General features: G+C 37.5%; 1 long non-coding RNA gene across 1 annotated transcript; it reads left to right on the top strand.

The window, feature by feature from the left end:
- Positions 1-9130: 9130 nt before the first annotated feature.
- On the top strand, positions 9131-67397 carry LOC126949889 (uncharacterized). Its single transcript, XR_007723989.1, has 3 exons — positions 9131-9306; positions 26391-26503; positions 67251-67397. It is a non-coding gene; the product is annotated as an uncharacterized LOC126949889 (long non-coding RNA).
- The last annotated feature ends 55442 nt before the right edge of the window (positions 67398-122839 follow it).

Genomic DNA, 122839 nt, shown 5'->3' with positions numbered 1-122839 from the left:
TTTATGTCACACAGTTTACATTTTAATCTACGATCAGGTAAGCTCTATTTTGTCAAGTAAGATGACTTGAACCAGCTTATACAGAGAATTGTAGTAAGATGACGTACAAGGCTAATATTATAAGTAGTCTGCTTTTCTTTTTGAAATAAATGTGGTAAACATATTGAAAAGAAAAGTGTTTTTTGAGACAGTCTTGCTCTGTTGCCCTGGCTGGAGTGCAGTGGTGTGATCTCAACTCACTGCAACCTCTGCCTTCTGGGTTCAAGCAACTCTTCTGCCTCAGCTTCCTGAGTAACTGGGGTTACAGGCATGCACCACCATGCCCGGCTAATTTTTGGATTTTTAGGAGATGGGGTTTTCACCATGTTGGTCTTGAACCCCTGACCTCAGGTGATCCGCCCCCCTCATCCTCCCAAAGTGCTGGGATTACACGTATGAGCCACCGCGTCTGGCCTGAAAAGAAAAGTTAAAGGAACTTTGGACCTAGCTAATCATCCACAAGCAGAAAGGGATTTAATGTAATTATTTTGCATTCTTCAATTTTACACTATCTAATAAACCCAATTATCCCCTCACTTATTTATTGCTTCATGCACATTCATTTTTTATGTAAATACTACATGCCAAGCATGGTACAAGGTCTTCAACACATACAGATGAATAAGACATATTCTTTCCCCACCAAGGCCTCACAAAAAGTTATAATATACCTTGAAATGTGTAAGTACTGAGATATAGCAAAGTGCAATAAAAACCCAAAGAAGGAATGTTTAGTTTGCTAGGAAATGTACCTGGGGGAAGTGCCTTATTAATTGGGACTTAAAAAACAAGGTCAAAGATTTTTACAAAAATCAGGTAGTAGAGTTGATATAAAGAAGTACTGGAATGAAGAGGGGAGAAAGGCCTTTCACTCATAGGAACAGCAGAAGGAAAATCATGGAACTAAGGTCTTAGAAGATAAAATGGTGATAAAGCTAATGTAAATGTAAATCAGTCTGCTAACATGCACTAAAGTCTTTTGGTAATTAATATTTTGTCTAGTGCTTCAGTGCAGTATGTGACTTTGGGCAGTTGCGTATAACTTTATGGTAGGGTAGTTTTTTTGTTTTGTTTTGTTTTTGTTTTGTTTTTGTTTTTTTTGAGATGGAGTCTTGCTCTGTCACCCAGGCTAGAGTACACTGGCATGATCTCAGCTCACTGCAAATTCTGCCTCCTGGGTTCAAGTGATTCTCCTACTTCAGCTTCCCGAGTAGCTGGGATTACAAGCTCCTGCCTCCGCACCCGGCTAATTTTTGTATTTTTTAGTAGAGGCAGAGTTTCACCAATTTGGCCAGGCTGCACTCGAACTCCTGACCTCATGATCCACCTGCCTTGACCTCCCAAAGTGCTGGGATTACAGGCATGAGCCACCATGCCTGGCCATTTTGTTCTTTCTTATTACTAATGATTTAAAGATTACTATAAAGCAACCTGTGTTATGCAGCTATGCTTGAGGGTACAACTGCTAATTTGGAGGCTTTAGCTTGCAGACATGTTTTATTTGTCCAGCACAATCAACTAAAACTTTTTTTTGAGTTTGAATGTACTTAACCAGTTTGTAACAACATTCTCACCTCTTTATTGGCCTTCATGTGTTATATCACAGACTTAGGTTTTCTTGCTGGCATTTTAGTGAGCAATCCTTAATCTAGAGGCTGGTTGTATAATCATTTGCAAAACTTTCCAACATAAAACTCGGTATGAATAAATAATTGGATTAAAGTTGGTTTCAGAAATTGTACTGTTTTGTGTTATGATTGAATCTGGGAACATTTTGTTACTTTGAACAGCATAATAAACAGTGTTAGTTTTAATGGGTGGATTATTGGGCATTAGTCCAAATTATCCAGCCAGAAGAGTTTAAATTACAAAGGCCTAGAAATTAGCTGGAGCATATGCCTCAGTGGTGACCTTAGGAATGCAGAGTTACTGAAGTTGGCAAAGAAATTGTTGTGTTGCACAGTATCATGCTTGTAGAAAAGAAAACAGTGATAATAAAACAATTATAAAACAGAGTTATTGCAAGAGAACCATTTTCCTTGGTAAAAACAAAATAAAAAGCCATCCAATTTTTGAGTGAGGGAGATCTTGGAACACAGTCTCCAGAGGGGCAGAGAATGTGAATTCAATAGTCTCCATTGCTTCTTCCCAGAATTGTACTTTTCCCCTCAATTTCTGTAATTTTGTCTCTGTACTGATGAACTAGCTCAGGCCCCAGGGATGTTTCTTTCTCCTTAGGAAACTCTAGACCCTATTTGGATGGAATTCCTTTGTCTTTTCTCGTTAAGCATACCTGAGACAGAGAAATACCCACAAGTAATTTGATTACATATTAAGGGCACTTCTCTCTCTCTCTCTCTAAGTTTATATAAAACTTAAAGAGCACAGTCTTTAGCATTTTTTCAGCATGATTTTTTTTTTGTTGTTTAATTGTGGTAAGAACACTTAACATGAAATCTACACTCTGAATAAACTTTGATCCTCAAATAACCCACTGTTGCCTCCAAGGGCTGACACAATCCACCTGACTCATTGCTGAGCTCCTTCTAACCTGTATTCTTATAAGAATTAGCAGACATCTCAGTCTCTGCCCTTGTAGGGTCCCCTCTAAGACCAATCACTTTGCTGCTGACTCCCAAGAATTTCTCTAATATCCCATCTGGTAGGGATCTTGACTCTTGTAAAACTTTCCTTTTAAATCAGTAATTCTATTTCCTTTCAATCTTGGGACCATTCTCTCTGTCTCAACGTATGAAGAGTCTTCTTTTTGAGTAGATTGGCATCCCTGATATTGACATCTCCAGCACGTAATGATGGAAACTTTTTGGTTTATAGATGACTAGCCACACCGATTTTTGAAGGTCTCTAAAATTCATTCATTCAAAAGAGACTGTTTCTTCTTCTCCCATAGGGGTAGGACTTTATTCATTTTGGGGTTACTGTAGTTCCTAATTATACAGTAGAGCAAGCATTCATGAAATAATAGAAGGTTCTACTTTTGGCCATTTTCATCAAGAAATATATCCCATCAGCACAATTTCCTGTTTCTGCTGCCACTAGTGTGGCCCAGTTGACAGTACTTGGTAAGTTAATGTGATTGTGCTCCTATGCTGGCACAAAGCTCTAGACAGATCATACAAAATATCCATCAAAGCAGTAGAAGTGGGGTGTTCCTCCTAAACTGCTACTGAAACTGTTGGCACTTGCTGGACTCTCCTGTTTCTGCAGAAGCTGCTGGTGACTCCCATTTGTGTGTGTGTGTGTGTGTTTGCGCGTGTGCGTATACACGCCCTTGTTTGAATTCAGGGAAGAATAGCTAAATAAATCATTACACTGAAAATCGATGAACAGTATCTATTAGTGTTTAAGTCCTTTCCTGGCAGGTGTCCCATTATAAACTGTCAATAAGCTACATAGAAGTACATAGAAGGTGCTTCTGATGAGAGGTAGTTTTTTTTTTTTTTGTAAATATGGATTTTGTATTAAAAGTATTATATTCACTGTAAAAAAAGAACTCTGGTATTTCTACCTTTACTTAAAATGTTTTAGAGACTTTATAGAAATTGCCTTCAGAGCTTTAAGCAAATTTTTTTGCATGTTGTTGATAATGGTAATTTTTCATTATTTATGATTGAGTTTCATTTTGCACCCAGTCAAAAATTATTTGGTGTGAACTTTGGTAAAAAAACATGGCTGATGATGCTAGGTATTATAATTTTGGAGAAGAGAATAAAATTGGGTGTGATGAAAAATAATGAGATTTTCTTACGTAATTTAAGCTGGCTACCTGAGACCTTTCTCTTCTTATCTATACAGCTGAAGAAGAAATGATTGTGTGAATATTGGCATGATATTGCTAAGTGTCTGAAAAGCCTCTGCCAATTGGTTTCTTAACCAGAAGATTCAAACATTAACCTCTTTTATAAAAAAGTGAGCAAAACATCTTTTTTCTACAAGGTGCTTTACTGTAATTCCTATCATGAGATTATATGTTTTGTGAAAGAAGGGACAATCTGTTTTTTTTTTTTTTTTTTTTGAGACAGAGTCTCGCTCTGTCTCCCAGGCTGGAGCGCAGTGGCGCGATCTCGGCTCACTGCAAGCTCCGCCTCCCGGGTTCCCGCCATTCTCCTGCCTCAGCCCCGCCTCGAGTAGCGGGGACTACAAGCGCCCGCCATCACACCCGGATAATTTTTTGTACTTTTAGTAGAGACGGGGTTTCACTGTATTAGCCAGGATGGTCTCGATCTCCTGACCTCGTGATCCACCCGCCTCGGCCTCCCAAAGTGCTGGGATTACAGGCGAGAGCCACCGCGCCCGGCCACAGTATCTTTTTTGTCACGTATGTATCTCTCATGCTTCCCACGCTGCATGACACATAGTGGCATATTTGATATGTATTTGTTGAGTTAATAAAATGTAAACGCACCAACTTTCCTCTTCAGTCAACATTGACCCTACCGTTGGTGAAAGCAGTGATAGCACGATAACTTTTAGACAATTATGAATTGCAAATGACATGTAAGTAAGATTACACTATTAAATACAGACTATTCTGCTTATATTACTATTAGGTTGGTGCAAAATAATGGCAAAAGCACACTTACTTTTGCACCAACCTAATATATTGAAGAAGATAATGAGAATTATTTAGTAATGATTATCTAAGATTATTTAGATTTTGGTATGGCCTCAGTAGAAAATACAGAGCAAGTGTTCATCTAAAGTATGATGATTTCCAAGAGTAATTTTGCTCCTCTACTGAGTAGGCAGAATGATCTAAAAGTTGGTCGGAACTCTCCAATCTTACTCCAAAGTCACTGCTGGCTTCATCTGTACTAAGGTAGGCTCACTCCAAGGGCCTTTGGGCTGGCTCGTCCCATTGCCTGGAATCCTCTTCCCTTAGATACCTGCTGAGCTATATTGTTCATTGTTTGTAACCCTTGCTACAAATGATAGGATTTTAAAAGATTTTTTTTTCTAATTGTCATTGGTTTTATGAGTTTTTTTTTTTTTTTTTTTTTTTTTCTTCAGGAAAAACGAAGTTTCATTTTGAAGTCATATAATTTGAAATAGAATTAACTAAGGTAAACAATCCAGAAATGATATTAATAGATAGATAATTCCATTGAAGTCACCATAGGTAGATTTAAAAGCTCATCTTCACTTTACAGAATTTCATGCCTTTTCAATGAAAGGAAAGTAAATGCAGAAACATGATGATTTTCTAATCTCACTTATTAGTGTCAGTTGATTATTGAACATTTTGTTTTTTACGTACATTAATATTAGAAAGGGACAGATTAATAGTCCTTCAAAACTACTGTCAACTTCTCTTTACTTTGTTGTCAATTAAGCATGCATTCGATTCCATATTCCTACAGCAACATTTGATTAATACATGTCTTCTGAGAGCAATGCTTCAGTGTTATTTTAATACTGGTATACTGAGCCAGAAGTAAATATAAAAAAATATTATCTCAGTAGTTACAGCTGAAAAATGGTGAATGCAGAGAGGTTTGCCACAGGACAAATATTTAGTCAACAGAAAATTTCTTAGTTCTGGTTGCGTCTGGGGATAGTGGGAAAATGGAGGAAATTTGCAAAAGATCTTGTGGAAAATATATCTTCTTGACTTTTTAAGTAAATATAAACTTTAAAATGAAAATACCAATACATACCCTTAAGTGTAGATTTTACTTTACCATTTTATTTTATTTTTAAGTGGGACATTAGAGTTTTATTTAATTCCTTTATATACTCCTTCATTATCACTCCATTTCCAATCAAGTTTCAAGTTTCTGTTACAATGATTGAAATATGATTTCAGTTTTTAAAATCCATGTCACTAATTTGGATTAGGCTATGGAAAACCTGTGTCGGCCAGGCGTGGTGGCTCACGTCTGTATAACCAGCACTTTGGGAGGCCAAGGTGGGCAGATCACGAGGTCAGGAGATGAAGACCATCCTGGCTAACACAGGGAAACCCCTTTCTAGTAAAAACACATGCACACACACAAAAAAAATTAGCCAGGCATGGTGGTGGGCACCTGTAATCCCAGCTACTTGGGAGGCTGAGGCAGGAGAATGGCGTGAACCTGGGAGATGGAGCTTGCAGTGAGCCGAGATCGCGCCACTGCATTCCAGCCTGGGTGACGGAGCGAGACTCTGTCTCAAAAAACAAAACAAAACAAAACAAAAAAACCCTTGTGCCAAAAAGGAGATGTGTCTGTCACATTACGGTTTTATAGGAGAAGATTTAGTACTGGGAATTGGAATAGGAACTGTTTCAATATATTCTAATTAAATTTTTGACCAGGAAGGTAAATTTCAATGACTTTGTTTTGAGAGTTAAGCTCTAATTGGTACTATAGTTAGACCAGTAATTTTTTTTTTGGCCAGTATTTTATCAAGAGGGAGATTTGTAGAAGATTAGTAAGGTCAGAGAAGTTTAATTTTTGAATTAATTTTATCAAGTATATGGCACTAAGGTAATGGTTGTTTGCAACTTAACTTTGGAAGGGGATCATCATTTATTAGTCCTTTTTGATATTGAAATTTTCTATTTTTTATAAAAGCATTATCATATAAATCAAATAGGAATCTCACAGCTTTTTTGTTATATCTTTCAGAATATTACTTTTCTATTTTAAGCTTATAGTAAAAATGGGATTTCAGAGTCCCAGTGTTCCAATATTCAACTATACAGTTCTTCCTGAGGTAGATGAAATGTTAGGATCAGATTTGTATCAACTTCCAGATTATTGGTTTTCCTCTTACTTTCTTCTTTGACTTTGGAAAAACAGCTGCCAAGGTTGATTTGAGACCTTTTATGACTTCTCTCACTCACAGACTCAACTATTTTAGCACTGACCTTTGTCCCTCTCTCAGGGATAGAGATAACTTGATACTACTAGTCACAGAGAAGGAAATTGAACATCAAGGGGAGAGGGAAGTAAACTAGAGAGAAGTAATACCAGTGAATTTTAAGGCAAAAAAGAATGGAAATTCCCCCTGGGTATTTTCACACAGAATCAGGTTATAAAAGCAGATAAAAATGTTTTATTGTTTTAGTTTTTTTGTCTGAAGACATAAAAAGAACTGCAGAGATGGGGAGGGAGGGTGTGCCATAAAGTCTTACTTGAAAAAGAGCTCTGATAATCTTGTTAGGCTGAATTTAGACTGTTACAGAATGTCTTTTTTTCCTTTTTACCTCTTCTACTTGTAAATGCATTTATGAGTTCTTTCTGAATTTTGAGTATCTGTGTTTCACCTGAAAGTCTGCACCAGATAGAGCTGAACAGATTGCCAATTCTTTTATCACCAAAACATTGTCCTATTTCCACTCCCTGTAACTATGTCTGCCAAAATTAAAGTACATTCACATGAAAGGAACATGCTTATAAGTCATTATCAAGTGCATGTGCGTTTCCACCATGATTTGTTTTTATCATGATGTTCATAACCATCTGGCATATATGTGTTTTTTGTTTGCTTGTTTATTATTTGTGTCCTCCCTTTGGATGGTAACTTTTGTGAGGAAAAATACACATCTTATAAATCTATATTCCATTAGTTAGAGCAGTGTCAGGTACACAGTGGTTGTTAGATGTTGGCTAAACAAATGGATAAATGAGTCATCTTAGGCAGATATTTTTCTGCAGTGAAATTGTGCCCTGTCTTGATTTTGCAGAAATTTCTCACCACCATTTGGAGATCCACACCTGTATGTCCAACTGCCTACTTGACCTTTCCACTTGAATGTCTAGCAGGAATCTCACATGTCCGTAATGTTCCTCCTTATTTTTCAAACCAAGTCCATTCTTAGTCAGATATATGTCATAGACATCTCAAGTAAAAATGTAAGTAGTTACTCTACCTGTATATAATCCTACAAGTTTAGACAGCTCTACCTCCAAAAAAGTTGTTTAACCTATCTACTTTTTTTTCATCTTTTCATTTTCCACTTGGACAAGCTACTACTGTCTCTCACGTAGACCTCTGCAGTGACCTCTAAGTGGTCTCTCTGTTTCTAGTCTTGCCATTCTACCATCTATTCTCCACACAGCAGTTAAAGTGTTACTTAAAAATTATAAACCACTGTAGAGTGCCTTCCCTCTAGAATTAGAATAAAATACAAACTCTTTACTATGGCCTTAAAGAGTTCCATATTCTGGTTTCTGCCTTCTCTTCTACTTCATCTCATTCTACCTTTCTTACTAAACTCCAGGCACAATGACCTTCCTCCCATTCATCAACCAGGCCAAAGTCACATCTAAATCCAGGGCCTGTGGAACTTACTATATCCTTTGTTTAGAATGCTCTGCTCCCTATCTTGTCATTGCCAGGTCATCTTGTCATTCAGAAATCAGCTCCAGTCTCCAAAGGAGTCCCCAATCATGCTTCATTACATTCCCTAATTTATTTTCTTTGTAGAACTTAAACTATATAAAATAACCACATAAACTTCTTTTCTAGAACAGAAACTCCATGAGAGCTGAAAGCAAGGACTTTGTCTGTCTGATTACCTGTCCTCTTCCTAGAACAGTGCCTGGCATATACTAGTAGGTGCCTAATAAAATATCGTAAGTATAGACATATCAATGAATATGTAGAGATATGTATTCACAAAAGTTCAAAAGATAGCTAAAATATCCTTGCTGTTTTTGTTGAATATGAAAATGTTTTAGACTTGCTAAAACTATCAATTGACATAGAGATAAGGAAGGAAGCAAAAGACACATAGTTTTTTGAGCTCTAAGCTTATGGAGCAAAGGCAGAGGTGGGGAAAAGCCTGTATGTTCAAGTGACTAGAAAAGCAATCCAGCGCCAGTGTGAGTGGTTTTGTTATTAGGATGGACGTGCCAGTCTTCCTATTACTGCGTCTTCCTGCCAGCTGCCATTTCTCTGAGACATTAGAGTGTCAACTTGAAAAGGCTATGTTCCATAAATCTTACTTAAGGAGCAATCAATGCTTTTTCTTTTAAAAAGTGAGAGTTTCAATTAAGTTTTAGAAAGTAAGGTTATCTTTGAGATGTAAATAGTATGTTAACATTGTGCTGGACTCTAAAAAGCTAAGTACATTAACTTGGAATGTACTGAGCTAGTGGTAAATTGGTATCCAGCCTGCAGTTGCCAGAGGAGAATTTTTGTCTTGTCTTCACATAGAAGAGAAAATGCAAGGGAGTCTGGGTCAATTAATTGCCTACCGGAGCCCTGCCCTATCTATTTCCAGCAGGGAAAACTGAAGAGGGCTGACTGGTTTACTCTGTAAGTAGAATCTTGCTGGGGGAGCTCAGTTTCAAAATCCTAGAAACCATATGTGTTAGTTTAATCAGAGTTTGGCCCGGAGGAGAGTTAAAATGAAAGGAAATTCCACAATTAGAAGGTGTGGAAGTAGAAAGCAGACTAAATCAAGCCTTTAGAGAGGCAGTGTGGGCTGGTGAGATTACATTCTTAGGGTGTATAATAGGCCAAGGTTTTTATTTCCAGATTCTTTCACTTAAGAGCTTCTATGTCTGAATTCTAGTGGAATGGAGGTCTGTCTCAAGCTTTTCTTCTCCTCCATTGTAAGGGCCTCACCTTTGTCATTTTTACCTACAGATGCAAAAAGGGATAGTGCCAGGTTGGTGTGAGGTCCAAATAGAATTTTGTAGTAGAGGCCTGGACTAGAAGCTTAGCTTTAAAATAGGTTTCTTCTTCCTTTCCAGCATGTATTTCCTATTCTGTCTGGTTGGCGTGCTGCTAAAAAATCAGAATAGAGAAGAGAAGACAGTCTTGTGGTGGGTCAAAGGAGCCAGTTTGTAGTTATTTGGGATCTTTGAGGAAACCCCTGCTAAAATAACTTGGTTGTAAGTTATGGATTGTTTATTGCTAATTAACATTGACATGTAACTGTGTGCATGGAGTGTGGCCCAATTAAGTGGAATGGAGCTGAGGCAGAGCTTGGCTGCATTCCCAATATGATGGAAAGAATGAAGAGTTTAGAAACTGAGTATAGAAGTTTGGAGGATGAATGTGTTTTTAGTCTTAGGAAATCCAGCACTCACAACCTTGTGAGAGGAGCATATAAAAAAAATAAAAGCAGCACACAACAAAAGATCCAACATCCCACCAATCTGCAATTAGAAAATGGTCTAGAAATGATTTTATTATTCACATATATACGGGCTTCCTCTACCCCTCTACCTCCTTTAGGAACTTTATTCCAGTGTTCATTTCTTTTACCACCTTCTCTATTTTCCTAAAAATATAGGACTAGCCCTTCGATTTGTAAATGATTTAAAGTGTTCCATTTTCAAGGTACTGGGGATAAAAAGATGAATACAACAATCTGCACCTTAAGGAATGTAATCTAGTAAGGTAAAAATACATGTAAACAAATTGAATTTTATACAGTATTTTAAGTATAGTAATATAAGTATGCTCAAGGGATAGAGATAGCATTGATTAAAAAAAACTGCTTAAACTCATGTGAAGTGGGTGAGGTGTTAAGAATGAGATCTTTAAATGCATTTAGGAAGAGAACTGTCAAAGCACTAACCAGCTAACTGATTGCTGTATTATATTTGGCATGATTTTATTTATTTATTAGAGGATGGAAAGGCTACTTTAGATTTGTTCTATTCATTTCTTAGACATAGCCTTGTTAAGGAAAATATGGAATTAATGATAATGTTGTATTTATGTAACTTCAAAATGCTGACTAGAAGATAAACTTTAAAAAAGAATGCCAGAGATATAAAATAAGTCCTTTTTTCACACAATAAGTAAAAATGATAATCGACTTGGTTTTTTACATGGTTGGTCAGCTTCCATTCTTGTTTGTACATAAGTCTTCTCTTTTGATCTATAATCAGTATGTATTTTTAAAATGTACCAATCTATGATACAATTTATTTTTAAAATGGACTTAAACCAGGTCTTCAGTGAGATGAATTTGTTCAGTCTAAGAGACTTTGAACTCTAATTTTTAGGTAGTACTTTGACTACATAAGCAGGGAATTATCTGAGAGTGGTACAATGAAACAAAAATGATTATTAGATTATCTTAAATCAAAACTATGTGTTAATTCATGTTGAAATTAGAAGAATTTGAAGCGAGTTCTTCTTTTTCCTTTTATGCTGTAATGGCTTCAGTTTAAATTATGTTATTCAAAGGGTACTGGAGCTTTCATAAATTATTCATTTGCAAAGATTTAGCTATTTCCAGCCACTTCCCCCGAAACAGAAGGGGTTGAGCAAAATGGTTTCTTTTTGCCAAAGCATTCATAAATATCCCTTTGCCTTACTTCCGCAACTAATTTGGGTGTATGTTAGTTTAAGGGACACTTATTTCCCACTATCAGGTTTTCTCATTTAATAGTTCCCCTTTCTAAAACGACTTGGGAATGAGCTTTTTCTCATTCTGATTATCATACAAATTCAGAACTGAGAGAAGAATTAATACTATATATCTGGGGATTTCAGCAACTCTTGAATCTTTCTATGCAAGCTAGTCTTTTCCTTAACATTTGTCGTGTCATGTGCTTCAGGAGAAGTAATAGCTCTTTTCTTTTTATGTCTACCTCTATAGGTATCTATAGCAATATGACTATCCTCTGAGATATTCTTGTTCATGTATTTTTGTTACTGTTAGGATGACTATAAATTAATTACAACAATTTCTAAAATTTGTATTTCTGGGGAGATTTTTCTTAGTCTGGACCAAACCTTCCCATTATTGGACACAGATGGTCAGCTAGTAATCAATCATCTATAATTAGGCTTTGGAAAAACCTCATGAGCAAAGACCCTCGACTTGTAGTCAAAGCTACAATTTGTAAGTAATTATGCAAAATTTATATTCTGCGATCTCTTTGGAAGATTAACTCGGTGATTGAAAGATTGCTTCCCTTCCTGAGACAAGTATTATTTAGTATTATTAAAAGAAAAACTTTAGACAAATTAAATTTAACAGAGTTTAATTGAGGGGAAAAAAAGAACCAATTTACCAATTGCCCAGCCCTCAGAATCAGAACAGATTCAATAACTCGGACTGCCACATGACTGGAGAGGATTTATGGACAGAAGAAGGAAAGTGGCACACAGGAAAGGAAGGTGAAGTATGGAAACAACTGAGTTGCTTACAGCTCAGTGTTTGCCTTGTTTGAACATGGTCTGAACAGTTAGCAGCCTATGAGTGGTTGAAGCTCAGCTGCTATGATTGGCTGAGACTCAGCTATTGTTACAGAGTTAGGTTTTCAGTTCGCTTACCTACTAACTTAAGTTACAGTTCCTATGTAAGAACTCAAGTATGCTAGTACAGGGCTTTCTCACATCAGATTTTCCTTTGATTTAACCACACAAATGGTATTATTTATTGCAGTATTTTCAAGCTTTGTTGGGTTTCAAGTTGTGAGTAATTTACCCTTTTCCTTTGCTTCCCCTTTCCATGCTTCAAGTCCCCTAATTGCAGCTTCTGCCCTTGATTGACCTTGTGGTAAAAAAGAATTAGAGAGGTGGAGGTGAAGAATCAGACTGTGGGACATTTCTATAAGAATGGGTTGAGAAGAGCCAAACTGGAAAAAGTAGTAGGTTCATAAAGCAATGGCAACCAAAGCCAGAGAGCAAAGTAAGGAAAAGTAAATGGGTGATAAATGGAAGCAACAAATGCAGAAAACTAATCTTGCAAGAAATGTGGTAATGAAGTGAAAGAGACCAAAGGGTAGTAGCTACAGAGTGTATTAGAATGAGGAAAAATTGTTTGAAGCTAGGACTTGAACATGTTTACCTAGAGGGAGAAGTGAGTGAAAATCGAGAAACTGATGATACAGAAGAGAAAGCATCGTTGTGAAAAAACTCTTGGAAGAGATACAAGAGGCGAGATCAAGAGCTCACATTAGCAAGGAAGCGGAACGTCTTTTGAGAGACTACAATGAGGAAAGAAGTGTGAAGATAGAGATTTTGATGGCAATGGTGTTCAGTTGTTTGGTGAAACACCAGTCTGGATTTTGCTGTGAAGGTACTTTTAAAACTGAATCAACATTCAAAGCAGTAGACTCTGTAAAGCAGATGACTTAAGGGGGGTGGGCCTCATCCGATCAGTTGAAGGCTTTAAGAGTGTAGACTGAGGTCCCCTGAGAAAGAAGGAATAGAAGGAATTCTATTTCTAGACTGCCTCTGGATTTGAGGCTGCAACATCAGCTCTTCCCTGAGTCTCCGGCCTGCCCTGCAAATTTTGAACTTGCTAGCCCCACAATTGCTTGAGCCAATTCCTTAAAATCTCTCTCTCTCTCTACACACACACACGCACACACACACTTTATACATACATATATACATACATACTTTATATATACATATACACATACACACACACACATACAAGAGGGGAGATCAAGAGCTCACATTAGCAAAAAAGCAGAACATCTTTTGAGAGACTACAATGAAGAAAGAAGTATGAAGATAGAGATTTTAATGGCCATGGTGTTCAGTTGTTCGGTGAAACACCAGTCTGGATTTTGTTGTGAAGGTACTTTTAAAGATGAATCAACATTCAACGTAGTAGACCCTGAGTCTACCCATATATACATGTCCTATTGCTTCTGTTTCTGTGGGGAATCCTGACTCATGCAGAGGTTCAGGAGGGAGTGGAAGGATTTTGAAGATGCTCAGGCTAGTCATATCAATCTTTTGGTTAAATGGGAGACTAACATATGTGATGAAAGTAAGGAGTGGGCTTAAAAGTAGAGGTTTCCAAAGAACATTTAAGTGGGTACCTGAGACTGTGACTTCTTCCAGAAAAGGGAGTCTGTCTTATTCATTTTATATCCTAAAATCATAGTGCAATAGTTGGCATTTTGAAAGTGCTCAACAAATGCCTGCTGTTTATTGAATAAGCCGAACGAGAGGCCTGTGAAGCCAGTTAAGACTAGATTCTGTGAATTTATTATGGTGAACAAATTACCATGGCTCTGTAACATTTGTGAGAATACAAGTTCTCTGGAAGTAGGGACAGAAAGAATAGACCATGGGAAACAGCACGATGAGAACTATTGAGGGTCAGGCGGTTGAGAACAACCAATGTGACAACCAATGAACTATGATGCCCAGGCTGAGTTGAAAAGAAAAAGGAGCCGCACTGGGATTATTGGTCTGGGAGAACAGGAAGGAGCCAAGGGACAAAATAATATAGACAGGGAGAATGTTTAATGGGAGACATGGGGTGGAGAAATGGGAAGAAAGGACATGTCCATTAATTTCGTAACCCTCAGGATTTTGGTGGCAGAATGGTTCTGAGTGGGAAAAGTGGGCGGGCGAAAAATATTGTGGTTATTTTCAGAATATATTATTTTTTCTATTTATACATATCTTAATTCCTTAATATATAATCCCTTAAAATATATAATATATAATTTAAGAAAGTTGTAAGAAAGAAAAAATACAGTCAGTTCCTGCATAGCATTTCCTACTTTAATATGAAAAATTATGGAGAGTGACACATCTAGCATGAGCAAGCTAGTTTGTTAGGTTTTAGTTCTTTATATACTCCCAGCAGCTATTGAGTGTAAAGAGCACTGAAGGTAGAAGTAGATCTTGGGCTGAACATGGTACCTGATGCCTGTAATCCCAGCACTTTGGGAGGCCGAGGCATGTAGATCACTTGAGGTCAGGAGTTTGGGGCCAGCCTGGCCAACATGGTGAAACCCCATCTCTACCAAAAAAAAAAAAAAAAAAAAAAAAAAAAAAAAAAAGCCAGGCATGGTGACGGGCACCTGTAAGCTACTTGGGAGGCTGAGGCAGGAGAATTGCTTTAACCTGGGAGACCAAGGTTGCAGTGAGCTGGATTGTACCACTGCACTCCAGCCTGGGTGAGACTCTGTCTCAAAAAACAAAAACAAAAACAAAAACCTTGGTATAAGCCCAGTCATCTGCTAGGTGAATGAACTTGGGCAATTTACATAATCTCATAAAGGTGTTAACTTACAAAAGTTTATTGGCAATACCTTTTACTATTATTGTGAAGATTAAGTGAAATGTACAAAGGTTCTTTTCAACTTTAAAGTTTCAATGCTAAGTAATATTTTATAAATGTTGATTAGATATGGTACTGTTCTTTGAGAGACATTCCACTTGAACAAGACATTTAAGGGTTCAATTTTAGTTATAAAATGGCATAATTAAAACATCTTTCTGTTTATTAGTTTAACATATTTAATTATTGCTAACATTTGACAGAACATTATCTATTTAATCCAAAATACAGACTTAAAATCCACCTTAGTGCACCTTAAATATTGTGACTTTCCTTGTTTATGAGGGGATAATTCTTATCATTTGTGTTGTCCCCAACCCCCAAGGATAGCAACAGAGGAGATCTGTGTGTGTGTGAACTTACTTTCAATAAAATAAATTCCTAGATGTAGAAAAGTAATTATAAATTGTGTATACTCTGAATACAACTAAAGTCAACCAAAAGGATTCATTTCATATTAGAGTTTATGCTAAAAATAAAGAAAAATACTATGCAATTACACAATCTATGTAATTATTTTCTCACTGAATGTTAATTTATTTTTCTACAATTAATGTTTTAAGTCCTGAGATCCAAGCTCTTTATTGAATTCCTAGACCGGTGTTAAAATTCTACCCAGAATTTACACGTCTTGAGTGTTGAGTCCCTGTGTAATCAATACAGTATTTGATACTAAAATATTTGAACAGGCTGGGTGCGGTGGCTCATGCCTGTAATCCCAGCACTTTGGGAGGCTGAGGTGGGCGGATCACGAGGTCAGGAGATCGAGACCATCTTGGCTAACATGGTGAAACCCCATCTCTACTAAAAATACAAAAAAAAAAAAAAAAAAATTAGCCAGGCGTGGTGGCAGGCGCCTGTAGTCCCAGCTACTCGCGAGGCTGAGGCAGGAGAATGGCATGAGCCTGGGAGGCGGAGCTTGCAGTGAGCCGAGATCACACCACTGCACTCCAGCCTGGGCGATAGAGCAAGGCTCCATCTCAAAAAAAAAAAAAAAATGTTTTTTGAACAGTTAATACCCAACATTTCCTGTAACCTAAGGTGATATTTAATGGATTGTACAGTATGAGTCATGACACTGCAATAAGAATCCTTTGGACTTTGGACTCTTAGGGAGGAAGAAACTCTTTCTATCAACATGGCTTTAAATGACCCTGATGCTCTGGCCTCATTATCACAGAAAGCAGAACTCATATCTTGGCAGGACACAGGAAAGAAAATGAAAATGTAGGAACAGAACATTCAGGTTAGAGAGAAAAAGATAATTTGGTATTCTTGAAGTCATTTCTGAGAGTATTAGTTAGGATATAAACTGGGCTGCTGCAACAAACCCCGTTGCCAAAAGAGGGGGGTTTAAATGAGATAGAATTTTATTTCTTATGTAACAGAGAGCAAGGTAGGTGGGCAGTCCAGGGCAGGTGGCATGTCCTGCTCAGTGAGACCATCTAAGGATCCTGGATACTGGGACAGCTTTGCCATCATCATGTGACTTCTTTCTCTAGATCTCAAGCAGCTCCATTAGGTGTTCCATTTCCCAGCCATCAGAAGGAGAGAAAGAGGGAATGAAGGACAAGCTTCTTCCTATGGGGGTGATCCAGAGGTTGTTCGTGTCACTTCTATTCACATCTGCTTGTGTAGAACTTACACAATCATACTTAACTGCAAGAAGGATTGGGCAACCTAGTTTATAGCTGGGAGGATTTATGTCCTGAAATTGATGGCATCATCTTTTCATCTCCCCTCTCTCACTATTAGCACATAATCTATAACTGAGTTTGAACAATCCAACTTCCAAATGATTTCCATTATTCTCCATATTCCTAACAACACTCTAGTCTAAAGCGTCCTCATCCTTGCCTGGTTTACTACAATGACCTAATTGGTCAGCATGCTTCCATTCTTGCCCCACCAAGTCATTTCTGATACCGTAGCTGCTAATTCTTAAGAATAGAAACCAAATCATCACTCTTCTTTAAGGCCTTTGGTGTCTATTTCCATAGAATAAAATCCATAGCCTGCACCATGAGCCATAAGACCTGGCAATGACCTGGCTCTAGTCTACCCAGTGCTATCCTTGCGCCATGCTTTCCACCAGTCACTATGTTCTGGCCTCTCTGGCCTCCACCTTTTTTAGAACACATTGATCCTTTCCCCACCTCAGGCCCTTATCCCCGCTATTCTTCATCCTGTAAAGCTTTTACTGGGGTCTCTGCATGGCTGGCTCACCCTCATCTCTTGGTTCTCAGCACAAATGTCAAATATTTTGAGAATCTTTCCTGACTGCCCTTTGTAAAGCAGCATGTCTTATTCCCAGTGACTCTTTATTACATTATTTTTTTTCTTCATAGCATTTATTAAATTATATAATAATCCTGTTTGTTTATTGATTGATTATTTAATTGTCTCCTTTCATTAGAAAATAATCCTTAGGAGGGCAGTTTCTTTGGCTTATCCTGGTTCTCAGATTCTGGCACATGAAAGGAACTCAAAAGATTGCCATTGAGTGAGTGACTAAATGAGTTAGGTACACTTTATATATTTCTTACAATAAGAATCTGGTGCCCATTGTGGGAAAACCAGGTAAAAGGAACCTTGCACAGATTTGCCTCCACTAGCTTTACTTCTGACTTGGTTGTACTGCATGTTACACCTAAGCCATGAATTTATCAACCTCAGATGACCTTTGAAGTTTTAGTCATTCTCCTCTGTAGTAGGCTGAATGATGGTCCCTAAAAGTTGTGTTCATGTCCTAATACCCAGACCCTGTGAATGTTACTTTATTTGGAAGGAAAAGTCTTTGCAGATGTAATTAAGAATCTCGAGATGAGATCATCCTGATTAACTGCATGGGTCCTAATCCAATGACAAATGTCCCTGTAAAGGCGGAGGGATATTTGAGCCTTAGAGGAGAATGTCATGTGAGGATAGAGGCAGAGATCAGGGTTTTATAGTCACATCTCAGGAATGCCTGAACCACCAGAAGCTGGAAGAAGCAAGAAAGGATCTCCCTTAGCGCCTTCGGAGTGAGCATAGCCCTGCTGATGGCTTCATTTCAGACTTCTGGCTTCCTAAACTTTGAGAGAATAAGTTTCTATTGTTTCAAGCACCTGAATAATCTTTAATATAAATAAGTCCCAAATATTATAGGGACTATACTAACAAATAATTTGTCATTTACCTGAGATTCTAATTTAACCGGACATTCTGCATTCTTAGTAAATCTGACAATCTTACTATAATCCTATGACTATTTGAAAATGAAGAATTGACTGGGAATGATGTAGCGATTCTGCCAAGTAAGAACTGGCATCAAATAAAAAAATCAATATAAGTTAAAGGAAGTGAAATTGGTATTACAGAAATTTTAAACATGCTATAAAGTTCTAAAATTTTGTCCAGAGAAGTAACTAAAAATGCCTAGAATTATAAAAGATTTTAACATTTTAAATCAGATGTAAAATTATCTTAGAAAATTTGTTTCATGTGACTTTAAAAAATAAGAACTAAAGTCCATCTGATCCTGACTTCATTTCTAGAAATCTCTAGAGAATTAAGATCAAATTGGGACTGCCTCATATTTCTATTACCAGCAGTTTATTAGATTCAGCTTGAAAACAGGTAAATTAAAACACAGGAATTAAAAAAAATTGGACTGAAAACAGCTTTTGATGAGGCACTTTAAAAGACGATCTTCCCCAAGGGCCTGCAGGTGTTTCTAGAAATGAGCAAGGAACCTCTAGAAACCCATTTTTCCTTCATGTGCCTCAGGAGCAACTAAGACCACCCATGAGGCAAGATTCTGTTTTCCCATTTAAATTTTGCATTCTTAATGTTTATAATCACTATCTTTTTTCCCCTTATGAGGAAATATCATGCAGGCTATTAAATAAGTAATTAAATCCATTTTAGGATGAGTTGAACAAGCAAATAGGGTGCAGAAAGGAAGGAGGAGAGATGGAGAGAGGGGAGAGGAGAGGAGAAGGGAGACAGGAGAGAGAGAGAGAAACAGAGCAAGAACTCACCCCCCAAATCTGTATGTTTCCTTAATGAAAGCCTAAGTAAATTGGGTAGATTTCATGTTTCTTACAAATAAGAATCAGGTGTCCGTGGTGGGAAAACCAGGTAAAAAGAACCTTCTGCAGAAAGTTTCCTCTCTTGGCTTTATTTCTGACTTGGGTGTACTGAATGTTATACCTGAGACAAAGACAACCTCCCTTCCTCCCTTGCAATTGAAGAATTTAGATTCTGTAGGAAGGAAAGAGCAACAGGGACAAGAGAAATAAAGAGGGAGCCCTGAGTGTGAGTTGGAGGTGGAATGCGTGTGAGGTGCATGGGCAGCTGGGGGCAGTGAAGAGGGCAGAGACTTTTTAAAGAGGCTGTCACAGGAGAAAAACAGAATTTGAAAATAGCTTCCCACCAAAGACAGAGCAATAGAAGTCGTTGATCAGTCCCAAAGGAAGTTTCTGGAGGATCTGATATTTATTCAATAACTTATTCCTCAATTATGAATTAACTACTTGGTATGTGTCATGAATTGTGCTAGGTGCCGGGGTTTCCCCAAAGAAACAGTCTGTCCTTATTTGAGAGAGTGGAGTATATAGAGAAGAGAAAGATGTTAAAAAAGAAGTACAATAAAGACTAAGTGCTACAACAACAGAAATGTTTATAGTGTATAGGAAACATACAAAAGGGAGGAAGGGAGCAAAGTGGAAGTGGGTATCAAAATCTTTATAGAGTTGGTGCCTAGGTTAAAATTTGATGATTTATTAGATTAGGGAAAGCTGTTCTCTGAGGTTAGGCACAGGTTTTAAAGGAGCTAGTGAAGATTCTGAGAATATTCAATAAAATAATTATATTTATGAATAGCCACCCTTTATCAAGTGCCTTCTACATGCCAGGAATTGTGTGTACATTACATTAAATCTTCACAATAACCTTATGAGGAAGGGATTCTTGTCCACGTTTTACAGATGTGGATGCTTACGGTAATGAGTATGAAGAATTATATAGGTTAACACAGTGTCTGAGCTCAAAAACAAACTCTTGAGTGCCATGTTTTCCATTTTGCCTTGCTTCCTGAGTATTAGAAAGTACATATATTAATAATTATTCTGAAGTGTCTCCTAATTAAAGTATTGAGGATTTGATAGTTAAATTTCAGTTGTTTCAATGGAGAGAAACCTATTTCCTGATAAAAACAAAAGTTGATAGTCTCTGCTTTTAGTGGCTGTGCTCTCCACCAGAGCCACGTACTCTGTGTAACATTCAAGCCGGCTTTCTCTGAAAATCTCTTCATTGAAACACAGTTATCAGAGAATGCAGTGCTTTGACTTAGCACACAAACCAACAATATTATGTTTAGTACCCACTGGTGTAAACTGATTTGGTATTTAGGTGTCCTTTTACAACATCTGCCTTATGTCTTCAGGAGATGGCTTCTATCGGTATCCTTGACGTAGCATGACCATTGGTCAGTCGGGGTAGCTGCTCTGAAATGTGCTTTAGTGGAGTGCTCCTTAAACTTTAATGTGCCTTTTGATCCCCTGGGGACCTTGTGAATCCGTGGGCCTGAGGTGGGGGCTGACATTCTGCTTTTCTCAATATGGAACCTCCCACGTGGTGCTGGCGCTACTGACCCACAGACCGCATTTTGAATAGCAAGGGCTTAAAATAAATGGAGGCGATCTGCCTTGATCCCACAGTACCATAAGTTGTAAACAATTTATTAGAAAATAATTATTGGGTGCCTGCATTGTGCAGCCACTGTGCAAAACACAAGATATGTTTATGAAAAAGTACAGTCTCTGCCTTTTAGACACTTGTATTCTTGATGTGCAGCCCTGAATGTGGGGTGGGGTAGGGAGGGGAAAATTATTCTTTTATTTTTGTCTGCATTGTGTCACAAGTTATAGTGAGTACCTTTGTTTGTAACTTAAGATTTTAAAAAGCGACTTTTAAGAGTATCTTACGTTGTAGTAGGGAAGAGAAACAACATGTAACATGTTAAGGCAATATTAAGTGTTACTTTGAGAGCAGGGTGGGGAAATCTCACTCCAGGACTTTTCATTTTATTCTAAAACAAATGAGGATCCAGTCAAAGTTATTTTGGGGTTAATAGGGACATGATTACCATCTAAATAATAGTTTAGATTTTAAGTGTTTTCAGCACAAAAAATAAGTATGTGAAGCAATGCATATATTAATTAGCTCCATCTAGCCATTCCATAATATATGCATATTTCAAAAACATCGTGTTGTACACAATAAATATACAGAGTTTTTTGTCAATTAAAAATAAATAAAATTAAATGATAATTTAGGTTTCAGACTGATATGCAAGATCTTCAAATCAGGTGAAGGAAGGTGATCTTCCTTCCTGGAGGCAGGAAGCACAGTTTATAGTTTATTACTATAAATGTGGCAAGTGAAGATTGAAAAAAGAGGGTGGATTTGAGAAGACAGAATTGGCTAGTAGTAGTTGTATATAGGGAATGAAGAAAAGAGACACGTCCAGATGACTCCCAGTTTTTTTGATTTGAGTGGTTGAATGGATGTCGATCCCATTTATTGAACAGAGAGCATAAAAAGGAGGAGACTTTGTAGTGTGAAGTGGGAATGGCCCTTCGAAGTTAAAATGTCCAGTGGATTATTGGAGATAGGGTTGTAGGATTTAGGACAGGTGCCTGGGCTGGAAATAATAGACTTGGATGATGATTGAAGCTCGGATAATAGTTAAGATCATCCAGGGAAAACATCTGTTGCTGAGGCTTTTAAGCTAGATTCTCAGAGAGTACACATATGGGCTTCAGTGAGTACTGCACCTTTACAGTTTGTATGAAAATTTTAAGTTTTATATTCATTTTTTTTCTGGAAATAATGGTTCAAAGGTTTCATGACTCTCAGAGGGGTCTTTTGCCCTGAGAAGTTTAAGAACCACTAGAGTAGAATGGGAAGAGAGACCAGTACCGGACCTGAGACACCAATAGGAAGGTGTGTTAAAAAAGAAGAATCACTAAAAAGAGAACTACCATTTGATCCAATAATCACACTACTGGGTATCTACCCAGAGGAAAATAAGTTATTGTACGAAAAAGATACTTGCACATGCATGTTTATAGCAGCACAGTTCACAAAATCCAAAATCCAAAAATGTGGAATCAGCCCAGATGCTCATCAATTAATGAGTGGATAAACTGTGTTGTGTGTGTGTGTAGTATGTACACACACACACACACGGAATACTACTCAGCGATAAAAAGGAATGAATTAATGACATTCTCAACAAACTGGATGGGATTGGAGACCATTATTCTAAGTGAAGTAACTCAGGAATGGAAAACCATACATTGTATGTTCTCACTAATACATGGGAGCTAAGCTATGAGGATGCAAAGGCATAAGAATGATACAATAGACTTTGGGGACTCGGGGGAAAAGGTGGGAGGGGGGTGAGGGATAGAATACTACAAATCAGATTCACTGTACACTGCTCGGGTGATGGGTGCACCAAAATCTCACAAATCACCACTAAAGAACTCAGTCATGTAACTGAATACCACCTGTTCCTCAAAAACCTATGGAAATAAAAAAAAATTAAAAAATCAAAAGTAAAAAAGAAAGAAGAATCAAAGTCTCAGAATAGAATCTTGGGGAAATGTCAACGCCAGGGAAACCTTAATAGGTTTTGCCAGGCTCTGCAACTTCAAATGCCTCTTATATTTTCCCACATTCTTGCTGGTATAGATTCTGGGGAAAGAAAGGCCTAGGGTCTGGAAGACTTGAGCCACAAACACTGTTGGGGCTTGGGAGAGGAAATAACAAATCAGGAGTGACAAGGTGGGACTAATGAAGAGGAATAGTAAGTGTTTGGTTGAACTTCAGCCTAGGGATTTTTGGAGGTTCTTCTTAGAATTTTCTTAAGCCTAAAAATTTCTAGTTTCATCTTTGGTAAGGAAAATAAACATGCTTCCTTCAGTGTAAAGAATTCTTGTCCATGGAACACGTACCTGGCTTTTTATTCAATTGGCTATATGGAATAAGATGAAAGGAGAGTCCAGCACTGGCTTTATCTGGTAAAATTAAGATAAAGCATCAAATGTCCTTTGAAGTACAAATAGAATATTCATTTCTGATTCATGTTCCTTGCAAATACATTATGTTTTGGAAGGCTTTCACACACCAACTGGACTAAGAACAACTCAAGCTTGATCCTGTGTCTGTTTTTTTTATTTTTTAATTTTTAGCACTTAACACTATCAATACCTTTGTCCTCACAACTCAACTTTCTGCTTATTTTTATAGGTTTAGAGCAGAAACTTAGGAACTTTGTTATAGTGCTAAAAAAACAGATGATACTGTAATCGGGATAGGGAAGACATAGGGCAGACATAGAGCTCTCTGTTACTAATAGATTTGTGTCTGGAGTGTTTACTTGGTGGCTAAATACTATGTTTCTACCCTGGCAAGTCATCTTTATATTGTTAATTGCATTAGTTTTCTATTGCTGCATAACAAATTCCCCACAAGCCTAGTGTTTAAAATAAGCAGTTATCTCATGTAGGAGGCCTTAGTTCCTTATGATGTAAACTTCGTTATAAGGTTGTTTGAGTGTCCTTGTGACACGGTGGCTAGCTTCCTCCAGATCGAGTGATTTAAGAAAATGAGATGGAAGCCTTGATGTCTTTTGTGACCTACCTTGGAGGTCAAATACTATCATTTCTGCAACATCCCGTTGGTTATATAAGTCTGTTCTATGCAATGTGGGAGAGTACACAGGGCATGAATAGGAGGCAAAAGAGGCATACCAGGAGGCAGAGATTGTTGGGGACCATTGTGGAGGCTGGCTGCCACCATAATGAAAACTGTTTTCCCAAATAAATGTTCTCCTGGACAACTGAGATCATGAATTCCGTTGCAACTATCTTATCACCAACATCACCAAGCATGCTACTTTAGGGGTATTCCAAAGAGCTGCAAAATCACTCAAGAGACACAGGTAGGTCTAGAAATAAAGATACTGTCAATGACATCACTAGTTATGAAGAACACAGTGCCTATGAATTTTCACTTCTGTTTTAAACACATCCAGTGGTCTCTAAGTTGAGGACTTTAGGTCTTGCTGTGAATCAGCTTTAATGGATGGTAGTGCCAGGTAAAGTTGGGGTTCAGCAAAATAGTTAATAAATGTGTTTTCAGTAGATTGAACTTGGATAGGTACCAGTTGCTTTTAGTCAAGAATCCTCTCCAGGAGGATTATGTCCTTGCTGCCTGGAAAGCAATTGCTCCATCTCCTCCTATTCCATCAACCTGTAAAAGGCTACCCTATGGAAAGCATTCATGTACAAAGAGTTTCATGATCCCTAAAAATGTCTTCCCTGTTTCCCTTCCTTTCTTTTTGGGCATCCCCAAATGCCATTCCTTGTTTAAGTATGATTAAATTCTAGGATAACTCGTGACAAATTGTAAACTTGGAATTAATGTAGGTTGGGAACTTCATAAGGTTCCTTTTACATGTCCCATTGGAGATTAATAAGGATGTGAAGCACCGAAGGGAAAGTCAAAATAGGATGTGATATAGGTCAGGTTAGACCTTGGTCCATAATCTGCCTCCAGCAGCTCTGTTTGGCTGCCCGAAGGGAGTTACTCCATGTTGTGAACATGAGAATCACTGCCAGGAACCAGGGACAGGTATGGAGATCTTTCAAAGTGAGTTAATTTCATCTTTCTGGATTCAGAGAAAGAAGCTGGCCTGAGAGTGTGTGGGAAGAGAAGATGTGTTCTGGGAATCACTGCTAGCTTTTATGATACTGGGTATTAAGGAATACGCTTTTGAAATTTAGAAAGGAAGAGTGACTATGATCTTATTTTAACCTGCTGTTCTGTCAAATAATTTAAGTGATAGTTATATTTTAGAGCAGTTTGATTTTACCACCTGAGGAATAAATCAAGAAAAAGGGAAAATTTTAAATGGGCTAAGTAAGGGGATAGCAGGCTTAACTAAATCATTAGTACTCTAGTGACTGCTTGTATTGATTCTGGAAAGTAAAGATGCAACTAAATTCATGTTAACTTCAAATTATTGCCCAGAAATTTATACCTGTTTTTATATCTTTATTGACAAAATAATGCAAATATGCCACTTAAATTCTAATGGGGACCTGACTCCTTTTTCAAGGAAATTACTGCTTATTTTGTGGGTAAAATTTGTGTGCAATTCACAGAAGACATTCCCTTAGTAATTGTTAGAGCATATGGGTAAAGTAGAGAAGTGGGAAACATGAGTGGCCGCATCTGGACCTATGGGCAATTTAATCAAGGTCGCATGTTATGTGATGACTAAATCTGGAAGTACAATTAGTAAATAGCCTTGATGTCCAATTTTCTCCATACCATTAGACTGGCCATTCATTTATTCATTTTTAAGATAGGCAAAATATTAATATCTCTGATGTCTATTTGAGTAAACTAAGTAATGCTGCAGTAACAAGCAATTCTCAAATCTTACGGTTTAAGAAGACCAAGGTTTGCTTTTTGCTTAGCCACATGTCATTCACAGGTCTGCATGGGTTCAGGTCAATGTCACTTTACTCCATGATATAGACTGATGGAACAAACTCTGTTTAGGATATTGCCTGTCTTAGGGCAGAAGGAAAGGAAAGCTGTGGGAATCCATGAGCTTGCTTTTAAAGATTTTGCTTGGAAGTGTGTTACTTGAGCCCCTATTTCATTGGCCAAAGCAGGTCACTTGGCCAATCCTGGTTTCAAAATGCAGGGATGTACAATCCTCACTTATACAGCGGCCCTGCAAGCACCCAGGCAAGCCCACTATCACTAGGGTGGGGAAAGATAATTCTCTAGGGAAGGCAGCAAATACATTAAACACTAATACAATCCACCAAACTCACTCAAGGAGTATTTGTAATGAGACTAGCTTAAGATGTAAATGTGATAATGCTTGTAAATTTGTAAGAAAAATTGTAGAGCCCTGTATTTATGTCATTATTGTTATTATTAGTAGTAGACTGATAGTAATATATAAGGAACTATATGAGTTAAATATTTGTTGAGTGAGAATGCATAAGACAGTAGCTTTAAGGAGACTTGTCTAGAAGGGGAGATAATATATGTGCAAAAATACAAAAAAGTGCTAAAAGACAATTATAAAACTTTATGATAATTCAACAGAGGAAATAATTTCTTTTAATTGGAGAATTTTGGAATCATTCAGGTTAGCTGGGTACATTGAACCTTTCCCCAGCAATGCTCCATAGCTAAAGACCAGCTGTAGGCTTGTCCAGGTGACCAGTGATTTCATACATTTCTGCACTTTTGAACCTAGGACATTTCACCGGATTGGACAAGGCTAGTAAGGTGAAAGAGAAGAGGCCTGAAGATTGCAGAGAGCTAGTGACAACATCACTGGAATGGTTGAGATCCACAGTGTGTCAGGAGGTGAGTGTTTCTAGAGAGGTACAGTAGATGGGAAATGAGAGGACATGAATTCAGTAAGCTCCTTAACCTCCCGCCTCATTTATCAAATGGGTCTGATGAAAGTGATATATGTGAAAGCACCTGGCATAATATTGGTCAAATTGTGGTGCTTGATGATGGAATGGTGCATAAATAAATAAACACAGGCTCTCAATCAATGTTGGGTGAATGTGAATCTGAGAAGGGGCTTTATTGAGTGGGATAATAAAGAAGGACCAAAGGAACAAATACCATTGTAAGTGAGACCAGGGTCATAGAATTGAGCTAGTGGAAGGGATCAATAGAAGATCGTGGTCATTGCAGACTTTTTCTCTTACATATTAGGACCTCTCTTAACCTAGCTTCTCCTGTTTCACTGATGCTTTTTATTCCCACCATAAATCTTACTGCACATAAATCCAACGTGTGCGTATACTGCACACTTTTGATTAGGAGACTAGTCTCTAGCAAGCTGTGACCCATTTGCTTTCCTCTTTTAAATTTGTCTGCTTACAGAAAGCATGGCATTTCCCCCAAAGCTTTTTACACCAGTTGCACCTGAAATGATGTAATTTAAATAATACATAAACAGATCAAATATAAATGCAAAATTTGGGTTGAATGATGTGTAGAGATGCAATAAAATTTAATTGCTAAAAATATTGCTTTCCAAGTAGACGTAGGCGAGAAACATTGAGGGCTGAAAAATAATGTTGGCCGGGCATGTTGGCTCACGCCTATATTCCTAGCACTTTGGGAGGCCGAGGCGGGCAGATCACAAAGTGAAGAGATCAAGACCATCCTGGCCAACAGGGTGAAACCCATCTCTACTAAAAATAGAAAAATTAGCTGGGCACGGTGGCACATGTCTGTAGCCCCAGCTACTCGGGAGGCTGAGGCAGGAGAATCGCTTGAACCCGGGAGGCAGAGGTTGCAGTGAGCCAAGATCGTGCCACTGCACTCTAGCCTGGGCGACAGAGTGAGACTCCATCTCAAAAAAAAAAAAAAAAAAAAAAAAAAAAAAAAGTGATATTGAAGAGTTCTACACTTGCTTTCTCCCCAACCCCCTGCATGGTAGAGCATCATAGAGAGGATAAAACTGTGGACTCCGGAGCCAGACCTGCCAGGATTGGAATCTGGCTTTACCCAGTTGGCAGCTGGGTGACCCTCAGTGCCTCAGTTCCTCATCTGTAAACTAGAGATAATAAATAATCCCAATCTCATTAGGTCATTATGTGGCTGCAATGACTTCCCTCATAAACTATTCAGGGTTAGGGAGACTTCACAGGTTAAGGGCATAGTGCTCTATAAGAGTCCTCTCATTTCAAACACCAGGCACAGGCTTGGGGTCCTCAGGGCACCCTGGATTCTGATGAGCTGCCTAGAAATTGGGGGTTTCTACCACCCAATCAGCCTCAATTATTTGTTAGAATAACTCACAGAACTTAGGAAGGTGCTATGCCATCATAACTTGGAGATATTTCAGGTTTGGTTCCAGCTCACTGCAATAAAGTGAGTCACACACATTTTTTTGGTTTCCTGTTGCATATAAAAATTATGTTTACACTGTATCATAGTCTATTAAGTGTATAATAGCATTATGTTTAAAAATGTACATACCTTAATTTAAAAAAATATTTTATTATTAAAACATGCTAAAAATTATCTGAGCCTTTAGCGAGTTATAATCTTTTTCGTGGTGGTGGGTTTTGCCTTGATGTTGATGGCTGCTGACTGATCAGGGTGGTGGTTGCTGAAGGCTGAGGTGACTGTGACAATTTCTTAAAATAAGACAACAATGAAGTTTATTGCATCAATGGACTCTTCCTCTCACAAAAGATTTTTCTGTGGCATGTGATGCTATTTGATAGCATTTCACCTAGAGCAGAAATTCTTTCAGAACTGTATATTCTAAATCATTTGTTGTCATTTCAACAATGTTTACAGTATTTTTGCCAGGAGTCGATTCTCAAGAAACTACTTTCTCTGCTCATCCATAAAAAGCAACTCCTCACCCATCCATGTTTTATCACGAGACTAGAGCAATTCAGTCACATCTTTAGGCTCCCCTTCTAATTCTGGTTCTCTTGCTATTTCTACCACATCTGCAGTCATCCAGGTTTTGTTGTTCCAAAGTAGAGTGGATTTAGCATAATTCTTAAAAGTCCCAGGATTTTTGGAATGATAAGTGAACACTGGCTTCAATGTAAAGTCAATAGCTTCCTTAGCCTTTCATAAGAGAGTCAGCTTGTCCTTTGAAGCTTTGTAGGTGGGCATTGACTTCCCCTCTCTAGTCATGAAAGTGCTAGATGGCATCTTCTTCCAATAGAAGGCTATTTTGTCCATGTAAAAATCTATTGTTTAGTGTAGCCACCTTCATCAGTGATCTTAACTAGATCTGGATAATTTGCTGCATTTCTACATCAGCACTTGCAGGTTCACCTTACACTTTTATGTTAAGGAGATGGCTTCTTTCCTTAAATAGCATGAACCAACCTCTGCTAGCTTCCAACTTTTCTTTTGCAGCTTCCTCACCTCTATCAGCCTTCACAGAATTGAGGAAAGTTGGGGCCTTACTGTGGACCAGGATTTGGCTTATGGGAATGTTGTGGCTGGTTTGATCTTCTATTCAGATCACTCAAACTTTCTCCCTATCCACAATAAGGCTTTTTTGCTTTCTTATCATTTGTGAGTTCACTGGAGTAGCACTTTCAATTTCCTTCAAGGACTTTTCCTTTGCATTCACAACTTGGGTATTTAGTGAAAGAGACCTTGCTTTCAGGCTGTTTTGGCTTTCAACCTGCCTGCTCACTAAGCTTAATCATTTCTAGCTTTTGATTTAAAGTGAGAGATGATGATTTTTCTTTCATTTGAACACTTATGGGCCATTGTACAATGGATTATTAATTGGCCTAATTTCAGTATTGTCATGTCTCAGGGAATAGGGAGGCTCAAGAAGAGGAGGAGAGATGAGGGAATGGCTGGTTGGTGGAGCAGTCAGAACACACACAACATTTATCAGTTAAGTTCGCTGTCTTATACTGGCATGGTTTGTGGTGTCCCCAAACAATTACAATAATAATATCAAAGGTTACTGAACACACACCACCATAACTGATATAATAATGATGAAAAAGTTTGAAATATTGCAAAAACTACCAAAATGTGACAGAGAAACATGATGTGAGTACATGCTGTTGGAAAAATGGCAACTATAGATTTATTTAGTGCAGGGTTGCCACAAACCTCCACTTTGTAAAAACAGAATATCTGTGTAGCAAAATAAAGCAACTCACAATAAAACAGTGTACGCCTGTACTTATAGCTACAATTTTATTATAGCAAAAGGATACAAATCAGAACCAACCAAAAGGAGAGATGCATAGGATGAGGTCTGGGAGGAGCTGAAATGTGAGGCTTCTAGTCATCCTCTCTCAGTGGAGACCTAGACATCACTACTTCTGTCCAGTACATCATTTTGTGACAACACTCAAAAGTATCACCAACCAGGGAAGCTCACTGAAGCTTCTTTGTTGTCAGAGTTTTAATTGGGCTTTCATTACATAGGGATGATTGATTGGATCATTGGCTCCAGCTTCCTTCTCCTGTGATATCAGATGGCTCAAAGCCCCAGCTCTCTAACCACATATAGTTGGTCTTTGTGACATGCAGCAAAATCTTTCTTGGATAAATACACTTCTTTTCTATCTTATCTCCCTGTTTCCATCTTGCCAATTTTTTTTTTTTTTTTTTTGAGACAGGATCTTGCTATGTCACCCAGGCTGGAGTGCAGTGGCACAATCACAGCTCACTACACCCTTTCCCTCCCGTGCTCAAGCAGTTCTCCCACCTCAGCCTCCTGGGTAGCTGCGACTACAGGCATGTGCCACTATGCCCGGCCAATCTTTTTTTTTTTTTTTTCTAGAGACAGATCTCCCTATATTATGCAGGCTGGTCTCAAACTCCTAGGCTCTAGTGATCCTCCCACCTTGGCCTCCCAAAGTGTTGGGATTACAGACATGAGCCACTGCGCCTAACCAAAACTTTATTTATTTATTTATTTATTTATTTATTTATTTATTTATTTGAGATAGAGTCTTGTTCTGTCACCCAGGCTGGAGTGCAGTAGTGCAATCCTGGCTCACTGCAACCTCTGCCTCCTGGGTTCAAGTGATTCTCCTGCCTCAGCCTCTCAAGTAGCTGGGAATATAGGTGCCTGCCACTACCTCCATCTAATTTTTGTATTTTTAGTAGAGACAGGGTTTAACCATGTTGGCCAGGCTGGTCTCGAACTCCTGACCTCAGGTGATTCACCTGCCTCAGCCTCCCACAGTGCTGGGATTTCAGGTGTGAGCCACCATGCCCGGCCCCAAATTTTTATTCTTTAAAAAATCATGAACTTCATGCAGATCAGATTTTTATGGTTGTCCTATGAGAAAACTAATACTCAAATTCATTTGCTGTTACTACACATACTAATATTATTATAGTTATTCAGGTCACTTATACCTGTAGTAATAGTAATCATGGCATCATTATACTAATGGTGAATATTGAAAGAGATGGTGAAAATGCTGTGAGCTGGTAAAATTTGATGGCTATTAATATTTTTATCTTGGTTTCTTTTTTTTTAAAAAATGGGTTGCATAATATTTGTTATTCAATGATGATTTAATATAAATTAATAGCTAGCATTTACTGACTATAAGATACATGCTGACTTCTATTCCCAAAAAGACTAAGAGAGAAATCCTAATACCTATATCTACATCTACTCCTGCATCTATCATCTATTTAGGTATAGAATAAGTATAAAATACTGGGGCATTAAAAACACATGCCAAAATGTCTTGTGAATATCGAAGGCTAAGAAATGACATGCAGCACTTTCCAAATGTATTTGCCTATAGGGTCCTTTTTTATGAGAATTCCCATTAATGCCTGAAAGAACACCAAACAGGGCAACCCCCATCCCCTACCAAACAAAAACCCAAAAAATCCCTTCCCACAATAAAAAATATGTGTCAAAGCAGCCCCTAACCAAAGGCAAACACAATATTCTTGATGTTCTTATGCAAAAATGGTTTGGCTTATATTTTTCAAGTAGCTGTTAACACTTTGGCTATTTTATGTTCTAGTTAATTGTTTTTGAAATACTCTTATAGAACAGAAGTAGTATGAAATAATTGTAAAAATAAAAAATTTAGCAGCATTTACCAAGAATCTAATGCTGAATGAGGAAGCAAGAACACAAGGATGTTGCACAGACTGTACCAATAGATGTTCATAGTGTGACTGTGCCATTAAGAAGATGTTAAATTATGTATCTATTCTTTAAGAATAAATTTTTGGAATGATGGCGGAAAACAATAATTTAAAAACCCCTTGGTGGCCGGGCGTGGTGGCTCACACCTGTAATCCCAGCACTTTGGGAGGCCAAAGTGGGCAAATCACGAGGTCAGGAAATCGAGACCATCCGGGCTAACACTGTGAAACCCTGTCTCTACTAATAAAATACAAAAAATTAACCGGGCGTGGTGGCGGGTGCCTGTAGTCCTAGCTACTCTGGAGGCTGAGGCAGGAGAATGACGTGAACCCGGGAGGCGGAGCTTGCAGTGAACTGAGGTTGAGCCACTGCACTCCAGGATGGGTGACAGAGCGAGACTCCGTCTCAACAAACAAACAAACAAACAAACAAAAATACAAACAAAAACCCCTGGTATAAAATTTTTGTTTTGTTCGAAAATTTATCTGCAAAATTAATTTATACAAAGCATCTTGTTTCCTAGCAGGTTAATGGATGGGAGGAGGGCTGTGATTGGGAAGAAAGAGGCCTATGATCAGGACCACTTAGCAACTTTGTGGATCAAGTTTTTCAATTTCTCTGAACCTAACATTTCTCAGATGTAAACTAGAGATGGCAATGTCTGCTTCACAGGATTATTGTGAAAGTAAAATGAGACAAAATACATGAACTCTTCTAGCACTTGCCTAGAAGACAAGAATGTTATAAAGCTTCTTTAAAAATAATTTGCTATTGTTATTCAAAATCTAGAAAGCCCTGAATAATTCAATTTTCCTTAGACTTTATCTGCTGATAATCTAGGACGTTTGGAGTTTTTTTTTTTTTTTTTTTTTTTTTTTTTTTTTAGTGAACTTAGAGTTAACAGGGCCAACCACTGAAGGATGGCAGGACAATGAAGTGTGAGAAAGGTAACTGAATTTTGCAATTACCGATGACTTTTTTTTTTTTTTTGAGATGGAGTCTTGCTCTGTCACCCAGGCTGGAGTGCAGTGGCCGGATCTCAGCTCACTGCAAGCTCCGCCTCCCGGGTTTACGCCATTCTCCTGCCTCAGCCTCCCGAGTAGCTGGGACTACAGGCGCCCGCCACCTAGCCCGGCTAGTTTTTTGTGTTTTTTAGTAGAGACGGGGTTTCACCGTGTTAGCCAGGATGGTCTCGATCTCCTGACCTCGTGATCCGCCTGTCCCGGCCTCCCAAAGTGCTGGGATTACAGGCTTGAGCCACCGCGCCCGGCCCCGATGACTTTCAAGAGAGCATTTTTTTAGAGTGCTGAGGATGAGGTCTGAAGGCAGGAAAGCTTGTATCACAAGGAATTCCTTTAGGACGCTGGGTGGAAAAGGAGAGAAATGGAGCTATGGCAGAAGGCTGAAGACTTAGAAAAGGGAATTTTTTTTCTCCCCAGAAGATGACATCCTTAAGTTTCTTGAAGGTCTGCACGAATTAAGAGGAAGATAGCGGAAATGTTACAGGTTTAATCAGATCTGTTTCCAGTTCCAGTTCAGTCCCCAAATTACAGTGTGATCCTGAACTTCTTCAAGTCCCTATAGAACTTATACCTCCCCCATCCTCCTTATGACTTTAGAGTGAAGAATATTTGAAATTAAGCCTGTAAAAACAACACTTTGAAAATTACAGAGGATGTTATTATACTAAAGAAACATAAAACAATCCTTTCAGAAGATGGTCTCTCCTTATTACCCTTATGGCTGCTGCTATGGAAATTTTCTTTGTCTATTTATGAAGTATAGGTCTGGCTCTTGGCGAAGTGTTTATTGGACTGAATTGAACAGTGACAGCACTAACATGGCAAATGCACTTGGAGATTACAAGGCAAATCACTCCTCCCCATTTATGAGCTAAGAGCTCTTCCCCAGGTCTCTTTGGATATTCTACCTCACATCTTTTTTTTTTTTTCAAACTTACCAACTGCTGTGCAGTCTGTCAGTTCTGTGTTCTTCATCTCACACAGTTTAATAATATCTCTCAGCAGTTTTCTGACTGAAAAATTGCCTGCTCTTTGTTTTCATCAAGGTAAAACGGTACCAACTTAAGGCCATTTACACAGGGAGGAAAAACGCCTGGAAACCCAATGTCAAACATGACTTTTCCAAGCATGTTACGTTTTGAACACTATGGTATCAACAGTCAAAAGTCAAATTTTGTTTTTAAATTCTAAGCTGAGGGACTTACAAAAAAAATCTTCTGGAGTCTGAGTTGTATTTTAATTAATTAATTAATTAATGTGATGAAGTCTTGCTCTGTTAGCCAGGCTGGATCTCAGGCCGCTGCAACATCCGCCTCCTGGGTTCCGCGATTCTTCCACCTCAGCTTCCTGAGCAGCTGAGACTATAGGCGTGCGCCACCATGCCCGGCTAATTTTTGTATTTTCAGTAGAGATGGGGATTCACCATGTTGGCCAGGCTGGTCTGGAATTCCTAACCTCAAGTGATCTGCCTGTCTTGGCCTCCTAAAGTGCTGGGATTACAGGTGTGAGCCACAGTGCCCAGTCTGGAGCCTGAGTTGTAAATATAACCCCTGAAATTATGATTTAGTTTATTTTTTAGCTTTTGAATTTATTTTTGGCACAGTTTGTATTACACAGGGCCAAAGGGAAAAAACAAAAGGCAATTTTCAAGAATTGTAAACACTGAGCAAGAATTGTAAGCACCTTAGAAGGAAACATTCTATACAGATTATAATAGTTTGTTCCCTGATTTAGAGATTTATTCCTCAAACAAGCATAATGCTAGACCTGAGAAGATAAACATGAACAAGGCAGGACATATGTTATTCCCAACAAATTCTGACACATAAGAAAGTAATTGTGATTCAAGATGATGGATGCTGAAATAAATCCAAACATATATGAAAAACTGATTTTTGGCAAAGGTGCAAAGGCAATTCAGTAAAGAAAGGATAGTCTTTTTCAATAAATGGTGCTGGAACAATTTAATATCTATTTGGAAAAATAAAAATATTTTAAAAAACTCAGATCCATATCTTATGCTATAGTAAAAATATTGACTCAAATGCATCACAAACTAAACATAAAACCTAAACCTATAAAATTTATAGAAGATATAAAGAGAACGCCTCTGTGATTTTGGCTTAGGCAAAGCTTTCTTATATACATAAAAGGCACAATCCCTAAAAGAACAAACTGATAAATTTGATTCCAGATTCAGAGTATCATTATATGGTATGTATAGGCTTAATATTTTAAGAAACTGCCATACTGTTTTTCAAAGTGGTTGTACCATTTTACATTCCCATAGCAGTATATGAGAGTTTAGTTCCTTCATGTTCTTGCCAACAATTTTTATGCTTAGTCTTTAAAAATTTTAGCCATTCTAATTGATGTGTAGTGGTATATCACTGTGGTTCGATTTTGCATTTCCCTAATAACTAATGATATTCACCATTTTTTTATGAACAAATTTTCATCTATATACATTATTTAACATCTCATGTACCCTATGAATATATACACCTCCTATGTACCCACAAAAATTAAAAATAAAATAAAAATAAAATCTAGTGGTGGCATAAGGGAGTGTCAGGGGAATCTTGTAAGGGGGAGAGGCAGCCAGTGGTCAGTTGAGAGGATTAAGTGGCAGCACCTCACATACTGCTTTCCAGATTGGAGGCTTGAACAAGTTGGTAGAAACTGCTACCAATATAAAGTGCAGGGCTCAGAGCGTCAGTATGATAGGATGATTTTTTGTTTTTTTATTAGGCTTTAGTATTTATTTTTTTTATAGCTTGATTGGGATAAAATTGACATACAACAAATTACACATACCTAGGTACATCTGACACATGTATGCACCTGTGAAATCATCACTACAATCAAGATAATGAACACATCTACTACCCTAAACATTTTCTTGTGTAGCCTTTCCCTTTTTTCTTTTCCTATTCTTTCTTTATCCTTCCTTCCTTTCCTTCCCTCCCTCCCTCCCTCCTCATTCAGGTAAATAGCAAGGAGTGCAGTTGCTGAATTTGATGTATGGGTATGTTTAGTTTCGTAAGAAACATCTAAACTGTCTTCCAAAGTGGCTATAATATTTTGCATTCTCACAAGAAATAAATGAGAGTTCCTGTTGCTCCACGTTTTGCCAGCATTTGCTGTTGTCAGTATTTTGGATTTTCACCATTATAATAGATGGGTAGTGGTATCTCATTGTTGTTTTAATTTACAATTCCCTGATCACTTATGTTTTAGTCATGGTTCTCTAGAGGGACAGAACTAATAGGATAGAGGTATATATGAAAGGGAGTTTATTAAGAAGTACTGATTCACACAATCACAAGGTGAAGTCCCACAATTGGCCGTCTGCAAGCTGAGGAGCAAGGAAGCCAGCCCCAGTTCCAAAACCTCAAAAGTAGGGAGGCTGACAGTACAGCCTTCAGTCTGTGGCCAAAGGCCCAAGAACACCTGGAAGACAACCGGTGTAAGTCCAAGAGTCCAAAAGCTGAAGAACTTGGAGTCTGATGTTTGAGGGCAGGAAGCATCCAGCACAGGAGAAAGATGAAGGCCAGAAGACTCAGCAAGTCTGCTCTTTCCAGCTTCTTCTGCTTGCTTTTTGTTAGCTGTGCTGACAGCTGATTAGATGGTGCCCATCCAAATTAAGGTTTGGTCTGCCTCTCCCAATCCACTGACTCAAATGTTAATCTCCTTTGTCAACACCCTCACTGACACACCCAGGAACAATACTTTGCATCCTTCAATCTAATGAAGATGACACTCAATATTAATCATCCCAAGCCCACCCCTTTTGAACTTGAACCCACAGACATCCCCTAAAATCATACATAATCTTCAAGTAAAGACAATAAGGTCATAATTATGCTGAACATAATACAACCAGAAATGCAACCAGAAATGCAATAAACTTAAATGCTCTTACATAAAGGTAACAACACTTAAATGCTGAAGTGAAGTCAATAAATCTTATGTCACATGATAAAGGAAAAAGAAAGGAAATACAGTGAAGACATTTTCTTAATACAAGTGTATACATGCACAAACATGTTCTTAACAAAATAAGGAGGAAAACTCATGACAATTACAGTCCTCATTTCTGCAACTTGTCATGTTGTGGTAGCTGGTACTGATGACTACCTTCTTTGACTATCCATTCTATATTCCCCTTGCCTTCAGCAAGCACCTCAGCAGTTTGTGGTTTTTTACCTGGTGGAGTAACCCAAATGTTCATTCCTGAAGGGCCTGGACCATTTGTAGTTATGCCTGGATTGGGTTGTTGTAGTTTCTCATTGACCTTAATCACAGGACATAATAATACTAACAGATGCCCTATGGGATCTCTTGTATTCCACGCATACTCTTCCTTACCTCCATTGTAGAGTAATAGACTGATTTCATCTTGATAGTCTGGGTCAATCACCCCAGCCAACACTGTAACTCCTTTCTTAGCCTGTTGACTTAGTGGTAGGAGGAGCCCAAAGTGGCCAGATGGCAATCTTAACTTCCAGTTTAAAGGAATCATTGTTGTGTTTCCTGGGCCAGTAGAATGTAATGTCACAGGAACAGGAAGCAAAGGTTTTGCTAGTGGGTCATTAGGGGTGATGGTGAATGGTGCCACTTCCACTTCCACCCCTCTATTCTTCAATCCATGAATTCTGGCCATAGGAGAAACAGTACCATATATTGGATGCTGATTCAGGACATACATAGCCTTCTGGAGAATTTTGTCCCATCCCTGCAAAGTATTGTCACGTAGTTTGTGTTGTAATTGTGACTTCAAAAGGCCATTCCAGCATTCTGTCAGTCCAACTGCTTCAGGATAATGGGGAACATGGTAAGAGCAGTGAATTCCATGACCATAACCTCACTGCCACAGTTCTTTAGCTGTAAAGCGAGTGCCTTGGTCAGAGGCAGTGCTGTGTGGAATACCATGGTGGTGGATAAGTCATTCCATGAATTCATGGATGGTAGTCTTGGCAAACCCATAGCTGGAGTAAGTGTGTATTCCAGTGAGGACAAACTGTTGTGCTTTCGATGGAAAAGGTCCAGTATAATCAACCTGCCACCAAGTAGCTGGCTGACCACCCCGAGGTATGGTGCCATATTGAGGGCTCAGTGTTGGTAACTGCTGCTGGCAAATTGGGCACTCAGTGTTGGCTATAGGAAGGTGAGCCTTGGTTAGTGGAAGTCCATGTTGCTGAGCCCATGCATAACCTCCATCCCATTTTGTTCATGGGCCCATTGGGTGATGACAAGGGTCGCTGGCAAAAGAGGCTGAGTAGCGTCCACAGAATGAGTTATCCTATCCACTTGATTATTAAAATCCTCTTCTGCTGAGGTCACCTGTTGGTGAGCACTCACATAGGATACAAATATCTTCACAGTTTTTGGCCACTCGGAGAGGTCTATTCACATACCTCTTCCCCAAATGATATTTGGCTGTGTCCCCACCCAAATCTCATTTTGAATTGTAGTTCCCATAATCTCGACATGTCATGGAGGGACACAGTGGGAGGTAATTGAATCATGGGGGCAGTTACCTTCTTGCTTTTCTCATGATAGTGAGTGAGAGCTCACTAGATCAGATGGTTTTATATGGGCCTTTTCCTTCCCTCCACTCTGCAATTCTTGCTGCCACCATATGTAGAAGAGCATGTTTGCTTCTGCTTCTGCCGTGACTGTAAGTTTCCTGAGGCCTCCCCGGCCATGCTGAACTACGAATCAATTAAACCTCTTTCCTTTATAAATTACCCAGTCTCAGGTATGTCATTCTGGCAGCATGAGAATGGACTAATACAGTAAATTAGTACCATAGAGGGGGGTGCTGCTATAAACATATACAAAAAATATGGAAGCCACTTTGGGAAATGGAGTAAAGGTCATTCTTGCTACTCAAAGAGACTGGTGTTGTCTTTAAGGGTTCTTTGCATATTTTGGATAACAGTCCTTTATCAGATATGTGCTTCATGAATATATTCTCCCAGTTTGTAATTTGTCTTCTCATTCTCTTGACAGATGACTTTCAGATAGCATACCTTTTAAATATTAATAGAGTTGAATTTACTAATTCTTTCTTTCATGGATCATGACTTTGGTTTTATAACTAAAAAAGTCATTGCCAAATCTAGGGTCATCTAGATTACACTTTACATTATCTTCTAGAATTTTTGTGTTTTTGAGACGGGGTCTCTCTCTGTCACCCAGGCTGGAGTGCCGTGACATGATCTTGGCTTGCTGCAGCCTCTGCCTCTCAGGTTCAAGTGATTCTCATGCCTCAACCTCCCGAGTAGCTGGGATTACAGGCATACACCACCACACCCGGCTAATTTTTGTATTTTTAGTAGAGATAGGGTTTCACCATGTTGCCCAGGCTGGTCTCAAACTCCTGACCTCAAGTGATCAGCCTGCCTCAGCCTCTCAAAGTGCAGGAATTACAGGTGTGAGCCACCATGCCCGGCTTTTTTTTTTTTTTTTTTTTTTTTTTTTTTTTTTTTAAGGGACAGGGTCTTGCTCTGTTGCTGAGGTTGGAGTGCAGCGGTGTGATCATAGCTCGTGGCAACCTTGACCTCCTGGGCTTAAGCAATCCTGCTTCCTCAGCCTCTCAAGTAGCTAGGACTACAGTATGCACAACCACACCTAGGTAAATTCCTTTTCCTTTCTTTTGTAGAGATTGGGTCCCACTATGTTGTGCAGACTGGTATCCAACTTCTGGCCTCAAGCCATCCTCTGGCTTTGGCCTTCCAAAGTGCTGAGATTACCGGTGTGAGCCACTGCACCTATAATTCATCTTAAGTCAAGTTTTGCAAAGGGTGTCGGGTCTGTGTCCAAATTCATTTTGGACATATGTGTATTCAGTTGTTCCAAAACTATTTGTTGAAGATTATCTTTGCTTATTGTATTGTCTTTGTTCCTCTGTCAAAGAGCAGTTAATTCTATTTATGTGAGTCTACTGCTGACTCTCTATTACATTCCATTGATTGATTTTATATTATTTCACCAATATGATACTCTCTGATTATTGCAGCATTATAGTAAGTCTTAAAGTAAGCTAGTGCTAGTCCTCTGACTATTCTTTTCCTTCGATATTGTGTTAGCTACTCTGGGGTCTTTTGTCTTTCCATAGAAACTTTAGAATCAGTTTGTTGATATCGACAGAGTTAGCTACTCTAGGGTCTTTTGTCTTTCCATAGAAACTTTAGATTCAGTTCGTTGATGTCCATAGAATTAACTTGCTGGGATTTTTATGGATTTCATTGAGTCTATAAAGTTGGGAAGAATTGGCATCTTGACAATATTGAGTCTCCTATCCGAGAAGATAGAATATTACTCCATTTATTTGGTTCTTCCTTGATTTCAGGCCTCTAAAATATATATTAGAGACCAGGTGCAGTGGTTCAGGCCTGTAATCCCAGCACTTTGGGAGGCCAAGGCAGGCAGATTGCTTGAGCCCAGGAGTTTGAGACCAGCCTGGCCAACATAGTAAAACCCCGTCTCTACTAAAAATACAAAAATTAGCCAGGCGTGGTGGTGCACACCTGTAGTCCCAGCTACTCTGGAGGCTGAGGCAAGAGAATTGCTTGAACTTGGGAGGCAGAGGTTGCAGTTAGCCAAGATCATGCCACTGCACTCCAGCCTGGGCAACAGAGTGAGATTCTGTCTCAAAAAAAAAAAAAAAAAAAAAAGGATATGTATTTATTTGTTTATATGTAAAAAATGTGTGATGATTAAATTAAACTAATTAACATATCCATCACCTTGAATACCTATCATTTTTTGGTGAGACATTTGAAATTTACTCTTATTTTGAAATATATAATATAGTATTATTGACTGTGGTCACTCTGCTGTGCAATAGATCTCAAAAACTATTCCTCCTGTCTTTCTGAAGCTATTTCTCCTGACTTTCTTTTTTTTTTTTTTTTTATATCATTTGACTAACTACTCCCCATTCCCTCTTTCCCCACACTGCAGTCTCTGTTAACAATTCTCTGTTAATCAGTCTCCGTTAATCAATTCTCTGTTAAACAGTCTCTGTTAATCATTCTAACAGGTATGAGGTAATATCTCCTTGTGGTTTTAATTTGCATTTTCCTAATGATTAGTTATTCCGAGCATTTTTTTCATATACCTATTGGCCATTGGTATGTCTTCTTTTAAGAAATGTCTTTTCAGGTCTATTGCTCATTTTTAAATTGTGTTATTTGTTTTCTTGCTATTGAATTGTTTGAGTTCCTTATATATTTTGGATAGTAACCCCTTATCAGGTGTATGGTTTGCAAATATTTTCTTTCATTCTATGAGTTGTCTTTTCACTTTGCTAATTGTTTTGATTGCTCTGCATAATCTTTTTAGTTTGATTTCATCTCATTTGTCTGTTTTGCTTTTATTGACTGTGCTTTTGGGATCATATCCAAAAAATCATTACCCAAACCAGTACAGTGGACCTTTCCCCCTGTGTTTTCTTCTAAGACTTTTACAGCTTCAAATCTTATATTTAAGTATTTAATCCACTTTGACTTGAATTTTGTATACTGTGTAAGGTAAGAGTCTAATTTCATTTTTCTGTATGTGGACATTCAGTTTTCCCAACACCATTTATTGAAGAGACTGTTCTTTCTCCATTGCGTGTTCTTGGCATCTTTGTAAAAAAATCAGTTGACCATAAATGCAGCATGGGAGAAAGAGGAAGGCCAGAAGACTCAGCAAGTCTGCTCTTTCCAACTTCTTCTACCTGCTTTTCTCTAGCTTTACTGGCAGCTGACTAGCTGGGTTTATTTCTGGGTTTTCTATGCTTTTTCATTGGTCTGTGTGTCTGTTTTTGTGCCAGCACCATGCTTCTTTGGTTACAATCATTTCATAATATGTTTTGAAGTCAGGGAGTGCAATGCCACCATCTTTGTTCATTTTGCTTAAGGTTGTTTTGGCTCTTGTATTAGTACGTTCTCATTCTGCTATAAAGAACTACCTGAGACTGGATAATTTATAAAGAAAAGAGGTTTATTTAACTCACAGTTCTGCAGGCTTAATAGGAAGCATGACTAGGAGGCCTCGGGAAACTTATAATCATGACAGAAGGTGAGGGGGAAGCATGTACATCTTCACAATGGTGGAGGAAGAGAAAGAGAGAATGGAAAGTGAGTGCCACACTTCCACACACCCTCTGAAACAACAGCCCAATCTTGGCCCCTTTTAGCCACTGCGGGGCTGGAGCTGCTGGGATACCAGGCACCAAGTCCTGAGGCTGCACAGAATAGCAGCGGGACACTAGGCCCAGCCCATGAAACCATTTTTTACTCCTAGGCCTCAGGACCTGTGATGGGAGAGGCTGCTGTGAAGATCTTTGACATGCCCTGGAGACATTTTCCCCATTGGCTTTTCATTACTTATGCAAATTTCTGCAGCTGGCTTGTATTAGCCAAGTCTTCCAGTACAATGTCAACAAGGAGTAGTGAGAGGGGACATCCTTGCTTTTTTCTGATCTTAGTGGGAAAGCTTTTAATTCTAACCATTAAGTGTGATGTTAGCTGTAGATTTTTTGCAGATTTGTTTTATTAAGTTGAGAAAGTTTCTTCTAAGTTTGCAGAGAGTTTTTAATCATAAATGGGTGTTGGACTTTGTCAAATGCTTTTTCTGCATGTATTGATATGATCATTGATTTTTCTCTTTCAGCCTGCTGATGTGATAGATTTATTATTACCTGAGATAGGGTCTTGCTCAGTCATCCAGCCCCAAGGGGAGTGTCATGATCATGGCTCACTGCAGCATTGACATCCTGGGGTCAAGTGATCCTCCTACCTTAGCCTCCTGAGTAGCTGGGACCACAGGCCTATGCCACCATGCCCAGATAATTTTTGTTTTCTTGGAGGTCTCACTGTGTTGCTCAGGCTGGTCTTAAACTCCTGGGCTCAAGAAATTCTCTGGCCTTGGCCTCCCAAAGTGCTGGGATAATAGGCGTGAGCCACTGAAACTGACCAGATAGGTTATGTTAATTGATTTTTGAATGTTGAACCAGTCTTGCATGCTTGGAATAAATTTGACTGGATCATGGTGTATGATGGTATTTTTTTCTATTATAAATTTCATTCTAATTGTTTGTTGCTAGTATATAGAAATACATTAGATTCTTGTCTGCTGATCTTGTGTATTGATCCTGTAAACCTGCTAAACTAATCTGTTAGTTCTAGTAGCTTTTAAAAGAGTCCATTGGATTATCTATGTGGATAATTATGTCAGTACTGTTGAGTACTCTACTGAAGACTTGAGTGAGGTGTATTATCTTAGATCGTCAGAGCTCTCTTTCTATTCCTCTCTCCCCTTTGTGGTACTCTACTACTTGTGTTAGCCTCCCATGCTCCCAACTCTGTCTTAAATCAGGGGCATTAATGAGCTCCATCTGGGTCCCTGAATTCTAAACCATGACCTGGAAATGCTCTTTAGGTAGTGAGGTCATAGAGCTCACCTCATTTCTTACTCGTCGCTCAAGATCACTGTCTTTCATTACCTGATATCTAATGTCTTGAAAATAATTGTTTCATATATTTTGTCTGTTTTTTTAAAGGAAGCACTATATTTTTGTGTGTGGTATAAATTATTCAATTATTCTCCTATTGATGGGTATTTAGGTTGTTTCAGTTTTTTACTTTAGGAGTAACAGGTCTTGAATGTCCATCAAATATTATCTAAATTGCACTGAACTTTGCCCAAGCAATGAATACTTTTTGTGATACTTACAATTATATAAAACATAGGAAAATTGAGTGCCTAACATATACCAGGGTTGTATTAAGCAATGTATATAATTCCATTGAGAATTCTTATTTAAAGATAAGATGTTGAAAACAATTAAAGTATGAAGTAAAAGAATGAGAATTCATGGTCACACTCAGCTTATCCTACGTCCTAGAAAGAATTAGACATTCTGGTTAAATGACAGTTTTGGACACCTAAAAGGTAAAATATTGAGCTAAAATACAATGTGATCTCAACCTAATTATATGAAAATCCTGAAAACCATATTATATGTTTTCTAACTTTAAGGAATAAAATTAAATAATTTAACATCTTGATAATTCCAAAACATCCTCATAAATATAAACATTTATATTCTGCTGTAGATGTGGAATGTTGAGATGAATCAGTATTGGCAAATGCCTTTAGGGTTATAGAAGTAGAATGATTATGTGTTTTAGCTGACTAAACGGTGGAATGATTATTGTCTTTCTAGTAATCTCATAGTGAATGTTTTATCTGTAGCTCTATATCAGTTATCAGAGTCTGTGTGTTCAGACAGATTTATATTCATGTGACTTTATTCCCTTGGATTATTAGTTCCTGGAGGGCAGGGACACTGTGTTCTTCATGTTTTTAAACCCCAAAGCACCTGGATAAGTATTGGATATGATTAATTAAATCAGGCACTCAAAGGACTCAGAAGGGTAAGAAATGTCAAATACCCCTCTTGGATAAGTTGGGATATAATTAAATACATAACTTTGAGAACAATATTGAAAATACTAACAGTCCAAGATTAGAGCAAGAGAAACAGTTTACATCTTAATCTAAAATTTCTCTCTGTACATGTGGGGAGTGTAGTGATGTGTATGTACATGGACCTGCAAGAATGCAACAAGAGAGTGAGAAATGAATAAAGTAGAAAAAGGAGTATTTCCAGTAGTGCTAAGGATGAAGGAGAAGTTTTACCTTTTGGAAAAGGAAGAGGAAAAAAGCTTCTTTATGTTTCAGAAGAAAGAGGAAAAAAGCTGAGGCTTGAATGTTTTGTGTCCACTTTCCCATCCAATGTGTTTTCATGAAGCCAATGAAAAAGTGAAATCTTAAAAAGTATTTAATTAAACAAATACATATATTAAGCATTTACTTATATTATCACTTTGCTAGGGAAATTCAGAATCTACTTTTTATGTGTTTATTGTCTAACCATAGTTTATTTCCCCTGAAGTGAAACTTTCCTTTGGGGTAAAGAAGGCAAACTCCAACAAAGATTACTTGGAAATTAAACTGTAAGGCACTTCTCCAAGTCTTTCCTTCATGCTATAAGTATTTCTGGCTTTGGCCATTTGAAAACTGAATATGAAAAAAGAATTATAGCAAGCCACTAGTTTGAGAAAGATAACTTTTAACAATATTTGGATATACCTTTGCAGAATTAACTTCTGCATTTAAAATTTTATTTATAATTTATGATTGCTGCTCCTGCCCACTTTCCAAGCAAGGTAAAACTGAGAATGAAATATTTGTGTTCCTCTTGTCTCTTATGTGTACTGAAACAGTTGTATTATGAAATTGAGAAGTACAAAGCAGAGCTGGATCTTTATTTTCTGTGGGGATGGCTTATGCATCCTAGACAGTGGTATGAAGTAGGTTATGGGAAGTATATGCCACAGAAGGAAAAAAGCATATTGAGAAGCATGTCAATATTGTTTCCACATTTTTGGCTGTATAGTTTGGCAAAAAAAAAAAAAAAAAAAAAAAAAAAAAAAAAAAAAAAAAAAAAATCTTAGAAAAATAATAGAGAACACTGCACTCAATACTGTTTTTCTAATCTGCTAACTTCTTCATGCAAAAGACTCTATTTTAGAATATATCTTTCCATGACAAGTTTCCTTCCCTGATACATTTGGTATGTGGTTAATTTTATAAATTACTTAAAATGTAACATCTATTTTGGTAACTCATTGAAGCCATTTGGTAACAATTGAATCTAGGCCTTCAAGAAAAGGATAAGAAAGACAGGGTGGATTAAGAAAAAGTACCTCAAATGATTGAAATTGTTTATTTCAAATGTCCAATTTCTGTTACAACACATTCAAATAGGCATATCCAGATTTTCATCTTCTGAAAAAGTTATGGAGAAATAAAGCAACAAGTGCTATAGACATTTTATATGTGTATGTAAATGTGTGTGCACATATAAAAGCTTTTTTTTTTTTTTTTTGAGACGGAGTCTTGCTCTGTCGCCCAGGCTGGAGTGCAGTGCAGTGGCCGGATCTCAGCTCACTGCAAGCTCCGCCTCCCGGGTTTAGGCCATTCTCTTGCCTCAGCCTCCCGAGTAGCTGGGACTACAGGCACCCGCCACCTCGCCCGGCTCGTTTTTTGTATTTTTTTTTAGTAGAGACGCGGTTTCACCATGTTAGCCAGGATGGTCTCGATCTCCTGACCTCGTGATCCACCCGTCTCGGCCTCCCAAAGTGCTGGGATTACAGGCTTGAGCCACCGCCCCCGGCCATATAAAAGCTTTTTAGTGGTGAATGATAAAAACAGTAATTTAAATATTTATTCAATTATTTTTCGTAAGAATAAATAAATATGGTAACATTTTAAAACATCAAATTACAGTTTTAAAAAGTGGCGATATTTTATTCCTGATCATCCATCAGTAGGTAATAATAAGATGAGCAATTAGGTATTATTTTTAAATAAAATAAATATTTTTGTTAATTAAGAATATGTAAAGTTTTAACCTGTGACATAATGAGCATTATGGCTAATATCATCTAGACTGTCAATCAATGTCAGTGGCATCAAGTTGCTCATATATCAGGTCAATGGAGATCACTGGCTTTCAAACGATGGTCAGTGGGTTTATGTGATTGTGGCTCCAACGTCACCAGATGGGAGCAGTAAGAGGCCAGGTGGGCCTTGGTGTCCTGTCCAGGATTGAATTAGAGCAGTTCCTTATTTATCTGCTTCATATATTGGAGTTCTACAAAAATCTTTCTTTTCTGAAAAGATTTCCCTTACAAAGAAGATATTTGAAAATCCATGTAAAAGATGCATTTCTTATGCTTTTTAAAATATCGATTTCCTCTTTCTTATTAAAATTCATCCATGGGTAAAACTTAAAGGAAAATAGAAATAACTACAAAATTAGCTCCCAAAGTACTATAATAATTCATAATTGCTATAGTTTTAATGACATATCATTAATGATAGCTTACTAAGGGTTGTTGCAGAGGAAAGATAAATTATAGGTTATGTCTAATTCCTTCTACCTGCAACTTCAACTATTTCTTCCAATTTTAGAAAGCAGATAGGAAAGCAAGTGAATGAGAGAGAGGTACTATTCAAAAGATAACCTTGAATCTATTCTAATTTATAAAAGAAAGCAAATCATTTGGATGATTGACATTCTAATTATTACTATAAAAGTTATTTCACCACTCCTCATTACTAATGACATCACACTGGTTGAAGATTTTCTATGCTAAGGAGCTGAGATCAGGAAATCATTGCATTGATTTTAGAATATAAAATTCCTAATTGCATAAGATACATTCTTTTGGGAACACCTTAGAGTTTTGAGGTGAAACAGTTCTTTATTCTGTGTTTATTTTTATCTCAACCAAATAAAGTTTGCATAGCAAAAAAGAAACATCTTTGGAGGATGACTGGTAATGCTGTCTCACATGATTGGTGTTATAATCCTATCCTTTAGCTCCCGGTGAATGGTGCCCACAAAGGAACTCACATTTATCTGTTGGAGTGAAAGGGAGGAGACATAGCTTGTTGAAACAACAGTCTGGCCAGTGAAAATGGTGGAACCTGATGAATAAATTAATTGAAGTGAAACCAAATGGCTTGTTGGAAGTACTGTAATCCTAAAAGTAGAGTTTTCTGGGAAATCAGTAGAAAAGTGAGAGTTATGATAGAAATATAATTAGGAGGATAACAAACCTGTACTGTTGCTAGAACTTAATAGACCAAGGCTGTGCATGTGCATGTTCTCTTCAGGAGTAACTCATGGATTCATGAGTGATGTGCTTAAACTAAAACTGTCACAGACTAGATGTACCAGCAAGCTGTGCCAACAGCGAGTGTGGGCTAGGGCTAGGAGTATAGTACATGGGACAATGACAGGAGAGGAAGCCCTTTAATAATCTGACCAAATTTCCTTTATTTTAATAGGGGGTTGGTGTGAATGAGCTGGGCGGTGGTGAGTGGAAGTGGAATGTCCATAAAAGTAAACAATTTAGAGATGAAAATATTCAAGAGGGAAAATGCTTCTAGACCTCCTGTCTTCACAACCAGAATTTCTAAAAACTTCCGGTGTTGTTACTTTCAATGGCACATGCAGAAATCCAAATAATCAATCCAATAAAATTAGACATGGTAATATTCTATCTGTATCTTTAGAAATCAAAACTTTTTCTAAAGGAATATTTAAGGGTTGAGAAACAGCAAGCCACTGACACTACTAACAGGGGTTCCAAGACCTTAGCAGAAATTTTGCTTTAAAGTCTGAGGAAAATTGCCTAAGACATGTTTTACCAAGTGTAGGTTGTGCCTCAAAGAGAAGAAAATGCCAAATACTGAACTTGAGAGCGTTCATGGACCATGCCAAAAGAGTGAGGCGAGAGACTTTTTGCTATATTTGAATCAAGAAGAAATATCTTCAATCAGTTAAATCATTGGTTTCTCCTTTAGGAAAGCAATATTGTGGTTAAAGAACTGGCTCTGTAGTCAGACACATCTGGGGTTGAATGCTTGATGGTCATACACTTTGTGCCCTTGGATAAATAATTTAACCTTGGTAAATCTCACTTTCCTTATTTCTAAAATGGCATAATAATGATAATTTTCTCAAGGCGAGGGTTAAATAATTGAAAGCTTGCAAAACTGCTGGTCACCTTATTTTCATTATTATGAGTAATATGCAATATGATATCCAGATCATTTAAAGTTCCTGAAATGTGAGAAGTCACAAAATACAAATGTGATTCCCATCATTATTTTCAGTGACTTGGGTAGAAGGAGGAAATGTGACAGATCAGGGGCCTAAGGAGGGCTTTCTCTAAGGATAACCCATTGTTTCTCTTATCAAACTCTCATTAGTCAAATTTGGGAGAAATAAAAATGTCAGCTTGAGTTTAAGACGATTTCGATTATCTGGAAAACTAGTGTAGCTAACTGATGACAGATCTATTTGCATGGGTGTAAGGGACTTCTGGGAGAGAAGGAGGAAAGAATCATCAAAGTATGGCTCATCTGACTTACTAGCAATGCTTGTTTGTTTTTTGCTTGTCAGGATTTGCATTTTACTTTTGAGAGACTGAATATGGAAACAGACAATGGCCACAGCATATATGACAGTAGAATTCTGACATACATGAGAAGCTCAGAAACCAAACCCCAACTACTTCAGCAACCAGTCCAATAAGCCAAACAACAACCTTTTTAGCAACAAGTCTAGGGAGCCAAACCACAAGTGTTGCAACAAATGGCCCAGCAATGTGAGGACTTGGTCAGTGACTGCTAACTTCTCTCTTTTTGCTCCAACTTCCAAATTAGGACCTGCCAGGTCTGCCCCGCAGACTCTGGCGGACAGATGAAATAATTACTCAGACATAGGTATGCGTGTAAGAGCAGCTATGTGACTGCCTGGCTCTAGTGGCCAGAGAGCAGCCCTGAGAAGCTGGAGCTGCTTGCTTTTATTTGGTGCAGGCACAATGCCAAAAACCTGGAGCCAACGCAACCTGCAGGTAATTAACATTTATTGTTCCCCTTTCAGGGAACATCACGGCTGGATAATCAAAGGTCAGTTCCTGGTCAACATAAGTAAACAAGCTTGTTTAAGATAAATTCCCCCACACTCCCTTCTACCTACTCCTTGCTCTCTGCCTCAGGGTTATAGAATAGCTGCCTTCTGCTATTCTCCCCTGGGGCTCTGCAGAACCTTCTGACCTTTCAGAAGATTTGTGTCCTTTCCCTATAGTTTTTCCCACCACTCTGAACTATCCCCCACAAGGACCAATCAGAGAAAGTCAAATATGCTCTTTAGATCACTCACCTAAGAGGTTCCAATTTCTCCATGGCAAATACCTCCTTTAATCAGAGTGTACCTGACGCCTTCTCTTTTTCCATTGTACAATTTTCCCACTCCACTGTCTGCCTTTGAATCTCTTCCAAACTCAAATGGTGTGGGTGGACTTCCTTGCCCACATCAAGGGAGTATCCACAGCAAGGTCTAAATAAATGTCCAATTTGTTCTCATTAGGGTTGTTTTCACTTATTACCACATTCTCTAGCGCACATGTTTGTTTTCATGAAACAGCAATGTTTAATGCATTGTTACCAGTGAGTGAAACAAATGTCTCACAGTGGCACTGTGTTTAATCCTGTACACCTGGATGTTTGTAAGTCCTACTTCGAGCAGCTCTGACTTTAGGATCACAGGATCTTTTTAAAAACAATTTTAGTGAGGTATAATCTATATACCACATAATTCCCCCACTGAAGGTGTATGGCTCAATTATTTTTAGCTAATTTATATATTGTGCCACCATTATCATAATCCAGTTTTAGAAAATTTCTGTCACCCCAAGAAGTTCTTTCCTGACCATTTGTAGTTATCTCTCCTCCCACAGGGAGTAAGCTATCTAGGACATTGCTTGTAAGTACTGTGTTATCCAGTGCTACCTACCGACCTTTCTAGAAATACTGAAGGGAGGGGAATGTACTTGAAAGGTGAGATTAACAAACTAGTGTGCAGAAAAGGGTAAGAATAGCAGGCTTCAGACTGTTTTCCTTAGAAAGGCATGCTCACAAAGTTGGCTCTTGGTTTACATCTTGGGACTTGAATTTCAGGAGGATTCCGAACACTCTAACTGGGAAGAGGTACTCATTCTGCCTATTCTGTTTATATAGAAAATGTGGTTTTTGCAGAACACCTGTTTTCCTCCTGGGAATTTGCGAACTTGGTAGGAGCTAGGCAGAGGGTACTTGCATGATCATTCCTTGATAAAAACCTTGGGCAGTGAATATCTAATAAGCTTCCCTGGTAGGTGGCACTTGACAAATGTTGTCACAATTCAACTTGAAGGAATTAAGTGTGTCCTGTGTGACTTCACTGGGGAAAGACTCTTGGGGGCTTGTACTTGCCTTCTTCTGGATCTTGGCCCAATTTACCTTTTCTCTTTGTTGATTTTATTTTCTATCCTTTTTGCTGCAATGAATCTCGGTTATGAGTATGACTGCATGCTGAGCCCTGAGATCCCACCTAGCAAATGGCTGAACTCTCGGGAGATGTTGAGGACCTCCAACACATTAACCACCTGGGGATTTTTATAAGAAATGGGACCTAATTCAACCCACAGTCTGGTTGCAGGAACAAGGTTATAAAAGAGATAGGTTATGGTCAGTTTAGGGATTGTCATATCTGCAAAAACTAAAGAACAGAGAATTGCTGCTTATCTCCCACAAAAGTGTGAATTAACAATAAAAAAATGCTGAATTTGAAGTATGAACTGATGAGGATTCTTAGTATATTCTTTGAAGAGTAAATCAGATGGGAAATCAATTGGAAAGTGCAAATGAGGAAAATAACAAAGAAACTAAATGTGGAAATTTTTTGAATTGATCATTAAAAATAAGAGTAAGTGTTTTCTGGCACAAGTTCTGTACCTTCATTAGATGTATGGTTGTACAAATAGGAATATCTTTAAGATCCTTGAAGCAATTTATATCTTCAATTGGAAGAAGGAAGACTTCTATATTAACATTGAAAAAAAATTGCTTTAGGTTTAAAGTGATCATTTTCAAACTTTAACTGTCTATATTAAAAGACGGCTAAGTAGGGAATACATACTCTACTAAAAAGAAAATGTATACACTTTATAATATATAGTGACATTTCTATTTTATAGGCTTTCATGGAGGGAGAGGAACTGTAAATATCCAGGTGCAAGTAGTTTTTTAATACATTTGTAAGGATCAAAGGAGATATTTATATGAAACCACAAATTGTCAAACAAATGTAAGGTATTGTTATTATTCTCCAATTATTGGCTATAGGTAGATAAAGGCAGAGATGTAATGTCCACTCCATAAAATAGAGGAATGTTTCATCTGGTTAATTTTGTGTGTTTGTTGCCTCTCAGAAAAGTGATAAAGTACTCTTAAGATAAAATCAACATTTGTTTGGTGCTTGTTTATAAGGACATCATTTCTGTTTACAGTTTACAGTTGTCAATGTAAAAGTTTTCTTTCGCTATAAATCTTAATATTTAGGGAAGGGCTTTAGAACTGCTGAAGATTAGTTAAAGGAATTCAGTATTGGTCACATTTTGATTCAGATATCTCAGAAAATTGAGGCTTAAGAGATTAGGAATTTGGATCAATCCCAAGAGGATTTTGTATATAACTGTAGAGGGTAGTGATGAAGGGTTCATCACCCTTCCCTAGTTATTGGAAACATAAATTCTACAGAGGGAACAGAAAAATATATTGAAAAAATATGAATGCATATTAGAGGAATAATTAATAACAGTAAAGATGGCATTTTAAATGAGTATTGAGTTTTTCATTGAAGTTATGTTATTTTGAAATCACCTAGTTTGTAGATAATTGGTTTTGATTTCTAATGACGTTAGTTTGTGAATTAACTCAATAATTAGTTTATACTTTTAAAAAAATTGATGACTTGTTTTCATTGATACTAAATGGCAAATCAGAGGCCAGAGAGGCGAACTTCTTTCATCTCTAATTTGACTCATTCTCACAGATAGTCTAAGTAAAATATTTCTTCAATAAGATTTACCAGATCTTGGAAAGCTATTTCTTTTATTTTCTTCTTTCTACATTCTTTACCAACATCTTTGACGTCTCTACGGAATCGTTTCTCTTCATTCTCCAACATGTTCTTTTCTGCTTTTTCCCTCCAATGGAGAAGTGCTCCTTCAACATCATACAAACTGTCACATCTGTTAAAGTATATCCCCCAGTGTTTCATTTAGAGGAGCAGAAAAAAACTAGAATTACCTCCTTACAGAATAAGAATTTAATGTTTGTGTAATCTGAAAACTACTGGAAATGTTTAAAACAGATATATGTTTCTGTTTTGAACATATTTATATATACATATATACACATATTACACATATATACATATATACACATATATACATATATATACACATATATACACATATATATGTGTATATATATAATGTATTTTGCCAGAGAGAGAGTAATGGTAGCAGTTGTCTTTTGTATAAACATATATGGTGCTCAGAGTAATCTCTGTGTGTGTATGTATATTCACACACACACACGCACACGCACACATGCAAACCCATATATATTTAGAATACAGCTGATAATGAATGGCGGGAGAGTGATGCTATGATTGCCTAACAACTCACTAGCTGACTAACCTTTAAGGGAAAAGGTAAGATGTACCTTTCTGAGCTTGCCTATTAGAAGTTCCAGTAGTGTACAAGAAGCCAACTTTGTTTTTCTTATATCTCTGCTATTAAAAAAAAACCTAGTGCATGAATTTATTATCATTGAAGTTTTTATCAAAGTGCAAAACTTTAAAAAATGTAAAGCATATTTTAGCATTAACAGAGTACTTTAAGTGTAGTGGGCATTCAGTCAACATTTAGAGCTGAAGGTATAGCATTTATTTTACTTTTTTTAGTTTTGTAGAAAAAATACAATGTACTTAAGTGTGTCTTTCAGATAATATCAATATACATTTTACCCTAGAAAAATCAAATGAAAAGCATTCACTCATTCTATAAGAATGTGCTTTTGTATTGATAGGAAAGCAAAAACAAATAACCTCAGGGTTAAGAAAACAATTTTGTGAATTTAAAAGTAATTTCCTTGAGCAGAAATAAAATAACCAACTCTCCAAGCATGCTATTTTATTCATTTCAAATAAGCAAATTCAGAATGTGTGCAAACCAGTCTAGTTGAGTAAAAAGTAGGTAGTCATTTATACTTTTTCTGTAATTTTCTTGACATGTTTTATTACTTTGTGGGCCTCTGTCAATCAAAGAGGAATGGCAGAAATCTTGAGCTTTGAAAAAGTTGAGTAGTTCTCATTTAACTGCAATTTGGAACTACAAATATATTAGTAATATTAATAGCCATCAATTAATAGTGGTTTCTTGAATTTACATACAGATGTCCACACAGTAAAAAGTTTGTATGTAAATACATATATTAAGTAGTTAACCATTATAGAACACTGCTTGGCTCATAGTAATGACTCAATATTAATTGTTCATTATTACATGAGTATATTAGTGTTATATCTATATATTATTTAATTTTATATTAAATAAGTAGCAGTAAATCCTACTTTATTAGTTATAAATGGAGGTAACTGCTTGTCAGTCTGAACTTTTGACTTTGGTACTGCCCATTTCAATATTCAGCATGTGACTGATAACCATTACATTCTGAAAGGTCAACAATTCTCTCAGCCCTGAATGTTAATTTTGACATCATCTTGCCAAGGAAAGTAAGGAACGTGATACGAATTATTGAAGTAGAAGCGCAGAAAAGAATGCTCCTAGGAAAGTGATATCTATTGTATACTACCAACTGCTACCTTTTTTTTCTTCTTTAACATCAGTTTAGACTCTTTGCTGATTATGTCAATTGGCTGTACTGTCAAATCATTTTCTTTCTTTTTTTAGTGTGACTCTCCGGCAAGGGATCATGATTTAATACATATTAATTACAGGAATAAAATTATTATTTGGCCAATTCATTTTTATAACAAAGGTGTGAGTGAACATGGTGGGCAGCTGCTGACATGGCTGTCAATGAACCCCACATCCTGATAATGCTCTGGCGTAATCTCCTCCCCTTGGGTGTGGCTGGACCTAGTGAATTGCCTCTAATGAATAGAAAACAGGAACAGCGATGGAATGTCACTTCTGTGTTTGGGTTGCTGGCATTCTCTCTTGCTCTCCTGCTTGCTGCCATGTGGTGAGATGCCCTGTGGAGAGGTCCATGTGGCAAGGAACTGAGGAAGATCTCCAGTCAGCAACTCCTGAGAAACTGAGGACTGAGTCCAACAACAGGATAGGATCGGAATCCTGCCAACAACGACATAAAAGAACTTAGAAGTAGATCCTGCCTAGCTGAACCTTGACATGTATGATTAAAGCCTTTTTGCTGCAATGAATCTTGGTTATGAGTATGACTACCTGCTGAGCCCTTGACATGTATGATTAAAGCTTTGAGAGATGCACAGAGTTAGAGGACTCAGGTAGGCTGTGCCTAGAAACATGACCCAGAAAAACTGTGAGATAATAAATGTTTTAAGCTACTAACATTTTGGGGTAATTTGTTACACAGAAATAGCTAACTAACACAATAAATAGCAGAGCTAAATAATTACTTGATGAATTTGGGTCGTAGAGACATACAATTTGGTTAATTTAATTCCAATCAACTGAGGTACTATATAAAATCTCTCTGAGGAGTTAAAAAGAATTATACAATATTTCAAACATTTACTATTTTTCTAATCATTGCCTCTCCACTCCACACTCCACACCTAGCCTGAGCTTCACTTTATTTTACCTGTGGAGGTAGAACTAAGATATTAGATTATTTCTTTTGACTTAATTACTTGTTAGTCAAATAACAAAAATAAAATAATTTGACAAAAATGCGTTGCATCTCATAGCTCCCGGCTATGTCAAGTCAAGGAAAATGAAATATAGCATATATTTATAATACATTCATTACTTATGAAAAAAGTTACGTCCCATGGGGTGTTCTCAGCAGAGTGCTCCTTTAAGGTGATCTGCCTGGATTACACCAGTCATGATGCATCACATCATACAAGACAGTGGGGATTGGCCCTGTCAGATGCAATGTGCCAGTTGGAAATTGTCAAGGAAAATTTTCCTTGAACTTAGATGATATAAAATTGTCACTGCTTCCTTTTACCCTAAATATGTATTGGTAATTCAAAAAGCATATTGTGGGCAGGTAAAATTCTAGAGAATGTGATTAAAGATACTGTGTCAATTACATGTGAACTCTTATGAGTTTGCCTTATTTTCTTCTTGTAACTAGGTAAATATATCCAAGTGAGCAAGGTATAAGGAAAGTAAAGCCAACGTTTATTGAGTTAATTGATTTTTCTCAGAGACATTAAATATAATTTAGAGGTATTTCTGGTTTCATTTTATTTCAGGTCTAACAACAGTTTTGTGCAAGTTTGGTAACTCTGGTTTGAAGTTGTTTTGTTAAAGTGTTGTGGTTTTCATTTTTTGATGAATATAGCTGATTCTAAATAATTTAGCTCTTGCCTTAAGGGCAGTTTTGGATGGTAGAGAGTTTTTTCTTCTGCTTCTGTATTTAGGACATTCTAATTAAGCATTTCAACCAGGAACAAGAGGTGAGCTCAGGTTATCTTGTGGTTTATTGGCTGTTCTGATGAAGAGGTTTAGTGGAGGAGGAAGTTGGATTTAATAGAAAATTTGAGCTATTTTCAATGATTCATATTAGTTTGGGTTCTTTTAACAAAAGTACCAAGTATTGATTGGTTTTATTAAATATCAACTCTTGCTGGATCAATACAACACAATTCTGGTCAAGATACAACAGAAAAGAAAGTTTATTCATGAGGGTTGGAATTGACCCTAATGATAACTGGTTTGTAGTTCTATAGTTGAATGTTATAAATATTCTTCACATTATTGCTATGGGTGATTGGACAAACACAGTCTATTAAACCATGAGTCAAATTTACTTACTTTCTGGGAGTTTGCTAGCCTCTTTAGAGAGAAATTGATTTTGATTATCTGTTATTTGCTCAGATTACTTGTAATCAGTCAGGTGTAGCAAGTTATTCAGTATCCAGACAGATGTAATCCTGACAAAGTCTGCTTTTCTCACAAAGTCTTCAAATGGTAGTTGCTTTCAGGCACCTTCAAGAAACTATTCTAACATTTCATGAAAGATGAAACGCATTCTGTAAGTAATTTGGCAGTGGCAGAAGAGGAGAATGGATAATTCATCATCTTCATATATTTAATTTTAAGCTTATTTCCCTATTTTAAAATCACAAGTAGTTGTAACATATGTTGCTATTTTACACCTCAATGCTTTTGTACTTGCTGTTACTTTTGCTCGAAACTTCCCAAGTTATGTTTATTTGTCATTGAAGATTCATCCCTGCTGTTATCCCTGGAAGATGATTTAAATGCTAGACCATTTCCAACCCCACTCAGATTAGCTGCTTCTTTTTTGTGCTCATATACTCTAAGTTTGCCTCCTTATCACAGGCCTTTTCACATTGTATTATAAAATTGATTTACTTGTCTGACATCTCTTTTACCCCTCAAGACTATAACACTAGAGGTCAGGAAGCACATTCTATTTAATATTGTAGTCTAAATGACAAGGATAGTGCTTGGCACGTAGCTGCTCAACAGTTCTTTATTTGGATAATGAATAAACTAATAAGATTAATTCAACTTAAAAATAACAATTAGCCTGTTGGTTGGCTGACAGAGGAATATGGCTATTCCACAGTTTTCTCTTGGTATTGTTGGTAATGATATTTTACTAGAAATTTCCAGTAATAAAAAGTTATTGGAAAAGTAATCAAATTCTAACAATATAAAATTTCAATAATAAAATTCTAACAATTCAGAATTTTATAGGTCTTTGGAGTAGGGGATGTACAAACATTATTCTAAAATAAAAAAGCAAAGCTATAAATACACCACATATTTGGGATTTTGAGAAAGCAATTGACTCTCTTGGGTTAGACCCCAGTTAGCCGAAATTTTGATTGCCTTTGAAAAATAAAGCCTTTCTGATAGCAGATGTCTAATTGTATGTGAAACCATTCATTTTGGTTGTCAATTACTATTATGCAAAAAACCATCCCCAATCTTAGTGATTCATTGTTCTGTGGATTGGTTGGGCTTAGCTAGACAGTTCTTACTTGGGGTCATTCATGCAGTTGTAATGAGATGATTGTTGTTGCTGGAATTATTTGAAGGCTTGATTGGGTTGGATGTCTAAGATGGCTTCTTCATTTACTTATCTGGCATCTCACCTGGGGTGTTGGGATACTCTGGGCTGGCTTCCAGGTTTCTGTCTCTCTACTATGGCATTCTTAAGAGAGTTGGGTCTGTTACACAGTAGCTGGCTTCCCTCAGTGTAAATATACCAAGAGACTCAGGTGGAAGCTGATGGCTTCTTATGACCTAGCCTCAGCAGTCATGCAGAATCTTTCTGCTATATTCTGTTGGTCAAATATGAGTCACAGGGCCAGCCTAGGTCCAAGATGAGAGAACTACATAAAGCCATGACTATTTGGAAGTGTGGTTCATTAGAGAGCCACCTTTAGAGAATAACTACCATTCTACAAATTTCATATGGAATGTGATATTCTTCCATTGTGTAGAATACCATTCTACAAATTACATATCTTTTCATAATTTCCTTCAGCGTAATAAATGTTTTAACATTTTAAAAGGTGTGGTAGGCAGAATAATGGCCCCAAAGGTGTTCACGTCCTAATCCCTGGAACATATGAATATGTTGGGTTACGTGGCAAAAGGGAATTAAGCTTGCAGGTGGCATTAAGGTTACTAATCAATTAACCTTACGTTAGGGAGAACATCCTGGGTTACCTGCGCAGGCCCAGTGTAATCACAAGGGTCCTTCAAAGTAGAAGAGGGAGGCAGGAGACGAGGCAGAGTTAGAAAAGGAGATGTAACCATGGAAGCAGTTAGAGCAATGAGATGTGAGAAGGACTTGGCTTTCCTTTGCCAGTTTTGAAGACGAAAAAAGGGATCCATGAGCCAATGAATGTAGGCGGCATCTAGAAGCCAAATAAGTCATGGAAATAGATCCTATCAGAACCTACAGAAAGGAAAGCAGCTTTGACTTTGGCCCTCTGAGACCTGTGTTAGACTTCCAACTTATAAAACTGTAGGATAATAAAATTCATTGTCTTAAGCCACTAAACGTATGGTAATTTGATATGGGAACAATAGAAAATAATACAAAAAGCAATGGAAACTTGAGAACAAACAGAAGGTATATCAGGCCTATGTCCCATCCATATCATGCATATGTTCACTCACAGAACAGTGTGGAAAATGACTCTTTAGTCCATCAAGGACCTTTAGTTATGATGTAAGTGAAGCAATTTCAGGGTGGTGGACCATTTTTATGATGTGGACAATGCTTTCTAAAAGGACATTTGATAGTAAAATTGATATAAGAAGCTAAGGTACAAGACTTATGACTTCAGAAAGTTGCCCCTAAAATTCTGTGTTTTATAGCCTTTTCTTTACCTCAATCATTTGGGGTTGGGAAAATTAAATATTTGGGTTAAACAATCAACATTCCTGGATAAAAACCCTTTATTCTTTCAAGAATAAAAACAAATCTATGGCATGCTTTCTTGTTTTGGTCAATTAAGTTGCAATTAAAAAAATAAAGCTCCAAGAAGGAAGTGTACATAGGATACTATGTTATCTTTCAACCTTTTAGAGGGAGGGAGAAAACATGTCAGCTAGTTGGATTGTCCTGAGGTATTTGCAAAGTCCATCAAAGGTGGTAGGGCTAGATGGATCAGGAAAAATGCCTTCTTGATAAGTTTTGTGAGAAATAGTCTATAATCTCATGGACCATTATCTCTTTATGTGTATTAATTTTTACAGAAATCATTATCACAAAATAATATGTTTATATACAACAAAGTAGAAAATCAATTTGTGAACAAATGCCATGTATAATTCCACTATTCAAAGATTTACCTCTAATCCTTTGGTTATTTAGTTTATACCTTTCAGATAAAAACACTCCTAATTTTTTAGCAAGGGTGGTATTATATATTATTTTACTGTAATTTTAACTTGATTTTAAATTCAACTTTTTGCTAACTCATTTCATTTCAATAAATGTCATTATTATTATTAAAAAATTTTATTGAGGTAACTAAACATGTAAGATTTACCATCCTTACCATTTTTAAGTGTACAGTTAAGTGGTAATAACTACATTCACATATCTCTATATATAATTTTCCCTTCACCATCCCTCCTTCTTATCCTTCCTGGCCTTTGGTAGCCACCAGTCTAATCTCTATCTTCATGAGATCCACATTTCTAGCTGCCACATATGAGTGAGAACATGGGATATTTGTCTTTCTGTGCTTGGCTTATTTCACTTAACATAATGACATTATTATTATTCTTGATGGCTTCATTGGTATTTCACTATAGGAATGTACTGTAATTTATTTAATCAATTGACATTGTTTGCCACTACACACTGTTGCTCAGCAATGCTGGAATAAACTTTCTTGCTCATAACATTTTTGAGCCCTTTTAAAAAATTTTTTAAGGATACTTTTCTAAAAATAGACTTTTAGGATTAATGGGCATGCATTTTAAAGCATTTTGATATACTCTACATTTATTTTATCAAGCGAAAATTTCTGTTACCGTAAAGGACATTTTCCTGATCCCTCCTAGTTATTTGATCATTTTGTTCTCGGTAACATAAACAGCTCTTCTTTCACATGCCAATGCGTGTCTTGGATGACCACTAGAGGTCATCTAAGAAATTAAATATTTCACCTGTGGCTCACATTTTTCTCAGAAGTTGACCTTCGTGTAAATCAAAGAGAAAAATAGTCTAGAGTTAATGCTTGCTAACTCCAATAACATTTAACATTAAAGTCAAATCTCTTTCCTTCCGCCACACCATCAACCACTTTCTAAAAAATGCCTTTGTTTCTGTGGGAGACTCAATAGCCTTTGACTGTCTTTTCTCTGTGCCAGGGAGGTAGTTTATGGTTTGTTCGGAATATGTTTCTTTTTCTTTCACTTGTTACTTTCACATATTTTGGTCTCTTATACTTACTTAGTTTATGCTAAACAGCAAATCTAAGAAATCTTGAAGTAAAAATGCCTGTAAATTATTTTGAGCTGTTTTATTAAGGTGGTAGTTTTGCTATTGCATTTCTCCTGCCCCTCTGTAATGATGTAGACTATATATGGAGGTACCAGAATTTAAGCAATTGGCATTGTTTTGTTAATACATTTACATCTTGATGAATATGCCATCATCATCATCATTTTTGGAAGGTGCAGTAATTACACATTATCACCATTTAACATTGGTTTAAATATGTGAGAATTATTTCTTTCTATGCTCTATCATTCTATACATATGGGAAATAAGACAGAAAAGATTATGCAGCAAATAAAAATGATTAAAAAATTTAAAAAGTTATGTTCTAAAAATCATCTATGATTTGTTTGGAGATAGGTTAGAGGTGACAAACATCATTTGTGATGGTAAGTTTTATGTGTTAACATGACTAGGCCATGGGATGCCCTGATGTCTGTTTAGACATTATTTCTAGGTATCTCTATGAGGGTGTTTCTGGGAGAGATTCACATTTAAACTGGTAAATTAAGTAAAGCAGACAGCCCTCCCCAAAGGGCATCATTCAATTCATTGAACGCCTGAAAATAATTGGATGGGCATCATCCAGTTTTTTTTTTTTTTTTTTTTAGACGGTGTCTAGCTCTTTCACCCAGGCTGGAGTGCAGTGGGGCGATCTCTGCTCACTGTACAACCTCTGCCTCCTGTTCAAGCTATTCTCCTGCTTCAGCCTCCCGAGCAGCTGGGACTACAGGTGCCGCCATGCCTGGCTAAGGTTTTGTATTTTAGTAGCGAAGGGCTTTCACCGTGTTGCCCAGACTGGTCTTGAACTCCTCAGTTCAGGCAATCCGCCTGCCTCGACCTCCCAAAGTGCTAGGATTACAGGCGTCAGCCACCGCGCCCAGCCGGACATCATCCAGTTCTTTGAGCACCTGAAAAGAACAAAAAAGCAGAGGAAGATTGGATTTGTGCTCCCCTCTGCCTGTCTGCTTGAACTGGACGTCAATCTTCTGCCCTTGGTGCTCCTGGTTCTTAAGCCTTCAGGCTGGGTTTGGAGTCTACATCATTGGTCCTCTAGCTCTCAGGCCTTTGAACTATACCACAGGCTTTTCTGGGTCTTTGGCTTGCAGATGTTAGATCACTGGACTTCTCAGCCTCTGTAATCAGTGAGTCAATAACTTATTGTTATAAGTTATCTCTATAACCATCTGTCTATCTACCTATCTATCTATCCATCCATCTATCTATCTATCATCTGTCTATCTCTCTACCTAATCTCTATAGGTTCTGTTTCTCTGGAGAACCCTGACTAATTCACCATTTAAATATACACTTGCTAGATATAGGAACATTAGTTTGTATTTGGAACATTTAGATAGTTACCCATACATCAACAAAGTTGTTATACTGGTCAAGGCAGCCGTGGAGCCTCCTGTTTTCTTCTCCGTCAGACGTTTTGTCTTACCGAACCCATGGCCGGAATTGCTCCAAAAGTGGTGGCAGGGGAATTTCTGCAGGGAAGTTCCCCAAACTGTCCAGAGATGGGGCTGGTTAAGGTTCTAAAGAAAGAAGCACTGAATGCCAGGGTGATGAATCTAAGAAATTTATTAGGGGAACTTACAGAGTGCTGCTCCAATCCTTGTGGCGGACAGCGAGAGAAAGGAGGTGTTCTACCTAGGCGTGTCTGAAATGAGGGAGTCATGTAGGAAGTTTCTATGAAGGGTTGAGGATTTTGGCTCAAGCCAGGGCCAGTTTCTTTTAGTGTTTTGGGCAACAACCTAGATAACTTTTTTCAGTGCCTGGAAATGTGCAAGGCCCTGGTTTCGGTTCAAGCCTGTTGGAAAAAACCTGCAGCTGGCCAGGTCACAGAGCAACCAAGGAAGGCACTTCATGATTTGGGGTCAGGACTTAGAAAGAAATGGTGAGGGGGAGTCCGGGGGAGCCTGCACAGAAGTAACAGGTTTATCTAAATGGTATATATAATATAATGTAAATTATGTGTATTTTTTGTTATAGTTACATTTTTATAGCACACACATATATGTAGACTTCATGTCTTTTTTTAAGGTTAAAGGCTTATGATAGTTTGTAGTAAGCTAAGTTTTTCACCCTCTTTCCCTGTATTATGTGGAAGAGATTCTTTAGCAATCTTTTAAGATATGGACTCCTTTTTAAAAACACACAATAAATATCATTTTGCTGGAATCATTTGACTTCTCACTTGTTAATTCATATCCCATTTTCTTCCCAAACCATAAAAAAATTCACATAATATCATCTGGCAATAATTTCTTGGAAGGCCTTTCATCATGGAAAAATGCCTTCAATTTGGGTAGATGCAGTGGTAGAAATTACATTTGATTTCGGGGTGACCAGATAACTGTCAAACTAAATTGGCTGCTTATTGAAAAACACTCCTTGTATAATCTTTTTTTCCTTACCTATAATCTTGTATTGGCAATGACATAAGTACTGTGAAAGTTCTTCACAGTTTTCAAGCCTTTTGTTCTTAGGACACCTTTAGACTCTTACAAATTATTGAGGCCCCTAAAGAGCTTTTGTTTATGGGTATTACACCTAAGTATGTTTAGCAGATTCAACTAAAAACTGAGAATATCTAAAAATATGTATTGATAATTTAAAAAAACCCCATTACATGTTAACATAAATAACATTTTAATAAAAATCTTATTTTCCAAAACAAAAAAAAAAAAAAGAAAAAGAAAAAAAACTTTAGAAGAGTGGCATTGTTTCACATTTTTGCAAGTTCCTTTAATGTCCGGATTAACTGAAGACAGCTAGATTCTGTTATCTGTTTCTGCGTTCAATTTGTTGCAATATCACTGATCACGTAGCCTCTAAAAAACTTCACTGTATGCTGATGAAAGAATGAAAATAAAACAGTCAAATAGTATCTTAGTATGATTATGAAAATAGTTGTCACCTCATGGACTCCCTGAAAAGGTCTTGAGGACCCACAGGGGTTCCCAGGCCATACTTTGTGAACCACTGTGATAGATTATACAAATGTGGCTATCCTTATACATCTTTGTTGTAGAATAAAAACATTCATGAGAACCATTATTGCAGAGTGGTATTGGAGTATTACAGTCTAGGGTTTGAAGAGCAGCTCTGCCATTCAGTTGTTTTGATATATTGGGAGAGTTAAACTTTTAAACCTCAGTTTCCTCATCTGAAAAATGGGGATAATAATGGGTACTTCATGGATTGTTTTTAAGGATTGGCATTCTTAGATACCTTCAATCTTTTGTGGTTTTAGTTATTATAAACTTATTACTGAGAAACTGGTGGACTTTGAGTATATTGATAAAGGTCCCTTTCTGGTCCTCCAAAGTGGAGAACCTGGCTCTGTATTGTAAATTCCGAAAACCAGTGGATGGCTAAAAGATATTGTGGCACCTCCATGTAAAATTACTGCCACCTACTACTACTAGTATTATTCTGTGTTATAGTGAAGACACTGAGGCTCACAGCGGTCAAGTCTCTTGGACAAGACAAATGCCAGCAGGAGAGGTGGAATGGTAATCTGCATGGTCCACCTACAGAATCCACACCCTTAACTAGTACCCTATACAGATTAACTAGTACTCCTAACTAGTACTCTCTCTATGTAGTATTTTAATTGTCCAACTACAGATTTTGGAATTTAAATCTAGAGTTTAATTTTTGTCATTTTCTGAGTACATTCCATGTTATAGAAAAATTATTAAAATTTACACCTATTATTAGATTAACCATGGGGCCACTGTTAAAAATAAGGGGTATCTAATGTGGAATTTTTCAGTCATTCAGTTGTAGTTAGTCACAACTTCAAGCATTCATGAAAATTACCGTATTAACTTTAGTTATAATTGCTTTGCATCGCATCCGGTTTGACTTTGTCGGAATCTCATGTTACTAATTGTATAGATGTCTTCTATGATGTTCTCTCCTTAGAGTTTCTCACCCCCAATTGTGTAAGAGGTTTAATTTGTTTTTTTCTAACAAATACCTAATACAAAAATTTTATTTTTATATTTATGTAGCAATTACATGACTGATTCATATCTCAGTGTAAGATGATAAAATTAATCTTTTCTGATGGGTTTTCTTACTTTTATCAGAGAAGAAACTTCTGTGTGAATCTGCTAATATTCATTGCTTTTCTTGGGTAAAACTATGGGGCACAATTTAGGTGATATATGCAATCTAATTTGTGCTAATAAGGGTCAGCATTACCATCTGGACTATTAAGATCACTTCTTGAGGAAAAGAAATTATGGAATTTCTGAACTTGTTATAAGAGTTTCCTTTTAACAACATTTATTTAATTATGATTTAAAAGAAAAGTTTCATTCTTTGAGAGACAGTTTTAAAAATATTTCACGATTAAAGTCAGCCCAAATGCTATGAAATAACATGGTTTCAGCAGTTTGAAGAAAGCTCTGAATGAAGTGTGAGACGTTAGAGATTGATGATAGTTCCTGTGTGTGCTGGCTCCCACTACTTTAAAAGTTTCTGGCTTTCTTTGCCATCTCATCTCCTCTAAGCATTTTGTTTTCAATCTCTTTTTAACCCTGAACTGTGTAAGTCTTTCCTCTCCAGGGTTTTTCGTTGATCAAAGGCATCAACAGCCTTCTTCCTGTGCGACTAATTCTCTCTCAAACAGACAAACCCCTACCAGGCTGAGTCTATAAGGTTTCTAAATTGTTTCTTGTATGTTTCCATTTTTCTCTAATGCACCCATTTCAACTCTTACTTCCAGCCCATCTTCATCTACATTTGCTATAAGGAAGCCAACTTTTCCTTTGTTAGATTAAGTTAAAACGCCAAATATTTTGTAAGATAGTTTTAAAAAAATTGTAGTTTGAGGTGTAATTTTTGTTGTTATTGCTTTAAATTAATTTTTCTAATGGGTCCCAAGTTAATTAGATGACATACAATTTTATATATTAGCCTTTATAATGTGGTATAGAATGATTATATTAGAATGATTATATATCATTCTTATACTTCTGGGGATTGTTAAACTCAAAGTGTTTTAAAATCATTTCCATCATGTGATTTTAAATAGAACAGATCTAAATATTCAGCTTAGAGAAGCATTTTAAAAACTTCCTCTGATGGTTTTGTTTACATGTAGGTGATTGGTTTTACTTTTAATGAGTTATTGTCTTTTCAGCTTCAGACTACACAATAAGAGAACACTGGTTGCAGTAGACATGAGACTATGCAGATGAACAATATTTTTGATGATGTCCTGAAAGAATTGCTCATTTTACACCTGGGAAAGTGATTGAGGATTTTAAAGGTTTATTTTCCCAGAAATAGCAAGAAGAACTGCTTTTTAAAGAGCCATACTGAAGACATGGATTGTAGGATTTCTTCATCAAAATTCCAGAGGGAAAAAGGACCCTAAGTACAGTTCTCTAAAAGACATAATGCAGTTATAAAAATCATGTCCCAGATTAACACAGCTTATCACATATGGGAGTCAATGTCTTAGTAATGAACAATTTCAAACTGTTTACTCTGTCAAATGAATGCATTTTACCAGGGTGAGGTAGTACACTACATTTTTCTTTTGGTTGGCTCCTGAACTTGACCTTATCCTTAAGATCTATAATAGAAAAGAAACTAGAACTGTTACATAAAAACAATGGTTCAAGGAGCAAATGTAGTCACAGTATTTCATCCTAAAATACTCACAAATTAATAAACTCCATCCTAAAATACTTACAAATTTATAAACTCTTATGATGTATGAGGATATTTGAAGGAGGAAATAGTGACTGTTTCTGAAAAAAATTATTGTTTATTGATTATTTTTTAAATCAACAACCATCTAGTGAGTACTGTGTGGCAGGTATTCTTCTAGTGCTGGAAGATACAGTAGTGAGTATATCAGACACTATCCCTCCCTTATTTGGCTTACTGTGAGGTGTGTGGTTACAATGATGGAAGAAAGACAGTAAATTGAAGTAATTCCAGCTAGCAATAAATGCTGTATTGAAAAATAAAACAGGGAAATGGGATAGAGAGTAACTGGGGAGACTACTTTTTATTGAAATGTCAGAGATGGCCTTTTTCTGAGAAGATGATTTTTGATATAAGACTTATCTGGGAATGGAACTGGCCTTGCATGGATGTGGGGCTTCAACATTCCAAACAGAGATAGTAGCACAAGCAAAGGCTCTGGGGCAACTGCCAGCTAGGTGAGTTCAAAGAACAGGGAGTGTGGCTGGAATGCAGAGAGTGAGAATGAGCATAGTAGGAGGTAAAGTCAGAGACAGGGCAAGGGCCAGGCCACAGAGGTCCTTGTAGACCATGATAAGAATTTTATTTTTTCTCAAGTAATTGGAGAGTTTTAAGCAAGGGACTAGTATAATTGGATGTTTATTCTGTTTTTTTTTTTTTTTTTTAAATATTATTCTGGCTGTTCTAGGGATTGTGGACTGTAGAAAAGATACCATATTGACATTTTATATATATTATTTTTAATCTGTGTAATATACCAATTAAGTAAATATTTATGATTTCTGTGTAAGAGATAACTGAAACTTAGAGAGGTTAAGTAATTTGTGCAGTCACACAGCATGCAAGCAGCAGAACCAGTAGAGTCTGTACTCTTTTTAACAGGTGATGAGAGTTAGTGTAACAGAGAATAACCACAGAGGAAAGTGAATCCTCGTAATTGTTTTGTTGGAAAAGTTTTATTTTTTAGTAAACTTGTTTTATTGTTGTGTAACAGGCATGCAAAAGAGGTGCACTGTTGTAAGTTTATAGCTCAAAGAATTTTTACAAAATGAACACACCTGAACTGCTATCACCAGATTAAGAAGCCTTCCTGTGCCCCTTCATAGGTGCTTTCACTCAACAAGGTAACTATTATTTTGTTTTCTATCATCAGGGATTAGTTTTGTCTGCTTTTAAACTTTATTTAAATGGAATCATTATTCTTTGATGTCTGGCTCTTTTTATCAGTGTTAGATTTGAGAGATTCATCTGTGTTTTTGGATAAGTAGTAGTTTGTTAATTTTCATTGTTGAATATTGTCCCATTGTATGTATACACCACAATTAATTTTTTCCCTGATTGATGGGTATGTGGGTTGTTGCCAGTTTTTGGCTTTTATAGTGTTGCTGTGAATATTCTTATACGTGGCTTTCCGTGAACACGTGTATGCATCTCTATTGGGATTATAATTAGGAGGAAATTTGTAGGGTCTGGGGAAATCGGAGTTTTCAACCTAGTCAGAGGTAAAATGGACTGGCTTGTACCAGCTCATAAGAGCTAATTTTGCACATGTCTTCCAAAATTCACATTCAGTGACATCGCATTGGTAGCGTCAGACTGGCCATCAGAGGCGTGTTTACACTATAGAAATTGGCAAATGATACAAATTACTATCCCTCTCCCACCACAGACTCAGTTGTTAAACATTTACTGTCACAGCACATCACTGGCTTTTGTAGTTTTCCTGTAGTTTTCCAAGTGTATTGTATCAATTTTTATACTACCATCAACAATATGTGAGAGTTCATGTTACTCTACATTCTCACCACCATTTGGTATCTTGTTTTTAACTTTGGCCATCCTGGTACATATGTAATGGAATCTTATTGTGAATTTAATTAGTATTTAGAAAATGTTTTGATTTATTTAAATTAGCCTGCTACCTGTGTTGTAAACCAGATTATAACTTTTGAGGACAGATATTTCTCAATGAAGACAGGAGCAGTTGAATACATAAAATTTCTCAATTGAAACTCATGTTGTGGGAAAAACGCTTTTATTCTATAGAAGGTTAGCAATGTTCTTAAAGCTTAGTTTTCTTTCGTTTAGAGATATTTGAAACATTGAAAATTTCTTACTACTTTCTTCTCTTAGAAACTTCTGGATTAATTTTGATATCAAATGAAATTTAACAATGTGCATAAATAGAAAATGACATTGTGTGGTGTCAACATAAGAGACGAATTTCTTGTTGACTTCTACTTATGTAGTCCAATGGGATGACAGATGGCAAGAGCAACGGTCAACTACTAGCTCTAACACCACATTAACTTCTTCATTGGTTATTTTTTTTTTTGAGGGGAGGGGGACTTTTCAGCCTGTATTACTGCTGCAAGCAAGTCTTATAACTGGTGATTTGTGGTGATTGCTCCAGCTGCTCTAGCTTTATCTAAGTTATATGTTCTTCCACACCAGGAAGCTGACTGATGGTAGCAGAGCTTAAAATAACTCAGGGCATTTGGATTTGAAAAGGTAAAAGCTCTTTTATAGTAAGACAGCATTTGCTACTATATTTGAAGGTGATCTATCTATCTATAGCCAGTTGGACAAGGCACAATAATGTGCTTTATGTTACGTCTCCTATTATTTCTTTCTTAATTGAGTAATGGAAAATAAATGAAGGGATATATGAATATAGAAACACATTTCTAGTGCAGAGACACATTCTGTGAAGCACTGGGGATATTATTCAAGAAATAATTTGAATGCTACACTTATATAAAAAGTGGAAGTAGCATGGGTGAAAAAGCATATAATGAGACCCTAATAATATCATTAAATGATACTAGGAAGAATGTACAGAAAACTTATGCAATGATTTTGGATCTTGCCACTTTTTTTGGCCACCTTTAAGTGGCCAAAAAATTTATCTTTCATCTTAAAACATTTTGCTCATCACATTATATTCCATAAGTAAAATTATAGGACTATGCTGTTAAAAGTCCTCTGTATTGAATTGGCAGTACAATCTTTGTAAACACTGTGGATTTAGGAAAATAACTTTCATGTGGAATTCATGAATATTTTCAAGCAGATAAGATGTGTTGATGATTTAAATCTAGAAAGAGTTTCAATAGGTAAAGATTAGATGAGTTAAAGGAGTGGCTTAGGGATTCCGAGGTTAGGAGGAGATGAGGATGGTAGAGGACGATGTTTCCAAACCTTCCACCAGTAAATCCACACCTTGACCTGTGTTCATGCAATCTCTTTTTCTATCTTTGTGCTTTCCCTTATATCTAATCTTTCCCTTGTGCTCTGGACCCCATTCCTGCTCTCCATTATCCTTTGCCTCTCCCCTGGACCACTGCAATCCTATCAGAACAAACGCACACATGCTGTGATCTTTTGTCTTTGGAAAAAACAAAACCCAGACTTCCTGGGTCCCTATATTCCTACCAGCGATCTCTCCATCCTCAGCTCCCACTTCACAGCTTTGAGAGAGACAAACATGTGAATCTCTCCTCCGTTACTGCCTTTCTCTCCTACTAACGCCAGTGAGATTCCTGACGTTATTATTTCACCGAATCTGCTGTAATCCACATTACCCATTACGTCGAAGTTGCCAAGTCCACCGACTTCTGTCCTCATTTTCTCCACTGTCTCTTAACAGGGCAGCTTAGAAGGCTCTCATGGCCTGAGCCCCACACTTTCTCTCATCCTTTGCCCCTCTCCTCTTTACACACCATGTTTCAGTCACATTTGTCTTTTCTTAGGTCTTTGAAAGCATCTCTGCCAGTCCCCTGCTGTTTTCTTGGCAGGAGAGAGCTTCTCTCTACTATTTGCTTGGATAATTTCTCATTTTTAGATCACAGATTTAATATCCTTTTAGAGATGTTTCCCCTAACTACTTTATTTAAACTCACCCCTCATTTCTTCTCTATCTTAGCCCCCCTCTTTTTTTCTATTTGCATTTACAATTTACTTTATATTGTTGTGTATTTATGGTTTTGTGTTTACACCTTTCCCCCATCTCCTTTACTAGAGTATAAACCCCATAAGCTATATTATGCCCTGTTAGTTGTGGTAGATTTGTTATATAGAACTGTGCTAGATATTATCTATGAATGAATAAAAATAGGACCAAATTGATTAGAGTCTATGTTAATATTACCATAGTTTCCTTCCAATAAATAGGTCTTCTTTTGATTCAAATGGTTAAATGAAAGATATAGCATTCTCGAGCATTTTCTAAAGAGTTTCATTTTCCTTATATATGATACCGCTATAAATAAATTGCCTTTTCATTGAGTTTTTCATCCAAAAATTTTAGGTATAATTTAAAAAGCTTTGCATCTCATAATAACACCTAACTTAACTGAATCTGCATGCTTGTATTCAATCTAAATTAAGAAAAGGTATGAAGCTTGATGCACTGTGAAAGATGCTGAAATCCCCCACACTTTCAAGTTACTCCTCCCCTGTCTGTGATGTTGAAGTTCTGCCTTGCTCTAAATCTTCTTCCTCTTTTTTCTTTTCTTTTCTTTTCTTTCTTCCTTCCTTTCCCTCCCTCCTTCCCTCCCTCCCTCCCTCCCTCCCTCCCTCCCTCCCTTCCTTCCTTCCTTCCTTCCTTCCTTCCTTCCTTCCTTCCTTCCTTCCTTCCTTCCTTCCTTCCTTCCTTCCTTCTTTCCTTCTCTCTCTCTCCTTTTTTTTTTTTTGACAAGTTCTTGCTCTGTTGCCAGTCTGGAGTGCAGTAGCATGATCATGACTCACTGCAGGTTCGACCTCTAGGGCTCAAGTGACTCTCTCACTTCAGCCTCTCAAGTATCTGGGACTACAGGGATGCTCCACCATGCCTGGCTGATTTTGTATTTGTTGTAAAGATGGGTTTTGCCATGTTGCCCAGGCTGGTCTTGAACTGCTAAACTCAGGCAATCCACCCCCACTTGGCCTCCTAAAATGTTGGGATTATAGGCATAAGCCACGACACCTGGCCCTAAATCTTTTTAACTTCCACTTTCTGATGTAGTTGCAGCCAGAAATACACATTAATTGAATGCTTTTGACAGGGATCACTTCAGATAATATTTTATTTATGTAATTAGCTTCCTTTAATTAAGGGTCAAACCTGAGGGACTTCTTCAACCATTGCTATCCAAACTTTGCATTATGCTTTTAGTTTTACTCAGGGTAATTCTATTCCAGGACAGATAAAATTCCACGAGGACATTCTGACCTGGTTCTGTCCCCTGTACACACAAACAGATAAATTCAACTTCAGCTCCAAGTTCCTTGTTTTTGACTTGTTCATCTTTTCCAAGGCTGAATTGCAGAGACATTGCTTCTGTCTTGTTTTCATTTTATTTTCCCTTCTTAACTTCCAATTTTTTCTTTTTCTGATGCTGAAATAGAAGCATTATCTTGAAAAAGCTGTTGATAACTCCTTATATGTCTGGGAAGAGAAGCGGACTCTAACTGGGACATGTAGCTTTTACATTTCACCTCTCCTTTAGCACAGAAATTCTTGCAAAACTGTTTCTTGTCATTTAGAAATTTTAGTAGGTATAGGGGCTTAAAGGAAAGGAAATAGAGAAAAGCTGTTCTTCATTAATAGGAGAAGACCTCGGGCTGCTGAATAAAGGAGAGCAGGTTGGAAGACAGGCAAGTGAGAGACAGGAGTTTGAGAGCAGTGAATTAGCAGAAGACTTAGAACTGAAAGAAAGGGAAAGTGAAAGTGCTGGAAATAAAGTTATGTGTGGGGTAAGTGATGAACACATCATATACTCATAGTTTTCTTTACCTTGGTTTCACTCCTATCGGACAAATGCCTATGACTGTGTGAATCTTATCCAAATTCATCAGATAATTTTTTTTATTCTATGGGGAGGAAAAATGTATGGTTTCATGAAATACTTCTTGCCTTCCTGTCTTTTCCCCTTTCAATTCATTCTGCACCATGGTTAACAAACTGATTTCCTAAAACAGTCTTTCATTATGTCACTTTAAAATGGAAGAATCTGTAATGGTTCCTTATTGCCTATTGTACAAAGTATAAACATCTCATTTTATACTTTAACCACATTCAGCATTATTTCCCACGGTTTTTCCATGCATACCTTTTGCTATCTCCCCTAACTCTAGACTTTTTTTTGGCTTTGCATTTTTAAATTCGTTTCTGTGAAACACATGTATCTTTCATACCAACAGTTAGATTAGTACTATCTGACTATAGATGATACAAACAAATATGACTAAAGTAGCAATCTTTATGTAGTTATGTTGCCTGGAAAGCCTTTTTTTCTTATTATCCTAATAACATAAATTTGTATAGTGTTCATATCTTCCAATCCTTTATCGTGCATGGTCTATATCAACACTTCTCAAAGTTGGATATGAGCAAGAATTATTAGGAAAGACTGAGAGAGATTCCTGTGCCCCACACCCAGAGATTCTGAGTCAACACATGTGGGTTGAGACCCTAGATTTTCCATTTCTAACCAATTCCCAGGTACTTTCCCATACTTTCTATTTTTCTATGATGCTGATGGTTCAGGGACTACATTTTAAGTAGCTCTAGTCTATCCAATAACCCTGAGAAGTAGGCTGTATCATCTTCAAGATAGAAATGGGGAGAATGACACTCGGAGGAGCACACTTGACTAATCAATGGTCCTATGACTTGTGAATGATAGCACTGGAACTCAGGTTCTCTGAGCTGTGATCAAGTATCATTAGTATCTCATCCTACTGCCTGTGTACAATCTAAGGCATCATACATATTTATGACAGCTTTGAATGCTTAGCTCAATTTTTACTTCAGTCTGGCAAAAAAGTGAAGATTCTTGCTTGTAATGATTTATGGTACTTAGTACACATATTTGTAGTTCTCAAAGTTCAATCCGTATATCCTGTGGGTCTCTGAGATCCTTTCTGAGTGTTTCAGAGGGTAAAGCTGTTTTCATAATAATACTAACAACATTATTTATCTTTTTCACTGAGCTGACATTTGCAGTCAGGGTGCAAAAACAAGGGTGGGTAAGACTACTGGCACCTTAGTATGAATCAAGGCAGTGGTACCAAGCTAAACTAGAAGTCATTGTATTTCTTCACCATACATTTACAGTTAAAAAACATGGCAGTGACACTGAAAAGTATCTTTATGAAGCAGTAAAGATTATTGGTTTTATTAGATCTCAACCTTTGTGTGTATGTCATTTTAACTTTCTGTATGACAAAATGGGAGGTTGGAAGAAAGCCCTTTGGTTGCATAGTGATATGTGGTGACTGTTTTGAAGAAAAGCACTTATGTATGTTTGAATTGCAAGCTAAACTAGCTGCTTTTTTCGTGGCATGTCATTTTCACTTGAAGAGACGACTGACAGGTAAACTAGAGTTATCCTAATTTATTTGGCAGACATTTTCTTAAAAATAAATGAAGTGAGCTGGTCATTTTAAAAAAGCTTCTGATTTTTGTTGTTGTTGTTGTCAATAAAAATATTTGAGCTTCCACACAAAAATTAGAAATTTGGAAAACTTGTATTTATCACCATAAGGTAGTCAGTTTCCCAATACCAAAAGACTTTTCCAATGAGACAGGTGGTGGTATTAATGAGTGTGATTTTTTGACAATTTGATGAAATGGATCAACATTTGGAAGGTCTAAATAGTTCAGTGACAGATACCTTTCACATGATCAATGCATGGTTAACAAAAAGGTCTGTTTAAGGTGCCAAATGGACTAATGATTTTTAATGTAATAGAATACAAAAAGTTCATGGATGTGGTTTTCAATGTCACGTTATGGCATAGTACCAAAGAAGAATAAACACAATTACCCGAAAAGGCTATTAAAATACCCTTTCCTTTTCTAACAACATATCTGTGTGAAGCCATGTTTCTTTTTTCCATAGATTTTAACCAAACAACGTATTACAACAAACTGAATATAGAAGCAAATATAACGAATAAACTGTCTTTGATTAAGCTGGAAGGTAAAGAGAATTGCAAAAGTGCTTGTCAATGCTGCTCTTCTCACTCAAGTATTTTGCTTTGGAGAATGTGGTTATTTTTTAAAAACAGATGTTACTTACGACATCATACAATGGGTTTACATTGTTATTTTAAAGTGAATCAATAAACAAAATATTTTTTAAAGTCTCAATTTTATTTTCTAACATGGCAAATACCAATAAATAAAACCTATGGAAATTTAAGAGTATAAAGGATTTCTTAGACTGAAAAATTTGAGAATTGTTGGCTGACTTTATGAATTTTGGTAATTGATTACATTCAGTATGTTAGTAGCATGGAAATAGAAATGGCCTAAAGTTAAAAATAACAACAACCACCACCACTTTGATTTCGGCTTTGTGAAAATTAAAAGCAATTATCAGTTACAATGCTGTTACCAAGTGTCTGGAATAAAGAATCCTACTATGTAAAATACTTTTAGGCATTTTTAAGTTTGTGTTTTTAATATAATAATGCATACACATGAGTTTAAAAATAAAATTACATTTTAAGAGTCCCAGCCTAATCTTCACTACCTCTTATTTTGTTTCTTCATGGGCTATTCTGTTTAATTCTATTAGCTTTTTCTAATACTTACCCCCTGAATCTAGCACCCCTTATGTGCTCTTCCAGAATCAGACAACCTCACTTGTCTCTAAAGAGTGTGGTTACTTGTTCTATCACCTCCCCAGTGACCAGCCCTGCATAGGCTCTAACTAACCTCACTGAGCCATGACCGAACAACCTCTCACTTCCAGCCTGCCTCCTATGCCTCTTGCCTCATATCCAGGGCGTCCCTATTGACACTGAAGCATGACCTTGCTCATTTGATGACTGCATTTGTTTACCTTTATTTTATTTTATTTATTTATTTTTTGAGATGGAATCTCACTCTGTCACACAGGCTGGAGTGCAATAGCATATCTGAGCTTACTGTAACCTCAACCTCTCCAGTTCAAGTGATTCTCCTGCCTCAGCCTCCTGAGTAGCTGGGATTACAGGCATGTGCCACCACGCCTGGCCAATTTTTGTATTTTTAGTAGAGACAGGGTTTCACCATGTTGGCCATGCTGGTCTTGAACTCCTGACCTCGTGATCCACCCACCTCAGCTTCCCAAAGTGCTGGGATTACAGGCATGAACCACCGTACCCCCAGCCTGTGTTTAACTCACACATGTGAAGTGAACCTTTGACCAGTAAGATATAGAAGCTGATGGTTAAGTCTTCTGCCTTCATCTCTAGCATAATGGACAGTCTCAAGTGATTTCATTTACACAGCCTCTCACAATTGTGACAATGAGTCATCAGTTGTGCTTGCTATCAAGAGTAGCCGATTTATAATTTGGTAACCACCTTTGATTGGGACTCACCCTTTGCTTGTCTCATTCCCCCTTTCCATTATTTCTCCTAATAAATGAGCGGCACATCAGCCTTTGCCACAGGCTCTGCTTTTTGGGGAACCCAGATTAAGACTCTCCATATTTCGAAACAAATTTAAACTCTTATCTTTACATTTTTCATTTAAGCATTATCAATTGACTTTTTTCATGAAAAATGAGGATTTAGTGCTCTTATATTTCCATACCCCACTCCCAATACCTTTGCCATTTGCTGTCCCCTCTATAATTCTAATTTTTGGTTAAATGAATATTCAGTGTTTATGTCATTATAATTGCCTTAATATGATTTGCAGATGAGTCACGTAGGATATCAGGATATATTTCTTTACCCTTTAATTACTTAATTTTTATGTACCTAACACTAATTAAACCCCATACTCACTGACAGAACATTAAAACTTCTCTCAATGTAGTCATATGTCCAAGAAATCTATGAGTTCAATGTGTGAGAGTGTGTGTGTGTGTGTGTGCACATGTGCATGCAGGCTTATCCTTTCTGAAAACTTTCATCTTTTTTCCCCAGTCAGAACTTGCTTTCTAGGTTTGCTGCACAGCTGTCGTTCTGGAGTATGTCTTTATCATCATCAGTTCATTTTACACTTGTTTTTGGATCCTCTGTTTTGGATTTTTTTTCTTCCTTTTCTTGGATTTCTCTTTTGCTTTTGTAGAGCACATCTTCGAAGAACCTTCTGAGAAAGTATTTGGAAGGCAGATCTTTTGAGACCGCACGAGTCTGTAAAGTCCATCTACATGTATATGTTGATGGTTTGAGATATAAACTTCTATTGCGTTTGTGCCACATTGTTGGGCTTTTTTTTTTCTTCTTTGAATTATGGTGTAATTTACTTTGACACAGTATGGAGCTATTCATATATTGTTTGGGCACTTTGTGGGTCAAATGTATCATAATGAAGACATGCTCTTTATGAGGAATTAAAAAATTGTTTATTTGATAAGGTATTCTACTTTACATTTTCATTCCTTCTTTCTACAACAGCAGTTAGGGAGATGTGGATCTCTGAATCGATCCTCTAACTTTCTCATTTTTTTCTTTCCTATCATCCACACTTTTTTGGGGAGGAGAAGGATGAAGATTAGGAATGTCCTCAAGTTTATTTTTAACACTTCGAGTAAATTTTTAGTTATATCCAAATTTTACTTCAAAAAGTTCTCTGAATATTCTTTTTCTAGCATGTGATTCTTGTTTCACATTGGAATATCTTATCTTTTGTAGGTGTTAATTATAATTGCTCTGAAGTTTTCTTCTGCTTCCTGCATTTTCTTCATTTCTTCTAAATTTCTTTCTTTCATCTATCTGGTTGTTGGTTTAGGTTTCTATTTTTAATATCAGAGGCTTCTACTTTGGGATTTTCACCATTTTTATGAAGACGTTCACTTAGTCTTCTGTTTGCATACAGTAACTCATTCTCATTCTCAGAGATGGAATTATCTTTATAAAGAAAACCTTCTATTTTCTGTGGAGTTCCTGAAAGAGTAGTAGCTTGGCTTCTTAGCTTGTATAGAAGGACTTTAAGTGTCCTTCCATAAACATTTAACCAGTCTTCCTGTTTCAATGCCATTCTTCATCCCTATCTTCAAGGGTACCAGGTGAATCCAAATGCTTGAGTCTGAGGGACTAGGGCAGAAATCACTGGTCTGATGTTGGTGTCTTACCATAGAAGGTTCACATTTGAGCCTTCTGTGTTCTAAGTCTGTTAATAATTGCCCATAATTTTTTCATATTCTAAAATTTCGTTGGTCCGGGTGCCAGTGGCTCATGCCTGTAATCCCAGCACTTTGGGAAGCTGAGGTGGGTGGATCACTTGAGGTCAGGAGTTCAAGACCAGCCTGGCCAACATGGAGAAACCCTGTCTCTACTAAAAACACAAAATTTAGTCAGGCGTGGTGGCACATGCCTGCAATCCCAGCAACTTGGGAGTTCTGAGGCAAGAGAATCACTTGAACATGGGAGGCGGATGTTGCAGTGAGCAGAGATCGCAGCACTGCACTCCAACCTAGGCTACAGAATGAGATTCTGTCTCAAAAAAAATAAAGAAAAAATTTTGCTGAAATATTTTATTTAGTGTTGTCTCATCTGTTCTCTTTGTCCCTGTGAGTTTTTATATATACATATTTTTTGTCATGTTAGTGGCATCCCTAAAGAGAGGGAGAGTACAGACATGTGTGTTCAATATGCCATGTTTAACTTAAAATATATTTCTTTGAATTTTTAAAAAGAGTTTGGAAAATATTTGTATTTTCATGATCCCAGGAACATAAGGAAAGAAGAGACTGGACGGGTGGGGAAAAGATATTAAAATTTCAACCCACCCTTTACTTCCTATTTTACTGAAAAGCTTCCTGGGATATTTAGTCCAAGTCTTTCCCTGGGCTAGTCATTCAATGTGAAACACAGGGTTTTCCTTTAATCTTCCTGGAAAGTAAAATTCAACTTTGACATTACATTCTTCACTTAATCTTAGAATATATTGCTCGTGTAAGTTGTAAAAGGACTGTGTTAATCAGATCGAGCACTAAGTAAATTGCTTAAGCTTCCCTGCCAGTTAGAAAAACCTCAGACTCTTGGGCCTAGTTTTTCTTCTGACAATTCAAATTAGAGAAGAAAAATATTAACTCTAGTGGATTAAAACCCCAAACACAATTTGAAGCCTCAATGCTGTTTTATGTTGTTCACAGAAATGTCTTTTCTATTAATTCAAATTAAGTTGCTTGAGGGCAGAAGCTATGGTATATACTTGTTTTGTGTACTCCATTCCCTCTTCAGGCGTATTTTCACTATAACACCAGTATCAGAATATTCTGAATTGCTTGAAAAAATGAGAAGCTTTTTTCCCTATACCACCAGTATCAGAATTTTCTGAATTGCTTGTCAAAAATGCACACGTACTGGCCGGGCATGGTGGCTTATGCCTGTAATCCCAGCACCTTGGGAGGCCAAGGCAGGCAGATCACTTGAGCTCGGGAGTTTGAGACCAGTCTGGCCAACATGGTGAAACCCCGTCTCTACTAAAAATACAAAAAATTAGCCGGGCATGGTGGTGTGTGTCCGTAGTCCCAGCTACTTGGGAGGCGGAGGTGGGAGGATGGCTTGAACCTGGGAGGCAGAGGTTGCAGTGAGCCGCGATTGCGCCACTGCACTCCAGCCTGGATGACAGAGCAAGACTCTGTCTCAAACAAACAAACAAACAAACAAACAAATGCACACCTACTAAATCAGAATCTCTTTGGATGGGCCTTGCAATCAGACTTTTTTTTTTTTTTTTTTTTTTTTTTTTAAGATGGAGTCTCGCTTTGTTGCCCAGGCTGGAATGCAGTGGTGCCATCTCGGCTCACTGCAACCTCTGCCTCCCGGGTTCAAGCAATTCTCCTGCCTCAGCCTCCTGAGTAGCTGGGATTACAGGTGCCCGCCACTACGCCCAGCTAATTTTTGTATTTTTAGTAGAGATGGGGTTTCACCATATTGGTCAGGCTGGTCTCGAATCCCTGACCTTGTGATCCACCCATCTCGGCCTCCCAAAGTGCTGGGTTTACAGGTGTGAGCCACCGCACCCAGCCCGGAATCAGACTTTTAAAAGGCATCCAAGGTGATTCTATTTACTTTAAAATTACTTAAAAATTTACCTCACAGTGTGCTAAGTACTGTAGGTGCTTTTAAATCTTTGTTTAATTAAGTAAATGTTAATTCCATATGACATCACTATAATTTATTTACTTAAAAAGAGAATTATGACAATAATGATTAGGCTTTGTAAGTAGAGTCTCCAATGAATCCTATGTAAGGGTTTATATAGCTTCAGAGAAAATCCTTCCAAAACTGGGGCATGATCGTGTTTACAAGATGTTAACAGTTGAATTGTTTTAATGTTATCTGTCCTTAGGTTCAAGCTATTCAATATGCATGAGACCAATCTCCCGTTTCCTTTGGACTGTTTCTATTATTTTGCTGTGCGGTTGCTCTGGTTGTGTATTGCTGTGTTACAAATCAAGCCAAACACAGTAGTAAAGACAAAAACCATCTTATTATGCTTATGGATATTAAGAGCAAGAATTTGAATAAGGCACAGTGGGTGACTTTTATCTGCTCCACAATATCTGGGGTCTCAACTGGAAAATACCTAAAATGGCTGTGGCTGGAACCATGTGGGGAGTCCTTTACTCACATGTGTGGGCTGGAAAGACTTGAAACCTGTGCTCAGCTGAGACTGTTGACCAGGACACCTGGTCACTCTCCATGTGGCTCTAGCTTCTGCAGCAGGGGCTTGGGTTCTGAGAAGGAGTGTCTCTAAAGGGAGCCATCGAAGTGAGTAATTCAAGGGAACCACACAGAAGCAGCATGGCCTTTCATGACCCGGCCTCAGAAGTCACAAAAACATCATTTCTACCTGACTGTATAGTTTAGGTGGTTTCAAGTCTACCCATCATTAAGGGACAGGACATAGACCACCATTTCTTTTTTTTTCTTTTTTAAAATTTTTTATTCTCCTGCCTCAGCCTCCCGAGTAGCTGGGATTATAGGCATGTGCCACCATGCCCAGCTAATTTTTGTATTTTTAGTAGAGACAGCGTTTCACCATGTTGGCCAGGATGGTCTCAAACTCCTGACCTTGTGATCCACCTGCCTTGGCCTCCCAAAGTGCTGGGATTACAGGCATAAGCCACTGTGTCCAGCCAACTTTTTTATTTTTTGAGATCGGGTCTCACCCTATCACCCAGGCTGGAATGCAGTGGCATGATCAAGGTTCATTGCAGCCTTGATCTCCCAGGCTCAAGCTATCTCCCATCTCAGCCTCTTAAGTAGCTGGGGCTACAAATGCATGCAACCATGCCTGCCCTTTTTTTTTTTTTTTTTTTTTGGTAGAGGTGGGGTCTCCCTAATTTGCCTGGGCTGGTCTCAAACTCAGACTGCACAGAATTCTTAATGGGAGGATGTGTTAGTCCGTTTTCACACTGCTGTAAAGAACTGCCTGAGACTGGGTAATTTACAAAGGAAGGAAGTTTAATAGACTCACAGTTCCATATGACTAGGGAGGCCTCAGAAAATTTACGATCATGGCAGAAGGGGAATCTTACATGGCAGCAGGCAAGAGAGAGTGTGTGGGAGCACAGGAAAAACTCTCATTTATAAAATCATCAGATCTTGTGAGAATGCACAACTCTGATGAGAACACCTTGGGGAAAATCATCCCCATAATCCAATCACTACCTTCCCTCAACACAGAATTACAAGTCGAGATGAGATTTGGGTGGGGACACAGAGCCAACCCGTATCAGAAGAATACCAAAGAATTTGGGGGCCATATTTTAAAACTACCACAATGACTAAGAAGCAATTCTACTCATTTAATATCTAAAATCCTTTCTTCATCCTTTGTTTGATCATTATAAATATTTTTGTTTTTCCCGTGAAGGCAAATGTACCCAAACCATACCCCTGCATATTCTTATTTATAGATATAATTTTCACAACCACTCTGAAGTTGATATCACCCTTTCCATTTATCCAACAAAGACACTGATGTATTGAGAGGTAGAGTAGCTCGGTCAAGGTCACACGGTAGGGGCGCTCTGACTCCAGAGCACAGGCCCTTGGCTACTATCTAATCAGCATCACTTTCATATTCATGTGAGATCCTCTTATAGAGAAGCAGGGAAGTTTACATATCTAAATGTCACTGGGAAGAGCTGAAATACACTTCTAAGCTCACTCTATCAAATATCCTAAGCCTTTTAAAAAGTTGCTTTTGGCTAAATGGTGGCTGGATCATAAACCTTATCATCTGTGAAAGCACTGAGGGGCTACAACTTTTTAAGGTTTTCATTTCCTGTGGAAAAAAAGAAAATGTTCTTATTTGCACTCTGCTGCTGAATTTTGACCAGGGAGTAAAAGATGCCTTTCTCCCTGAAAGAGGGCAGGACACTTCCATTTGTTTTTCTCTGAGAGGTTGGCTATTTGGTCTAATTGTTGTGATAAGCTGACTGAGGGTCAGGGAATGTCAGGTGTGCACAAGGCAGCAACACTGGGGATGGAAGGAAGAAGGGTGGTAACAGGTGGAGGCCATAAATAGAATGTGGCCTAGGAAGGGTCAGACCAGGGCACACAAACTTAACTATCTGAAATCAGTTACAGCTGGACTCAGAATCTATACACCAGCTTAAGTCAAAATTCAGTTAATGAAGCTGAAGTCCAAACTGGAGATAAAAACATCTAAGCCTGGAAAGCTGCAAAAGTCACCTTTTATCAAATAAAGAGTGAGGCTTTGCCAGCGTGCACCTCTTCTTGTAAAGTTCATGGAGGAAGAGGTGAGTGGGTGTCCACTCTTCTGCTATTGGCTTGCAGTTCATGGAAATAAGGAAAGCAGGGTCCCAATAAGGAGTTTTGGAGTGAGAAATAACAAGGCATAGGAGTGGTGAGAGAGGGCATCCCTGTCTTGTGCCAGTTTTCAAAGGGAATGCTTCCAGTTTTTGCCCATTCAGTATGATATTGGCTGTGGGTTTGTCATAAATAGCTCTTATTACTTTGAGATTCATTCCATCAATACCTAGTTTATTGAGAATTTTTAGCATGAAAGGCTGTTGAATTTTGTCAAAAGCCTTTTCTGCATCTATTGAGATAATCATGTGGTTTTTGTCATTGGTTCCGTTTATGTGATGGATCACGTTTATTGATTTGTGTATGTCAAACCAGCCTTGCATCACAGGGATGAAGCCAACTTGATCATGGTGGATAAGCTTCTTGATGTGATGCTGGATTCGGTTTGCCTGTATTTTATTGAGGATTTTTGCATCGATGTTCATCAGGGATATTGGTCTAAAATTCTCTCTCTCTTTTTTTTTTGTTGTGTCTCTGCCAGGCTTTGGTATCAAGATGATGCTGGCCTCATAAAATGAGATAGGGAGGATTCCCTCTTTTTCTATTGATTGGAATAGTTTCAGAAGGAATGGTACCAGCTCCTCTTTGTACCTCTGGTAGAATTAGACTGTGAATCTGTCTGGTCCTGGGCTTTTTTTGGTTGGTAGGCTATTAATTATTGCCTCAATTTCAGAGCTTGTTATTGGTCTATTCAGAGATTCAACTTCTTCCTAGTTTAGTCTTGGGAGGGTGTATGTGTCCAGTAATTTATCCATTTCTTCTAGATTTTCTAGTTTTTGCATAGAGGTGTTTATAGTATTCTCTGATGGTAGTTTGTATTTCTGTGGGATCGTTGGTGATATCCCTTTTATCACTTTTTATTGCATCTATTTTTAGATTCTTTTCTCTTTTCTTCTTTATTAGTCTTGCTAGCGCTCTGTCAATTTTGTTGATCTTTTCAAAAAACCTGCTCCTGGATTCATTGATTCTTTGGAGGGTTTTTTGTGTCTCTATCTCCTTCAGTTCTGCTCTGATCTTAGTTATTTCTTGCCTTCTGCTAACTTTTGAATGTGTTTGCTCTTGCTTCTCTAGTTCTTTTAATTGTGATGTTAGGGTGTCAATTTTAGATCTTTCCAGCTTTCTCTTGTGGGCATTTAGTGCTATAAATTTCTCTTTGCACACTGTTTTAAATGTGTCCCAGAGATTCTGGTACGTTGTATTTTTGTTCTCATTGGTTTCAAAGAACATGTTTATTTCTGCCTTCGTTTCGTTATTTACCCAGTAGTCATTCAGGAGCAGGTTGTTCAGTTTCCATGTAGTTGTGTGGCTTTGATTAATTTCTTAATCCTGAGTTCTAATTTGATTACACTGTGGTCTGAGAGACAGTTTGTTGTGATTTCTGTTCTTTTACATTTGCTGAGGAGTGCTTTTTTCCAACTATGTGGTCAATTTTGGAATAAGTGCTATGTGGTGCTGAGAAGAATATATATTCTGTTGATTTGGGGTGGAGAGTTCTGTAGATGTCTATTAGGTCCACTTGGTGCAGAGCTGAGTTCAAGTCCTGGATATCTTTGGTAACCTTCTGTCTTGTTGATCTGTCTAATATTGACAGTGGGGTTGTTAAAGTCTCCCATTACTATTGTGTGGGAGAAATAACAAGGCAAAAGTCAGTTTTTTTTTTTTTTTGTCATTTCTTCTTAGATTTCTATCTCCTAACATAGGATCACTTATTTGTGAAGTTATTTGTATATCTTTTTTATGGAGAGATCATGTGATACTAATTCTATCCTTAGGGATATGAGAGCATCTTTTCTTCATATTAGGATTTTTCTGTACCCATGAGTTACATGCTTACTTCCTACACCCTCACATGTTGTTTAAATGTGTATAATTAAATTCATAGGTAATTATTTCTGAAACTGCTTCTCTGTCTGAGCAATCTAAATAATTATTACAATGCTTTAAGTCACAATCAGAAATGTTTACTTAGCACAGACCTTTTTTCCCATTACTGCTCTCAAAGGATAACAAATATGTGGCAAATCTAACAATATTCTTTGTCCTCTGTCCATGGAAGACATACTTAATTGGTCACTGTGCACCAAACCTGACCTCAGGTTTTTCTCAACACATATCTCAGGTATACACTCACATTTAATTTGAGTTGATGCTTGAGGTGAAAACCTAAGGCAATATTAAGTACTAATAGTGAATAGAGAAAGAAAATGAGAAAAAAAATGATTTGGACTAACAGTGGGACAGGTCAAATTGACCTGAAATGTGTGATAACAAAATATCCCAAAGCAAATAAAGGTCAATTTGGAACTGGGTGTAACAAACGTTGTTGATGCACCTCCCATATCCTGTGGATTCCCTGATTTTTATTATACCCATGTACAGTCTCAGCCCACTGACAGATTCCCACCTTAAACAACTGCAATTTCCCTTTCCCTACCTGAGGGCTTTCTCATTGGTACTAGAGCTTGCTCAGCTGTAAAAGATAAACCAGAAAGTTTGAGGGAGCTAATCCCTGGGAGGCAATCCTTAATCTATAGGGGCGGCAGTGGTGGACACGTGCTGTAGCTTCCCTCTCTTGTAGTGATAGGGTCCTGGGGTCCTGAAGTTTGGCTCTAGGGTTTCTTAGAGAATCTCCAGCTATATTGAGCTCCTCTTGCTTTTTATTCATTTTTCTACCTTCCTTGTCTCACTTTCCTAACTTTCTTACCTGTCTTTCTGAGTTTACCTTCCAAATTGTCTATCTGCCTCTAAGTCCTTATCTAAGCATCTGCTTTTAGAGGAGCCCAACTAAAGAATCAAGGTTCACAAACTATTATAGGAATCACTAAAATTTTGATTATGTAAGACGAATTAGTTCCAGAGGTCTGCTGTACAACATAGTGCTGTTGACCAAAATATAAAGGTTGTTAAAGCAGAAATAACTTGACAAAAGTTTATTGGAAGCCTGGCCTGGGAATAGACACACCCACAAAGTTAGGTGTGTTTCACAGTCTGTCACACATTGGAAGGCTTTTATAAGAAAGTTTAGGAGAAGTGAGGGGGGCTCCTCATACCAGAGCTGTCCTTTTTCTTTGGAGGGTAGAATACATATGCAACATACAGGCTAAAATGTGTACTTGCAAGACAATCATTAAAACTTCATGATTCAGAAACAAATGAACAAAACTTCATGGTTCAGAAATAAATGACTGTCCTTTTCAGTGTCAGTAGGTTACATATTAATCAGTACATCAACAATTTGAGGGATTCACAATAAGATTATTTACTCAGTGACAGGATGTAAGCCATGAATCATAAGACCTCCCCCAGCTGGTTAATTTGGAAGCCTGTCAAATGTGACCTATAGGTTATCAGTGCTTATATTTAACAATACTGTATTGTATATGTGTACTAGTCTGTTCTCATGCTGTTATAAGGATATACTCAAGACAGGGTAATTTATGAAGGCACGAGGTTTAATTGGCTCACAATTCCACAGGGCTTGGGAGGCCCCAGGAAACTTACAATCATGGTACAAGGGGAAGCAAACACATCCTTCTTCACATGGCAACAGCAAGCAGAAGTGCTGAGCAAAAGTGGGAAAAGCCCCTTATAAAACTATCAGCTCTCATGAGAACTCACTCACTATCACAAGAACAGCATGAGGGTAACCACCCCCATTATTCAATTACCTCCCACTGGGTCCCTTCCAGGACACGTAGGAATTATGGGAACTACAATTCAAGATGAGATTTGGGTGGGGACACAGCCAAACCATATCATTCCACCCCTGGTCCCTTCCAAATCTCATGTCCTCACATTTCAAAACCAATTATGCCTTTCCAACAGTCCCCCCAAATCTTATTTCAGCATTAAATCAGAAGTCCACAGTCCAAAGTCTCATCTGAGACAAAGCAAGTCCCTTCTGTCTATGAGCCTGTAAAATCAAAACAAGTTAGTTACTTCCTAGATACAATGGGACTATAGGCATTGGGTAAATACAGCCTTTCCAAATGGGAGAAATTGGCCAAAATAAAGAGATGACAGGCCCCATGCAAGTCTGAAATCCAGTGGGACACTCAAATCTTAAAGTTCCAAAATGATCTCCTTTGATTCCATGTCTCACATCCAGGTTACACTGATGCAAGAAGTGGGTTCCCATAGTCTTGGGCTGCTCCAACCCTGTGGCTTTGCAGGGTACAGCCCCCTTCCCAGCTGCTTTCATGGGCTGTCATTGAGTGTCTGTGACTTTTCCAGGTGCATGGTGCTAGCTGTGGGTTGATCTAACATTCTGGGGTCTGGAGGATGGTATCCCTCTTCTCATAGCTCCACTAGGCAGTGCCCCATATGTGGGGGCTCCCACCCCACATTTTCCTTCTGCACTGCCCTAGAAGAGGTTCTCCATGAGAGCTCTGCCCCTGCAGCACACCTTTGCCTGGACATCCAAGTGTTTCCATACATCCTCTGAAATATAGGCAGAGGTTCCCAGACCTCAATTCTTGATGTCTGTGCACCTGCAGGCCCAACACCACATGTAAGCTGCCAGGGCTTGGGGCCTGCACTCTCAAGATATGGCCTGAGCTGTATGCTGACTCCTTGTAGTCAAAGCTGGAGTGTCTGAGATGCAGGGCACCAAGTCTGAGGCTGTACATAGCACAGGGGTCCTGGACCCGGCACAGGAAACCATTTTACCCTCCTAGACCTCTGGGCCTGTAAAGGTTTTGACATGCCCTGTTGTGAAGGTCTCTGACATGCCCTGGAGACATTTTCCCCATTTTCTTGGCAATTAGCATTTGGCTCCTTGTAACATATGCAAATTTCTGCTTCTGACTTGAATTTCTCCTTGGAAAATGGGTTTTTATTTCTACCTCATCTTCAGGCTACAAATTTTTCAAACTTTTATGCTCTGTTTCCTCTTGAATGCTTTTCCACTTAGAAATTTCTTCTGCCAGATACCCTAAAACATGTCCCTCAAGTTCAAAGTTTCAGAGACCACTAGGGCAAGGGCAAAATCCTCCAGTCTCTTTGCATAGCAAGAGTGACATTTACTCCAGTTTCCAAGTTCCTCATTTCCATCTGAGACCACCTTAGCCTGGGCTTTATTGTCCATATCACTATCAGCATTTTTGTCAAAGCCATTCAACAAGTCTCTAGGAAGTTCCAAACTTTCCCACATCTTCCTGTCTTCTGAGCCCTCCAAGTCTCTCGGAAGTTCCAAGCATTCCCACATTTTCCTATCTTCTTCTGAGCTCCCTAAACTGTTCCAGTCTCTGCCTGTTACCTGGTTCCAAAGTCGCTTTTACATTTCTGGTTATCTTTTCAGTAGCACCCCACTTCTGGTACCAATTTGCTGTATTAGTCTGTTATCATGCTGCAAGGAAGGAAAGAGGTTTAATTGAAACAAAGTTCCATAGGGTTGGGAAGGGCCCAGGAAACTTACAATTACGATGGAAGAGGGAGCAAACATGTTCTTCTTCACATGATGGCAACAAGAAGTGCTGAGCAAAAGAGGGAAAAACCCCTTAGAAAACCGTCAAATCTCATGAGAACTCACTCACTATCATAAGAACAGCATAAGGGTAACCTCCCCCATGGTTAAATTACCTCCCATTGGCTCCCTCCTAGGACACCTGGGGATTATGGAAACTACAAGATGAGATTTGGGTGGGGACACAGCCAAACCATATCAACAGTTAAACATTTTGTTAAGAGGGTAGATCTCATGTTGTATTTTTTACCATAAAGCAAAACATAGTAAACAAACACCTACAAGGTGGCATGAGGAAACTTTTGGGGGTGATGAATGTGTTTATTACTTTGATTGTGGTGATGGTCTCACATATGTATGTGTATATCCAAAGCCATCAGATTGTATTCATTAAATATGTACAATTATTTGTATATCAATTATAGCTTAATAAAGACGTCAAAAAGAAAAACTCTTATCAATATCACTTTTAATATCTACATGGAAGCCATTAATGTTATTGTTTAACTTTTAGAGTTGGAGGCACCAGTGGTAGACAATTACTTATTTCCTCTCCCTGAAAGAAGATTATACAGCCCTACTCCGTTGAGTTCAGGAGTGGCCATGTGACAGCTCATGATTTTCTGTATTTTTTTTTCCTCTGGTTAAGGCAGGCAAAGTTCCAAGTGAAGCTACACTGTCAGCCTGAGCTCTGGAGTGAAAATGATAGACCTGGAGCAGAGCCTTAGTTGAACTATAATATACATGTATTAAGAATAAGAGTACATGTATTAAATGATTAAGAAATAAACTTTTTTTCCTTGCAAATTACTGAGACTTTGGAGTAATTTGTTGCCACAGCATAACTTAGGCTAAATTGACTAATATGTAATCTTTAAATACAATTTAGTACAGTGGTCTCATCATGATTAATCATAAGATTAATTAGGGATATTTACTAGGGGGATTTTTACATGTATAGATTCAAAATTCTGATTCCAATTCAATAGGTTTGGAGTGGAATGCAGGAATCTGCATTTTAACTGTTCGAAACCCAATCACTTTGCTTATTTTAAAGGTGAAAAGAAATTGACAATTTGAAAAGTTTTCTATTCTTTTAATTAATTTATTTAAAGAAACACATTGTCATCTAGATCAGAGTTTGAATTAATTATAAAAATCTTTTCTCCTGAAGAACAGAAAGGTAAGTTCAATTGTACACCTGAATAGGGGAAGTTCTGAATCAGTATTATCAAAACTAATAAAGTTTAATTGTATGTCATACATATAGGCCACCTGGGTTCAAATCTAGTAAAAAATTATAAATGCTTCATGTTGTAAGGCCATTAGTAGGCCAGAAAGACAAAGAGTAGTAAGGCTTTAATAACAGAAGGTAAATTTGTTGCACACATGCTCTCAGAAAAATAGTGTCCTTGCTATTAAGAGAGTATGTGTCTACAAGGATAACTCACTCTGGAGACCAGAGATCAAATTAAAGGTGGTTCAAGGTCAGCTGATGGAATTTTCTAGCATCACACTTGACAGCTCTATGCCATTCACTCAATTAGGTCACTGTATATGTTTACATTGTAGAAATTACTTATTCAATTTAATTTTGACTTTTTACTTTGTTGTTTCTAGTCTGAAGAAGACATTTTAATAGATGCAGCTGATGTCCTAAGTTTCCTCAAGGACGAGAAAGAAGAGGCAGAAGATTGGCTCACATATAAGTTAATGTAAGGCAGAATTTGATAATTATAATAAGAAAGGAACTCCCCCAATATGGATTGGATCTGTGTCCCCACCCAAATTTCATGTTGTATTTTAATACCCATTATTGAAGGTGTGGCCTGGTTGGAAGTGATTGGCTCATGGGGGTGAATTTCTGATGAATGGCTTAGTACCATCCCCTTGGTGCTGTCCTCATGATAGTGAGTAAGATCTGGTCATTTAAAAGTGTGTGGTACCTCTCCTCTCCCTCTCTTGCTTCTTCTCTGGCCATGTGATGTGTCTGCTCCCCATTTGTCTTCCACCATGATTGTAAGTTTCCTGAGGTCTCCCCAGAAGCTGAACTGATGCCGGCATCATGCTTCCTGTACAGCCTGCAGAACCACAAGCCAATTAAACCTCTTTTCTTTATAAATTACCCAGTCTCAGGTATTTCTGTATAGCAATGCAAGAATGGCCTAATACACCCCCAAGACTGACTTAGATTCTTGGCTGATCTATTGCTATAACACAACTTCTGTTTGCAGGGGAATTTGCATATTGTTCAACTTAGGTTCCGTAGTCAAGGATACTGCTACATATATTCCACAAGAATCATAGCTACATGAACTGCTGCAAAGGAGGAGTTACATTTCCAGCTTTGGCTTCCTCACCACCACTTAGCCCATTGCAATTTGGCAATTGATGGTGCTGTGTTTCTCAAACTAACTCCTCCAAAGATCACCAATAACTTACCCCATTCATCATCTCTCTAGATTTTGACATTATTGATAAATATTTTTTATTAAATGCCCTGAGGCAGTCTTCTTTGGGTTAAATCTGGCTGGTGTTCTATAACCTTCTTGTACTTGAATGTTGATATGTTGTTGCAGGTTTGGGAAATTTTCTAATATTATCCCTTTGAATAAACTTTCTACTCCTTTCTCTCTCTTTTCTTTAAGGCCAATAACTCTTAGATTTGTCCTTTTGGGGCTATCTTCTAGATCTTGTAGGTGTGCTTTGTTGTTTCTTCTTCTTTTTTCTTTTGTTTCCTCTCACTGTGTATTTTCAAATAGCCTGTCTTCAAGCTCACTAATTTTCCTTTACCAAATGAACTACTTGATCAATTCTGTTGTTAAGAGACTGATGCATTCTTCAGCATGTCAACTACATTTTTCAGCTCTAGAATTTCTGTTTCTTTTTAATTATTTAAATCTGTTTGTTAAATTTATCTGATAGGATTCTTAATTACTTTTCTGTGTTATCTTGAATTTCTTTGAGCTTCCTCAACACAGCAATTTTGAATTCTCTGTCTGAAAGGTCATATATTTCTGTTTCTACAGGATTGGTCCCTGGTGCCTTATTTAGTTCATTTGGTAAGGTCATGTTTTCCTGGATGATGTTGACACTTGTAGATGTTTGTATCTAGGCATTGAAGAATTAGGTATTTATTTTAGTGTTCACAGTCTGGGCTTGTTTGTGCCTGTCCTTCTTGGGAAGGCTTTCCAGATATTTGAAAGAAACTTGGGCCCCAAGCCCAATAACACTGTGGTTTTTGCAAGCTTGTAGAGGTACTATCTTGTGGTTTTGTATAACAGTCAGAAGAATTCTCTAGATTACCAGAGAGAGACTCTGGTTCTTTCCCCTTACTTTTTCTCAAACAAATGGGATCTCTTTCTGTGTGCTGAGACATATGAAATTGGGGGTGTGGTGATGCAAACACCCTGTGGCCACCACCACTGAACTATGCTGGGTCAGACCTGAAGCCAGCATGGCACTGGGTCTTGCCTAAGGCCCTTCTTTTCAGGGCAGGGAGTTCCCGCAGGCCCCGTGCATGTCCAGATATGTTATCTTGGAGCCTGGAATTGGAGTCAAAAACCTTAGCAATTTACCTGATGTTTTATTTTCCTGTAGCTAAACTGACACTCAAACTGCGATACAAAGTCCTTCCCATTTTTTTCTCCCCTTTCCAAAGGCAGAGGAGCCTCTCTTTGTGGCTGTCAGCACTACTGATTCACAAGGGTTCTGCCAGGCCACTGTCTATGTTCACTTAAAGCCCAAGGGCTCTTCCATCAGCTTGTGGTGAATGCTGCCAGGCCTGGGACTTACTTTTCAGGACAGTGAGTTCCCTTCTGACCCAGGGCAAGTATAGAAATGCTGTCCAAGAGCCTAGGACTGGATCCCAGGACCCCACAGGTCTATTTTTTTCAAGCATCTTTTTCTTGTAGATTTTAAAATACTACACTATTCATTACATCTTTGTTATATACTCATCCTGTGCTTTAGAGATGTAACAAGAGTTTTCAATTACTAAGCACTTGTTACATGCCAGAGGCTTTATATATATTATTTTATTTAACACAACAATCTAGTAGCTAATATTATCTCCATTTCCCATATGAGGAAATTGAAGTTTAGAGAGTTTCAGTCTTTGTAAACCATGGTCATACAACAACTATATATTAGAGGTGAGACTCAACCCAATGTCAAAGTGTAAACTTGTGTTCTTCGCCTCTATAGCAGGGTCTCAGAAACCCTTTGTGATAGTTAATTTTATGTGTCAACTTGACTTGGCAAAGGGGTGCCAAGACAGCTGGTTAGACATTATCTCTGGGATGTCTATGAGGGGATTTCTGGAAGAGATTAGCATTTGAATTTGTAGATTGACTAATTTGTCTCATCTGTTAAAGTCCCAAATAGAAGAAAAAGGTAGAAAAGCACATTTACTTTCTCTTTTCTTGAGCTGGGACATCCATCTTCTTCTATCTTTGAAGTGCTCCTGGTTCTTAGGACTTCAGATTTGGACTGGGACTTACATCACTGGCTTTTGCAGTTCTCCAGCAAACAGACAGCAGGTAGTGTGAGCCAGTATCAATAATAAGTTTCGTCGTATATATCTACATATCCTATTGGATCTGTTTCTCTGGAGAACCCTGACTAATACAGACTTTGGTATCATGAGTAGTTCTAGGAAAACAAAATTTTAAAGATGAGTTTTCTGAATTGGTCCTGAGCCTTCTGTAATTATCTCTTTTATATGATTAGATGTTTCCAGTAGTAAAGAGATCCCTGATAGTCCATGTCATGAACAACAGGCATTAAATACGCCTAACCAACCATTAAAGAAAAGCAAGATGCTAAGTGACTCTCCAAGATGCTAAGTAACTTTCTAAAAACGTATTTCAAAACGTTTTTAGAAAACGAGGGAATAAAATAACATTGGTTCGTTGCTCCAATGTTGCTGGACAAAGTGGTGAAAAGAAAAAAATAAACTCAGAAATTCGAATTTCCAGCTCAAGTGCCACATAAATAACCTAAGAGCTTCTAGGTCTGCCCTGAATGAGAGCCTTACCTCCTGTAGTCACAGGTGTGAAATTGCTGAAAATTAAATGCAGAAAATTATCTGTAGTTGACGAAATTACACCACAGGTTGTACTCCCAGACTCACTGGGTGTCTGCTGTTAAAGTGAAGGCATTGATTGGGAAAGAATAGGATCCTGTAAGTTGGGATAGGGATTTGTGGGAAGACCCTGATGAATCTGGGGAACAATGAAACCCTAGATTCTGTTGAATCCTCTTTGCCAGTGGAAGGGGTCTTCTCACCCCTAGTGGAAGAGACATTCTTACCCCAAGTGGCCTCCCCACCCATAGCATTCTGGTCTTTCTACATTAGTCTGATGGGATTAACCCTGTGTTGCCTGAGGAAATGGTAATGGCCTTCCCTGAGGCAGTTGCCATGCAACACAATGCTGATTCTTCTCAGGACCTGCTCCTATCACCCCTCTTTTTTTCTAGGTTTACAACTAGACTTAAGGCCAAGCAAGTACCTAAAGGTGAGATCAAAGTGTCACCCATGAGGAAGTGCACTATACTTTAAAATAACTACTTGAGCTTTCTAATTTATACCAGCAGAAATCTGGTGGAACACATGTCGGAATGGTTAGTAAAGATGTGAGAGAATGGTGGAAGGAACATTAAATTAAATCAGGCCAAATTTATTGGTATGAGCTTGCTAAATAAAGATTTTGCATTTAATGTTGCAGCTTGGGAGTTAGAAAGGGCTCTAACAGTTTGGTTACTTGACTGAAACATGGATCTAAAGATAGCTCACTGCATGTGACTTAGAAATGCCTCAACTACCTTGGATTAACATAGAGGAAAGGATTCAAAGCCTTAGGAGAATTGGAATGGTAGAGTGAATTTTCCATTTAAGATCTACTCATCCACACTGGCTGGGTCCAGAGGCATACCTTTTATTTTGAGAAATAATTTGTGAGGTAAGCCCCAATATTTTTGAAGAGTTCCATGGCCTTTCTTCTATGTTGACCATAGCTTACAGTGAGAATTGCAGACTGTCAGTTGAACAACCTAAATACAGTAGGAGTAATTGGATCCTGGGATAGTTTTGATGTATCTCTCAAATTTCACATGTTGGAAACTTAATCCCCAAATTCATATGTTGATTGGAGGTAAGGCCTTTAGGAGGTAATTAGGATTGTATAAGGTCATTGGGGAGGGGCCCCCATGATAGAACTGGTGGCTTTGTAGGAAGAGAAAGGGAACCTTGAGCTAACATGCATGTTCTTGCCCTCTAATTATGTAATGCTTTCTGCCATGTCATGATGCCGCAAGAAGGCCCTCACCAGATGCCAGCACTATGGTCTTGGACTTCCTAGCCTCAAGAACTATAAACCAAATAAGCCTCTCTCTGTCTCTCTCTCTCTCTCTCTCTCTCTATATATATATATATATATATATATAAATATAAATATAAATTATTCAATCTGTGGTATTCTGTTATAGAACAGAAAATGGACTAGGACAGAAAACTGGTACTGGGAATGGGATTGTTGCTAATAACGGATACCTAAAAATGTGGAAATGGCTTTTGAACTGGGTAATGGGCAGAGGCTAGAAGAATTTGGAGGATCAGGCTAGAAAAAGTCTGTATTGCTCTGAACAGGGCATTAAGGGTGATTTTTGTGAGGGCTCAGGGAATATTTGTAACTTCTTATAGATTATTTTACTGGTTGTGCTGAGAATGCTGATAGAAATATGGATAGTAATCGCCGTTCTGATGAAGTCTTAGATGGAACTGAGGAACAAGGTATTAGGAGCTGGAGTAAAGGTCATTCTTGCTATAAACTGGCAATGAACATAGCTGGGTTGTGTTCATAATGTAGAACTTAAGAGCAATGAATTAAGATATCTGGCAGAAGAAATGTCTAAGCAGCAAAGCATTCAGGTTGCTGCTTGGCTAATTTAAATTGCTTACATTAGGCTACGAAAAGAAAAAAATGACTTAAAGATGGAATTTGTAATTAAGAGGGAAGGAAAGCAGAAAGACTTGGAAAACTCTCAGCCTGGTAATTTAAAGAGTAAAAAAGTGTATTCAGAAAAGGAAACCAAGGGTGTAGCCCAGGGACTGTTTGCTAAAGAGATAGAAGGGATCATCAGGACAATGTGAGAAAGAGTCCAAAGGTATTTCAGAGATCTTTGAGGCTGCCCCTCCCATCATAGGCCCAGGGCTCTAGGAGGGCAGAATGGTTTTGGGAGACAGGTCTGAGAACCCTCTGTGGCCTCACTAGCCATGGCTGCCTGTGTCTCTGCTCTCTGCATCCCAGTGCAGCACTCCTTGGCCATTCCAGCTGTGGTTCAAGTGGTCTTGCATATAACTTGACCCCTCTGGGTGTGGCTTGACTTTCCACTCTGAAGGGTATAAGCCATAGACTTTGGCTGTGTCTACATGGTATTAATTCTGTAGACCAACAAAATGTTAGAGCTGTGGGGGTATAATTGCATCCACCTAGATTTTAAAGAATATTGCAGACTGCTTGGGAGTTCAGGAAGAGACTTGTCTCAGGGTTGGAGTAATCAGAGAGAGCCCTCACTAAGGTAATGCCCAGCAGAACTGTGGGGTTGGAGCTGCCATAGAAAGTTCCCACTAAATCAATGCTTAGTGGAGCCCTGGGAGCAGGATTGCTGCAGGGATCCCAGAATGGTACAGTCACTGGCAACATGCAATGTCAGCCTGTGAAAGCTTCAGGCACCAGCGTGCAACTACAACTTGAGAAAGCTGAAATGTGGCCTAAGTCCAACAAAGCTATAGTAAAGAGTGAGGCAGTTTTGGGGCCCAAAGCCTGCAGTGTGTCTAGGAAGCAGCATATAGAGTGAAATATTAAGACTTAATGTCTGCTCTATTGGGTTTTGAACTTGTTTGGGGCCTGTTACTCCTTTTCTTCTGGCCTATTTCTCCCTTTTGGAAAGATAATGTGTATCCTATACTCTTCCACCATTGTATCTTGGAAATGAGAAATTGTTTAATTTCACAGGCTTACAGCTGGAAGAAATTTGCCTCAAGGTGAATTGTGCCTTGAGTTTCACCCATATCTGATTCAGATATCTTTGGACTTTTAAATTGGTGCTGGAACAAGTTAAGAGTTTGGGGAAATTGGGATGGAATTACTGTATTTCGCATGTGAGAAGGGCATAAATTTTGGAAGTGGAATGCTATGGTTTGAGTGTGTCACCTAAATTTCATGTGTTGGAAACGTAATCCCCAAGTTCATATATTGATTGGAAGTGATGCCTTTAGGCAGTAATTAGGATTAGATAAGATCATCAGAGTGGAACCCCATGGCTTTATAAGAAGAGAAAGGGAAGCTTGAGCTGATAGGCACACTCTTGCCTTCTTGCCATATGCATGTCGTCTGCTATTTTATGGCAAGCAAGAATCTCTTCACCAGATGCCAGTGCCATGCTCTTGGATTTCCTAGTCTTCAGAATCACAAGCCAAATAAACGTGTTTTCATTATAAATTATCCAGTCTGTGATATTCTGTTGCAACAGAAAACAGAGTAAGACAGGGAGTAAGAGCCAAGTGGCAACACTCAACTGCCAAAGGCATGATGAGGATGGTTACTCTAAGGGACAAGAGGGTCAAAGCAGTAATCAGAATAGTCTGACTCTTGCAGACTGGTAAAGTTGGCTTGTTAATTATAGTGTTCCTAGAAGTAAAATAGATATGAAGCTATTAAATTCTTACTCGATCTATATAAACAAAAGTTCCAGGTAAAGTGAATCACAAAATTCTAATGTGAATCATAAAAACAGAATCATAAAAACAGCCGCTCAATCAGTTCTCAGACTTGAGCCAGTTAACAGACCCAGAGCCCCTTGAATGAAGGGAAGACTGGGTCTCCTTGAGGAATGACCCTTGAACACAATGGAAAATGTATACTGCTAATCTTTCTCTCAGCCTTCCTACAAAGGACCTAAAGCCTATTACAATGATAATTGTGCATTGGAAAGAGAGCAATAATCAGGATTTGGGAGGAGGCTCTTGAACATTGACGCTGAACTAACACTGATTCCATGAGGCCCAAAATGTCACTGTGGCCTTCTAGTCCGAGTAGGGGCTTATGGAGGTCAGGTGACTGACAAAGTTTTAGCTCAGATTCATCTTGCTGTGGGTCAAGTATATCCTCAAACCCATCCTGTGGTTATATCCCCAGTTCCAAAATGCATAATTGGAATAGACATGCTGAACAGCTGAAAGAATCACCATATCTTTTCATATTTAACAATTATTAAGCCCAAGGAGTTGTGTGTGAGTTATGTCTATTCATATTTATCACAACAGAAATTAAAACAGGATATTTGAGAAAATCTATTAATTTAAAAAATAATAGAAACATTATACATTACATAAAAATTATTGTGCCATAGAAATAACGATTGCTAAACAAAAATTGTAGTAATAAATGTGGCACTCCTTTATTTTTTATAAGCCTTGTTAGTGTCTGTCTTGAAGATAACTGAATTCTCATACCTGCTTCTGCGTTCAATCTGTTGCTGTATGATATGTGGTTGAAGTGTCTGAAGAAAATCCAGCCTCACATAAATATGTGGTTGGACAAAGGAAGACTATTGTAATGGCATTTTCAGGTAATTGTGTATTTCTTTCTTTGTTAGTATATAAACATTCAACAAGTGGAGGTTTTTTAAGGGTTAGCAATAATGTGGATCTGAAACCACGTCAGTGAACTTCTTGTGTTATTTTATATCAGAACTCACTGGCCTAATTTGTATAATACTTTGAATGGATATTTTACCTGGGCATGAAACTAATCCAGAGTTCCACTTACAACACTGCCTTTTATAACATTCTGATGAGACTAAACATGAATTATAAAACATGAAACTCAGCATGAATTATAATACATGAAATGAAATAGGAATTTACTTGAAAAGAGCTAGAGGTTTCTAAAGCAAGTTGATGAGAACTGATAATAAAACTACAAACACTTTAGGGAAATTTCTGATTTTCATACCTATTGAATAAGACTGTGGACTTGGAACTGTCTTGATAGTACTGTGAGGCTAATATATACTATTTCCTAGGTGCCAAGGCATTCACTTTATTTGGCATTAAATATAAATAGCTATTCATCTATTGCCATTAACCAGCTAATTAACTTTATTACCATTGATAGTTTTTAAATTCTTCAGGTCAAGGCTATTGAGTTCTAATTTTATTTTGGCAGCATCTTAAAAATGTTACTTTGCCCATCTATGGCTGCTTTCCACCAACCCATTCAGCATAGGTGACATTTCCCTGCTGTAGATTTTCTCTCCCTTTTACAGAATGGAGACTCATCTATACTCATTAACATTTCTAAAGGCTACTAAAGATGAATATTCTCATAAAAGCACCAGATCATTTTGATTTTGTTATTTTTTATTTAAATGATGTGTATGCCATGACTACCTCTAAAGTGGATCAGGGTTGAAGACACCACACATTAGTTGATTCCCACTATGGGGAGAAGCATATGACAAGTTTTCATTATAGAGTCCTTTTCAGTCTGCAGTTGCCAAGAAAGTTATGGGTATACAGTTACGTATCTCTTGATGATGGGGATACCTTCTGAGAAATGCATCGTTAGGCAATTTTGTCATTGTGCAAACATCATCATGTACCTACAGGAACCCAGATGCTATAGCCTGCTACACATCTAGAATATATAGTACAGCCTATTTCTCTTAGGCTAAAAAACTATACAGCACATTATTGCACTGAATACTGTAGGCAATTGTAACACAGTAGTAAGTACTTGTATATCTCAACATATCTTTAGCCGTTTACATAGAAAAGGCAGTACACTGTGGCTATGACATTATGATGGCTATGCCACTAGGTGATAGGACTTTTTCAGCCTCATTATAGTCTTGTGGAACCACTGTCATATATGTGATCTATTGTTGGCTGAAATGTCACTCTGCAGCAAGTTACTGTCAATTGTTTTCAGTTTTGTCCATGAAGAGGGGGAAGCATATTACCTTTTCTATAATTCAGTTTTTATATGTCTCGTTTTCACTCAGAAGACAAAGCTGTCTGTCTTTATACAGAAGCTCCTTGACTTATTATGGGTTTAAGTCCCAATAAACCTATCACATGTTGAAAATATCGTAAGTTGCAAATGCATTTAATACACTGAATCTACTGAATATTGTAGCTTACCCTAGAATTCTGTAAATGTGCTCAGAACCCGTATAGTACAGTATTTAATAAATTACATGACATATTTAACACTTTATTATAAAATAGGCTTTGTGTTAGATGATTTGGCCCAGAATTGCCAGAGAGTATTGCATCACATATTGCTAGCCCTGGAAAAGATCAAAATCCAAAATTGGAAGTATAGTTTCTATTGAATGTGAATCACTTTTGCACCATTGTAAAGTAAAAAAATCATAACTCAAATTATCAGAGGATCCAGGAGCCCTCTGCACTTTCTGTTGGCTTGACTATGACAAAGGGGGACTGATTTTGTTGCTAACTTGCACAAGTATATAAAACACAAGATGGTGATATATAGTGTTATGTACATTTTAAAAATTACCAAGCATTTCAATGTCCTCTCAAATATGTGTACATATCTGTGGATCAAGTTCCTCCCTTAATTGTGGGTAAACTAAGCCTATTTATGCATAGCAGGCTACCTTTCAGTTTTTAATAAGGTAAAATGCTGAATACTGTATTTGTATAAATTCTCTCTTGTTGACCTTTGTGGAATTAGTAAATTATGTTGATAGCTGGAACTTCATTTCTTAAGAGGTTTATAAACTTCTCAGGACCTTTGCTTTTTCTGCAAGTGGTAAAACCCAGGTAGAGCTGAGTAGAGGGATTTGTTTGAACTATCAGTCCTAGCAGGTGTGGGCCTCACCTTCACCTCTGCTATTCACAATGTTCCCACGAACTCTTTGGTTCATGGGATTGCAGAGAGTCCTGACCTTCATTGCTTGAGTTGTGTTCCATTTCTGTGTCACCTTTCATCTAATGTTCTTGGGGAGCCTTTACAGAAAGAAAGGAACACAGCGCATCACTGATTCCCTCACCCCTTCTATGCACAGCTGACTTCAATTCCTTTTTAAAGCCTCAGCTTGTGTCTCACCTCTGGCAGGAAATGTCCATCATCCTCTCTGCCCTCTGCTTCTGGGCCACATTCCTCTTATGGTGTCTTTCACATGCCTCCATTATGACACAGTCCTCACACTGTGGAAAAAAACACATATCTTAAGTGTCTCTCTCTCTCTAGATCATGAGATAGAAGATTCATTTCTTTCTCTCTGGTGCCTGGTACTGTGGCTGGTATAGTCAGTGATGCGATCCAATGGTGCTAAATTGGCCCCACAGTACCAGGCAGGGAGTCTGTGAAACGTCACGGCTTAGCCTCTGTGCCTTCAGAGTCCTGTGAATTAAAGGGAGAGACTGCAAGCCAGTGGGGGAGTGGGGGTGGAGAGAGGAAGTTGAACAGAATTTCAGTGAAATGGGGTCAGAGGAGTAGCAGAACATAAAAGCACACTATTCTCACTAATATTTCTGAGATACTTGTGTAGCTAAGTCTGTACAAAAAAGTAGTTGTTGCTAGGGTAGATGAATCAAATTTCACACTTTAAGGTAAGAATATCCAGTAAGGGCAATGGGGTTATATTATCTGATACTACTTTCTCTTGTTAAATGTTCTATTAATATTGCAAGCACATTGTATAAATTCCAGTTATCAATTATGTTGATAAAGAATGAAAAAAACCTCTCTTATATTGCTATGTTTTTGAGGAATTGGCGGCAGGAGAGTGAATTTTTCCATAAAGGCAAGGTGGGGATACACTTGAATCCCCAAGCTCCTTGAGAGGCCTCTTTGAGCTCTTGTAGCACCAAAATGAAGCCCTCAGTGGCCGCTTTTATAATACTCTAGTGAAATCTGGGATTTGGTTTTTCTGTAAATTATGAAATAATTTCTTAAATAAATATACATTATTTAATATTGATTTCTCAGGAGCTAGTACAATACTTAATATATAGAAAGAGGCCAGAAAATATTTGTAAATATCTCTCCTAGAGATTTACCCAAAGCAGCCATATGATAGTCCCATCTCTCCAATGAGTAATGGTAACTTTTTCTTCTTATTTTTCCACCCCATCTCAACATCTAAGTTTGTATAAAATCACTGGAATTGGATAAGATCTTTTGGAAGACCTACACTTTTGGCATCTCTCCCTTCCTGTTCTTGCTGCTTCCTGTGGGCTCTTTATTCTTAGAATTGGGGGAAGTCTGTGGACATCGGATGAAGATGGAAAGACTTTCAAAGAATAATGCTGTCTATATACTGGCAATGAGAAGGAACTCATTAAAAGCAAATTTAATGTGACAATATCCAAGGAGGACACTATATATGTCTTTTCACTTTGGGCAGGCATAAACTTAGGTGAGCTATCTCCTCCATCTCCTTCCTCTGGGCAAATTTCTTGATTAAATTTTATCTTTTAGAAAAATGATATGTCTGTGGAGGAGGGTGAGGGTTGAGATCTTAAGCAACACACTATGATATTGGAATGTTAAAAATAAATGCCTCACACAGCAGTTTGCCATTTGAAGAGACTATCATGAAAAGATTGAGAAAGTAGTTGAAATCAATTTAGCTATTCTTTATTCTACAATGAAGAAAACAGAGTTCACATTATTTTGGTAAAAATATTTTTGAAACAAGCAGTTTGTTAGGTGCATGAATGAAATTTACCACTAAGTCATCAAAAATCAAAAAACCCAAACCAATGAAAAACCTTACCCCAACTTAACCCTAAGCCTCAAAGGCACTGAGGCACACATATTTTAAGAATAGATATACACACTGAATTTCTTCTCACACATCCATTTGTGAATTAGTGTTTGATTTCTCATTTTTAGATCTCATGTAAACTGGGTGACACCAGTGGGTAAAAGTGCAGAGCCTATTTTATAAAGAAGAATATTCTCATTGTGTATGACCTGGGGCAATGCTTTACAGATTTTGGTACCAACAAAATTGTTTCCATTTGGGTGCCCATGGAAACAGACTTTCAGACAGGCTCTTAGTACAAAATAACTTATTTGAGAAATGTATGAAACGCCAGAAGGGAAATAAGGAAGTGAGATGGGAAAGGGAAGGCAGACAATAGAAGGTACATCATCAAACCAGTTACTACTAATGGCCATTATCACTTAATACCAGGGAGACATTGGGAAATGGTGTAGAATACACACTTCAGAGTTATCCCTCCTGGGGAATGAGAAATATATACATCTATATACCTATGTTTCTATCTATCATTGATCTATCTATTATCTAGCCATCTATCTTCTATCTATCATCTATCTATTATCTACTATCTGTCTTTAAATCTATCATGTATCATCTATTTAATCTATTATCCATTTATCATCTGTCTTTCAATCTATTATGTATCATCTATTATCTATCAGTATATTGTCTATCATCTATTATCTATCAATCTATCTCTATTACCTATCATCTATTTTTCAATCTATTATCCATTATCCATCTATTTATCTATCTATCTATCTACCTACCTACCTACCTACCTACCTACCTACCTATTTCCCTATCTTATCATCTATCTATTGAGCTGAGTATAAATTCCTTACTCCTATCAGTCATTGGTTGAAGGTTGCTCCAGAGGGGTTAATTCCAGAAACTTCTGGCCTACTATTTGCTCAGGCAGTTCAGGCTTTCAGAAGCTTCAGAGAAAAGCCCTCAGGCAGCACGATTTTGACAGGTATGTACAAATTGGCCCCTAGACGCTGAGAGCACCGGCATATGTTTGTGCATCTGAGGGACCTACTCTGCATCTACTGTGGTAACCACTGGTTTCTGAGAAAACATTCCTGTGTTGACCACTGAAAGTGTGAAATTTCTTTAAAGTTTTGTATTTTAAGAGACCAGTAAATGTAAAATGTGCATTTTGCTTCATAATATATTTATTAATTATAAATATGAAATGTTTAAAATTACTTATCAGTAGAATAACATAATGTTTTGTCCAACCTAAAATTTTTTTACATGAAAGAAAATGTCTTAGCCTGATTTCCTTTGAAAACAGAGCTTAAGACAAGTCTTGCATGCAAGTTTATTTGGGGACTAATTGCAGGGGCCAGGGGTGAAGGGCTAGGGGCATAGCAAAGCTAGGGAAGCCAAAATAAGGATGAGCTGTCAAGTTGGCTACTGCTGTGGGTTGACTGGAGCTGGATCCTCCTGGGATCATCCGAGGAGCCTATCAAAATTAAATGTATTTCAGAACTGTCCAGCTTGGGGACCAGAGTGGAAGCATTTATCCATTATCTTCCATTCCCCAATGGCCAGTGGAAACCCCATAGGCATTAACTATGCTCCCTACAAGGTAGAGCACACCTGAGTGATGATCAGATTCAGAAAAGTCCTGGGATAAAAAGCATAGGCCAAGGGGCAGGGTTGTCAGATTACATTTTGGGAAGGTGGTAGGAGCCTGTGCAGAACTGGTTGCTGTAGCAGGGGCTGCAGTGTGGGGTGGGTGGGCTAAGAAGACCTATAATGGTGCATGTGAAGTGCCAATACAGTGATGCTTCAGGAACATGTGAATAAGGGTTGAGGATGGTAAGAGGCATGCTCTAGGACGAGGTGTGTGGTTATTGATATGCTGCTCCTTTGCCAAGATCCAGCCCTCCTTTGCAGAACCCAGATACATTTTGACAGTCTCTGTTAAAAATATTCAAAATTCATTCTTCCTTTCCCCTCACAATCATTTTTAATAAAAATCATTATAAATGATTTTATATTATGATATAGAGTTAATTTATTAGCCCTTCAAGCTTATTTTTTAGAATCACAAGTTTTAAGACCATTTGAGATTAAACATATACAAATAATTTTTCTTTCAAAATGTAAAAATCCATTAATATGAAAACATACGGTATATGTTTCATGAAACAAAGCAGAAAATGTAATTACTTATAAATAATCTTTAGTTTGATTCTATTCTCATCATAGCCTACATTCTCCATTGTAACTCTTGAAAATGGAAACCTGCTTTTCCAGTATCCATGTAAAGGAAAGGCAATGAAGAGGTCGTCTAATTCCAACTCCATTGGCAGCTACAACTGTCTCCAGCTAGAGACTCAGAGGGAGTCAGGAGAATCATTTATTAGAGTAAATATTCGATGTGTAGTGTCATAAACGAATCAATACTATATTAGCTGCTGCTAACCATCCCAGCTCTATTATCTGTGAAATGGGCTGGCATGATATTGGACCCAGGGGAAACGGGAGGAAAGCCTCTGGTCAAAGGATGCTTTCTTTTACTGTACAGAGAGATGTAAAATGCATATAAATGAATGTTTAAATATTTGATTTAAGCATTTGGTTTTATTGGTTTGAAAATACTATGTGTTTTATTATATCAGTAAGAAATCTTTTCAAAGAAAGATTATGGAAAGCCTTTTCAGCATGTGTGATCCCCCCAAAAAAGATACTTGTATTGTTTTTTTTTTTAGTCATTCCCAACAATTACTACTACTGAGTCCTAATGAAGAGGATTATAAAATGTTCCCTTACTTGTGACCACTTCAAATCAGAAGGTATGTCTGATTTCCTCACCCATTAAGCAGGCATAATAATCATGCTTTAGTTTAGTGTACATGAGATTTAGAACAGTGCTTGGCATATAGTAAGCTCTCAGAATGGTAGCTGTTAATATTATTATGTTTATATGTTGTAACCCGCTTTCGTTACCATATGCTTGTTTGAATCTAGGCAGTAAAAACATCCAAACATTCCAAGCAAATAACAGGCTAAATAAAGATGCTATTAACAATACTACAACTATAGTTAATAACATACTGCATGCTTGAAAATCACTAAAAGAGTAGAATTGAAGTGTTCTCACCACAAAAAAGTAAGTATACGAGCTAACGCATATGTTAATTAGCTAGGTTTAGCCATTCCACAATGTATTCATATTTCAAAACATGTTGTACACCATAAATGTATACAATTTTTGTTTTTTAAAAATAAATTTAAAAAACCATACCAATAATAAACAAGAACACAACTATTTTTAAACCTAAAACTTTAACACCAAAGGCAATGCATAATTTTGAAAATGAAGTATGTGGAAAATTTAAGCCATATCTTCAATTATTTCTCAAATATCCTCAGTGTATATATTATAGGCAAAATGTACCAGAAACAAATTTCTTCATTTATTCAGCAGATCTTTAGTGAATTTCTACAATGTGTTAATGCATTAGGTGCAGAAGATTCATCAGTGATCAAGACAGTCAGAGTCCCTGTCATCAGTGGACTTCAAGTATAATAAGGAAGACAAGACAATGAAAAAGTAAGCACATATATAAACAAGGTAACTGTGGACTATGGACTGTAATTAGAGTTTAGGAAAAATAAACATAATGAGATAGACAATATCTGTGGGAGGCTACTCTAGAGGGAGGTTAGTGAAGACTTCTCCGAGGAGGTGACGTCTTTGCCAAACATTGAGAATGAGAATGTCAGTCAAGTGAAATGGGGGTAAGAGGAGAGGAGGTAGAGAAAGCATTTCAAATAGAAAGATCAGCACATGCAAAGGCCTAGAGGAAGAAAAAAATTTGGTGTGTTCAAACAATACACAGGAAGGAAGACCATGTTCTTGCACTATTGTGAATGAGGGGAGTGTTGTGCAGAGTGAGGTTGAATAGGGCACAAACCCATGGTTAGAGACTTGGTTTTATTCTGAGAGAAACAGGATAACATTGAAGGATTTTAAGCAAGGGATAATGCAATCTAACTTATCTTTTTAAATATCTGACTATTTTATGGGGAATGAGTAATTGGTGTTGTGGGAGTGATATGAAACAGAAAACCAATTCAGAGACTGTGGAAGGAGTCCTGGAAAGAGACCGTGCCTGGAATATGGTGACTGTACAGATGGAGAGCAGTGAAGTGACTTGAGATGCATTTTGGATCTGTAGGACTTGTTGATGGCTTAGAAAGAATGGGGAAAGAAAGAGTCATTGATTTTGGCTTGAATAATTCAGTGGACTGTGGTTCCGTTTCCTGAGTTGGGAAAGACTTGGGGGAAGAGCTATGTTTTTGTCTTATGAGATGCCTATTACACATTCAAGAGGAGTTTGCAAGTAGGTGGTGGTAAAGTCTGGACTTTGATCTAGGTATAAATTTGAAATTTGTTATCATAGATGATATTTAAAAGTGCAGGAATGAATGTGACCACCCAAGGATGCTGCTGAAGAAATATGTGTAATAAGAACAAAAAAAGTGGTCATGGATTTGGCAACAAAAGGTTGTTGGCAACCTTAATAGATTGAAAAGTGACTTGAAAATAAGAAAGTAGAGCTGGCAGATGTAGACAATCCATTCAGGGAGTTTTGTTGAGGAAAGAAGGAGAAAAAGAAAGTGTTTGCTGGATTGGGGACTATGAGGTTAAGAGAGTTTTTGTTTTTTTAAGATGGAAGATCATGAAAATATGTGGGAGACAGTAAAAATATATGTAAAAATATATGGGAGATACTGAAAATATATGCAGAAATGATCTCACAGAGAGAACGGGTGGATGGTAGGGCATGGGGAGATGGCTGAGGCTGTGCAATTCTTGAGAAGGTGAGAGGGTTGGAGCAAAAGCACCTGTGGAAACAATTTCTTTTGATAGGTGTAAAGACACTTAAAATTGCAAATAGAAAACATTTGCAGAATTGATTTGCACTACGAAGGAATTCTAATCTAGTAGTTTCTATTTTTTTAATGACTCTGAGGCAGCATCCTCATCTGAGAGGATAGAGAGGAGGTTTAAGGAGAAAGGAAGGTCATCTTGGAAGGGGAAAAATGAACTTACTTGAGAAAAATTTTAACGTTGCTGGGGATTGGTGTCTGATCATTTTAGGTCTGTTATCATGAAGTTACGGTGAAACCAAGAAGCCAATGTGTGATATTCTTTAGATTCAGCTGCTGAGTGGCAGGCAGAGAAGAAGAAGAGAACAAAAAAAGGTTCCCAGTTAAATACAAGGGAATGAAATATGACGAGGAAGTTGAGGGTGTTTTTGAGAGAATGATTATAGTCATGGATCTTGACATCTAGTTTGAATAAGAAGGAAAATGAACAGGATGGGAATGAAAAAGTAGTGAGGCCAGGGATGAAGGTTAGAGTGAAGTTGAATGAATGAACATTCTAGAGTGAGCTAGAAGAAGAGAAGGATCAAAGTGGTAGGTTTCAAATGGAAATTTTGGTGGTGACTCATTTACTGACATTTACAAGGTGTCAGTTGTAACAACAGGAAAGGTTGGCTAAAGTGGAAGAGAGCTATATGGAGGTGAAATAGAAGAACTGGTAAACCAAGGTTTCTGATGAGACATTACGTGGTTGCTGAAGTCTGAAGGAATGATAAATGGTGTAGGGGTAGAAGAAATGCAGGGAGTCAGCAATGTCTTCAATAAGTGGGAGGGGCACATGAATGAAGTCCATAGAGGAGAGCACAAGAAGGTGGGTGGCATAGCAAGATAGCGTAGCTTCAGAGGAGCTGTGGGTTTTGAAAGCTTTTGGAGGAATAAACTGTTTAGAAGCAGCTATGTGGGTCAAAAAGAACACCGGCTCCTTTTCTGTCCCTGAGACAGCTGCAGAGAAGAATTTTAGATAAGCACAGTGCAAAGGGTCATTTAAAGAAAACATGAAAATATGAGTAGGTTTGTTGGTCACAGATCTGAAGTTTCAGAAGGCACACTGAATAGGTGAAGGAGGAGTAGGAAAGGGTTACTTGAGAAAGGTAACAGTATGTCACTCCTGTCCATACTGAATGTTTTGAAAAGCTTGGATTTCAGAGAGTAATCGACTGTTCTCTTCTGAGTGCTGATGAGGGATATAGAACACAAACCAGGCATACCCAGCTATTAGACACTGACATGCCCAGAGAAAATGTATGTAAAAACCACTCCATGACACAGAATTGCATAAATGTTTGAAATCTTTGAACTATCACTCATGTGTATTGTGGAATGTTTGCATGATTAAATCTTAGGTTGCAGCATTTACTTAAGGAGTCTCATTGGATTCCCACTTCTGTTCTATGGGGGATCAGTTTTTAGGCTGGACTAGACTTGAAAATTTCTCTTGTCACTGAGAGGAGCTGGGTAGAAACTTACAGAATGAAACTTTCAGGTTAGAATAGAAAACACGTGTTTAGTGGCTGGTTATAGGCATTGTTTTTTTTTTCATATTGCAGTGTAGAGGGCAAAATATCTCCTTAGGAAACAGTGGACTAAGACTCTGTTATTTTGAATTTGAATTCTGCGTGATGGTAGACACAGAACCTGGATTAGTGCTGTCATACAAAAAATCGGCCACAACAACACACATATGGGAAAAGAACAGCATTGTCAGGAACAAATGGACACTAAGAGAAAGAAGAAAACAGAGGCAAGAGGCTCCAGGCTTCGCTAATTGCTAGTGAGTAGATTTAATACAAGAACATCACTGTTTATTTATAGGGTTTTTTTGTGTGTAATTATGCTAATGCATGTACAGTAACCTTTTAAATTTTAGTTTCTTAATGTCGGTTGTTATGCTCAACCACTTTTGTTTTCCTTCCCTTCTAAAGTCCCAAGACAAAGAATATCTCTCAATACTATTAAATATAGATGTCTGGACTGAATTGAGCTTACATGACAACTGCAGTCAAGATTCTGCAACTCAGAATGGGCAAACCAGGTAAGCGGTGCCATTTTTAGAACGTTGTTTTAATAAGGTTTATTCCTGTCTGGGTCGGCTGCATTTTACATTTGTAATCATCAGGCTGTGAGTGTGAAGAGTTATTGCCATGACAACCAGGACTGACTGACTTGCCTTTCAGAAATGGTAACGATTCAGCATGTTTGTAGATGATACCTGTGGTTCTCAATGACTTTCTAGAAGGTCATATGGTTTTGGCAGATGTTCCCAGTGGTGTGGAAAGACTACTGGATGAGAAAAAATGTGAACTGTATTCTAGTCCTCCCTCTCGTTGAACCAGGTGTATAGCCTCAGGCAAATCTCCGCCTATTGGGGGCCTCAGTTTCTTCATCCATTTAATAGGAAGCTATAGCTAGTTTATATAGTCTTTAAGGTTGTTTACAGTTCCAAATTTCTCTGATTTCTTAGACTTATATATTTATGAGACTGTTGAGCAAGATAGTCTATCTACTCACTCCATAATCCTGTCTTCACTTTTAAACGTTTTGTTAATTCTGTATTTTTAAATCTTACTTTCAGAACTGTTTTGAATCACAAAGAAAAACCCTTTCTTAATTTTATAATTTTTGATCCAGCTTACTCTCCAGATTTTTATTTTTTAAAAAACCAAACAGCTCCAAACACTTGCAGATTAAAAATTATCCAAGTAGAAAGAACAGGTCTAAAAATGTGTTGAGCAATTGCAGCTTGATTGGGATACAAGTGTAATTTTTCAAGGTAATAGATTTGAATGTCTCAACTCATTTGATACACATGTGTACACTGGATTTTTAAAAAAATATCGAAGCCTGCACTTCAACCAGTAGTTGATTATTTTGATTATTGTTCGCAATAAAAACATGAACTAACTGCTTGGCGACTGTGTTCTTTGTTCTTCTTGGCTGCGTATAGTGGCTGGCAATCCTTTTTAACCATCATATATAATAGCTATCTAACTCCTGATTTTTGTGTAACATAAAGCGATGTTTCATAATGAATCATTTTGTCTGTTCGTGTTCAAGTGCCCTATCTATTCTATCATTTGAAAAGCTAGTTATGATAGTATGGTTTCAATTGTCAGACATTCTCTTTATTCGAAAAAAATAGGTTGACCCACATTTAGATGTTTTCCTACTCAAAGGACTTTGAAAGAACTTTTATATAACACTTAGTCATTGCCCTTTTCACAGTCCCTCTTCCGCTGCTTCTAATTAGGCTCCTTGGTAGCTGGAATCATCATTTCCCTGGCATGAAGGCACATGGTACCAACACGTTTGTTGTTTGATTTGGAGGGTCAAATATGGACTTGCTTCTTTTGGCCCACCTTACTGTTGTGCTTTTTGCAGGCGGAATTGACTTAGGTTTGTCTTTTCACTTTGGCCTTTCTTATCTGTTCACATTTTCATCTTTATTTCCTAGTCTTCTTCCTTTATTCTCTGACATTCACTTAATCTAACCCCTTTTTTCAGGTCTTCCAATGTTTCCCTTTCTCGTGCCTTAAGTGTTTCTAGACTTGCATTTGAATTTATGTGCTTATCTTGATCTTTTCTCAGTTTATAATACTTATAAGCTCATGTCTTCATAGCAAGGTGGGCTTCAGGGCACAGGACCTATGCAGGTGCACGCTTAGAGGGACCCCACACTTGGTTTAGTGCTCTGCTCTTACCATCTTATTTTTTAAAATACGTTTTGAACAAGAACCTCTGCCTGTTCATTTTATACTGGTCCCCACAAATTAGGTAGCTGTTCCTGATTGTAGTTATTTTTTTCCCCTTCTAGTTGGGTAAGTGGTTTTTGTTTTAATCTTGAATTATTTTTCATTCCTCATAACATTTTTAATTTATTCCCTTTCCGTGGCACACTATTCTGACTGCTATTTTAATGTAGTCATATTAGCTCCTTTTATTTCTCACATCCTTCAGGAACATTTAGCTTTATAGAAAAAATTATATATGGTCAACTTTTTATTAGCCACCCTGACTAAGGAAGAAGAGAATGAGAGAATCAATAAAGATTACAGTTTGCAAAGGGAATAATTTTGGGAGCACACTGTATGGTTTTTCCCTTTGTGAGACTTATCTTTTTATACTTGTTTGCTCAGGTTAATTGGTTTGCACTTCCTGAATTGACAATAATTGGTGGTTGGGGGAGCCTGCTGAGTGGCAGAGGTTAGCTAACCTGAGGTTAAATATCTCTACTAACAAAGGAGATTGATTGTTCTCATATTTTCCATTTTTAGACAAAAGAAATGAATCATTTTTTAGTTTTCAGTTTTGCTTGAGGAGATTAGTAGGATGTAAAGAGTTTTCTAATAATATTAAAACACCTTTTTTGGATTTGACAAACCAAATGTCCTGTCCTTATCTTTTTATCTGGTGGCAGTCTGAATCAATTTACCCTGCGATCCTGTCTGCTGGGAAACATTGAAATAGTAAGGAAGTCTGATGTGCCTCTAGGTTAATCCAGCTGCCTGGGTGTCAGTTATTATTATTATTTCATTAAAAACATTTTATATCACTTATTAGGTGCCAGGCATTGTTCTATATACTTAAAAATACATAAAAAATACAAAAAACTAGCTGGGCGAGGTGGCGGGCACCCGTAGTCCCAGCTACTCTGGAGGCTGAGGCAGGAGAATGGCGTGAACCCGGGAGGCGGAGCTTGCAGTGAGCTGAGATCTGGCCACTGCACCCCAGCCTGGGCGACAGAGCAAGACTCCATCTCAAAAAAAAAAAAAAAATACAAATTGATTTAATCCTATAAGGTAGGTACTTTTAATTATCCCTATAGTATAGTTTAAGAAACTGAGGGGCAAGTAAGTCATATGACTTTCCCAGATACTGCCATTTAATGTTAGAATGAGAATTTGCACCGGGGCAGCCTAATTCAAGCTCATGTGCCTACACCCAATATCATGCTGCTGTTCTTTTATTTTTATTTCTTAAAATTTTATCTATTCAGCCCCTTAGAGAGTTGGGAGCCTGGATAACTGATGGAATAAAGACTTATCATGGTAAAGGACTTTCTAAAAGTCTCTATTTCTTTACTTTTCTTCAGTTGGCAATACATAATAATAATAATGTAAGTGATTCACAATATGTAAACATCTAAACACACCTAGATACTAAAACTGCATGTGACTCTAAAGTGAAAATATCTGAGAAGCCACCTGGATCTTACCGAGACCAATACTTGACAGTATATTCCTGGGGACTAACGTTAAAGAGATGCTTCACTAACTGTCACAATCCCTTTTGGAAACTTGTGATCACAGCTGGTGACATTCCTGACATCTTTTATCTGTTCCCATACTTTTTCTTTTGGCTAGACATTACAGAGTGTGGAGTTAGATGGCTGATCAATGTGCTGCATCAGAATCAATAGATCTCAGTAAGCATTCCATTAGGCCCAGGAGCCTTTCCATTTCTCAGTTCTGTCTGGCCTTTGCACATTCTTTCATGAAAAAAGAGAGTTTGGGGATTATTTTCTCCACCTGTAGTTTCTCCTGGACAAATGAATCCCCTATCATTATAGAAATCTAGTCAATAAAACTCTCAGAATTCTTAAAACATTGACAGTAGAGCCAAGTTCAGTGTACTTAACCTCTGTAGTAAGTTCTGAGTGTGAAATATAAGAGGAGGAAACGATATTTATAAGAAAGTGCTTTGAAGTTAAAAAAAAAACCCACAAGGTAAAAATATTAGATGATAGAAAGGAATCATGAACTTGGAAGCTGGGAGAACTGAGTTCATGGCTTGGTTTTGCCACTGAGAATTCTGGTTAGTTAAATCTCTGCAAAATGAGTGAATTTAACCTGATAATTGTTAGTGTTCAGAACAATTAACCTGATAATTGTTAGTGTCCAAATGCCACATTTTTAAACTTTAAATAATTTTAATCCCACAAGCCCATTTCTATCCCAGGTTCCCAGGCAGATAGACACCTATGGAATTTGCATGTTCCAAAGTGGTATGAGAAATGGCATAGGACTGTTGTTAGTATGGCCTCTACTCCTTTCTTTTTCTAGCACCTAAGCATCAAGGGTGGGAAGGGAGATTGGAAGTGCAAGTCTGAAAGGAAAAAAAAGAAGGTGAAACCAGTCTGTGGGAGAAATGACTGGGAATTTAGAAGGAGCAGGCACCCACGACAGAAGAGAAGACACGAAGTGAGAGAAGGCTGCTTCTTGCCAAGGCACTTTGAAGAACGGGACATCTTACCACTTTTCAGTTGTCTGAACTTCTCTGTCCCCAAACTTTCAGTAAAATTGCGCCTGTTTTGTTGGTGGAAATCAGTGCAAAGAAAATGAGTTCTGTGTCTAGTTCAGTTTACAGCAGAGGCAAGAGGATGCCTGAAGTAGATGGCAAGGAGTGAAAGGAGAGTGTGCATGGAAGCAGCGAGTCAGAGCCAGAGTTTATCATGAAAGTCTGAGTCCTTGCAAACATGGTTCAAGCACAGTCCATAAAATTTCATCAAACTCTCAGTCTCAAAAATTTGTGTAGGAAGAGCCTGACATGAATCCTGCAAATACATGATTATTATTCTCAGACATATCTAAGGACATCTGAAATTATAAAATTTATAGTGATATTGCTTAAATTACATTTTTGAATATCTCACTTACACGTACATGTATTACCTATATTGTGTACTATTAATTACACCTTCACTGATTTTTTAAAAATTTTATTCTTTTGTTTTAAGTTTAGATGTGGATGCATTTTCTAAAACCTACAAGATTACCCAAACAGAACAGATTGAATTTCAAGGTTAGGAAGTTTTTCTAATAATAATTTATGGTCCAAGTATAATGTGATGAAGTGTGCTTGTAGGTACCAACCTGAGACTATGTTTGGCAAGAGTTGAATAAAAAAATGGGGGAAATGATTTCTAGCCTTGTTAGAAATGTCCTCAGAATGCATTAATTGTTATTTCTAAAGAATGCTGCATTGTATATATGCAGATATTTTTCAGCCAAATTGCTTAATTTGTAGAGATTTCATATCACATAAAATTTGTTTCTTATGCATTTTCTCCTGAAACCATAAGACTAGCTTCTCTCTTAATTTCTAAGAAAAATGTTAAAAACCTTTATTATGATGGTACAATTCATGAAACAATGTAAATTTTACATTTTCACCTTTGAGCGTTATTTTTCCCCAAGCCTCTGCCTGTTTTGAGTATTTGCAAAGCTCTGCAAATGACAGGCGCATCCACAATGCAAAGAATAATCTTTCTTTGGGGCTGTTCCTGGGGTAGGGATTATTGGCGTCTTCACTGAATATTTAACTTCCTCAAAATTGCTTATCTGTGCTGTGGATCAGTGCAAGATCTGGGTGAGCTGTCGCTACTTTACATAATTAAATTTTTCTTGCCAAAAAAAGAGAAAGTAACAAAATATGAAGCAAAAGAAGCTGAAAGTTGGACTTTTGAAACATTTTCCCTTCTTGTTATTTTCTCATTGAAAATAACCTGAAACAAAAGCAAAATATTTGAGATTTAGGAGGGAGTTTATGCAGATCAGTGAGGTCGACAGCTCACATTTTCTTGCAAAACTCTTGAGAATTTTCCTCCGCAAAATCCTCCACAGTCAGTGATAAGTAGTAAATGCCATAAAGAAAACAATTTCCCATTGTTCAAGAACTGACTGGTGAGGTATGTGGGTGAAGCGAAAAGGAGGGTAGGGAGAGAAGTTCTATTGTAGGGAAACTAATGCCAGACAGAGCTATTAACTCAAATGTACTGAAATGATAGATAATTCAAGCTTCTCATGTCACTTTAAATTAGTAAAAAATCACTGCATAGGATTTGTGCTTAATCCCATTATTTATATGTAGAAAGTAGGCCCCAGAATTAGGCTGACATGTACTTTTAATGCATAGATAGGATGTCTACTCACTTTCTAGGCATGTGTGGATGAAACAGACTTTGCTTGCTTAGTTGCACATCATTCTTACTTCCCTGTCTTTTGAGTGGGCTAGTGTACCCAATGGAATCCCCTTCCCTGTATTTATTGAATGCTCTAATGTATGGGGGTGTCTTTTCCTGGTTAGTGTAATAGGGAAAATTGCATTTGCTTATCTATTGCAAATGAAAATCATCTGGGGAATATAAAGAGCATTTTCAATTCTGCTACCATTATTTCAGAAGCAATCAAATGCAGAGGAATGAAAGTCAAACATGGAGAAAAATGCTGATAGATTGGGCAATCTGCATGGCTCTCTGGGACTATCATTATTTCTGTGTTCAAGAGGAAAATGCACATTTGAAAGATGGTAAATTCCATCACATGCAATCAATCATTCATCTCCTCTAGCAACAATAATTGTGGAGGAGATAGCGTTCACACATTAACTATGTAGTCGTCCCTGCTTGTTTGTTTGTTTGTTTGTGTCAAGGCATACTAAATCTTATGCAACATTATGTGGACATCTCAGATGATTTTGAGATATTAGTACTCAGTACCAATCACCTGCAAATGATGAGGTCAAAGTAAACACTGCAACCTCAAAGGGCAAGATGCTTAGCATTGTCTTTCATCTAAAACATTTTGTCCTTTCAGTCCAGATTTTAAAAATAGGTTATCTGTCTGCATTTCATGCATTTTTTTCTATCTTTATAATCTGAAGGTGATTTTATTAATACAGTAAATCTTGGTCAAGTGATACTTTAGGAAGATGCTTTTTCTGGGTAAACTAAAAGCCTGACGTGGCTCTTCCTGATGTTCTTCAATATTTTATTAGCAATGTGTCTCCTTACCCCCTTCCTATTCATAGTCTCTCTCAGATTAATGATATAAAGCAGGTGGTAGGGTTGTCAAAACTGGGTTTCCATTAGAAACAATCTCTGAGAATGTGGTGTATTTTCTCCCTTATTTTTCTCATTATTAGATGTCTCAAGCTCAAAGGCCCATATGGCAGTTTGGAGAAAGATATATCCTGTTCAAAACCAATGTTCTGAGAATTTGAGAGCCGTGAAATCGGATATCATAGTTTTTACACTTTTTTAAAGCTCTCAATTGTGAATTCTGGGTTTCTCTTTTTCTTTCAAACTCTGAAAAAAGCCCAATCTCTAACAGCACCTCCCCTCCCACCCCCTTCTGGTACTGGCTGTAGCAATACTAGGAAGGGAAGAGTGTCTTATAGGAGGTGGTGACACATTTATACCTCAGTCTGCATGCTTGGCAAAAAGCGATTTAGTCACCGTTAACTTCTTTAATTATTGATGGTTCAGAACATTTTTTCTTATCTTTTATTTGTAACACTTTTCCCTAAATAAAAGTGAGGCTGGATATTCAAATTATTATTTAGTGCAAGAAACTAAAAATAGCTTTCCCTCTTTTTAGATGTCTTTTGACAAGAGAGATGGTACATTACATATGTATATTTTACTTTAATAAAAAGACTGTAAAAAAAGGAAATTAATGAGAAAAATAGAAAGAAAGGTAGGAAAGGCATAGTCGGGGATATGACACTTTAGAATCTCCTACCTTAGAATGGGACAGAAGGAGAGTGTTAGTAAAAACGAGGAGGCTGGGCGCGGTAGCTCACGCCTGTAATCCTAGCAATTTGGGAGGCCGAGGTGGGCCAATCACCTGAAGCGAGGAGTTCAAGACCAGCCTGGCTAACATGGTGAAACCCCATCTCTACTAAAAATACAAAAAAGTAGCTGGGCATGGTGGCAGGCCCCTATAATCCCAGCTATTCGGGAGGCTGAGGCAGGAGAATCTCTTGAACCCAGGAGGCGGAGGTTGCAGTGAGCTGAGATCCACCCATTGCACTCCAGCCTGGGCAACAAGAGCAAAACTCCAACTCAGAAAGAAAAAAAAAAAGAAAAAAAGACGGTCGTTCCCTGCTTTATTTGATGTAATCTAAAAGCTCCTATCATTTCCTCTTTTAAAAACCTTTTATTGAAGTACAATATACACACAGAAAAGGGCACATATCATAAGTACATAGCTGGATGCATTTTCACAAACTCACACACCAGGTAGTCAATACCCCAGATCAAAAAAAAAAAAAAAAAAAAAAAAAGCCGGCCTAACAGCATCCAGAAGCCCTCCTCGTATTTCCTTCCAATTACTACCCCTCACTCCCAAGGGTGACTGCTATCCCAACTTCCAGCAGCATAGCCTGTTTTTTGTCATTTGGCATATATAAATGAAAAATATCATATATACTATATAGAGAGTATATATTTATAAATAAATAGTATATATATGTCTAGATATCTCATATATAGTGTATGTTCCGTCTATATTACATAGTGCATACAGTACCTGACATATACTATATATTTATAATACTGTAAATAGTATATATTATATCTATATATACTAGTATACTATACATAATAAATGGGATAATGCAGAATACACTCTTTTGCCTGCCTTCTTTCACTCATATTGTGTCTGTGAGATTCCTCCATGTTGTTGCATGTTATTTTAGATTGCTTATTGATCCACTACCTTCTAACTATTTTAATTTGCTATTATACTTGTGAATAGCCATTATTTTTCTTTAGAGAGATGAGAGTGGTTAAAAGCACAGAACTGGGAACCAGGATATCTGTGTTGAAAGCCCAATTCCTATACTTATTAAGTATATCATTTTAGGTAAGTTATGCAAGGTTTGTTGCCTTAATATCTTTATATGGGGGAGGATAATATCTTCCTTGTGGGGTGGGCCCTTAATGAGGTATATGTCAACTTTCACTAATATGTAAAAAGCATTTAGAGTGTCTGGCATATGCATAGCACTGTGTAAGTGTAAGTTATTGTTGGTTCTCTAATTTGTACTTCATTTTCCTCCTTCCGTATTGTTTCAGTCTCTGAGCACAGAATGGAGGAATAATGTATGCTAACTCATCAACATAGGGAAGAGGTGCTTTTGACAGAAATAAAAGAGGTTCTTGACATCACTTGCCTTTTGCTCCTACTCCATTCATTTCAGACATAAGTATATACATTTAATTTTCAGTGGTTTATTGTTAATTAAAAACCGTAATTACTCACTGGAAAAATAATAAATAACATGTAGCATATGGTGATGAAAATATAATTTACTACGACAACTATATTTCCTTGCAAAATCATACAGAGAAGTATTAGCTGTAAGAAACTTCATACTTTTCCTTTAATCCACTTCCTCGACCAATTATTTACTATTAGTGTTGACAGCATGGAACTACCTTTGCAGTATTTATGATTTGAAATATTTTATGGAAATAGTGGTGAGGAAAAGGTGGTACCACAACCTGAAAAGTGACTAAAATATTTTCCACCTTCCCTTCATCTCCTCACCTCCACTCACATTTTCTTCATCTACCACTCCCACCCCATCTCCTACTTCCTTACACCCTCCAGGGTGAGCTGGGAACAATAATAATAAAATAATAATAAAATAATAATAAAATAATAAAGGCATTAGAATGTGCATAGATATTATATGATTTAAATTGGACATTCAATTTTCAGTATATAGCTTATATTTTATTATTTCTGAAAACTTAGTTCTTTGAAAAAGTTCTAAATGCCATCAGGCGCTATGATTTTCTGAGAAAGTGGTTGAAGAAATTTCAACAAAAATTGCACTGCTATTGTCTTTTGCCTTAGTTTAAGAAATTTGTTTTATTTCCCATTTTTGTTGATATAAAAAGTGTGTAAACAGAATTTCCAGAAGACTCAGGATGCAGATATTATAAAGCCTTAAGGGTAGCTCAGACTTCCCTATCTCATAGAGAATTTCTTAACCAGTTTCTCATGTATCAAATTGTAAACAATACTTTAATTTTAGGGTTTATCTCAAAATACAAATCACTGAACATTTCTGTCAAAGTAAATAACTACTTTGGTTTTATTAGCTCCTCATGCTGTGAGGAAGCAAGTATGCTTATAGACCTGTGATACTAGTAAACTTAGTTTTGAGTAAATTTATCTATATAAAACAAATGTTAAATATTTGAATAAGTCTAGTTCCATAGAAATCAACCCGAGCATGGAAAAATGTAATCTTACTACATAATGTAATTGTATAGAGGCCTCATGAGTATAGCCAGGGTTCCCTTGAGTATTTCAAGGTGAAATTAGATTAGTGATATTAAAAGCATGTTTGGGGGTTATACACTTTTTCTTTGCTTCACATTTTTATATTATAATCCATCTTTCTCAAAGTGTCTCCTCACCTAATGCTTATGTATGTGAGTTGGAGTGAATAAAACGATGTATGGCCTTTCTGCACTAGTAGATCAACCTTGAGGGAATATTAATGGAGTAATTTCAGAAGAGTTAGGATGGGGTTATTGTTTTAGTCCATTTTGTGCTACCATAACAGAATGCCTAAGACTGGGTATAAAAATATAGAAAAATATAAAAAATATAAATGTAAAATATATGTAAAAATATAAAGAAAATACATTTCTATTATAAAAAATAGAAACATATTTCTCACAGTTCTGGAAGCTGGGAAGCCTGAGATCGAAGAACTGAAAGAGTTGGTGTCTAGTGAGGACTGGGTCTCTCCACTTCCAAGATGGTGCCTTGAATGCTGCATCCTCCAGAGGCAGGTAGCACCATTCCTCACATGGCAGAAGAGTGGAAGAGCAAGAGAGAGAACTGACTCCTGAAAGTCCTCTTTAAAAAAGCATGAAGCTTGCCCATGAAGGTGGAGCCCTCATGACCTAATCACCTTTTAAAGGTCCTACTTCCCAATACTATTACATTGGCAATTAAATGTTAACATGAATTTTGGAAGGAACAAGCATTCAAACCATAGCAGCGGTCCCCCTTTGCCTGAACAGTCTGCTTTTAGCACCGAAAGTCCCATGTTCTAGGAAACCTTTTAGCTGGGGCCAAACTGGAGTGGTTGGTCACCCTAACTTCTTTCTACCCCTAGATATCTTTACCATTGGCCTGCCACAGAATCTGTAATGAATCCATAGGCTAGCATTATGTGTTCATGAATCCTATGTTAAAATGCACCAAAACAATACATTAATACTAGTTTTCATTATTAATTTTTCAGTGGGAATATGTTTTCAGCTATGTACTTCCATGTCAGATAGCAGAGAGCTGAGCCACCACTGAAGAGTAATTACTGATAGTGGGGAGGAAAAGAAAAGAACAACCGTTTTTTAAGCACACACTATGTTCAAGGAGTCTTGATGGGCTTTTAATATTAACAGAAACAGTTCAGAAATCAGGCACTGCGTACATGGAGAGGGCAGGAGATTGAGTTAGTGAGTGGGGAGATAAGAAGCGAATCCTCTAAAAGAAGTTAAGTCATTATCAAGTTGAGTAGAGAAGATAGCCATCAGGTCAAACTCCAGATTTGCATTTGAATTTTGACTCTGCACCTTTCTAACAGTGGAATTGTGACCAAAAGTCTTAACCCCAACATTGAGTTTCCTCATTACTACAACTGGAATATGATACTTTCCTCAAGGGTTTCTATGTTTTGTGCAAATTAAATGAAGTAAAGTGGGTAGAATATTTAGTGCCTACTACCTAACAAGCACTATACACATTTGAAGTTGCTACTCCTACTGTTACTGTTAGTACATTTATTCAAGGACACCCTGCTCAGAAAGCCCTGGCTTCTTATTTATCCCCACTTTTGAGGGCCTATCATTGCTTTGTCTCTTTGACATGTAAGCTATTTGATGTCTTTGCTGAAAATCAGTGGGTTTCTTGTTGCATATATGCACATGGGCACACAAACAGAAGAAAAAAAACAATGAAAAGCAATTGACTTTGCTTATACAATCATTATTACAGGAGTATTGTTTCGTTTCTATGCCCCATTCTGAGTTCCATTCTATCGGGGTTTTCCCAGGCATCAATTCAATGCTTCCAATTTTTATGGGATTTAAGTTACATTTAAGGGGCTATATAAATGCAAAATAATAAAAAATGGAACAAGTTTGGGACTTCCAGATCTGTGCTATCAAAAGGACTGCACGAAATTTTTCATTTTCTTCCACATAACTCTGCCTGAACGTTATTTATGGTTCAAGCAAAATAGTAGACATGGAATAAGAATTCATTCAGCTAAGGCATCTCAGTTATTCATAGGTGAACTGAAGCCCTAAACTATCATCAAATTTCAGTAGCAACATTCCAATGATACAGTCATATAAAATTGAAATTGTAATGAAATGTAACTTTACTTGTATTCATGGATTTAAAAGGAAAAAAGAATACCATTTCCTCCTATTGGTGTCAATTTAAAGTATACTTCCCTATTTTTTTTAAATCTAGGTACCTGCTAAAGACAGGCTCAATATTTTTAGCAAGAGGAGAACTTTTTTCATTGGCGTTTATTCCCCAAATAAGAATTACATGTAAATAATTGTAATTGATCTTTAAAACCTTCCTTGACATAAATATAAAAAGCAGAGTATCACAGATTGCCAAATTTGTAAGGTATAGCAAAAAGTAGTTGGTATAATCTATTCATGTTACATGTAAAAATTACTTTGAGATCACATACACATATTAGGTGAGTCACATCTGTGTCTTTTAATTTCAATTCTCTTTCTGTTACATTACACTGCTTTTTTTAATGAAAAATTTTAGCAAATGGTATTGAAATAGGATTTTAAGGAAAGAGTGTGAAAATAGGAGTGCCTTCCAGAATGCTAAATGAAGTCCAGTAGTTTTAATAATTTTAAAATATTGATAAAATAAAGAGTTAATTCATATTATCAGGAAGAGCATAAGGGAGATTAAGCAAAGTAACTTATTTATTTATTTTTGAGATGGAGTCCTGCTCTGTTGCCCAGGCTGGAGTGCAGTGGTGCAACCTTGGCTAGCTGCAACCTCTGCCTCCTGGGTTCAAGGGTTCTCTTGCCTCAGCCTCTCAAGTAGTTAGGATTACAGGCGCCCGCCACCATGCCTGACTAATTTTTTTGTATTTTTAGTAGAGACCAGGTTTCACCATATTGGCCTGGCTGGTTTTGAACTCCTGACCTCAAGTGATCTGCCTGCCTCGGCCTCCCAAAATGCTAGGATTACAGGCAGGAGCCACCGTGCCCGGCCACAAAGTAACCTTTTGAAATAGAATCTAAAGTGCCCCAAAATTACTTTTTAATTAAATTCTAGTGAAAATTCTAAGGAAATGATGTATTACTATTTACTTATTAACCTATGAGAATACATACTATGCTTTTTATTTTTCTCTTGAAAGTAAAGGAATAAAAGTAATGGTTAACCAAGCCCCATTTATTTCTGGTTTCTAATGCCATTTAGTTTAGAGTTTCTTAAAGTAAGGTCTTTAAACCATGAACATCAAAATTAATGTAATGCTTCTTAAAAATGCAGTTTCTAGGCCATCCTTCAAACTTACTGAATCACAGTCTCTGAGGAATGGGGCCTACAAGTCAGTCCTTTAACAACCTCCCTAGATGACTCTGAAGTACAATAATGTTTAAGAACCATATTTAAATTTTACTCTTCCATGTTGATTAATGGTTTGATATCACAGATTAAGTAAAAGATGGTTTCTTTTGCATTGCTTAAGTTTTAGTGCCATTTGAAGAAGTGGCTGTACTGGTCCTTTGCAGTGATTTTTAATTTTATTTTTATGTGGAATAAATATTTCATTGTGTGTGGTAGAATCTGACAGCCTACCAAAGAAATTTCTTAGAGCATTAACAGGCGGGTCTGTAAGCTGTGGCTCTGTTGGGGCAGTTCTTTTGCATAAACCAATGGGATATGAGTAATGGACCATATGTCTGTTACAATTCTGTAAAAAATTTGGCTTACTTCAGAGATGGAAAAATGATGCCATCAAGCAGGAATTGACAATATTTTTTTCTGCAAAAGGCCAAAGAGTATTTGTATGGCTTTGCAGGCCATACAATCTCTCTCGCAACTACTGAACTCCACAATTGTAGTGTGAACACAGTCATAAACAATACATAAATAAAAGGAGCATGGCTGTATTGCAATAAAACTCCATTTACAAAAACTTTAATTACAGTCTGAATTAAGCCTGTGGATCACTGTTTGTTGATCCCCTAACATAGACCATTTAATATGTGATTCAATCAATATTTAAGGTAAAAACAATAGCACAAATATTGAATATTTACAACCTGAACATATATGAGAACATTGATAAAATGGATTTAAAAACACAGTGTTTGCTTTCTGTTCTATTTTTCTTTATTTTCTTTCCTTATTGGTGATACAATGGCCCTACTGTGACTAATCAGTGTGGTAGATTGTAAATGTAGCCACAGATTGGCCTCTCATCTAGAGCTGAAGTCTATTTCTACTGACCTTTAAGCTGGGCCCTGTGATGATCTCCGTACAACAGGATGCAGCAGAAGTGTTGTATTAGTTCTAACTTTAGATTTAAGAAGCCTTGCAGCTTCCACTTCCATGCTGGGAATCTTGATGAAGAAAGAAAATTCACGTGGGGAGAGGTCTCAGCTGCCTTCATCATCCTAACTGCCTTTATTGAGGCCCAGATGTATAAGTGGACCCACCTGAGGAAAGGTAAGCCCAGCCCAAATTATCAAGCCCCAAAGTGGTGATCTAAATAAGACAGTTTTTGTTTTAAGTCACTCT

This window comes from Macaca thibetana, chromosome 1 (genome assembly GCF_024542745.1).
Source record: "Macaca thibetana thibetana isolate TM-01 chromosome 1, ASM2454274v1, whole genome shotgun sequence".
NCBI classification, from domain to species: Eukaryota; Metazoa; Chordata; class Mammalia; order Primates; family Cercopithecidae; genus Macaca; species Macaca thibetana.
The sequence above is the reverse complement of the archived record's forward strand: the minus strand, read 5'-3'. Positions and strand labels throughout refer to the sequence as shown.